Raw genomic sequence first — 144,179 nt, 5'->3', positions numbered from 1 at the left:
GAAGAGAAAAACTAGGTGCATCCTCTTCTTTTAGGCGGCACACTTGGACCACACCGTTTCAAGTCGGTTCCCGTGGGTCTCGGGTCTTGATTGCGCATATTTCCCTTTCTTTAATTGAGCCCATCCATATTTTATGTGTAAATAATGCATTACTTGGGCTTGAGTTCACTTGGTCTTCTAAATTAAGCACAACCTCTTCTATAGGGTCGATATTCGCATCATCTCCTCTCCCTTGAAAAGGAATTGCCCTCAATTCCTTGATTCCATCATCATCGACATAAGGAGAGAGATCACCTATGTTGAAGGTGGTATGAACACCATGATCTCCGGGTAGCTTGATTTTGTAGGCATTATCACCAACCTCCGAAATCACCTTGTCCCTTCTGCGCGTGGCATCAACTTGTTCTTTCGCTTGCTTGGAAAACGATCCTTTCGTAAGTGCAACCAAACTAGATCTCCTTCATTGAATACTCTAGGTAGACGATTCTTGTTTGTCTTACGCTTGTACATCTCATTGATGGATTCAATTCTAGCTCGAACTTGCTCATGTAGTTTGATCATCGATTCCAACTTGGCCTTTGCATCCTTATGCACCAATTCGCCTTCGGGTAAAGGAATAAGGTCGAGCGGTAGGTAGGGATTCACACCATACACGATCTCAAATGGGGAGTGCTTTGTTGCGTATGTCGGAGATCGATTGTAAGCGAACTCAGCATGAGCGAGCTTTAAATCCCAATCCTTTTTTAGTCTTGCTCACGAGACCACGCAACAATGTACTAAGAGTTCGATTCGTCACCTCGGTTTGCCCATCGTTTTGTGGATGGTGAGACGTACTAAACAACAGCTTGGTGTCCACTTTCCTCCATAGGGTGTTCCAAAAGTAGCTTAAGAACTTGGAGTCTCGATCGGAGACTATCGTTTTTGGAACTCCATGAAGACAGAGTATCTCTCGGAAATACAAATCAGCCACGTTGCTAGCATCGTCCGTCTTGTGACAAACTCTTTGAGTACGAGGAAAAGCAACAATAAAATCCATAGATACATCCTCCCATGGCCGGCAAGGTATAGGTAACGGGATATATTTTCCCAGCTTGAATGTACTTTTCGCAACATGACAAGTGACACGTTTCCGGACCATATTCTGCACGTCACCTTGCATTCGAGGCCAATAGAAAGGTTCCTTGAGGACCTCCAAAGTCTCGTTGACGCCTAAATGTCCACCAAGTCCTCCTCCATGAGCTTCTCGGATTAACAATTCCCGAACTTGATGCTTAAGCACACAAAGCCTATTTCCTTTGAAAAGAAAGTCATCTTGAATGGCAAACTCAACTTGTGTTCCCGATTTGCATTTCTTGAACAATTCCCCAAAATCGGGATCATCGTCATAATAGTTCTTCAAGGTCTCGACTCCAAGTAGGCGAACGTCGAGCACATTCAATAGAGAATAGCGCCGGGAAAGAGCATCGGCCACCACATTGCTTTTGCCATCCTTATACTTGGAAGAGAAGTTTAAGGATTGTAGAAACTCCACCCATTTGGCATGTCTCGGATTCAACTCCTGCTGCCCGTTAATGTACTTCAACGATTCATGATCCGAATGTAATATGAAGTGATTCGGACGGAGATAATGACTCCAATGATTAAGAGCTCTCACGATCGCATAGAACTCTTTGTCGTATGCAGAGTAGTTGAGTCTAGCACTACTCAGCTTCTCGAAAAAGTATGCGATGGGTCTCTTTCCTTGTACTAACACGGCACCAATTCCAACACCGCTTGCATCACACTCCACCTCAAATGGTTCGGTAAAATCTGGAAGAGCCAACAACGGTGCCTCACAAAGCTTTTGAATTATCGTCTCGAAGGCCCTTTGAGCGGCCGCGGTCCATACGAATGCTCCTTTCTTTAAACACTCGGCGATGGGACTAAAGTCCCGAATAAACCTTCGATAAAATGAAGCAAGTCCATAAAATGACCGGACTTCCGTGATGGACTTAGGGGTAGGCCACGACTTGATTGCCTCAATTTTGGTTTGATCGACCGAAACCCCGTCTTTAGATACCATATAGTCGAGAAAGATGACACTCTCGACCAACAACGAACACTTCTCCCTCTTTCCATAGAGTTTCTGCCCTCGAAGTGTGTCGAACACCTCTCGAAGGTGTTTGAAATGTTCTTTCTCGCCTATTTGTACCCCAAAATGTCATCCAAATAGACGACAACAAATCTGCTCAAGAAAGGTTTGAGTACCTCGTTCATGAGTCGCATAAAAGTACTCGGAGCATTGGTTAATCTGAATGGCATGACGGTCCACTCGTATAACCCATGTCTAGTCTTGAACGCGGTTTTCCACTCGTCCCCTTCTCTCATTTGTATTTGGTGATAACCACTCCTCAAGTCGATCTTAGAAAAGATCTCGGGCCCATGTAACTCATCAAGCATGTCGTCAAGCCTTGGGATAGGAAAACTATACTTGATAGTTATGTTATTCACGGCTCGACTATCAATGCACATTCACCACGTCCCATCCTTTTTTGGAACAAGTAGAGTAGGGACGGCACATGGACTCAGGCTTTCACGAACATAGCCTCGATCCATTAGTTCCTCAATTTGTCGTTGCGACTCTTTCATTTCCATTGGATTACATCGATAGGCCGCTTTGTTCGGCAATGAAGCTCCAGAAATGAGATCAATTTGGTGTTCGATCCCATGAATAGGGGGTAAATCCAGTGGTAGATCATCGGGGAAAACATCTTCGAATTCCTTTAAGAGCGCTGCCAATTGGGCGTTTTTGACTCCAACACTTGGCGCCTCGTTGACCACCATTAAGTAAACGCAATAACCCTCGGCAATAGTTTCATCAACCTCTTGTTAGCTAGCAAACATGGACATGTTAGAAGCTTTCCCACGTTTGGTACTCATAGAGCGAATAGCTTTTGAGGACGCATTAGTACAACTGCCTCCATCGATGATTAGGCTACACCACTTGTCCTTTACTTGACATTTGGTGTGAAATATTTGATCTCTTTTCTCCGATTCAATGGGTGTAGATTGAACTTGTTGGGTTTGCAGAACCAAAGCACAATCGTAACTAGGAGCGGCGTAGGACTCGACATTCTCGACGTCTTCCTCCTCTTCTCTTTCTTCGAAATTGAACACATCACCCAATCGTTCCTCCTCATCAAACAACTCATCTCGACAAGCAACAACGTCTCTCAAGGTAATCAATCGTTTATTTGGACACTTGCTTTGATAGTGTCCAAACCCCTGACACTTTAAACATCGTACTTTGGAGAGACTTGTTTCCTTAGAAGCGGGCGTTCTTGCCGTGGAACTAGGGGTGGCAGCCGACTTGGGTTCGCCAACACTACTCGTCGGACTCCCTTTCGATCCTCCCTCATTCCTCCAATTCTGACTACTCTCACCATAAATTGTCTGTAATTTAGCATTCCCTTGTGCTTCAACCGTTAGACACAAGTCGCGCAAAGCATCGAAATCAGCGTAGGATTGTAATTCAACCGAGTTGGCTATATTATGATTTAATCCACGAAGAAATCGAGCCATCTTTAATTTTTCACTCTCTTCCAACTCTCTCATCAAAGTGAGATTCTCAAACTCGTCGATGTGTTCAGAGACACTAAGCCTCCCTTGGTTGAGATCGGCGATCTTACAATAAGTCGTACGCCTATAAGTTGCTGGCACATATCTCTTGCGCAATTTGCGTTTAAGAGAATCCCAAGATGATAATTTCTCCTTTCCAGCGCGAGCACGCCTTGCTTTCAAACTCTCGTACCATAGTGAAGCCCATCTACTAAGTCCTTAAATAGCGTACTTGCAGCATTTCGCTTTATCCAGACCTTTGGAATCAAACATTCGTTCGATTTTCCATTCCCATTCGAGGTAGTCCTCGGGATCCGTACCTCCTGTGAATTCGGGTAGTTCACTTACTTTGAACTCGTCAATGACTCGTTCACGTCTAGGCTACCATTTGGGATCGGATTCTTGAAAATTCTTCAAGGCCTTTTGAAGACTCTTAAGAAAATTGGGATCTTCGTAGTTCATGTTGATAATTTTTGAGGTTTTCGAATCTTCTCTTTTTTTTTTTGATGAACAGTACCGGCGTGAACAGTGATTTTTTTTTTGTTCAATCCGTGCCTTTAAGATCCAATCGATTAAACCTCAAACAATTTCGTTTGAGTTTAACCTTTGAATACCAATCGGAATTGGATATTCAACTACTAATTGATTTGGACTTACTTAGGACCGTCTTGATTTTCTCGTGGGTGATCAAGAGTCGAAGCTCTGATACCACTTGATGCGTAAAGCGGAGCGGAAGACTTAATTGTGAATTCAAGTAAGGCGAGAGATCCGAATGCACTAGGTGCAACCTGACCAAATCGTTTCACTTGAGGTGAATAATGAAGGATATTTGCTTTAAGGTTAGAGATAACCTTAAACCAATGGGATATTTGCCCAAGCTAGACCTATAGCTTGTTCAATGAAGATTGTATTCGATAAACTCTTCGAATAGCAATCAGGTGCTTTAATCGAAACGCGTCAATTAAAACGGAAAAGATTGAAACAATGAGTTTCTCACTCTAGAAAAGGTTTTGATTACAACTTGGATGATTACAAATGAGGATTTGAGTCCCTTATATAGCCTAGGATGTACTTGGGCTCCAAGGCAGCATTAAATGCTAAAAACCATTTCCTAGGTGCTTATTCAAAGTCCTTGACTTTGTAGAAAAAATGCTAGACTTTGTACAAAACTAGGTGATGAAAACTAGAAGAGAAAAACTAGGTTCATCCTCTTCTTTTGGGCGGCACACTTGGACCACACATTTTCAAGTCGGTTCCCGTGGGTCTCGGGTCTTGATTGCGCATATTTCCCTTTCTTTAATTGAGCACATCCATATTTTATGTGTAAATAATGCATTACTTGGGCTTGAGTTCACTTGGTCTTCTAAATTAAGCACAACCTCTTCTAGAGGGTCGATATTCGCATCATTTTCAATCATTTGGTATATGCGAATCATGTCTTCTAGGGAAAATGACTCGTAATCCTTTTAGTGGTAAAGGCACACGAGCAAGTGATTTATTGGGTCTAGTACATACCGATGTATGTGGACCAATGACTATCACCGCTAGAGGAAATTATGACTACTTCATCACTTTTACCGATGACTTAAGTAGATATGGATATATCTACTTAATCAAGTATAAAAGTGAAGTTTTTGATAAATTCAAGGAATTTCGAAACGAAGTAGAGAACCAATTGAACAAAAGGATTAAAGCACTTCGATCCGATCGTGGTGGTGAATATCTTAGTAATGAATTTGATTCACACTTAAAGGGATGTGGCATTGTGTCACAACTCACTCCACCTGGTACACCACAACTAAATGGTGTTGCCGTGAGGAGAAATCAAACCTTACTTGATATGGTTCGATCTATGATGAGCCATTCTGATTTACCTGATTCCTTTTGGGGATTTGCTCTTCAATCGGCCATTCACTCACTCAATCGTAGCCCAACTAAAGCAACCGAGAAGACTCCATATGAGATGTGGAAAGGGAAGGTCCCTAATTTGTCTTACCTTAAGATTTGGGGTTGTGATGCTCATGTTAAAGTTAAGACTGACAATAAGCTAGCCCCAAGATCTCAAAGGTGTACATTTGTGGGTTATCCGAAGGAAACATATGGCTTTTACTTCTACATCTGTCACGAGCACAAAGTGTTTGTGGCTCGTGAGGCGGTCTTCTTAGAAAATGAGTTTATTTCTAAAAGACAGATTGGGAGAAAGTTTGAACTTGATGAAGTTCAAGAGCCACTAACTGAAGAGAGGACGCAAGAAGATGTTCCTTCCTCGTCTAACACGAACGTTGTTCCTTCCCAACCTAGGAGGTCAGGGAGAGTCAGTCGCCAACCTGATAGATACATAGGTATTATCGAGGGAGATGGCAACTTAGACGTATTACTTTTAGAAAGTGACGAACCTGTAACCTACAAAGCCGCAATCTCTAGTCCAAATTCAACTTTATGGCAAGAAGCCATGCAATCCGAAACAAATTATATGCATGAAAATCAAGTTTGGGACTTGGTTGATTTGCCTGAAGGTGTAATACCTCTCCAATGCAAATGAATCTTTAAGGTAAAGGATGGCATAGAAGGGCATGATGATGTCTATAAAGCAAGGTTACTGGCAAAAGGTTTCACCCAAATTCATGGTTTACATTATGATGAAACTTTTACCCCCGTGGCCATGCTTAGATCTATTCGGATTATGTTAGCGATTGCCACATTTCATGATTATGAAATATGGCAAATGGATGTCAAAACCGCCTTCCTAAATGGGTATTTAGAGGAGGAAGTGTACATGTTGCAACCAGAGGGTTTTGTAAATCCGAAAAATCTTAACAATGTATGCAAGCTTAAGCGATCCATTTATGGTTTTAAGCAAGCATCAAGAAGTTGGAATCATCGTTTCAATCATGTGATAAAAGAGAATGGTTTCACTCGAAGTGTCGAGGAACCGTGTTTATACATGAAATTCAGTGGGAGCAATATCGTCTTCCTTATCTTGTATGTGGATGACATATATACTACTCATTGAAAATGATGTACCTATTCTTACCTCTGTCAAGGGGTGGTTGGGAAATCATTTCCAGATGAAATATTTAGAAGAAGCACAACGCATATTAGGTATCCGAATCTATAGAGATAGATCTAAAAGGATATTGGCATTAAGTCAAGAATCTTATGTTGATAAGATTCTTCGACGTTTCAACATAGAAAAATCCAAAAGGGGTCTTATTCCAATGGGCAGTGGAATTACCTTGAGCAAGTCTCAGTCACCCACTGAACCTGAAGATGTTGAACACATGAAATTGATACCTTATGCTTCCGCTGTTGGATCAATCATGTATGCCATGATATGCACTCGTCCCGACGTTTCGTATGCTTTGAGTATGACAAGTAGATATCAAGCCAATCCAGGTGAAAGTCACTGGGTAACCGTCAAGAATATCCTTAAGTACATGAGAAGGACTAAGGATTTATTCTTGGTGTTTGGAAGTGACACCGAGCTAAGTGTGAAGGGTTACACTGACTCGAGCTTCCAAACTGACAGGGATGACTTAAAGTCCCAGGCTGGCTTTGTTTTCATGATCAATGGTGGTGCCGTTAGTTGGAGAAGTTTCAAAGAACCAGTTGTTACGGATTCTACAATGGAGGCTGAGTACATTGCAGCATCTGAAGCTGCCAAGGATGCTGTATTGATTAGGCAATTTTTAGAAGGACTAAGGGTAGTCCCTTCCGCCAAAGATCCTATCACACTTTGTTGTGATAATAGAGCGGCCATCTTTCAAGCTAAAGAACCTAAGTCTAGCAACAAGTCTAGACATGTACCCAGAAAATTTCATATGATTAGGGATTATATTGAAAGGAAGGAAATAGAGATTTGTAAGGTTGGGACAAATGATAATATTGCTGATCCTCTAAGCAAGACTCTACCGCAGACTATGCATGACCAACAAGTAGTTTCCATGGGTCTTAATCGTATGCCTAATTTGTATTAGATTATGAAGTAATAATATTGTATTGATTATTCATATATGATAATCGCATTTATCGTTTGAGTTTTATTTTAAACTCTTTTATTTTTATTTTTATTACCTTGTTTTATCCAAATAGGTTGTTGAGACAATATTTAACCCTATTAAAAGTGAACTGGATTAAATAGTAATTGCCCCTAGTTACTTGTATGAGGTGACGTCTCTAAGTGACTAGAGTGTGAGTCGATTGATGGCAAGTTCAAGTGCCATAAGGTCATAAGAGATGACTAGTCGATCACATAGGAGAACTTTAAGAGACACTCTGTCGGGCAGTGACCGCTAATAGAATTCTGGTAATTTATATAGCCTGGTCGTGGCGAGAGCTACTATAGTATTTTTTTGAGTCAATTCTTTGACTAAAGACTATTCACCCAAGTTGGCACAGTTTCTGAGTGACTTTAAATTATGCTCTATGATTTTCGTAAATGTGGTCAAATGGGCATCTTTTGGGTCATGATGAGCTGTGGCTAAACAAAGGGAATAGTGCGATATGAATTGTCCACCCCCTTGTCAGGGTTATTGAATAATCTCAGGGCCATCCGAGGAGTAGTAAACTGAAAATGCGTGGCCACGCTCGGAAGGTATCTACGGTAGATAATTCCAGTCAGACAGTTACTCTCTAAATCGAGGAAACCACTCTTGATATGATCACTTGCAAGAACGACCTGCAAGACACCTTGCATTGAGTGGGAGATTGTAATAGGATAAGAGAATTGGTGACGCACACTTGTCTCGGACAAGTGGGAGATTGTTGGAGTATGTGTTCTCAAAAATAGTGCGATCACATTATTAAAACTCATGATAAGAATACATAAAGGGATGATTCATTTTTATACGTCAACTGATCAACATTAATCGGTAATGATTGGCGACTACGTTTGACATTACTATTGTTTGACGGTGGTGATCGATTGATCCCTCAAGGTCACACCTAAAGGACGATTCCCTTAATAGATAAAAAGTGAAGGCCATGCATTGGCTCCATGGCGATCGCTCCATGCCCCCCCCACCGGTTTTTCCTCCCCTCTAAAAGAATAAGAATTGTTCTTATTCCATTTTTCATTCTTATATTTTTGTGATAATCTCAATTACTTCTCTCATCTCTCTAAAAACAAGTTTTAGAGTCTCTAATAATATATCTAGTTAATATATTATTAGATTTAAGGGGTTGTCTTGGTGCCATCAAGAGGAGAATCTCTACTATTGGGATTTTGGAGGATCATCTATTTACTTATAGCTCAAGAACAAGTGTGGGAAGGAGTACTCACTTGTGCCCTAAAACCGATTTCTACAAATGTAAGGAACTTTGTTCTTACCTTCTCTTTATATTATGTTATGCATGCACTAGATCAACATCTATTTTAATGAGTATTTTAGATCAATCTATGAGGTCTAGACTTCTAGGTAGACTGGCCATGTCCTCACGCAATCCCATAAGCTCCCAAGTCAGCTAATCTTTAGTACCTGTCAAATCTGCTCCCCATTATGGTTCATCACAGGTGTTCAGGAATACACGGTCAACCACGAGGTTGAGTAGGAATAACCAACAACAATACAACGTGATATGTCATGATATATAATGCCAAAACAACTGAGTTCATCACCTGAAACACCCATTCATCCCGCCAATCCCTGGCCCGTGGTATCCATCATTCCAACCGAAGTTGAAGTATTCATCATCCCAACCGAAGTTGAGGTATTCACCATCCCAGTATAAAACTGAGGTATCCACCATCCCAGTATAAAACTGAGGTATCCAATGCAAATGTCATGCCGATAATAATAATAATCATCCCAAAACGAGTTTGAGGTATCCAATAGTTACGATATGAATAAACCAATAACCAAAATATAATCCAATGAGATATAATTCACATCCGACAGTTCATCCAATGGCAATTAACCACACAATTCCACAATTACTCTTATCAATTAAATAGTAAGACAAGTTGAGTAGTTATCCTACCTGGGAAGTAATATCCAATTACGCAATCCAAGCTAATCAACTAAAAGTATTCCTCGACGAAACCGTCACCTTGAGACGATAGAAGACGATAAATTCCATTGCTTTTCTCCTTCTTATTCTCCTTCTCTTTCTTTTTTATGTGAAAGTAAGCTTTCTTATTAGGTCATGCCATCTATTTATAGTGATAAGGTAGGTCTTATAGAGCGATATTAGGAAACTATGTTATATACTATTATTATTATTACTATTATAAATTATATTATTATTATTATTATTATTAAAATTCCCGAGTCAAACTCCTTTATAACATGTAAGTCAACCCCTCGGTCAATATTACCCGACTCATCTATTATTTTATTATTAATTATCGTCTTATTTGTAATTATTAATATAAATGTCTTTTAATTAATTATTCGAATTACATAAATTATTCTTACAAATACTTGTCAAATTACGGGGTATTACAGTCTTCCCCTCTTAAAATGAACTTCGTCTCGAAGTTCGCCCAGAAGCTAGAAGTGCTACAAAAAGCCTTAATAAACCGTCGACACAATTGAGTACCATTTTACTTATTACCACTTGAACACAATTTAACCATTTACTATTATCAAACTTATCAAAATGTATCACAAAATAAACTTAAAACATGAGGTGTCACATTCTACCCTCCTAAAAATAAACTTCGTCCCGAAGTTTAGTAACACAATTAAAGCTCTACTCACTTATATCATGCATTATATTGCTCAAGTAAGGACAACAACTAAAACAGATAACTCAAACAAAACATTAAGATTGAGAACACCAACACCATAATATAACATCGTAAAATTTCAAAACGCCACAACCACCGAGATTTTACAGTCCTACCCCCCTTAAAAATAAGGTTACGTCCTCGGAACCTTGACCATTACAAAGGTTACACTGTATAAATACCAATCAGATAAGGATAGCCAGGTTTACAGATTATAACAAGATTCATCACAAGCGTCTATTAGCACTATTATATATCAACGGTTATTCATTTTGACATAAATCATAGCACGCTTCACAACCCCACATGTACCAACTTCAAGTTACGCGTATAAAACTAACCCTATAATAAAAACAAGGTGTAGTCAACTGTAACCATTTTATAAAGATTTTTATAATTTAGTGGGTCCAAACAGAAACTGGTCAGCAATTTGTCAAAAACTTGGGTCAACTTGTAAAAATCACTATTAAATGTCAAAACATTATCTGGCAACGTGGCTTATCAATTTGAAAACATATTTGAATCTTTTAAAAATGGAGTTAGAATTAGGCAAAAATCTTAAGCACAGATTAAATGAGAAATTTTACAAAATCGTTTGTCGAAAACATAACTGTACAGGAACATTCTGACCACTGTCCACTAAAATATTTATTTCTCCCAATCCGTAAAACTTATAAACATGAAACCAACGACATTGGAAAGCTAACTCACTGGGTTATCACTCATAAAACTTTCGACCTTAGACGATAAAGTGAGATCAAATGGCAACTAGATCAAATAGAGATAAAAATCTAACAGAATAAGGTTCAGCTCTAGGTTCCTTTTTACTAGGTCATAAGCCCTTATTAACACCCTCCTCTACTTGTATTAACAAAATTTGGTCATCATACTTCACACACATGACTAGGCATCTATTCTATAACATCTCTATCACAAGTTAAATCATTTCATAATATTATAAAAAGCATGGTTTCGCGATTCACATAGCCGCATATCACTAGACATGATACTACTAACAACACATCACACAACATCCAACCGAATAGCCAACAACAATGCCACAATTAAGTTCATGCTCATGATCAACACAATTCGACATCTCATTCCTCATCCAATTCTCATCTCATCCAACAACGATATCAAATTCCATCATAAATATCACATGGTCAAGCTATTATTTCATTAACAATACTTACCGTAATCCACCCTGCAACAATATTAGTAATTTTTTTCAAAACATAAAAATATCCTAAATACCTCCTTTTAACTACGCACTCCTCAAATTTCTCTCGGGGTACCCGGTTCAAAATTGAGAGGGCCAAAGAGTACGAATTAAGGCTAGCTTCTTAACCGCACTAAGAGGGGCTCCTAACAGTTTCTACCCGGGGTTCATTTTATTTAGACACATCCTAAGTTCATTATTATTCATTAATTAGGCTTGAGGATCGTTTTTCTCTGATACCACTTTGTAACAGCCCCATTTATTTTAGAGCCTTTAATAAGACATTCCCAAATAAATAGGACTGTTACCATCTCGGTTTCCCAAGGTAGTGAATAACAAAGTACAACAAACCAAAGTGCTTTAATTAAAACTTTAGTGAATACATGTTTATTACAACTTAACCAACTAAAACTTAATATAAAATAATTACAAATCGCAGCGGAAATGAATAAAGCGATTAATCAATCTATGAGGTCTAGACTTCTAGGTAGACTGGCCATGTCCTCACGCAATCCCATAAGCTCCCAAGTCAGCTAATCTTTAGTACCTGTCAAATCTGCTCCCCATTATGGTTCATCACAGGTGTTCACGAATACACGGTCAACCACGAGGTTGAGTAGGAATAACCAACAACAATACAACGTGATATGATATGATATATAATGACAAAACAACTGAGCTCATCACCCGAAACACTTATTCAGCCCGCCAATCCCTGGCCCAGGGTATCCATCATTCCAACCGAAGTTGAAGTATTAATCATCTCAACCGAAGTTGAGGTATTCACCATCCCAGTATAAAACTGAGGTATCCAATGCAAATGTCATGCCGATAATAAAAATCATCCCAAAACGAGTTTTGTGACACCCTTAAATCTAGCCTTAAATAATTACGTAAATTCTACAGAAAAACTGGTAGGATATGTTTGTAATTGGTTCAACTAGCCAAAAACCTGTAATTTCAAAAATTTTTCTAAACCAATCACAACATTTCCAACATTCCCCGAAGCGGGTGCCAAAACCTGCATTGCTAATGAACTACTTTACATGCCATAGCTAAATAAGAAAATAGAATGATACAAACCAAAAATAGAAAAGGGAGACATATGTCCCTTCAAATTATATACAAAACCAAAAGGTAAAAGGTTTACTAATAGCATAGCCAAAACTAGGTCCAAGGTTCCTTGCTCACTAGCTCGTCTGTGACCCCAACAAGCATCAACAACCTGTCAATCGCATTTTATACAAACACGAAAGCCACAATTCAGTGGGGAGTAACTTCGAGTCCTCCCAGCCACGAATCGTCAAAATTAATGTAACATGTAGTAAAACATGTAAACAATATGATAAACAATGTAATTATCATGTAAATCTAACCTATGACCCCTAAACTGACCAAACTAAACTATCATGTGAATCATATAATTCAAATAATAATCCAAACTTTATCAATCAGAATCGCTTACATCTCACCTATTACAGTTCATAAAATCACCATACAAGAAAGGGCAATATATCAAAGACAGGCATAAGTTCTTAGTACGGTCAATAGTCACTTTGTAACTCGAGTCTATACCACGAGGTAGGGAAGGTAATCGAACCGGTATCTTGGCTCAGCGGTTAATATTAATAAAACATGGCCAAGACACAACACAACCCTAGCCTAAAATCTGCAGAGACCTAGACATGCGGATACACACCACCGCACCCAAGACCCACAATTTTTCTAAAACAAAGTGAGTACCCTAAGGAGTCCACCAAAGGGTTGGCTAGTACTTAAGCTGACCACTTACTATCAAAATAAGTAACTGAGGTCATGCCCCAACTTGGATATAAATCCACTAGTCAGGAACACAAAGGCTATCAAGCAGTGAACATATACTCGTCAAAGACTATAAAGACCTATCTATGATGAAGGCCGAAATACTCACCTAGGACCTAGTCCCAACTAGTCCCAGCTTGAATACTTTAGCCCACACCACACAAGACTCACCACACAAGTCAAGTAAGACACCCACTTAACCATAAGAGGGCAAAGAGTCCTACTTACCAACATAAATTCTAACATTCTATCTTGTGAAAGGCTATATAAATGTCTATTCAAAGATACAAATCCAACAATATCCTCAATAATTATTAAATACCAAATTTCAATTCTAACAATATTAACCATATTAAAGGCTTCAGGGAATCTAGGGCCGTTTCTACAATATAAGAAGCTACTTAAATCAACTAATTACACATGTGAGATAAAAATATAATGAATGGCCTAAAACAAGAAAAAGGCCGACTATCTAATTCATTCAAAATTTCATCCAACCGAATTTTTACCCGCAACCCCACCTACGACAGTACGGTTAAATTGCGGCTGACCAATCACTCAATTGACTGACATCGAATCAGTCAAAGGGATTAAGGCTCAGTTTTCGGCACAATCATCAAAACATGGCAATTATTGCTATAAAATTTACCTTGAGCCTAATCATTACAATTTCATCTTATAAACTATCCTAACATGTGATAACTACCAATATAAGAATAATTTCTACTACTAGTATGGTTCAATTTAAAAGTGTACCCCTATGTGACTTATACAACTCTAACATTAATTAACCCGAAATGACCAATATTGTACGAAAAACCGCGAAACAAGCACGGACCAACCCGGGCCAACCCCAAGGCCGGCCGTGGGCTGCCGTGGGCCTGCCGGCTGCTGGCCGTCACCCCTACACCACCATTTTTCCATTTTTGTTTAGTAAAAGACCGTCTGAACACTAATTAATCGTTCCCAATTCAACTTTGTTAATTTAAACTAACAAAGGGCATAAATTAAGCATGCATGCAACAAATTTTAACATGTGAAAACTACTACTCAAACAAAAATCACCAAACATACAAAAATCAAAGCATGTGACGATCTTTCGTCGAGTAACTCGAAATATGTTACCTTAAGCTAGAAAATGAGCAATTAGCACCTCAAAAACCCAACCCTAATATGCAACTAGCCGCTATCTTCGATAATATACGAGTCCCCAAACTCGTCCTCCAATTCTTCACATAAATAAACAATTAAAACACAATAATAAGTACTTAAAACCGAATTTCCGAAATTTCATCTTAAAACAACTTCAAGAAAATTAAAATTAAAACATACTAGGTTGTAGATCTCGTCGAGAGGATTCCGGAAATATAAATTTTGCGAAAAACGGATTAGTAACGAAGAAATTATGATGAAAATGGTGTTTTGGTTGATGATTATGATAGAATGACGATGGAGATGATGATGGAAAGAAAAATCAGAAAAAATGAAGGGGAAGGGGGTGTGGTCCGCGGGAAAGGAGAGAAAGAAAGGAAAGAGCGGGTTTGAGTCGGGATTTTTCGAGTCGGTTTTGACTCGTTTCAATAATAATTAAAACCGTAAGTCAAATGCAAATTCCGACAAGACCAAAGTTCTTAAACACGAGATTACAAGAAAATTGAATACTCATACGACCCATTTCCAAATTCGTTTACCCAATGTTCAAAAGAATTGTCATTTTCCCCCCGATACGCCCTTATTTCGAAATAAAAAGTTTTACACGGTTTAAACTATTTTTAAACATTTCGAAACTATCAAAATAAATACTTTTCTTCAAAATATAATAAAATTATATTTCTTTGAATTATTTTTACTTTAAATACTTAAATATCAACTTTTATTTGATTAATAAATTATTTTCGAAATATATTAACGGTCCGAAATTATGGGGCGTTACAAGTTTGAGGTATCCAATAGTTACGATATGAATAAACCAATAACCAAAATATAATCCAATGAGATATAATTCACATCCGACAATTCAACCAATGGCAATTAACCACACAATTCCACAATTACTCTTATCAATTAAATAGTAAGACAAGTTGAGTAGTTATCCTACCTGGGAAGTAATATCCAATTACGCAATCCAAGCTAATCAACTAAAAGTATTCCTCGACGAAACCGTCACCTTGAGACGATAGAAGACGATAAATTCCATTGCTTTTCTCCTTCTTATTCTCCCTCTCTTTCTTTTTTATGTGAAAATAAGCTTTCTCATTAGGTCATGCCATCTATTTATAGTGATAAGGCAGATCTTATAGAGCGATATTAGGAAACTATGTTATATACGATTATTATTATTACTATTATAAATTATATTATTATTATTAAAATTCCCGAGTCAAACTCCTTTATCACATGTAAGTCAACCCCTCGGTCAATATTACCCGACTCATATTATTTTATTATTAATTATCGTCTTATTTGGAATTATTAATATAAATGTCTTTTAATTAATTATTCGAATTACATAAATTATTCTTACAAATACTTATCAAATTACGGGGTATTACACAGGCCACCCCGATCGGGGACACCTGAATCCGGGTATTTCTCCATTAATGCATGATTAAAGTCTTGTGGAATCCAAAGTTTGTTGTTAATGTGCCTTTAGTCTCCGGTTTTAAGATCCTCTTAGCATCTTATGAAGCATCCCATGTTGAGCATCCTAAGAGCTTTGTGTGGACTTTGCATTTGGGCTTGACTTCCTTTGACTTTGATTTTTGTTTTCTCTTTTCAATCCACAACATTTGTTCATGCAAGTCCAAACATCACTTCAAGTTGGTCCATCGTACTTCTTTGTTAGCCAAGCTTCTAGTTCACTTGCAAATGTGTAGGATTAAGCTCCTAAAAGCTCATATACCTACAAAATGTGGCGAAGCATGCAAAATACAACTAGGAAGCAATATTAGCTCAAAATCACTAAGTTTAGTACATAATGACATACAAAATGAAGCTAAAATATGGGGTTCAAGTGTATATAAAATGGACTTATCAAACTCCCCCAAGCTAGGCTTTTTAACAACCACTTCGTCATCCAAAGTCATGGACGGCCCATCATAGCTTGTACCACTTCTCAAGGAAATAGAATTAACGGTCTCGTGTGGTTGCGTACCTTGAGGTGGTAGTTGGCCGGTTTTCCTTTGAGAGCTAGATGAGGCTAGTTGAGCCACTTATTGCTCTAGCATCTTGATTGCGGCATTGTGAGCTTGATCATTCTTTTGGATTTGAGCCAACAATTCCCTTTGCATTTGTACTATCAAGCCTTCAAATTTACCTCCTCTTTGGTTGTTTTGTTGGCCATTTTGAGGTGGTGGCCCTTGTTGGTAGTTTTGTTGAGGTGGCCTTTGTTGATTTTGATAACCCGGTGGGGGATTATACTTTTGTTGTTGAGGGACATAGGCATTTTGTTGTGGTGGGGGTTGAGGGTTAAGCACATTGTTGCTAGTGTAAGACAAGTTCGGATGGAATTTTGAATTCGGGTTATAAGTATTGGAAATTGTACCCGGTGGATAAGAACTTTGTCTAAAAGCTTGAAAAGCATTTACCTCCTCAATAGTAGCTCGACAATGAGCGGTGTAATGACCCGCACCTCCGCAACAATCACAAACAATGATTTGACTTATAGAAGACACGACATTAAGTTGTTGAAGGGAATCTCTAGCATCTCGTTCCGCCAATTGTTGTTGGAGTAAGGCAATTTGAGCTAACAAGACGGGATTGTCGGAGGATTCTTCTTTACCTTTGAGTGGCACACTTCGGGAATTGACATATTGTGCATCATGGACCACCATAGATTGATCGTGGCATGAGCAATATCGGTGTCAATTTGATCAAACCGCCCATTGTTGGTGGAATCAAGAATCCTTCAGGACTCGGCACAACATCCATTATAGAATGTTATAGCTAGGAACCAATCGTCCAACCCATGATGTGGGCATTGTCTTTGCAACTCTTTGTACCTCTCCCAAGCCTCATATAAGCTTTCAAGAGCTTGTTGACGGAAACCGGTGATTTGGCTCCTCAAGGTTTAAGTTTTCTCCTGGAAAAAAACTTTTGATAGGACGCAAGAGCCAATGTCTCCCAATTGGTGATTCCCAAAGCGGTGCGGTCAAGGTTATTGATCCAAAGCTTGGCCTTGTTCTTCAAAGAGAAAGGGAAAAGTATTTCCCTTATTTGGGCTTAGTGACGCCTTGTTTGACGGATCATGGATCAATAATCGCAGAAAGTTTGCACATGCAAATTGGGATCCTCCAACGGACTTCCTGTGGGATTAATCTATATGCATCCCTTTAAATTTAAGGACTATAACGAATTTATCATGATGAAAGCATGTCATAAATTAAATTGCATAAACAAAAAGGGGTAAAGAGATGACGAAATAACCTTCGGTCCTAGCTTATATGGCCTATGAACAATATCGCAATGATATTCTCCTATCAGTTGCACCCAAGATGATATGAGATATGCACTTGTTCTTTTGCTAGAATCGATCCCCAAATCAACAGATTAATTTTAGGGTTTTTGTGTTTTTCCAACGAGAGGAGGCAAGAATTGGGAAAAAGAATATTAGGTTAGAAAAATTCTCCCTTCTCCTCTTCTTATAACCGAAAAAGAGAAGTCCATAGGGAGATTTCTCATCTCCTAATTTCGGCCCATATACCGAGATAATAAGGAGTTTTAATTCCTTATTTTCAGTTTCCAAAAATGTATAAAATGTTTTAAATATAAATTGTCATCTAGTGAGGATCGAACCCATAACCTCTTGGTTTGAGTACCCTTACTATTACCACTATAACACATTCATCTTGTTGATTAAATATAACCGATTACATTTAAGAACGAATTAACATATTAATTCGTCCAAGCTAACATTATATACATTAATTAAATATAACTTATTATATTCAATTTTACGAATTGACAAGATTAATTAAATCTCAACTAATATTATTTAATCTTCATTAAATAATTGTCTCATCAACACATTGACTAACTGTTTAGTCATATAAGGCATCAATGTGATTATATTTCTATAACCACATCTCTCAAACACATCCTATAGGTGTGACCTTTAGGGACCAGTTGATCACCGCCATCTGTATGATAATAACGTCAAACTTTCTAGCAAGCCAACCGTTATTAGGTAATCGTTAATCAACTGATAAAATACGAAGTATACCCTTTTGAACCTGTAAGAGATTTACAAATGTTATCACACTAATTTGTGGAGGACACAAGCTCCAACACTTCCCTCAAATTGCTTCCTCTCCACAAGGCTAATGAAAGCCGGTTTGATCTCGAAGTCCGGTGTGGTAATTTGAGTAGTGATACCGGCCGAAAGCATGGCCGCGGTGGGCTTTGAGTGATCGGAAAGTTTCACCATCTTTTTAGTTGAAGATGGTGGTGGTGGTGGTGGTGGAGATGGTGAACTTAAAACCTCCTCTTCTTCAAGGATTTTTAGATCGTCTAAGTAAGACTTTCTAGCACTTTCAACTTGCACGGGAGAAACAGCTTCTTTCACTTCATTCCAAAAATGTCGTCTTCTCCTAATGGTTTTCTCGGGTCCGGAATCCGGTGAAAACAAATCTCCACTACGAGAAGACCTGGGCATAAGACAACAATTTCTAGAAAATGATAAGTAATGGTCTCAAGGAACAAGTGTTCCTCAAGACAAAAAAACAAGATAAAAATCGACAAATCAATACGCAATAAAACTGTACTCCCCGGCAACGGCGCCAAAATTTGATAAACTATCGCACACCTATGCAAAGATAAATTCCCTAAACACAAATAAATGTAGTAATAGGGGTCGAACCATAAGGAGACGAGAGTTTGCTAAACAAGTTGCTATGGATTGAATTCTATCGAGGTCGGTTTATCGGTTGTTGGTTGGTTGGTTGGTTATGCAAATAAAATGAAAACAATAAAAAAGAAAGCGTCTAGGGAAATCGGGTCACACATGAAAATTACTAATTAGTCATGTTAATTTAGAAATGCATTGATAATGATAAATTGTTTAGGCTTAGAGACACCCATCTATCGATATTAGTGTCAACCATAGACCGGGTCCTAGAGAAACTCTCGTTTATGACTAGGTCGTCCTACTACACATGCTTAGTCTAATTCAATTCCGTGCCTCTTGACTTATAGAATGAATTAACAAACTTAATCTACGATTACGGCCAATAACAAAAGATTAAACAATATAATGCAAACATGTTATAGAAACTATTTTAATATCGTGACATCTCATTTTAATACATGTGATTAGTTATTTAGCATGGCTTCCTTTATCCCGTAGACAAGATATATTACTCTTGCATTATTTAAACTAAGCTAATGATGAACAAAATGATAAACATAATGATAAGGAAACAATACTAGAAATAAATTACCTCAACAATGGAAATGGAATTGGAATTGAAGAACAATGCTTGAATAGAAATTGTAATACAATATTGAAATGCTAAAGGAAATGTAGATAACATAAAGGAAATCTAACCTACATTTTATTCTAAAACTAAGACTAAAACATATATGAAAATGTGTGGAAAAATGTGTGTAAAGGTGTAAAAGAAGATATGTAAAAGGTGTGTCCAAGTGTTGAAGTCTACACCCTTTATATAGGAAATGAGGGGTGAAACTTAGAGTAAATACAAGGGGTCAACCCCAAATATTTTCTCTTAATTGCTTGATGAATTACCAAATAAATCCTAAGTGAGATATTAACTCAACTTTAATCCTCCGGTTAAATGTTTAGTGAGCATCCTAAGAGCATCCAATGAACATCCTAAAGCTTGCTTCAAATCTCTTCACTTCTTGATGAAATGCCAAGGGGATCAATTGTGAGCCACTAATTCCATCTTAATTCACTTGGTTAAATGTGATATTAGCATCTAAAGCTTCACTAAGCATCAAAAGTTTCCACCTTAATTGGACTTCAAATCTTGGGCTTGACTTTGCATAAGACCTTATTTTGCATTTCTCATTTTAATCCATATCTTTATGCATGCAAATCCATGTAACATCTCTTGATTGGTCCATCATGGTCTTCTATTTAGCCTTGCTTCTAGTGTTTGCAAAATATGTAGAAGCTCAAATACCTACAAAATATGACAAACCATGCAAATACAACTAGAATGCAATATTAGCTCAATAACACTAAGATTAGTGCAAATTAGCATGTAAAATAGAGCTAAAATATGGGGTTAGAGTGTATATGAAATGGACTTATCATATGCCAACACCACTAGCATCACATTCTACCTCAAACAGGCAATTGAAAGCAGGTAGCCTGAGAATAGGTGCCTCACACAACATTATTTTGATCAAGTTGAATGCTTGCTGAGCATTCTCAATCCACTTGTATTCCCCTTTCTTCATACACTGTGTGATAGGGGCGGCAACAGCACTGAAGTTTTTTATATACGTCATGTAAAAGGAAGCAAGGCCATGGAATCCCCTCACTTTAGTGATGCTCTTAGGAATTGGCCAAGATTTAATAGCATCAATCTTATCTTGATCCACAGAAATCCCTCTCCCAGAGATGATATACCCTAAGAACTTAATTTCAGATGCCAAGAAGGTGCATTTCTCAAATTTCCCAAAAAATTTGCTACCTCTCAGGATTTGGAATACTTTCTCAAGGAGGCTTAAGTGTTCTCCTGTGGTTTTGCTGTAAATTAGGATATCATCAAAGTACACCACAGCAAACCTTCCGAAGTAAGGCCTCAACACTTTTGTCATCAATCTCATGAAAGTGCTTGGGGCATTTGATAACCCAAATGGCATAACCAACCATTCATAGAGCCCTTGCTTAGTTTTGAAGGCAGTTTTCCACTCATCACCTTCTCTGATTCTCACTTGGTGATAACCCTGCCTAAGATCAATCTTAGAAAAGATCCTGGCACCACTTAACTCATCCAACATGTCATCTAACCTCGGTATAGGAAACCTATATTTGACTGTGATGTTGTTGATGGCTCTGCTATCAATACACATCCTCCATGTGCCATCCTTCTTAGGAACCAATAGTGCTGGGACAGCACAGGGACTCAAAGATTCCTTTACAAATCCCTTCCTTGTCAACTCGTCAATTTGACTCTGTAATTCCTTTGTAGCATTAGGATCACACCTATATGCAGACCTATTAGGGAGTACAGATCCTGGCACAAGGTCAATCTGGTGCTCAATACCTCTTAGTGGAGGCAGTCCACTAGGTAATTCAGCAGGGAAGACATCCTGGTATTGCTCTAGTAATGGTCTAACCTCTACTGGCAGTTGAGGCTCCATATCCTCATGAATCTCTTTGGATAATAAGATGAGAACAGGTTGTTCTTGTTGCATTTCCTTGATCATTTCTGCTTCAGATAGAAATAGAACCACATTAAGTCCATCAGTCACACTTGGACTCCCATAGTTCTTCTGATTAGGTGGTAAAGGAGTAATTGTAATCTTTTTGCTGCCTTGTTTAAAGGAATAGGTGTTGCTCCTTCCTTGGTGGATATAATTCTTGTCAAATTCCCATGGTATACCCAACAGTTGGTGGCATGCATCCATAGGGACTACATCACACAAGATCTCATCTTTATAAACATTGCCAATTGAAAATGGAACCAGGCATTGTTTATCCACCTTGACCTCTGCTTCTTTGTTTAGCCATCTGAGCTTGTAGGGGTTGGGGTGCTCCTGAGTACTGAGGTTAAGCTTGTTAACCATGGTGATAGATGCTACATTGGTGCAGCTTCCACCATCAATGATCAAGTTGCATACCCTGCCCTGAATAGTACATCTACTCCTGAAAATGAGGGACCTTTGATCCTCCTCCAAAGGTGCATGTTGACTGTGCATTACCCTCCATAAACTAGACTATGGCCTGTATCAGGAAGAGCTATGACCATTTCCTGGCTGGGTTCCTCCTCAAGGGTTGTTTCCTCAATCACTGGTTCCTCCTCATATTCAACTGAACCCTCTCTTTCTCATTCCTCTACTTCTATTGATGTTAGTGCTCTCTTGGAAGGACGGTCCTTTTTGAAGTGGCCATACCCTTGGCATTGGAAGCACTTAATCTTTTCCTTGGTCAGAGGTGGGTTGGACTTAGGGAACATGGGTGCTTTCCCCTTGTCTCCTCCTATTTGGGACATTGGTTTAGGTATCTCATCAATCTTAACACCAGTGTAGGGTCTATAGACAGGTTTTGGTTTAGGTGTGGCAGGTTTAAACTTTCTCATTTTCTCCACTCTGAGTGCTAAGTTGACAACATCATCATATGACCAAAGTGGTTACATTCTAACCTTAGTTGCAATATTCTTATCAAGCCCTTCTAAGAACCTAGCAATCCTTTGCTCAGGCTTCTCATTAATCTTACACTGTAGGGTTAGTTATTCAAAATCCCTTAAATAGGTCTTAAGGGGTCTCTCATCCTGCCTAAGCTTAGACAACTTAATGAATAAGTCCTGAGTATAATCTTTGGTGACAAACTTATCCAAAAATTTTTTTTTAACCTTGGACCAAGATTTAATAGGTTCCTTCCCTTCCCTTAATCTCTGATGTTTAAGGTTATCATACCATAGTGATGCATATCCTTTTAATTTCAACACAATTATAATTTATGAACTCAAATATCTTTTCAACATCTCTAATTCATTCTAGTAAGTCATCAGAGTAAAGACTACCAGAAAAATCAGGAATTTCTACCTTTAGATGCTTGTCTGCTTGCTCAAGAGCCTCCTCTTGTGTTCTGATGCTTTCTTCAGATTCTGATTCATATCCATGTGGTGGTTGTCCTCTCCCTGCTCCCATAAAGAAGCCTCTGCCTCTACCTCTTCCTCTGGTAGGTGACTGTCTTCTTGGATCATGGTTTGGAAACCTCTCTATCACTACATGGATAGCATTGAGCAGTGTGTCTATATTTCCTGCAAAAGTTTCTATTCTGGTCTCAATACCAGCAAGTCTCTCTTCACTCATGGTTATTTTTGTGTTTTTGTTGTAGGTAGGAATAATGAGCTCACAGTTTCTCTCAACCCAAGACTAACACAAAGTTGGAATTGTGTTAAACCCGAGCTCGATTACCAAAATTCAAGATAAAAAGCCTAGGGATAGGCAATAATGTTGTCTGCTTGCAGATGGTTTAAAAATACCAAATGACTTTGGAAAATTCTGAAATTTTTTGACAATTAAGTTTAAATATCAAACTAAAACTGTGCCAAATCTCATGAATTTTGAAGGATTCTAAATATTTTAAGATCAATCAAACAACCTGAAATCCCGAGATTGCGACAATAGACTCAATCGAAATATGGGACTTGTTTGTGTAGGACAAAGATATAGTCAAGACCCTAAATTTTCCTTAGAAGATTCACAAGAAATCCAAGATAACAACTTAACAAATTCCAGACTTAAATCCACAGTGAACACAGGATTAAAGTTTGAACTTTACTCAACACAATTAAACTGAACCACAGTCAGGCACATGTTCAATTTAATAATGCCAAACTGTCTTTGATCAATTAACCACAGAGATCACATGTTAATTATTGGGCCAGGAATTCAAACTACAGTTGAACACAAATTTGAAAGAAATGAGAGAAGTCTCAAGGCTAATTTTTTCATTCAAAATAATCTGCTTCATACAGTTGAGACACAGGTCCTTATATAGGCCTTGTCTTTGAATTACAGCTCGAAAATCTAATAATCCAAGGGCCAAGATTTATATAAGATAAGTACAAACTGTCTTAAATATATTACAAGCTGGAAATTAAAATTACTAGGTGAAAATTAAACAGCAATGGGTAAAAACAGACTGAAATAAAGCATAGAATGCAGTCCTTGTCAGTTGTCTCCTTGTGCACAAGTTACTGTTGCTTTGACTTCCAGCAAAGTCAAGGCTTTTTATATTTTTTCCACGGCAGGCTCTTGAGGAGAAAAGCAGCAATGGTCCTTCTTGGACAGTCCCACAATTTCCTTACCAAAAATAGAAGTCTGCTTTATGCTTTATCAACTCTTCTCAGCAGCATGTGACTGATTGTCCTTGCTTGTTTTCTGTGCTGAGTTTCCCTTGCATTTCCTTGGCTGATCTTAGATGTTTGAGACTCTTAATGGACTTAGTTGAGACCTCCTCCACCTGGCCATATAGGCAGCTGAAAGCTAGACCTGGTGAACCTCTTGACAGGTTGTGTTGGGGGTGGAGTATGGGATGTTGCCTGGCCTTGGTCTGTGGTTTGGTCAGGGTTGTGAACTCCTGATCCAGCTCCTACTGCACCGTCGTTTTGATACCACTTTGTAACACCCCCGTAAGTCAGGACCCTTCTTCAAGGCATTCCCATCAAATGGAGGCATCACAAGACTTGGTTTCCCAAGCTTGCAGTGCGAACAAACGAGTCAAGAAGAATTTAAGACAATGAACTTAAATAGATAAGTTATAGTTAGATAAATAGTTTACATATTAAGGGATGTAAATACCATCCCATTTAGTACAACCCAATTGAATGAAAAGGAGTTTAAATAGTAAAAAATTAAATAAGCATAAGTGGTGACAACTAATAAAGACCGTTCCCAAGCTCTCGCATCAAATCGAGCTAATCTGTCAACACTGCTCCCCATATAGGCGGAAATCACCATATGATTCACCACCGACATTTAAAAACAAAGTGTTAGTTTAATAATACAAATGCTCAATAAATGCAAATGATAAAGATTATATGCTCATGTGATAAATTCTAAGGCAACCAATCATAAATCTAACAAGTATATGAAATGCATGACAATCATTTCCAAGTTCCTTATCTCCACATAACCAGTGGCCGGGACACACCCATGACGCCACATACCAACACTAGGTACACGGAACACGTCCGTGGTACCGGGCCCGAGAGCGAGTCGAGTCCCTTGCAAGACATCGTGCCTCAACCACACGAGTCCCTCCAAAACTCAAGTACTAGATGTGCACGTCCTCCTTGGAGTGGGAAGCTCCAAGGGGTGACTCAAGCGAAAGACGGTTTCCCAACCGCCTTCCGTATCCATAACCACAACCAAATATACTCCACCATTCTCCAACACCAATCAAAATACAATCAACACAAACCATTTCCAACAAGAATACTCATGTAATTACACCAAACATAATACAAGTCAAAATGCTCAACTTTCACCAATTTACCTCTTTTCATGTAATTACTTTCTAACATGTTATAATGCATTTTAACCATGTATAAGACGAATAACCATACTTACTCTTTCACCATATACATAATCAACATGAAACCATGTTAGGTCATAAACCCTAATTACCATTAACATGTTATAATGCAACTACATGAAACAAGTGCAATTAATGATAATAAATGCATAATTAAACACTCATATTATTAGAGCTAAGTAGGGAAAACCCTATCTCAAGCTTATCTTCACAAGGCCTCAAGCTAACCACTAGAAATGCTTCTCAATGAAGCTTCCTACACAAATTAATTACTACATTCATTACGACATACTAATTAAACCCCTTAATTACCCATCTGAATTTCTCATAACTTAATTAGTTATGAGATAATCTCCTAGGATAAATTAAGGTTACCAACATAAGATTAAGGGAAATAAAGTATAAATCGACTTACAAACAAAGTGAATGTACAGAGGAGCAAAGATGGCAAGAATCCTTCACTTGTGGATATTAGGTTTTAGAGGATAAGTTTGGTGAGTGTTTTAGAGAGAATTTAGGGAGTTTAGAGAGTGGTGGAATTAGGTTGGGGAGTGAATTTAGGTGAGGAAATCTGAAAAGATAAGATTCGAAAGAGACACTCCACCAACCAATCTTCTCGCGTAAAACATACTCGATTGGGCACTCGGTCGAGTGGTCGGTCCACTCAATCGAGTGGGAGCTCCACTCGGTCGAGTGGATGGTCACTCGGTCGAGTGACCAACTTTCAGAAATTCCAACCTCGAGCTAAAACCTACTCGGTCCTCCACTCGGTTTAATGGATGGTCTACTCGGTCAAGTGAGATCTTTATAAATGCGAGGTATTACAATGCTCGGGATCGTAGCACACTTTTTCAATCTCGCGTGAGTGTAACGTTGATTGTACTTTGGTGAAAAATAGCTACAAATTATAGAAACATGCAAACAAACGCCCAGATTTAAATCAAATCAAAGACAATGTAAAATGCTTATATATTCTAACTAACATGGCAACATATTATACACATACTCCCATGTTACCATTTGTATTTTTACATGTAACCAATTTAAGATTATGTCAATTCTAATAAAACAAATTGTTTAATGATTACATTCCCTCACTAATATGATAACATTCTGACTAATATTGCTACATATTGTATAACATTTTGTAAAATGGTTACATCTTTTGACTAAGATGGTAACATTATAAACACACACTCTCATGTCACTATTTGTATTCATATATGATTATTTTACGAATATTTCCAATCAAATCAAACATATTGTAAAATGGTTACATATCCTGACTAAGTTAGTATCATTTTGTATACATAGGCTCATGTTACCGTTTGTATTCTTATATGTTGGCATTTAATCAAATCTAATTAAAATATATGTTGTAAAATGGTTACATCTTGACTAATATGGTTACATTCTGACTAATATAGTTACACATTGTAATAAATTTTGTAAAATGGTTACAAATTCTAACTAAGATGGACACATTATTATACACAAACTTATGGATAAATATACCCATATTAGTCACTCACATGCCAAAGCTAGTGTTCAACGACATGAACACAAAATGGTGTCCAATCATGTCATTATTACCAAGTACATACATAAAAGAGAAACATTATTCATCAAACCACAAAACCAAACTACGTAATATGAACATTTCCACGCGCTATCACCCAATTCTTCCCCCACCTTCCTTTACTATGCCCTTGTCACAATCAACTTTTACTTGTTTCACCTTTCTTTACTACTGCTCGAGTGCACTTCTTGCTAAACTTTGGACAAAACTGACAACATATCAAACAAATCTGATAACATATCAAACAAATTTGATAACATATAATAAACATAAATAACCAACTAATTGAAACATAGAAATAAATTTCATTTCCAACAAAATTGGTAACATAACCAACCAAATGTTATCATCTCAATATATATCAATAGCTAATATCATTAAATGATAATATGTCCAACAAAACTGGTAACATATTACTACATTGTTGCAATTTAATACCCAAAAAAGGTAATATAACCAAAAAAATGGTAACATATATCAATATATATCAATAAGCGAGATCACTAAATGATAACATACTCAACAAAACTTGTAGCATATCAAGTAAAAATTCAATCAAACTAAAGTATCAAGCAAATATTGTTTAAATTTTTACTCAAAATCAAAAGGAAAATATAACATTTGATGCGGGAGCATTAGAAGTTAGCGAAAATGAGGTAATCATTAGTCGAAATGTAACTCAAATAATAAAATTATAAAATGTTTTAAAATGGGTTCGAGTTATGTGACGATGCTGAAATGGGAGTGCCACGAAGGAGGAAGCAGTGAAGGCACGGTTTCCAATGCCATGTAGAAAACACGGAATTCCAACCGTGTATAATACAAAGTTTTCCTAAACTGTGTAGAATTAGCTTAATTAATTTAATGTTGTTATTTATTTTCGAATAAGTTTAGGAAAGCTCTATTATTTCCTAATCCTAGTTTTATTTAGCTTCTTCAAATCTGATTTTTAGTAGTTAATTATTAAATAAGTTTCCTAGTTAGTTTAGGAAGAATTAGATAGCTTAATTAGCAAGGTAAGGAATTAGAGTTATAGTCAGATTGATGACTTCAAGTAGGACTATAAATACGGACCGGTTGTGGGTTTATTTTTCAGATTACATTCAGATTTCAATAAAGTTTACAACTTGCAAGCAACTCAGATTAGTCTTGCGAGATTAGTTTAGGACTCTTCCTTGCGAGGTTGAGTTATAGCAGATCGAGCTATAACCTCATGAGGTTAGAACAAGATTTAGCTATTCTATCCAAGTTTCTGTCCTATTTTCACGAGTAACAACAACAAACACAACCTTTTCCGCTGCAAAATTCAAACTACAACACACGAACACAAACAGGCGTCCCAAATTCAGCAACGAACAGTCTTTCGGTTTGTTCAGAGTCATTCGTTTCTGAAGTTTTACATCAAATTGGTTACCTGAGCCAAGTTTAGATTTATTCCTTAATAGATCTGTCTTGGGAAGTTGTTAATTATGGTTAACGACAAAGATGGTGATGGTACTTCAAAAACATGGGAAGATGGTCATAAGAGTTGAAGACGGAGATGGCTCAGATGTTTTATGTTTTAAAGGGGATAGCAGCCACGTTAAAGAATAAAGAGAAGAAAAAGAATGAGGATGCAGGCAACCAATCGGGATCTGGTTCCGAAGAGGACGAACAACCAAGGGGAAAGACGAGGAGCAAGAACGATGATGATCGGGGTCTTAAACTCGATATTTCTGATTTTAATGGCGACATGGATCCAGAAAAATTCTTAGATTGGGTACGACAAGTCGAGAGGGTGTTTGAGTACAAAGAATATGACGACAATAAGCAGATCAAGGTAGCAATTCTGAAACTTACTAAATACGCTTCTTTGTGGTACCAGAATTTAAAGAAACAAAGGAAGAAGGAAGGTAAAGCAAAGATTGAATCTTGGCTTAAATTGAAGAAGCATCTCATGAAGCGGTTTTTGCCCACGCGAGCAAGAAAACTACCTAAAGCTCCAATATTTAATGCAAGAAAGTATGTCTGTAACCGACTACATCAAGGAATTTGAGAAGATGTCCATTGTTTGCGATTTGGAAGAGAAGAAAGAATTGAGGATCGCGCATTTTATTCGTGGCCTCAATCCGAGCCTAGCACAACGGGTGGAAATACAGAATTATGATGGATTTAACGATGTTTGCAGGTTAGCTCTTAAATTCGAAAAGCATGATAAGACACGAAAACCCTATTCCTATCTAAAGGCAGGAATGCTGGAACGAGTTCTTATTCTAGGTCAGCTCTTAGCAAGTCTAAAGAGACTCCGAAAGAAGAAGCCAAGGATAAAGGAAAAGGTGTCGTCGTGGAGCCTAAAGAGAATTATATGAGTCGTTGTTTCAAGTGTCAAGGCTATGGACACATAGCAAACGAGTGCCCCCCAGAAGCGAGCCCTAACAGCTCAAGAATTGTACGATATGATTCCTGTGTTTGTCACACCGGAGGAGAAGTCAGGTCAAGGGGACGACAAAGCTAACCACAAAAAAGGTGTTGTCTATGATATAGAGCCGCTAAGTGAAGAAGAGTGCTTGGTACTTCGTAACCTAGATGTGGAAACGAGTCCAGCAGAGGCCGAACAGAGAGAAAAAATATTTCATACTCGGTGCAAGGTACATAACAAAATCTGCAATCTTATTATCGATAGTGGTTCATGTACTAATGTAGTATCGAGGGCTTTGGTTGACGAACTTAAATTGCAAACTAGATACCGAGATAGGCCATATAAGCTGCGTTGGTTGAATGAGGATATTGAGATTCAAGTAAAGAAACAGGCTTTGATTGCGTTGAACTTAGGACCCTATAATGACGAGTTGTGGTGTGACGTGATTCCGATGAATGCATGCCACATTCTATTGGTCATACCTTGGCAGTTTGATCGGAAAGTTGAACACGATGGGAGGTCTATTGTGTATAGCGTGACAAAGGGTAATGTAACTTACAATCTAAAACCAATGTCACCTAATAAGGTTAAAGAGTCAAAACTAAAGAGGGGCATCATGTTTATCAAGGCTCAAGAAGTAGAGGAAATTCTCGCTCGAGGTGAACAAGCTTATGTGCTAGTTGTCTGAGACTTGGATTCCATTGTTGCAAGTAATACCCGTGGAGTACAGGGGTTGCTTGACGAGTTTATGGATGTATTTTCCGAGGAGTTACCATATGGGTTACCTCCCTTGCGGGAAATTGAACATCAAACAGACTTGATTCCAGGAGCGACATTACCAAATAAGCCTGCTTATCGCTATAATCCAGAGGAGGTGAAAGAATTACAGAGGCGAGTCTAGGAGTTGATTGAAAGAGGTTATGTACAGGAGAGCTTGAGTCCGTGTACTGCTTTATTAGTGCCGAAAAAGAAGGGAACATGGAGGATGTGTATTGACAGTAGGGCGGTGAATAACATTACCATTAAATACCGCTTTCCTATGCCTAGACTTAACGATATGTTGGATGAAATTTTGGTTAATGTGTGTTTACTAAGCTAGATTTGAGGAGTGATTATCATCAGATGAGGATTCGAGAGGGAGATGAGTGGAAGACAACTTTCAAAACAAAACATGGGTTATATGAATGGCTCGTGATGCCGTTTGGTCTATGTAACGCTCCTAGCTCATTTATGAGGCTTATGAATGAAGTGTTAAGGCCTTTTCTTAATAAATTTGTGGTTGCTATCTTGATGATATTCCGATTTACAGCAAGAATGAAGAATAACACAAGCAACATCTTAGGGTCGTGTTCGAAATGATGAGGAAACATAAATTGTTTGGTAAGCTTGAGAAGTGCACGTTTATGATGTCAAGTGTAGTATTTCTTGGTTTCATTGTGGGCAAAGACGTGTAATTATGGACTCATCCAAGGTCAATGCTATTCAAGCCTGGCCGGTTCCTAAATCGACTACAGAAGTGCGAAATTTTCATAGTTTGGCTTCATTCTATAGACGATTTATCCAGGGGTTTAGTTCGATTATGGCTCCAATTACAGAGCTAACCAAGAAAGGAGAGTTTGTTTAGACGACAAGTGCCCAAAAGGCGTTTAAGGAGGTGAAGAAGAAACTGCGTCCATGACCTATTTTAGCGCTGCTCGATTTTGATAAACTGTTTGAAGTCGAGTCTGATGCGAGTGGCGTTGGGATTGGTGTCGTGTTGGTGCAATAAAAGAGGCATATTGCATATTTCAGTGAGAAGTTGAATGGTGCGAAGTTGAATTACTCGACATATGTTAAAGAATTCTATGTGATTGTTAGAGCGTTGGATCACTGAGTCATTATCTACGCCCAAAGCCGTTCATATTGCATTCTGATCATGAGGCTCTTAAACACATCCACGGACAGCAAAAGTTGAATCCACGACATGCTAAGTGGGTCGAATTTCTTCAATCATTCACGTTTTCATCCAAATACAAGACGTGAAACTCGAATATAATTGCTGATGCATTGTCCTGAAGACATTCTTTGTTGATTGAGTTAGATGCAAGAATACTTGGGTTTGAGCACATCAAGAAGTTGTATAAATCTGATCCGGAGTTCTTAAAAGAAATTATCGAGCCAACGGGTTTATATTCTGTTCAAGATGGTTATTTATTCCGAGGTAATCGATTATGCATTATTAATGGATCGATTCGGGAGTTACTGGTTCGTGAAGCTCATGGAGAAGCTATTTCTGGGCATTTTAGTGTGAATAAAACAAACGACATTCTGGGTGAACACTTCTATTGGCCGAGAATGAGCAAGGATGTGCAAGAAATCGTAACAAAGTGCGTGGTATGTCAGAAAGCGAAGAGTACATTCCACAAAGGGTTGTATACACCTCTGTCCATACCTATGCAACCATGGAACAAGGTGAGCATGGATTTTATCCCAGGATTGCCGAGAATTCAGAGGGGAAGGGATTCGATTATGGTGGTTGTTGATCAATTTTCTAAGATGGCACATTTTATTCCATGCCATAAAACTGATGATGCTACCAAAGTGGTTGATTTATACTATCCAGAGATTGTTAGGCTACATGGAATACCTCTTACAATTGTCTCGGATAGAGATGTTAAATTTCTTAGTTATTTCTGGAAAACGTTATGGCGTTTGATGGGAACTAAGATACTTTTCAGTACTTCTCACCATCCACGAACAGATGGTCAGACAGACGTGACTAATCGAACTCTGGGAAGCTTATTGCGAGCGTTGGTTAGCAAAAGCACAAAGGATTGGGACATTAAGCTAGCTCACGCTGAGTTCGCTTACAATCGTACATCATCGATGACTACGGGGAGAGCTCCATTCGAGATTGTCTATGGCGTGAATCCGTACTTACCTATCAATTTGGTTCCCATTCCAAAGAAAGATGTGCTAAGTTTCGAGGCTAAGGAGAGACAAGCAGCGTTTCTTCGGGTTTGTGAGCAGGTTAAAGCTCAAATCAAGAAAGCAAATGCTAGATACAGAGAGAAGGCTAATAAGCATTGAAAATAGCCTATCTTCAAGGTTGGTGATCTTGTATGGTTACATTTACGAAAAGAGCGATTTCCATCCAAGCGAAAGAATAAATTGATGCCAAGAGCAGATGGTCCGTTCAAGATACTCGAATGCTAAGGTTCTAATGCCTATAAACTGGAGTTACCGAGTGAATATGGTGGAATGAGTGCAACTTTTAATGTGGGAGATCTGTCACCGTATCTCGACGGGGAAAATTTGAGGTCAAATTCTCAAAAAGAGGGAGAGTATTATGCAGGAGCATTAGAAGTTAGCGAAAATGAGGTACTCATTAGTCGAAATGTAACTCAAATAACAAAAGGTTTCAAAATGGGTTCGAGTTATGTGACGATGCTTTGAAATGGGAGTTCAACGAATGGGGAGCAATGAAGGCGCGATTTCCAATGCCGTGTAGGAAACACGGAATTCCAACCATGTATAATACACAGTTTTCCTTAATTTAATGTTATTTGTTTTTGAATAAGTTTAGGAATGCTCTGTTATTTTCTAATCCTAGTTTTATTTAGCTTCTTCAAATATGATTTTTAGTAGTTAATTATTAAATAAGTTTCCTAGTTAGTTTAGGAAGAATTAGATAGCTTAATTAGTAAGCTAAGAAATTAGAGTTATAGTCAGATTGATGACTTCAAGTAGGACTATAAATAAGGACCGATTGTGGCCTTATTTTTCAGATTACATTCAGATTTCCATAAAGTTTACAACTTGTAAGCAACTCAGATTAGTCTTGCGAGATTAGTTTAGGACTCTTCCTTGCGAGGTTGAGTTATAGCAGATCGAGCTGTAACCTCGTGAGGTTAGAACAAGATTTAGCCATTCTATCCAAGTTTTTTTTTTTGGTGAAAATGTGAGTATAGTATATATTTCAAAAGGACGAATCCACTTACAAAAACAGTATTAAAACTTTTTTCTACACTAGGACTAAAGAAATGCTATTAACAGAATAATATCCCGTTCCTTGCATTCATACAAAATTGTCCTCCTTTACGCTCAGAAAATTTGCGGAGTTGTTGTTGTACCACCATCTTCATTCGTTCTGCCACTAGCTTAGGCCTGACAATGCTAAAATGAATACGAGCTAGGTTGCGTTGTTGCCACACTGTGTACTTATAGGCCGACAGTACCAAGGCAAGAGCCTTCCATTTCATCTTTGCAATCGAGACGTTCAAAGACTCACTATCGCAGGAAATGGACGATTAATCCATTCTTCAAGATATATTTTGAACTTGACGATGAATTTACATTCGTAATTAGATGCTCATTAGTTTCATCATTTACGCACACACAGATACGAGAGGTCATCTTCACAAAGATCCATACGAAACAGTTTTGCCTTGTTATTCAGTCCATTCTGCATTATAAGCCAGGAATTGAACGAATGCTTGGGCACATTCCATTCATTCCAGACTAGTTTTGCCCACTGTTGCTTAGGAGCTGATCCCATAAGCCAATCATACCCGTGGCTAATTGTGTACCCTTTCTGGTGAGGAGCCCAACTATTATCAACGAATCCTTGCTTGATCAGGTCCTTCACCTTACAGATAGTTTTCCATGTCCAGGTAGAGTCATTTGCAGGTTTGAAGTCATTCCAGCTTGTCCCTTTGAGATATACACTGTCAATCCACTTGATCCATAGCCTGTCTGCCTTCACATAAATCCAGTTCACTAATTTTCCAACTGATGCAATGTTCCAGGTGCTAGCTTTTTTAATCCCTAGTCCCCCTTCAGTTTTTTTCATGGTAACTCTGTCCCATCCAACTAAGGGCACTCTATGATACTCAGAAGAGCTATCCCATAAGAAGTTCCTACATATTGCCTCCACTCTCTTTATAGCAGCTTTGGGAATAACAAACATTGCTGCCCAGTAATTATACAATGTATTCAGCACAGAGTTGATGAGGACAATCCTACCTGCATAGGAGAGTTTTTTTGCACCAATACTTCTTATCCTTGCTACCATTTTCTCCACAAGACTGTTGCACTCTTTCTTTGAGACTTTCCCTGGCTGGATTGGCACCCCTAAGTATTTAAATGGCATTTGTCCTTCCTGAAATCCAGTTACTGATATAATATCAGTCTGCAAATCCATTTTGACACCATTAAAAAAAATTTCAGATTTTGTATTGTTCATCTGCAGGCCTGATGCATTAGAAAAGGATGTGAAAGCTTTTACAAGGAGGAGAATAGATGGGGCATCTCCCTTGCAAAACATCAGGAGGTCATCTGCAAACATGAGGTGAGTTAAACGAATTCCTTTGCATTGAGGGTGATAATGAAAAGGCCATCTGGCTGTGGCATAGGCAATGAGTCTTGACAAATAATCCATACAGATAGTGAATATAAGGGGAGAGATTGGATCACCCTGCCTGAGCCCCCTCTTTCCTTTGAAATACCCAAAGTTGCTTCCATTCAAGACTAAAGTGTATGAGGTAGTAGTAATGCATTTCATCAGGAGCTCAACAAACTTGTTTGGAAATTTCAGTCCTACTAATAGTTGTGCTACAAACTCCCATTCAACAGTGTCGTATGCTTTTTGCAAATCAATTTTGAATAAGCATCTGGGAGATACATTATTCCTAGAGTATTGATGAACAATATCCTGGCAAATCAGGACATTCTCAATAATGGACCTCCCTTGTACAAAAGCTCCTTGATTCTCATGAATTAAGTCAGGCAAGATTAGAGCTAGTCTATTGCATAGAATTTTAGAGATAACCTTGTATAGAACATTGCAGCAGGCAATGGGTCTGAACTGTTTGACTGAAGTAGGTCTCTCACACTTTGGAATCAGGCTAATGTTGGTTGCATTCAGTTGAGTCAACAGTTGTCCTGTAGTAAAGAAATCTTGAATTGCTGCAACCACATCTCTTCCAATCACATCCCATGAGTCCCTAAAGAAACCACTTGAATACCCATCTGGACCTGGGGTTTTATCAATAGGAATTGAGAACACCATTTGTTTTACCTCGTCATAGAGCACTGGTTTATTCAGAATGTCAATGTGTTCCTCCGTACAATAATTCCCATATTCAAGCACTGCACTTCTCACATTCTCAGTTTCTTTTCTGCTACCTAGCAGACCAGTGTAATACTCTAAGAATGCTTCATGAATACTCTGAGCATCATTGCATACATTACCTTGCTGATCTTCAATCTGAATTATTGTATTTCTGATGCATCTTTTCTTAATGCTAGCATGGAAATACGCAGAATTAATATCCCCATCTTCAGTCCATTTGATTTTAGCTTTCTGTTGCAGGAAGCTATATTTAGCCTTGTTTAGGACTCTTAGCTGATCCATAACTTCCCTTTCCTTAGTAATAAGGGAGTGATTCATAGGGTCATCTCGAATATATCTCTGGATGTCAGTTAGACACAATTCTGCCTCCTCAGTTTTGACTTCAATATCAGAATAGCATTCTTTGTTCAGTCCTTTCAGAATCTTCTTTAAAGCTTTCATCTTTTTAACTATGCAGAACATTCGTGTGCCATAAACAGAGATATCCCAAGCTTCCTTAATCCTAGGAATGAAACCATCTGCCCTCCCCCACATGTTAAAATACTTGAAGCTTCTATATTGACTGGTGGACAGCTGTTTATTGGACACAACACAAGGATTATGGTCTAGGAGCCCTTCAGGATGGAAATGACCCATCATTTCTGGAAACACACGACTCCACTCATTGTTAACAAGAAACCTATCCAATCTACTGTATTTTCTATGATCACTATCTTGTTTATTCGTCCAAGTATAGTAAGCCCCTGTTGCCTGAATATCAGTCATCCCACAATTATTCATACAGTCAACAAAAGCATCCATATCCTCATCTCTAGTTTGCCCTCCTAGTCTTTCTTCAGGATTTAGCACTGTGTTAAAGTCTCCAGCTAGTGCCCATGGTTCAGTGCAGTTACTGGTGAAGTTATTCAAGCATCTCCATAAATTATGTCTATCCTTCCCCTCATTAAAAGCATATATCAAAGTAAAATAAAATCTTTTCCCACTAACTTTCACTGTAATCTGAGTATGAATAAATTGAGGGTTATACTCCAACACATTTACATCAAACAGTTGTGGTTGCCATAACATCCATACCCTGCCACCCTTATGAGTATGTGTGTTAGTAGTAACACACCATCCATCAAACAAGTTAAGAGCTATATTTGTCACATTTCCTACACTAATTTTAGTCTCAAGTAGACCAAACAGGCCTACCTTCTGGTTGTTCATGAAGTTTTTGACTACTTTCTGTTTATTGATACTATTAAAGCCCCTCACATTCCAAAATCCAATATTATTCATTAGACAGGGGTGGTATAGGAGGGTTACCCTTTTGCTTGGTACTACTCTGTTGTTGATCAATGGCATCCAAGTCTATAATTCCATCTTCTGTTTCACTATCATCTTGCTCCTCATTCTGTTTTTTATTATCCACTGGAGTACCTGGACTTGCCAGCACTGGAGTAATTGGTCTTGCCAGTTTTGGAGTTGCCAGTGCTGGGTATTCAGTCTCTGAGAGCTTTGATACTACCTTGGGCACAGGTCTCCATTCCTTTTTTGTTACAGTCCTAGTTGATTTTTGTGCTTTAGCCTTCCTGCAGTCTTTTGTTTCATGTCCCATGCCTTTGCATTTCAGGCACAAACTAGGCTTCCAATCATACTCTACTTTGATCTTCAATAAATAACCATTCTCATCTTTAAACTGCACAGTTTCTGGAAATTTATTTCCAACTTTCAGCTCCACCATCGTTCTTGCATACCCCAGTCTGGTTTTAGCTTCAGTTGCTTGATCAGTCCTTACATAAGGTCCAACCAGAGCAGCTATTCTAGGCAGGCATTTCCCCCAGAACTTTAGTGGGATACCATATAGTCGTATCCAAGCTGGTACAACTTTTACTTCCTCCTTGAGGAGATCTATATCACTCTGCCAGGGTTTAACCACTAATGGTTTATTATCAAACATGTGGTAACCCGCTTTAAGAACTTCATCTTTCTGTTGGAGGGAGTTAAATCTTACTAAAAATATTCCATTTGGTAAGAAAGATATCTTATCAATCCCATGTTTACTCCAGATTCTATGAATAAACCCCTCCAAAATCTCCCATGGTGGGTTAGCACCTAATACAAAACAGACTACTGCCTGACTCCAATACTCAACTTCCTCTTGAACATCCTCAAGAGTAAATTGCAGTATATCATTTTCCCGGGTAGTATCTAATTTCTCAGAGATTTCTACTATACTCTGAACTACTAGAGGTTTATCAATAGTCTTTTTACCTCGTGTTGTTATCCATTGAGCGTTTTCTGTTGGCTCCTCAGCATCCTCAAAGGATAGTCCAGGAACCTTGTTAACTTCATGCATTGGTTTAGTACGTAAAGCTTCATTCTCATCAGGCCCCTGCTTTCCTACTCCCTTATAGCTCTTACTTGCTTGCTTCTTCGAGCTAGCACGTTTGGAACTAGCAGAATGCTTTTTCCTGGATTTGGTTGCAGAGTTTCGAGCCATTTGGAAGAGATCTGAGTGTCTAACAATGGCAAAAAGTCACCTTGTTTCACGAGTAACAACAACAAACACAACCTTTTGCGCTGTAAACTTCAAACTACAACACACGAACACAATCAGGCATCCCATATTCATCAATGAACAGTCTTTCGGTCTGTTCACAGTCATTCATTTTTGTAGTTTTACATCAACATTATTTAAAATAATGAGAATAATGAGAATAACGATGGTAACATAAAATGCATTTGCTAACAAAATAAAAGTGTAAAAAATGAATGTACAAAAAAAAAAACAACCACCATAAACCGTAAACAAGTAAAAGGTGTCCCTCTTTTAAACCGTAAACAAAAAAGAATAAACACATAAACTGAAAAATATAGTATGAAAATGAGTATAACTCCTCCGACATCTTCGCTTGCATTTGTCTCTCTAGTATTCCTTTTAGTTGGTGCCCTTTTTGTGTTGTTTTCTTTGTCATGTTACCAATTTTTATGTTAATGTTGGCGTTTGAGGTTAGTTTGTATGAAGTTGAAAAATTTGGAAATTTGAAATGAGAGAGAGAAAGAGAATATGAAAAGAGGGAGAATGAGTATAGGAAGGTGAAACAAGAGGGTTGGATTAGGTTAATGTATGACTTTTCATTTTGTGTGGTGAAAATTGTGTATTGGGAAAGCAATTTTGATTTTAATCTTTTATTATTACCCAATGAGTCAATTCATATATTGGGAAAGTAATCAGTGCAACTTATGTCATACACAACCTACATGGAACACTTTTCTACCTTGCACATAATTTGGTACTATCCTCTTTATTAAAGGAACAACCACAGAGCTGATGTGTCAGCCTGTGGTTGAAAGTTAAAATTATTTAAAAGCGTCTTTTTATATCTAATGTAGGCCACCCACGTTCTTTAGTTGGATTTAATTTGGTACATAAATAATCAGTAAGTGGATTATACATCTGATGTAGTACATCAGATGATATAGTTTTTGAGTATTAAGATAAAATTTTTGAGTTTTAATCTAAAAATTTTTAGTTTTATTTAAAAATTTTTGAGTTTATTTACTTAAATTTTAAACTCAAAAAGTTACATTATAAAAAAATTACATATAAGCTCAAAAAAATTTGATTTTTGACATTATAAAACTAACATGTAATTTATAAACTCTATAGTACTCGAAAAAAATACACAAAAACTCAAAAAGTCATTAAGTATGATGTAGTACATCCGATGTACAATCCTTTTTCTCATAAATAATGCATACTCCTAAGTTCTGTGTTTGCTCATTAATTACTCAATTATTAATTTTCTACACTTAATTAACCATTGTAAATTAACCAGCTCAAATATCAATTTCACAGAATACGATTAATTATACAGTAGATGTTATGATTATACAGTATAATATTTTGGGAATTAAACTTCATATTGTAAGTGACTAATTTGATTCAATCGAACTGATATATGAAATTGATGAAAAAAATTAAAATAAAATTATATTCTTAAAAAAATACTTACACAGACAAAATTATTACTCAAACGACACTAAATATTTAAAGCTCCCTATTAATATTAGAAAAAAGAGAAACATTACTTGCAAGACAAAAATAAAAATAATAATTATAAAAGTATTTTCTTGAAAAATAAAATTCATTTGTATACTATTAATATCAGAATGCTGTTGATATTTATAAGAATACCCATATTACCAGCAGTTCAGTTATTAATAATTAAAAATCTACTAATATTGCGGCAAAAAGGGATAAAACAATGAAAAAAAACAGAGAGATATAACACAAATACGAAATGGATTTGGGTAGATGACTTTAATATTAATGAAAGAACAACAAAGGTAAAGATCCTAAAAAATTTATTTAAAAAAGGGAAAGACATATATCATAATAAGTTGAAGAGAGAAAAAAGATATATAAATAATTAGTGGGTTTTTCTAAGGGCACGGGTTAAGGTGTTAATTAGAGAAAGATTTGTATGAATATATCATGAGAAATTGAAATATGCTCTCAGATTTGCCATACTAAATTATTGGGCAAAAATGTCTGCAACAAATTGGTCTTCAAAGTCAAGGTCGAATACAGTAGAAACTTTGTAGATCTACAGGCTGCAAATATTTGTTGATAAATACATAAATTCTTTTGTTGAAGAAAAATGACATATGCATCAACTTTGTTGGTAAAGGCATTAATTTTTGAGGTCGATGAAGTTAGAGTTAGAAGAATGGGGATTGAGTGTTTCAAGTGATTTGTAGTTTCAAACAATGTGATTTGTGGGCCAATAATATGGAAAAGGAATTTATGGACCTCGCTTAAACCAAATGCTCAAAGTAATTTCAACCCGTTCACTAATCAACGGTAATTAGAGGTGGCAAACAATGACACGACACGAAATTAATGGGTTTGGGTTAAGATTTAGTGACTCATTTATGTAAGTAGTTAATACGAACCCGATACGAAAGACATGTTTATTAAATTAATCCTAATTTTTCTTGATCCTCCATCACATAAATATACTTAAACATTCCGAATATGGATAAGACGCGAAAACACGGCACGAAATTAATGAGTTATTAGGATTAGGCTTGATGAGCCATATATGTAAGTGGGTCGACACAAATAAGACACGAAATTTAAATCGGTCGGGTTTGGGTTGGAGGGTGTGTGACCCGTTTACGTGTGACATGAACCCGAACCCGATTTGTTTGCTAGGTCTAACGATAATGTTATATTGGTTTTTTCTTTTACAATTACATCTCCATTTCATTAATTTGTTTATCTTTAATTAAAATATTTTTCATAAAAAATCAAATAGATAAAAATATGATTAAAATAGAGGGGGTATAGATTTGATTGGACATAGTAATTTACAATTATTTTGACTGTTTATAAGGTTAGATGAGGATGAGTTCAAGTTGTATGAATTTTTTAAACTAAATGTGACATAAAATATTAAAGTTTCGTACTTTAACCAAATTACATGTATCAGTAATCATATCAGTAATAAATAAATGAAATATTATCGTTATATTTATTTTAATGATATAGCTAGCTTACATAATAATACTAAAGATTTTAAAGATGTATTACGGGTCACAAGTAAGGTGCAGCAGGAGCCAGGGACCAGGGCAACACCGATCATGCAAAGAGTAAAAATTCCAAATCACACTACCATGTTAACAACCCCGCCGGACACTGCTTTGGGAGGTCTCAAGTACCAGTACAAACTCAACCACCAGCTTCCGCCTTGGCCAGCTGAAACATTGACCAACTAAGATCAGAAAAGTCCTGAGGAGCCAGGCCTAACTCACCCTGCAATCAAGAGAAAATCAAACTCAAAGTCAAGCTGCTGAAAGGGACATAAAGCATAAAGCAAATTGCCATTTCTGGCTAAACAAAGAAGGAGTTGTTGTTGGGAAGCTTTTGCTTGTCTCTCCATAATTCAGATACCACCTAAGAGCCAAAGTCAAGGCCTCTACTGCACCCATTCGTCCTTATACTCCCAAAGCAACACAAAGAGCCCAAGGAAGCGGATGTCACTATCGGTGCGAGATTTACATTGTTTTATTGCGAGCTTTCCTTTAAATCATTTTATCATCATTGTAAAATATTTTTAGTACTTTATTTATGTCCTAAGAACGAATCCTGGCCCTTGGAAGAGATTTCTAGGTTAAAGTTTGTAACAGAATTCCAAGAGGAAGACCTATATAAGGACCTCTCCTCCAACTGCATTGAGGCAGCTTTTGATGAATATTAAACCTGAGTTTTCGCTCAAATTTAAATCTCTATAACTTGTGCTTAGTCTGTAGTTAAGAGTCAGGCCTGTTAACATCTTGTGCTTAGACTGTAGGTGTTGAACAAAGTCTGTTAGTGAGGTTCATTCAATCCCGTGCTCAGACTGTGGGTTGTTTGGTCTTGCTGTTAACTTGAGTTGGTCTTTATCTGTGCTTGGCTGTGATAAATTCCAGATTAAGTTGTCCAAATTGTTAGCTTGCTTCCCTGTGAGTATTCTGTGGGATTTGAGTTGATAATTATATCCATGGGTCCTTGATCAGTCTCAAACATCAGTCATGTGTCAAGTTGTCTGGTTTCCTTTTGCCAGGCAGTCTTAATTAATTTACCAAAAATACTTAGATTCCTTCAAATCTCTTGAAATTTTAGTTAGGGTTAGTTTATTCATTTAGCAAGCTTGTCACCAAATTTCATGATTTTAACTGGTCATTTGGTATTTTTAATCAATTCTGAAAGTTCATTACATCTTGAGAACATCAAGTCAGTCAGGCTAAGTTAAAGCCTCAATCTTTGTATCAGGCCTGGGGTTTGACACTACAATTTGGTAATCAAAGCAAGGTTTAACATAATTCCACCTTTGTGTTTGTCTTGGGTTGAGAGAAACTGTGAGTTCATTATCCCTACCTACAACAAAAACACAAAAATAGTCATGAGTGAAGAGAGACTTGTTGGTATTGAAACCAGAATAGAAACTCTTGCAGGAAATGTGGACACACTACTCAATGTTGTTCATGTAGTGATGGAGAGGTTTCCAAACCATGATCCAAGAAGACAACCACCTCCCAGAGGAAGAGGTAGAGGCAGAGGCTTCTTTGTGGGAGCAGGGAGAGGACAACCACCACCGGGGTATGAATCAGAATCTGAGGAGAGCATCAGAACACAAGAGGAGGTTCCTGAGCACACAGACAAGCATTTAAAGGTAGAAATCCCTGAATTTTCTGGTAGCCTAAATCCTGATGATTTATTAGAATTGATTAGGGATATTGAGAAAATTTTTGAGTATAAAGGTTACACTGATGTTAAGGTCTTTAAAGTTGTTGTCTTGAAACTAAAGGGATATGCTTCTCTTTGGTATGATAACCTGAAACACCAAAGGATTAAGGAAGGAAAAGAACCACTTAAGTCTTGGTCCAAGCTTAAGAAAAAGATGTTGAGTAAATTTGTCACCAAGGATTACACTCAAGATCTCTTTATTAAACTGTCCAAACTTAGACAAGATGAGAGACTAGTTGAGACCTACCTGAAGGAGTTTGAGCAGTTAACCCTGCAATGTGAGATTAATGAAAAACCTTAGCAAAGGATAGCCAGGTTTCTGGAGGGTCTTGATAAGAATATTGCTACAAAGGTTAGGATGCAACCCCTGTGGTCTTATAATGATGTAGTCAACTTGTCTTTGAGAGTTGAAAAAATGGGAAAGGCTAAGCCTGCAGTGTCTAAAACTACCACTAGACCTGCATTTAGACCTTACTGGTGTCAGGATTGGTAGTACACCTAAACCAGCTACATCACCTACACTAGATAAACGGAAAGCCCCCATGAACCAGAAAACCAACCCATCTGTGACTGAGGGAAAGATCAAGTGCTTCCAATGTCAGGGATATGGCCATTTCAGGAAGGATTGTCCTTCTAAGAGGGCCCTGACAGCTATGGAAGTAGAAGAGTGGGAAAGAGAAGGATTGGTTGAGTATGAGGAGGATGAGAGCCTAGTGTTGGAGGAAATGAAAGCTGGGAAGGAATAAGGCCAATATCAAGTTGTAGCTCACCCTGACACAGGGCACAACTTGGTCTTATGGAGAGTAATGCATTCACAATAGGCACCCTTAGAAGCTGACCAGAGATCCCTGATCTTCAGGAGTAGATGCACAGTTCAGGGAAGGGTTTGTAACTTAATCATAGATGGAGGGAGCTGTACCAATGTGGCTTCCATCACCATGGTCAACAAGCTGAATCTGGTGACTCAGGATCACCCAAATCCTTACAAACTCAGATGGTTAAACAAGGGAGCAGAGGTTAAAGTTGACAAACAGTGTCTAGTTTCATTCTCTATTGGGAAAGTGTACAAGGATGAGGTACTGTGTGATGTTGTACCCATGGATGCTTGCCACCTGCTGTTAGGGAGGCCATGGGAGTTTGACAGGAATACAACTCATCAAGAGAAAGAGAATGTTTACAGCTTTAAACATGAAAGTAAGAAGGTAACCCTGACCCCCTTACCACCAAATCAAAGAAACTATAGAAGTCCACATATGTCAGAAGAGATCAGTGGTATGTTGTTCTTATCTAAGGCTGCCATGATCCAAGAAATGAAACAGGAGCAACCTGTATTAATCCTGCTATCCAAGGAAGTAACTAAAAGAGAGGGTTCAGAGTTACCTGCAGAAATTGAACCTTTGATCCATAAGTTCAGGGATGTTTTTCCAAAAGAACTACCTAGTGGACTGCCACCCTTGAGGGGAATTGAGCACCATATTGATCTTGTACCGGGTGCTGTACTGCCTAACAGACCTGCTTACAGGAGTGATCCAGCAGCCACCAAGGAGTTACAACATCAAATTGAGGAGCTTATGAGCAAGGGCTTTGTCAGGGAGTCTCTAAGGCCCTGTTCTTTTGGGATCAATCTGTCCGAATCGAACTAAACTCGAATCGAATCAATCGAACTTAATGGACTGAATCGAATCGAATCGAACTTAATGGACTGAATCGAATCGAATCGAATCGAATCAATGGACTCGAATCAATCGAATGGACTGAACTAAATTGAATTTTTTATAATAATAATAATAAACCCTATTATGAACCCTACGACTGACTATTTTTGACAATAAAAACGTTATGTTCCTCAACTCTTCGCCATAGAACTTGTTCGTCAAAGAAACTCCTACCTCGACGCAACACGCCCGATCGCTCCAAGGTACTCACCTATTTCTAATTTTCCTGACATGATTCTATCATATTCGTTATATTGTTAAATTTATCTTTTTGAGTTTGAATGTTGATATTACCCTTTAATTCTTTTGTGTGTTTGATATTACCCTACAATTTATTTTGCCAATGTATTCATTTGTCCTATACTCCTATGTTTACTGTTTATAACTTTGAAACCCATAATTTGTTCTGTGTCCTATACTCCTATGATTCTATCATATTCGTTATATTGTTAAATTTATCTGTTATGCACTTGATACGAGTCTCTGAGTCTTAACGTTACTGTAATTCAGCTTTCTTGAGAGGCAGATGTACACATTGTCCGAAAACGCTCAAACAAAAGCTTTTTTCTGTGATTAGATACATCTACACACAAATATACTAAACTCAGTACAAAACTGTCTGTCAAAAAATTGTTTAAACCATACATATTTGAGAATCCTTAAACTTGTAGAAATCAATCTTTGGATTGTCATTATGTATAGCAGGGTGACAGTATTTGTACTGTGAGTAAAGTGCTGAGATACCCGTTAGTCTACTCCGTGAATAATAAATCCCTCTTCGAACAAAACAGCATCGAGAAATTTGAATCTCTGATGATCCACCAAAACCATATAGAAACCAAGAAATTTGCAGTTATTCGGGAGCTGGCTGGGCTAGGTTGTAATCTAACTCGTCTTCATCGGAAAAGAATGATGTAATAGATGAAGGAAGACTTCTTAATAACAAAGAGAGTGAACTCTTGGCAACAATGACGACTATCCAAATGAAATTATCAACTTCTTCCTCATATTGCTCGTATGTAAAGAATGATGTGAACGCAAATATCAGCACTGGATTCATGAACATAAATAAAAAACATAAATAAAGTGATTGAAAGAAATGAAGGAAGGTAGAGAGATTGGAAGTAATTACCATTATTGTTGTTAGCGAGAGATGTCAGAGGAATAAGATAATGATCAATTGAATTTCACGCTAACTCAATCATCGGCCTACAATATTCAAATAAATTCAACATAATGATCAATTGAATTTCACGCTAACTCCGCAATTGCCAAAGTGTGTTGTTTTTTTTTTTTTATCTTAAACGTGTTTGTCATATGTGTTTTACCAAAGTAGTTGTTACTTTTGATCATTCTTAACCATGCCTTTTATATATAATCTTCGTATCGATAATATTTTAATGAATTTGTGTCGATTTATTTGAAAGTAACGTAATGGGAAGAACTTCTTGGCCCGATGAAAATTCAAGAATTTTGCTCAACATTCTAAATGAAGAGAAAAAACAGAGAGAGTTAGCAAATTTAATTGGGAAACATTGCCAAGAAATTTAATGCACAAAAAGAATGTAATGTGACTGGAAAACAAGTGCAAAATCATTATTCAGATTTGAAAGAAAGATACAAGGGCTGGGAGGAATTGCAAGGTTTATCTGCCATATCATTCAATCCTATTACTAAAAAAGTTGCTGTAGATGAGAAGTCTTTGGAGAGATATAACGCATTCATAGAGGTAAAATTATTATTAACTCATCTTAAAATTACCTCCAATTTGCTATATTATTAGTTAAATCTAAATTTAAGTTATAATTTGTTTTATACAAATGGAATGGAAAGTATGGGCTAAAAATAATCGTGAGGAGAATTGGCTAACATTGATGAAATGAGCAAACTATTTGATGGAAAATTTGCGCATGGGGTGGGTGGTTGTTTTTCTCCGGCAATGGCAAAAGGGCCATCTTACTTGAGTAGGCAAATTGAGGATCTTACTAATGATGAAACATCTCAAGACAATAAAGTTTCAGGTGATGATGAATTTAAAGAAACCATGTTTGATGATGAGCATAAAGCTCCACCAACTTTAGTTGACCAAAAAGTTTTTGTGGGAACCTCACGTAAACGAAAGGTTGAAGAACCCATTAGTCCTAAGAACGTAAGAGAAGGGAAACTAGTTTTGATAGAGTTATCGCACTATTGTTGTGAACTGGTGTTGGTTCTTCAAGTAAGCGACCTTCTACAAATGAGATGGTTAGTGATGAATTGACTAGAATGAAAGTTGCAGAAGAATCGGGTGACGCGTACTTTGTCTCCGCTGTCAGATATTTAAGTGATGAAACACATGCCAAGATATTCCTATCCCTTAAAAATGATAATCAAAAGTTGATCTATCTAAGAGTGATGGACGTAGATCCCTTGTTCACTCGCCTTTACTAGTTTGTTTTAGAAGCACTTTGTAGTTTCAAGTTTGTGTGTTTGAACCTTTCATTTTCAGGTGTTTGAACTTTTCATTTTCATATGTTTGAACTTTGTGGTTAAGATATTTGAACTTTAATATCAAAATAATTGAATTTGATATAATTGTGTTTTAGTTGTTCTAGTGTAGAATGGATAATGTTAGACGTGCATCTATAATTATTGCATTAGAAGAATTGCGAAGATCACTTGTACCAAGTGATGCTAGTATACAACGAACATCATCAAGTAGGCGGCCTAGAAGAGAAAGAGGGGAAAGTGGAGCTGAATACATTCACAGGTTGTTGAATGAAAACGCTACATCATGTTTTGAACAACTACGACTTGATAGGGTAATGTTTCTACAACTTGTAGATTTGATGATTGAAAGGAATTTGTTAGTTGATGGTAAGTATATAAAAGTGGACGAACAAATAGGAATTTGTTTATACATATTGGCCAAAGGCTCTTCCTATCGTGATGTTGCTGATAGATTCAAGCATTCCATATCTACAATATGTGTGTATTTTAAAAAAGTGTTGGATGCCTTGGTTATATTGTCACATGATATCATTAGACCACACCGCGATCTACTTGAGGTGCCTCCGGAGGTAGAAAATAACTCACTTTATTGGCCTTATTTCAAGGTAATATTGTACCTCGTGCATTTAGCTATTTTTTTATATTTTTTTACTACCTTATGTCTTTGAGTTTTAACATCTCTATTACTACTATTATTTAGGATGCTATTGGTGCCATAGATGGAACGCATATAGAAGCACTTATTAGTGATCGTACTGGTACACCATTTCGAAATCGTAATGGTCGTAAGACCTGGAATGTGTTGGGTTGTTGTTCATTTGATAGGATTTTTACATTTATCAACGTGGGTTGGGAAGGGAGTGCCCATGATCTTACAGTATGGCGAGATTCTCTAACTGCCTCAAAATATGTTTTTCCTCATCCACCTGAAGGTAAGTATTAACTAATTTTCTTTATTTGTTTATAGCTCATTATTTTGCGATTCTCACGCAATTTTTATTTTACTTTGTAGGTAAGTACTATTTGGTGGACTCCGGATATCTTAATACTATTGGATATCTGTCTCCTATTTGCGATCCCATTTGCAGGAATTTAAGCACGGAGCACCTATAGGAATGTTAGAACATTTCAATTACCGACATTCTTCATTAAGAATGAAAGTTGAATGTGTGTTTGGTCAATTGAAGAAAAGGTGGAAGGTGCTGAAAACTATGCCCCAGATGTTACCAAAGTATCAAATGTCAATTATCGTTTCATGTTTCACACTTCATAATTTCATACGAATGCATAAGCTTGGTATCCCAATTGTACAACATGATGCAGTTATTGGGAGAACAGATACAAATTTGGATAATAAAGATCGAATGAGCCTTATGTCTAAAGTGAGAATGGATATAGCTAATGCTATTTGGAAAGATAACAATCCCGAAGAGCATGAAGATGGAGTGTCGCAAAATGACAACGAAGAAGAACATATGGAGGTAGATGATCCGAATAACTAAATTTTGTAATTTGCGTTGAATCTAAACATTTTTCACAATTGCAAGCATTTGATGTATTGACACTAATAATTTTTATTTTTATTTTATCATGACTCCTATTTCGAACTAAAAATTTCGTTATTACACACTCTTTGTCTATTTATATATATTTCAAAGAACCAGCCGATGACGACGATAATAATAATAATAATAATAATAACAACAACAACAACAACAACAACAACAACAACAACAACAACAACAACAACAACAACAACAACAACAACGACGATAGTAATAATAATTACAATAATAATAATAATTACAATAATATAGTTGAACTAATCAATCAATCAATCGAATCGAATCGAATCTGAACTAAATCGAATCGAATCAATCGAATCAATCGAATCGAATCAATCAATCAATCGAATCAATCAATCGAATCGAATGAATCGAATCGAATCGAATCGAACTAAACTAAACTGAAATTAAGTCCAAAAGAACAGGGCCTAAGTTCTTGTGCAGTCTCTGCATTGCTTGTTCCTAAGAAAGATGGAACATGGAGAATGTGTACTGACAGTAGAGCCATCAACAATATTACCCAATTCCAAGGTTAGATGACATGCTTGATGAACTGAGTGGTGCCAAGGTTTTCTCTAAAATTGATCTCAGGCAAGAGTACCATCAGGTGAGAATCAAGGAGGGAGATGAATGGAAGTCTGCCTTCAAAATAAAGCATGAGTTATATGAGTGGCTTGTGATGCCATTTGGCCTCTCAAATGCACCCAGTACTTTCATGAGATTGATGACTGAAGTGTTGAGGCCATGCTTAGGTCAGTTTTCTGTAGTGTACTTTGATGACATACTGGTGTACAGCAGCAGGGAAGATCATATCAGGCATCTTGAAGTGGTTTTTAAGATTCTCAGGAAGTAGAAGTTGTTTAGCAAGCTAGAAAAGTGCACCTTCATGGTTGAAGATGTGACCTTCCTAGGTTACATTGTATCTGGAAGGGGTATATCAGTGGACCAGGAGAAAATCTCAGCAATCCAGTCCTGGCCAGTTCCTAAAACAATCACTGAAGTTAGGGGATTCCATGGATTGGCTTCCTTTTACAGAAGGTTCATTAAAAACTTCAGCTCAGTTGTAGCACCAATCACTGAGTGCATGAAGAAAAGAGAGTTTCAATGGAATGACAATGCTCAGCAGTCCTTTGAAGGAATTAAGAAGTTGATGTGTGAAACCCCTATCCTGAAGCTGCCAGATTTTGATCAGCTATTTGAAGTGGAGTGTGATGCCAGTGGAGTTGGCATTGGAGCAGTTTTAATTCAGGCTCAGAAATTAGTAGCCTATTTCAGTGAGAAGCTAAATAGAGCTAAACTGAAATACTCTACCTATGATAAAAGGTTTTATGCTATCATCAGAGCCCTGATGCACTGGAATCATTACCTGAAGCCTAAACCATTTGTGTTGCATTTAGACCATGAGGCACTAAAATATATCAATGGTCAACACAAATTGAGTCACAGGCATGCTAAGTGGGTGGAGTTCTTACAGTCATTCACTTTTTCTAGCAAATACAAGGAGGGAAAGCAAAATGTAGTGGCAGATGCATTGTCAAAGAGGCACTCCTTACTATCAGTCATGGGAAACAAAGTCCTTGGGTTTGAATTTATGAAAGAGATGTACAAGGAAGACCCTAATTTTTCTGAAGAATGGATAACACAAACTGAAGGACAAAAGGTTCCAGGAAGCAAGTATCTCTTGCAGGAAGGATTCTTGTTCCAGGACAACAAGCTGTGTGTGCCTAGAGGATCCTACAGGGATCTACTGATAAGGGAAGTTCACTCAGGAGGCTTAGGAGGTTACTTTGGAGTCCAAAAGATATTGGACATTCTTCAGGATCAGTTCTATTGGCCTAGGATGATGGGAGATGTCCAGATCATTCTCAGGAGGTGTTCAGTCTGTCAGCAGGCCAAAAGCTCTTTCCAGGCTGGTCCTTATACTTCTCTACCAGTGCCTGATAAGCCATGGGAAGATGTAAGCATGGTTTTTGTTGTTGCCTTACCCAGGACTCAGAGGGGCAAGGATTCTGTGATGGTAGTTGTTGATAGGTTCAGTAAGATGGCTCATTTTGTGGCATGCAAGAAGACTGAGGATGCTGCCAGTGTTGCTGGGCTTTATTTACAGGAAATTTTGAGGCTACATGGGGTACCAAAGACCATAGTGTCTGACAGGGACACCAAATTCATGAGTTATTTCTGAAAAACCCTATGGAGGCTTCTAAAAACAAGGTTGCTATTCAATACATCTCACCAACCTCAAACTGATAGCAAAACTGAAGTCACCAACAAGACATTGGGGAGGATACTGAGGTGCATAGTTAGCAAGTCCTTAAGGGATAGGGATTTGAAACTGTCACAAGCTGAGTTTGCATTCAACAGGGCACCATCTGCTACAACTGGTCATAGTCCATTTGAGATAGTCTATGGGGTTAATCCACTCATGCCCTTAGATTTATCCAGTGTTCCAAGAGGGGAGATGAACTTTAATGTTAAGGCCAGAGTTGAACAAATGCTAAAACTTCATGAATCAGTCAAGAAGCAGATTGAAAAGGCTAATAAAAGATACAAGAAGCAGTCTAAGGTCCCTCAAAGGAAGAAGGAGTTCATGCCAGGTGATCTGGTATGGATTCATCTAAAGAAAAAAAAGGTTCCCAGCCAGGAGAAAGAACAAGTTAATGTCAAGAGCTGATGGCCCATTTGAAATTGTTGAAAGGATTGGATCAAATGCCTACAAGGTGGATTTACCAGGTGATTATGGGGTACATGGTACTTTCAATGTGGGAGATCTCAGTCCTTACTATGATTTAGATGATGATGAGGCTACAGGCTTGAGGACAAGCCCTATTCAACCAGGGGAGGCTGCAGCAGGAGCCAGGGACCAGGGCAACACTGTCAGGCAGCAGGCAAAAATTCCAGTCACACTACCCTGTTAACAACCCCTGCCAGGCCTGCTTTGGGAGGTCTCAAGTACCAGTACAAACTCAACCACCAACTGTCGCCTTGGCCAGCTGAAACATTGACCAACTAAGATCAGAAAAGTCCTGAGGAGCCAGGCATAATTCACCCTGCAATCAAGAGAAAATCAAACTCAAAGTCAAGCTGCTGAAAGGGACATAAAGCATAAAGCAAATTGTCATTTCTGGCTAAACAAAGAAGGAGTTGTTGCTGGGAAACTTTTGCTTGTCTCTCCATAATTCAGATACCACCTAAGAGCCAAAGTCAAGGCCTCTACTGCACCCATTCGTCCTTATACTCCCAAATAAAGCAACACAAAGCGACCTAGGAAGCAGCATGTCACTATCAGTGCAGGATTTCTGTTGTTTTATTGTAATTTCCTTTAAATCATTTTGTCATCATTGTAAAATATTTCCAGTACTTTATTTATGTCCTAAGAACGAATCCTGGCCCTTGGATGAGATTTTTAGGTTAAAGTTTGTAACAGAATTCCAATAGAAAGGCCTATATAAGGACCTCTCCTCCAACTGCATTGAGGCAGCTTTTGATGAATATTAAACCTGAGTTTGCTCTCAAATTTAAATCTCTATAACTTGTGCTTAGTCTGTAGTAAAGATTCAGGCCTGTTAACATCTTATGCTTAGATTGTAGGTGTTGAACAAAGTATGTTAGTGAGGTTCATTTAATCCTGTGCTCAGACTGTGGGTTGTTAGGTCTTGCTGTTAACTTGAGTTGGTCTTTATCTGTGCTTGGCTGTGCCAGTTTAAGTTGTCCAAATTGTTAGCTTGCTTCCCTGTGAGTATTCTGTGGGATTTGAGTTGATAATTATATCCCTGGATCCTTGATCAGTCTCAAACATCAGTCCTGTGTCAGTTGTCTGGTTTCCTTTTACCAGGCAGTCTTAATTAATTTACCAAAAATACTTAGAATCCTTCAAATCTCTTGAAATTTTAGTCAGGGTTAGTTTATTCATTTAGCTAGCTTGTCACCAATTTTCATGATTTAGGTGGTCATTTGGTATTTTTAGTCAATTTTGAAAGTTCATTACTGTAATACTCCGTATTTTGATAATAATTTATGAAAGTAATTTATGTAAATTAATAATTGATTAAATGACATTTCTAATAATAATTACAAGTAAGGCGATAATTAATTAATAAATTAATAATCTAAGTCGGGAATTGGGTTAAGCTTATAAGTGGATCTTGGGCCGTGTGCCATTGGTAATTGGACTGAAATTTATTAAATTACTGTAAGTGTAATCGCGATTTATATCGGGAATTAATAATAATATAATATAGAAAAGTAATAATAATAAGTTATGGCAAATAATAAATTAGTAAATATTTTATGAGGAAATCCTATTTATGGTAAGATTAACATATATTATATGATAATAATAATATAATAGTAATAGCAATTTCTATACTAATTAGAATAAGGTAAATTATATAGTTTTCTAATTGACCTCGCATTCTCTATAATCCTACCCTATAAATATCCTATTAAATCTGATAAATAAATCACAAATTAAGAGGAGGAGCTTTTGGAGACGGAATTAGCAAGCGATATCAATAGGTAACAACTTTTAATCTCGTTTTATTTTCTTATACAGCTGAATGTCAGACGATCTTAAGACACTTAGAAACTGACCCAAACCTTGACGGAATTAGACCAAACTTTGGGAAGTGGTTCGTGGGGTTGCAAGGGTTGGAATGGGTGTGGTGGTGGTGTCTAGGAAGGCCTAGGGTGGCGGTGGCAGGTGGCTAAAGGTGGCTGGTCAGGGAGGTGTTGTGAGTTGGTCGTGGGGTTTGGGATGGGTAATTGAACCCTCTAATGGTCGAGTCTTGACCTGGGCATGGTAGGGTTGTGATGAGGGGAGGTATTCGACCACCTTGGTGGTGTCTTGGTGCCCGGAGATGGTGTTTTGCGGCGGTGGTGGCCGGAAAAACGTGAGAACAGGGGAGGGGTTTTAAGGGGATTGTTGGTGTCGTTCTAGGTGGTTGTGAGCTGCCGTGAGTGGTCGGGTCAGTGGTGGGACCACCGTGGGTCAAGGGAGACCACGGTGGTGGCCACGGGTGGTCGTGGTGCCGGTAGGATGGTGAATTGGTTAAGTTTCGTTGTTCTCGTGTTGGGTTTTACGCTTGGTGATTAGGGCGTGTTAGGCTGGGGTTGCGGGGGTGTTTCGGTGGCGGTTAAGGGTTGTCGGGGTTGGCCTAGGTGCGGTCTAGGTCGAGGCATGTTGGGTGGTTCGACGGTGGGTGGAGGTGGCGTAATAGGTGGGTTAAAGGAGGGTGTCGGCGGGGTGTTACACGGGTTGCCTTGGTGGTGGGAATGTTGTGCTTCTTGTTACTACGTGGTTCTTAACCACGTGATAGTGTGGGTTTACATGTTGGTTTATTTAATTTTGAGTCGGGTTTACGTAATCGTTAACACGGGAAAATAATTAATTAAATTAAATTATAATTAATTAAATTAATATAATGAATTGAATAATTAATAATTAAATTATAATAATTACTTGTCTAGGTGACGGAGTTGTGAGAAGCTGTGTTAATTGGATTTATATTTACTCGGATTGCGTTATTGGAATTTGCTGACGAGGTAGGATAATCTACTCAACTATATCTGTTTTCGTGTTTGATGGATGGATGTTATTGGAAGGATGATTGGTTTATGACTGCTTATTTAATAAAGTTAATTTAGTGAATATCATTGTTAATTGATTGGAGTTGTGTATATTTTATACGATTATATTGTGGAATGGTTTATGAGAATTGGACTGCCCCAGGCTTAGTCTCTGGTGGATAACGTGAGTGGTGATTGGACTGCCCCAGGCTTAGTCTCTGGTGGATAACGTGTGTGATTAATTGGAAGGCCCCAGGCTTAGTCTCTGGTGGATAACGTGTGTGAGTATTTGGACTGCCCAGGCTTAGTCTCTGGTGGATAACGTGGACAGTTGATGTCGTGATATGAGATGTGAACAGTTGAGGTTGGAATTCGGCATGTTGTCAGTTGTGAGATTATTATAGATTGGTTATTTTAATGTATTTTATCCTACTCAACCATTGGTTGACGTGTTTGCTTCTGTGTCAAAATAAAATTGATGCCTGCTTTAATTGATGGCATCCTGTGGTGAACCATTTAATATTTCCGTTAAATGGGGAGCGATTTAAATAACGAGGTTTTGAGTTAGGCGACTTGGGAGCATTGGGAAGAGAGCTCGACTTGGACCATAGTTGAAGTCTAGATCACATAGAACAATTTATATCACTTTATTTATTTCCGCTGCGAGTTGTAAATATTTTATATTAAGTTTTAGTTGATTAAATTTGTAATAAACATTTAATCGTTAAAGTTTTAATTTAAAGCACTTTGGTTTGTTGTACTTTGTTATTCACTACCTCGGGAAATCGAGATGGTAACAGTCCTATTTATTTGGGAATGTCTAGCTAAAGGCTCCCGAATAAATGGGGGTGTTACAAAGTGGTATCAGAGCAATACGATCCTCAGGCCTAACCAATGAATAATAATGAACTTAGCATGTGTCTAAATAAAATGAACCCCGGGTAGAAACTGTTAGGAGCCCCTCTTAGTACCGTTAGGAAAGCGCGCCTAATTCGTACCTTGGCCCTTCCAGTTTTGAACCGGGTACCTTGAGAGACATTTCAGTGTGGGGTAATTTAAAATGAATATAGTATATTTCCCTTAGGAATTTGTTTATCTTGTTTGAATGACTGTTTTCGTTAATGATTGCGGATGATTTCTTTTAAGTATTGTTATGAGCATGTTGATATGGGGAAGGTATGTTGGCATGTGTGTGGGAGGTGTGAGTATGATTAATATGTGAAGTGTTGAAAGAATTGCGTGAAATTGTGAAGAATGCAATTTTGGTTGATTTCTCGACATTTTATCCTTGATTGTTTTGGCTGTCATTTACTGTCGGTTTACAATTCTTGCTCGACATTTTTATGTGTGATACCCTTGTGAGTTAGCTTTCATATGCCACTGGTCTCATGTTCAAATAATATACGGTTTAGGAGAAATAAATATTTTAGTGGACAATAGTCGAAATATTCCTGTACAGTGATGTTTTCGCGCCATGTTTTTGTAAAATTTGCCATTTAAAAACTACGTAATTATTTGTTATAATTCTAACGCCACTGTTTAATAGACTCATGTATGTTTCTTAATTGGTAAGCCACGTTTTAATAAAATATTTTGACAATTTATGGTGCTTTTTACAAGTTGACCTAAGTTTCTGACAAGTTGCTGTAAAATTTCTGTTTTGACCAAGTATCTTGTAAAATGCATTATAAATTGACCCTTTGAATTTTTGACTTGATTCTTTCACCCATGATCTACTAACTCTTTGTATTTTCTAGAAATTCTCCATAATTTATTTATGATATTAATTATCTATGATTTTTAAGTTGTAGCATGTTTTCCTTCGTCTTGAATAATGAAAATTTTGTCTCTTGATGTTTTGATATTGTGAATTGTGTGAATTAGATTATCATGTCTAGTGATATGCGGAACGTGTTACCCTAAATCCTATATATATATATATATATATATATATATATATATATATCTATATAGAGTGAGCATCCCATGAGTCTAGCATCTTAGATGAGTCTAGCATATCAATAAGAACCATTGGATCTTATTGATCCAACCGTCCTAATTATGACACGTGTGTTTATTTAAAAAAAAAAAAAAAAAAAAAAAAAAAAAAAATAGGCGCGCTGATATATAAAGAACGACACATTCATTATTCATCATAAATTCACTTCCTTTTCTCTCTCTAAAACGCCTGTATCTCCATGTACAAACCGCTTCACGTTCTTTTTCTTTGGCAGTTAATTCACTAAACCATAAATTTTTTCCGAAAAATTTATTGCATCAAGCAAAATCGCACTAATCAAGTGAAGATCATTATTATATTTACTCAGAACAATCGTTTCGAAGATGACGAAGAGGTATAAAATCGCTCTATTTCATTATATTGTTTTTAAACTTATTTCGCCACTTCATGTTGTTGCTGTTGCTATTATTGTTGTTATTGTTGTTGTTTTTAGTGTTGATTATACTATTTTTTCTTCAAATAATCATCGACTTAGGGTTCATATTTTGCTCAAAGCAGGAAATTGATTTTTCCGCGAAAAATTAGGTTATTATTGTTGTTGTTGTTATTCTTGTTGTTGTTAGTCTTGATTATAGTGATTTGAAGCGTTTATTAATTGATCGAAGAAAGAAATTGAGTTTTCAGAAAAAAATTAGGGTATTATTTTGTTGTTGTTGTTGTTATTGTTGTTGTTGTTAGTCTCGATTATAGTGATTTGAAGCGTTTATTAATTGATCGAAGAAAGAAATTGAGTTTTCAGTAAAAAAAAAAATTAGGTTATTACAGTTCTTGTTGTTAATGTTGCTGTTGTAATTGATTTAGGCTAACTGTTTTGCTCGAAGAGAGTAATGATTTTCTCGCGTTCTAGTTTTTCGCTTCAAAATTAGGGTTAATGATTTGTAATAAATGAGCAATTAATGTGTATTACCGTTACGCTTTCGATTGATTTATTTGTTAAAGTGTTGAGTTATTTTTGATTTGCGGGGAATGTTCATTTTCCTGAAGTTAATAAAATTTACGAACAAATCTACAAATAACAATATTCTTTGTAACAATCATCATAGTAAAAGTGTATCCCCTATCGTTTTAAAGAGTACCAATTGCGTCAGAATAACGATTATTCTGTAGTTTTATCTTAAAACAATTGTTTGACAATCTTTAACACTGTCTCATTCGGTGAGGATACTATCATTCTTATTCCATTCCACATTCTTTCTAAGACTCGTCCACCATCATTCCTCTTGATGTAATAGTTGTAATTGTTTTAGTTTTAATGTTATTCTGTTTTGGTTTTTGATAAACAATCTCGGAAAGCAGAGGTAGTAATCAAAAAATCGCGTCGATAAGAAGGCTAAAGTGGAAGCATCGGAAAAGCCAGCGAGCAAAAAAGCGCCGACACGAAGCCTTCCAAACCGTCGGCCTGAGAAAAACGTCGAAGCATCTCATGCGCTCGATGTCCCTATAACTCTTCGTCGTCTTTGAAATGATTTGAATGAAATGTCCCTTTTCCTGAAATTAATAATATTTTTCAACAGATCTACATTAACAATGTTACTGTAACACTATCAGAGTAAAAGTGTATCTCCTATCCTTTTCAAGGGCTGCAATTGCTTCTGTAATGCATAGTTATTCTGTAGTTTTTTAACAAAACAAATGTTTGACAATCTCAGAACACTTTGTCTCATTCTATGAGGATACTATCATTCTTGTTCGATTCCACATTCTTTGTCGACTCGTCCACCATCATTCTCGCTTCATTTAATAGCTGTATTTTTTTGATAAAACAATGTCGGAAAGCGGACGTAATCGAGAAATCTCTGTCAAGAAGAAGGCTAAAGTGGAAGCTTCGGAAAAGACAATGAGCAAAAAGCGCCCGACACGAAGCCTTCCAAAATGCCAAAGAACAAAAAACGTTGAAACATCTCATGCGGATCAGTATGTCCCTATGACTCTTCGTTGTGTTGAGTTGTTAGTGATTTGCATGAAATGTCCCTTTTCCTGAAGTTTATAATATTTCTCAACATATATACATTAACAATGTTCTTTGAACACGATACGATAATGACGTATACTACCCCTATCCTTTTAAAGAGCGATCATTACCTATCGGTGTAGTAGGCGTAATTGATTTACTTTTAATCTTATTCGATTTTGATTTTTGGAAAAACAATGTCGGGAAAGCGGAGGTGCCCGAGAAATCACTGCGACAAAGAAGGCAAAAGTAGCAAGATCGAGAAGACACCTAGCAAAAAGGTGCCGACACGAAGCCATCAAAACCAACAAAGACACGAAGGAAGTCGAAGCATCTCATGCATCTGAGTATGTGTCTACAAATCTTTGCTCGACCGCAAGTCACTACTATTAGGGTTTATGATATATTGTCTCATTGTTACAAAAAATGAATCAATTGATCTTTTAAAAATTATTCGACCGCCATTATTCGTATTCCATTTGTCATTTCTTCAACGACTTGACTACCATCATTCCTTTTCAATTTAATTGTTGTCATTATATTGTTATTGTAAACTTCTGATTTTAATTTTTGAAAATAACAATGTTAGGAAAGAAGAGGTACCTGAGAAATCGGCTCCCACTAAGAAGGCTAAAGTGGCCGCATCGGAGAAGCCACGAGCAAAAAGGTGCCGACAGAGAACTTGCCAAAGCCGACTAAGAAGATGCGGACCAAAAGCTTTCAAATCCTACAAACCGAAAAGGCGACGAAGGTGCCTACAGAGAGTCTACGCTGCAACACCTGCTCCTTCAAAAAAGGTGCCAGTGAAGGAAAGTAAGGTGCCTACTGAAAAGGTCCTTAAGCCACCAGCAGCAGTACCAAAGGAGCAGGCTGCGAATGTTCCGATCCAGCAAAGTAAAAAAGAAACCAATGTGCCGAGGAAGAAGGCAGCGGAAAAGCCGTCGCATGATGTTCCAGTGTTGTCGAAGGAGCAATCGGTGCCCATTGAGAAGCAAGCAAGTGCATCTCCTCAAAAGGCAGCAACTGTGCCAACGTCAAAGGCAGCGACTAAGCAATCAAAATCGGTTGCAAAGGAGACAAAAGAAGAGGTGGCCAAAAAAGTTATCAACAAAGGGTCGACCCGAAAACAAAGAACGGCCAAATCTGCAGAGTTGGTGACAGAAGAGGTGGCAAAGAAGGTGCCCAAACAAAAGATGGCGGAGAAGGTTGTACCGAAAAAGAAAGTTTCAGCGGCAAAAGAGCCAACACCAGAAAAGGTAGTAAGCAAGAAAGAGAGCGTGAAGGTGTCTGTAAAAAAGAAACCGACAAACGCAGTGCCAAAAAAGGTGGCAGAAACAAAGAAACCAGTACGAGTAACAAAAAAGAGACCTAGAGATAAGCCCATGTCATCTGAAGATGAAAGTGATAGAGAATATGAGGTTTCGGATGACTCGAGCGTCAGCTCCAAAATGTCGAAGAGGGCTAAAACAGAGAAGAGACCAGCCAAGACGGTGGTGAAGGCTGAAAAAGAAGAGGTCTTAAAAAAGTATGTGTCTTTCTAGTGGCCAAAACTTATATGTTTAAAGTTTCAGTTTCAGTTTCATTGTTACAGTAACACCTATACTGTAACATTTTTATGCTGTTTAAGTGCTACTTTAATGATGGATGTCTTTGTAACATTGTCGGTTAGACTTGTTTGTTAATTGATCTTAGAAGGAAATTAATTTTCCATTAAAAAATTAGGTTGTTGCTGTTCTTGTTGTTATTGTTGTTGTTTGTGTCGATTATACTGATTCGTAATAAATTTAGCCTAACTGTTTTGCTCGAAGTGAGTTATTGATTTTCTGCGTTCTAGTTTTTCAATTCAAAATTAGGGTTAATAATTTGTAATAAATGAGCAATTAATGTGTGTTACCGTTCTCCTTTCTACTGATTTATTTGTTCGTCGTGTTGAGTTGTTTAAAGTTTCAGTGTTACAGTAACACCTTTACTGTATCCTTGTTTTGTTGCTTTCTTCTGCTTGGTTTGTTGGCATAAAATAGTGTCACACTTTGTTTAAGCGGTGGTGCTAATTTACACTTCCTTAATACAGGCGGATAAATACCCAACTAAGTGCGGGCCCATCGTTGGTTGATGTTATGAGCAAGTTTACCGTAAAGAAAAAGAAAGCCATTAAAGAAATTGGTTTTGGAGGACTATTGAAGATGAATATATCGGTAGTCCCTTCCGGCTAACAGACTTGCTTGTTGAGGCTTTTGATTGCGGCAGTTTGAAGGTTCATGTAATCAAGCAGAGGAGTTTGCTTTGTCACGATGATGTTCATGACCTATTTTTACTGCCGGTGAAGGGTAATAATGTGGTGCTTGACCGCGACTGGTCGCGGATCCCATCTTTGAGGACACTGAGTTAAAAAACAAATGGAGAAGGAAGTTCAACATCTCTACAGCACAGAACATCAAGCTAGATTTGGTGACTAGTTGGTTTAAGAATAACAAGGGTGCCTGCGGTGATGAGTTCAAGCAGATGTTCGTTCTTTATGCGCTCTCCACTTTTTTAGCGCCGACTCCAAATTATTCTGTTGATTTCAGACTGTTGAAGGCTGTGGACGATGTTGAAAAAATAAAAGGTTTTAATTGGTCAAAGTATGTCTATGAGAAGGTAGTTGAGGGTGTCAAGGGGTTGAAGACAGGAACGGTTAAGTGTCTTTGTGGGTGTATTGTGGTGCTGCTGTTGGCCTACATTCACCGGTTTGAGTTGCATGGCGAGGTACAACCAACTGACTTACCTCTGATACAGCATTGGACAGATGAAAGTCTTTCAAAAAGAGTCAAAGACGAAGGAAAGATTGGCTGTCTAGGAGCTGATGAGGTTTCAGAAACTGTCTATCCTATTTGCCTTAGCAAGGGATCCCCAGCTGAAGGTAATGTGGCACTGTTAGTGTAATATCGTCACTGTAATATAGTCACTGTAATATCGTTCTCGTAATGGCACTACTGTAATACTATTACTGTTACCTTACTATATTGTTAATTATTAATATTAATTACTAATTACTAATATGTTTCTGTAAATAGGATGGGCAGAATCTGATGAAGGTGAGGATGACGAGCCAGTTTTTCTTAAGAGTAGTGAGGGAAGGGAGTGCATCTTGATGGAGAAGCTTCCTGGCATTGAAACAGATGCCGAGTTGAAGGAAAAAGCTGTTGATGTGAGTTGTTTTTATAAATTTAATTGTCTGCAATTGTTACAACTCCCAAATCTGGTATCTGATTCATTTCTTTCTGTCTGGTTTATTGACTTAGGAGACCGACCTGATGTTGCTGATGTATAGAAGGGATTGCAACCTTGTTCACGAGAGATTTGCTCAGCGACTGAAAGTTTTCGAATCAAAGCAGAAACAGAAATCACCACTAAAGCCTGAATACCTTAAATATGCTGAAGATGTTGTGCGAAAGGCTGAATCGTTGAAGAGGAGGGCGAATGACTTCCCGGTATATACAAGGTCCAAAGTCAGTAGGAAGTTGGAACCATTTCCAACAGAGAAAAGTCCTAGGACAGTTAAGTCAGAATCCCTGGTAAAGGAAGTATTGAGCAGTTTAAGTGAGCAACATCATGAAGAAGATGATGAAGAGGATGAGGAGGTTCATGACGAGGACAGGCAAGATGAGATGGAGGACGGAGTGGAAGGTGATGATGAGGACGGGACTGATGATGGCAACGATGATGACGGGACTGATGATGGAGAGGATGATGATGAGGACGGGGATGACGATGGCGGCGATGTTGAGAGTCGTCTTAAAAACAAGAGGCTTCAAGAGGGTGGCACGGACATAGATAACGATGAAGAAAGTGCTGATGAGGAGGAAGACGATGAAGAGGATGAAAAGGAAAAGGAGGATGAAGAGGAAGAAGACCAAGAGGACAAAGAGGAGGATGTAAAGGATCTTTGAAAGCCAATCCGTGAAGGTAATAGATCGAGTAACATAACAGTTATTCTGTTATTACTTTTAGTTATAGTTTTACAATAACACTATTACTGTAATATTTTATATATATTAATAGTTAGTAATATAATATTCAATTACTTACTTGTGATGCGGATGAAGAGGATGAGGCGAGCAACAGGATGATGCGGATGAAGACGATGATGCGGATGAGGAGGATGAATCGGCAAAGGTCAAGAGGATGACGGAGATGAAGAGGAGGAGGATGATAAAGAAGAAGAAAATGAAGACGACAAAGAGGGGAGTGGCGAGGATGATGAAGATGCATCTGATGAAGGTAATATAGTAACAATACTACAATAATCTAATCACTATGTACCAAAAAAAAACAATAATCTAATCACTTGCACTAACACTGTTACATGATCGCTGTTATAGAGTTTTCATCTTTCAAATAATTACTAATAATCAATTACTTTCCTTTTAGATGAAAACGATGATGTTTGATGAATATGATGCATCCTACGGGGGGTGACAAAACAACTAGCGAGCCGGAAGATGAATCTGGTGAAGGTAATAGTGTAATCTTTGTTATAGCCTTTACATTCGGGTGCTTTTTTAACAAACAATTTAGTAATATATTTTCATTCATTATCTGCTACACATGATGACAAGGCGAGGCCGAAGGTGATGCATCGAGCCACCAAGATAACCCAACTAGTGAGGCAGGTGAAGAGGCATCTCCTGAAGGTAATTGAGGAATCTATTTAAACTCGTTGTATTAGTGATGTAACATCATTGTTAGCATTATTCTTAACACCTTATAGTAACAATGTTCTTTGACGTAGTTTTAACATTTACGATTTATCTATTGTACCTTTTTTGGTTCAAAGAAAAATTGTTAATATATATTGAATCCAATTACCTGTGACACGGATGACGAGGAAGAGGCGGAAGTTGATGAATCAGGCAAGCACAAGACAACCCACCAATGAGGCACTGAAGAAGGATCTCCCGAAGGTAATAGAGAAATCTATTTGCACTCGTTGTATTAGCGATGTAACACTCGTTAGCATCAGTTTATTCTTTGTAACACTATTATAGTAACGTTATTCTATTCGTGTCGTAGTTTTATCAAGTTTACAGTGATATATATATATATTCAATTATCTCGCTACACGATGACAACGAAGAGGCCGAAGATGATGCATCCGCCAAGTCAAGAGAACCCAACGATCGAGGCACCAAGAAGGATCTTCAAGGTAATTTTACATAACATCGTTAGTATAACTATGAGACATTGTTGATCCGAAAAACATTAGTAATTTATATTCTATTCAATTACTTGTGCCCACGATATAACAAGGAAGAGGCCGATGATGATGCATCAGGCCAGGTTGTTGACCAACCAACCAGTGAGCGAAATGAAAAGGAAGATGACGATAAAGATGAAGAGGATGATGGGAATGAAAAACCAGATGAAGAGAACGATGATGATAAAGATGAAGACAATGCTTTGGCGATAAAAAAACGAAGATAACAAAAGAAGGAGGATGAAGCAACTGGTAATGAAGACGCCGATGGGAATGATGAAAAAGGCGAGGAAGGAGAAAAACCCGGTGAGGGCGATGATGAGACAGTTGGCGGCGAAGAACCAATAACTACTCGGTGCGATCGGTAGCGAGAAGATGACGACGATGATGAAGTTGATATTGTCGATGATTGCGTGATGAGATCCTGTATGACAATTACGACGAAGATACTCGGCGACCACTATTTGTTACATGTCGAAACAATCAAAGAGTGGATGCGCGTGATGGATCCTCTCTCACGGTACCGCACAATCGAATGTGGCCTACCGACTCGGATCTAACACTTGTGTCCAAGAGTATGATAAAACACAAGGAGATAATGGCGCCTATTCTTGAAGTTAGGAAAGAAACAATTGACTATTGTTTTATCGACGATGACGACAACCTCTCAGATACGTGAGTACTTTATTTACTCTTGCACTGTGATAAACAAAACGTTTTACTTTGCAAGTGAATACTTTTTCAACCGAATAGTTATTCTTGTTAAAACCGTTACTCTATTAAAAGGTGTTCTGACTATTACATCTCATTGTCCAACAGGGAAAGGCTTGTCTCGTATGGGAAGTATCACTTCATTCCAAGGGAAGATTTAACTTCATTGGCTCCTGGTGAGCTTATTTATATAATGGTGACTGAATGTTGGTCAATGTTGCTCAATGACCTCATCTCCAGAAAGGTAGCAAGTGATACACCATTGAGGATCTTCATGGGCTTGGCTCAATCTGTATGTTACTGTAATAAATTAATTTTAATTCTTATTCATTTTGTGTTTCTATAATGTTTATTCACTTTGTATTTATATTTATTTTTGTAGGACGCAAAGATAGCAACTATGTCTCATTGGAAAACCCATTCAAAAACAGGACATTTAGAAAGTGAAGTTTTGTCGTCCTTCACACAAAGGGATCAAATACAACAAGAGTCCACCGAATTTCGATTGTGATATGGTAAACCACATTCTTTTTAATATATTTTTTTATTCTTATATAAGTAGAGTGTATAGAAGTTCTTTTAGCAATGATATATATCTCGCTTAATTGCGAGATATTCATTCCACTCATTCGGAGGACCACTTTTTCTCGTGCTTGCATAAATTTCATGTCGCAAACCGTTGACTACCTAGACAACAAACCCTTATATGCCAGATCCCGAAAAGCAAAAATGGCAAGAATTGCGGTAAGTTTCTCTACTTACAGTAACAATGTTATACCTTTAAATTTCCACTAAAATTTTTGGAAATCATTGTTACAGTAACATAGATACAGTAACAGTATTACTTTTTGTGCAGGCAAATATCATGGGGAAATTGTTGTCAGAAATGCAAATTGCAAAAGGCTCCTTAGTGGAAAGTTTCCCACTTAAGAATGTGAAATTTAAATGGCAGAGCATTGCAAAAAACGTGGATTGTGGGGTTTTCATGATGATGCACATGGCTTTCTACACGGGGAAGGTTTTTGACTACGAAATGGGGATGAACGGAAAAGAATGTTGTACCGTCTGAAATATGTGCAATACTTGTTCTTAGCGACTTGAATCAAGTACGAAAAGAGGTGCAAGGGAGGATATCAAAATTCAGGAATGAAAGGGAACAGCTGAAGGAAAAGCTGCTGCAAAAAAGAAGGCTGGAAGAGAAGAAGGAAAAAAAGGAAGAGGAGAAAAAGGAAGAGGAAAAAAAGGAAGAGGAAAAAACAAAGAAGCCACAGGAAAAACAAAAAGGGGAAGAGCCCAAACAGCAGAGGGTGAAGTCGGTTGCTTACAAGCATTCTCCTAGAGCAATTGGTGAAGATGAGGAAATAATATTTAAATTTCATAAAGATGATGTTATGGGATGCTCTCTAGGTGATGGTGAAATTAACGGTGATATATTCCTAGTCTCTGAATTTATGAGAGCAAATCGAAATCTAACTGTCAAAGACAACTAATCGAGAAGGCACGTTCTTGATTATGCGTTTATGGATGATATCGACTTCCACAAAAGGTAAAATACTTGTTGTTACTTTGTGATAGTGTTCTTCTTACATAATCGTTTACGTAAAACTGGTTTTTAAACACTGTTTATGTTACAATCGTTTTGCGAAAACTCTTGAGTAATCGACTCTTATGGTTCTCAGCAACAGGTGAGATCCCGGCTGCGTTTGGAGACAACAGGAGGTTGACAAGAGCTGATATACTCTCACTACGTCCTAGGAGTCACACAAATTGGATGGTGTTTGAATGCTGGTCTCTACTCTTGAATTATGTCGAGAACAGCAAAAGAGGCACAAGGGCAAAGCGAGGGCCAACCATACTTTTCTTAGGACTAGGTCACATGGTAAGTTGCATCGGTGTTAAATGTCCGCTACTGCTCAAGAACATATGATTCTTTTACAAGGGAAATCTAACCCTTACATTTTTTTTTTTTTTTTTTTTTAAAACTACGATGCTCTCTCTGGTGTGATGCGGGGAGGATAGTGAATATCGATATAAAGAACGAGTTGTTTGAAATTTGGGATAATTTCATCAACGCGAGCAAGGCAAATTACGGACTTGATGCTTCGAACTTATTTTTATACCTTGTTTGGCTGGCTATCACTACTTATGTGTGTGTATTAATTTCCTCAACAAAGAGATTAGTGTGATCGACAGTCAATCGTATGCTAAGTGGGAGTCTTCATTCACTTACAACATCGCAATAAAAGCGTGAAAGTCCCCCGAGTTGTCGAATTGTATGTTTACGATTTGATTTGATTTGATTTCAATTTCAGTGTTACGATGTCATATCTTTAACGTTATTATGTTGTTTCAATTATTCTTTGTTACACCTATCTTTGTAACATTGTTGATTACTCGATTTCTTAATTGATAGTAAAAGGAAATTAATGTTCTGCTTTACGACAGTAGGTTGCATGAGTGACTACCTGGACACAAAGGGCGACGTGAGGGTAATCGAAATGCTCCACTATCCTGTGGTAAATGTGAAGTTTAAATGGCGAAAACGGGCTTCCGTATTTGAAGAGTCACTGTATCACTATGACAAATCCGTCTCAATTTTTTGGATATGCAAACAAGTCTTCTTTGCTCAACAACACATTTTATCGGCGGGCATGTGCTTCCCAAATCGCTGCATGTTTGCTCATGGTCGACATCAACAAAATACGGCTGAATTGTTGGACGCTGTTGAAATCTTCAAAAATCAAAGAAAACAATCTGGCGAGATATAGTCGCAAGGAGGGAAGCGGCTAGAATGCTCAAAGGGAAGGCAACGGAAGATGAATTGGCAGACAAAGAACCACCGATTGAGAATGAACCGAAGCCACTCAACACCGAAATGCACATACTTCGTTTTAAAGTGAAAATCAAGTGATGTACTCTAAAACAATGTTACTTTGACAACGTAATAGTGGTCATCATAGACAACAGTGGAACATATTTTCGAATATTTTGAAATATATTACAAATAAGTTTGTTCTATAACATAACTTATTATATGCGAAATTCATTTACTATGTTTCAGAATGATGTGGTGACAGATTTCAAGAGTGAAACGAGAAAACATAATTTGACGTTTTGAATTCTTCACTCTTACAATTTATAAAGCGCACTTCATAGGGAATACGAAACATGGGTTGGATAAGTTTCATGTCCGATTTTGTCTTTGGAATTCAAATATTAACTGTTTGTTTAAAGCGATTAATTTTGAAAACAGTTTTTAAAATGTTAAGTGTTTTTTTTTTTTAAACAAAATAAGTCGAGACAAAATGAAAATATTGTTACTGTAACACTGTGATAGTAATAAATGAAAATTATAATAAAAAGATGATGACGCTTTGAATTCTCCACTCTGCAAAGATTTATAACTGGACTTAATTATGGGGAACATGCACGTGGTTAACATCAATCATCATTTAAAAACAGTTTTCAAAGCGATTAATAAAAGTGGTTTTTAAAGCGATTAATTGTTTTTTTGTAAAATAACTGTTTTGTTTTTCACAATTATCTATAAATAATATCATTGTAAAAAAGCACAATTATGTTATTCTGTAATGACGGTTTTTGACGCTTTGAATTCTACAATCTGCAGTTATCTTTCTAAAATGCTTTTGCACTTTGTTCAAAGTGACGTGTTTCAAGGCGATTATTTTTTTTTTTTTTTTTTTTTAAAAACTGTCGGTTTTTTGCAATTATCTATAAATAATCTCATTTTCATTCAACATTTACACTTCATTTTCTAAACATTTTTCATAAGCCAAGAGAAATTCAAAGGTTTTTCATGTCTAATTTTTTTAAATCTTTTGTAATATTAAAAACCTTGCTCTAATTGAGGGAAAACAGTTTATGTTTGTTTATAAATAGATTTTGTTTTCTCTAATTTAGGGAAAACAGTTTATTTTTCTGGTTTAATAGGGTTTTTTTTTTTTTTTTTTTTTTTTATTGTTGCGTGAGAAAAATGGAACGAATTCAAAGGAAACTAGAAGACACCAAGTTTGAACTGGAAGAAATGACAAGGCATAGAGATTCATTACTTGAGCAGGCTATATCATCTGATACTAAGGTAATAGAAATGGTGGAATGAGTACAAGTGCTTGAAAATGACTTGAACAATGCTGAAGCTCATATCAAGTTTCTGATGGCGGAAAACAAGTGTATTGGGAAACAGACTAGAAGAAAATAAGTCAAGAAGTACACTCAAACCGATTTAGACCGTCAATTTCTCCTTGGTGTTACAGCTCTTAGGGAGTCATATGCTAAACTCAACCCTTCGATTAACTAGAAGTGGCCTCTTGTTGTCAAAGCTATTGAAGAGATGGAAGGTTACAGGAATAATCAAAAGGGAGTTGCTAGAGGGCGAAAGCGTGTTCATTCTCCTCCCGTGAATAAACGACTAAGAAGGGAGTAAAAGATTTAATATTTCCTTTATTTACTGTTACAGATTTATGCTTCTTGTGATGACTTATATTTAAGTTAACTATCACATTCTTCTTGTTTCTAAGTGTTTCGTTTGTAATCAGTGTTTGTAACTCTTGTTTTTAATGAATGACATCTTAAATCGGTTAATTGTCCAATTTACTATTTGAATTGTGGTATATTAAATTGAACAACGATTATGTAACTATATTTAAAATTGTCAAAAAACGCTCCTAAAACGGGACGGTACCGCCTAATCCAACCCTAAACCCTTTTCCTTAAACAAAGCTTGTTCGTAGTACAACAGTGTTACAGTAAACCTTAGGGAAGTTTTAGGAGTCAAAACTAAACCTTAGGGAAGGACAGGTGATACCCTGTCGTGGACGGGATTTAAATTTGGGGAAAAACGCTCCTAAAACGGACGAGAAAAGGGTTTAGGGTTGGATTAGCGGAACCCGCCAGCGAGCCGCCTAATCCAACCCTAAACCCTTTTCCTTAAAATATCGTGGTACGAAAAAAACCAAAACTAAACCCTAGGGAAGGACGGGTGATACCCTGTCGTGGACGGGATTTAAATATGGGGAAAAACGCTCCTAAAACGGGGGAAAAGGGTTTAGGGTTGGATTAGGCGGACCGCTTCGCGAGCCGCCTAATCCAACCCTAAACCCTTTTCCTTAAACAAAGGTTGTTCGTAGTACAACAAAGTGTTACAATAAAACCAAAACTAAACCCTAGGAAGGACGGGTGATACACTGTCGTGGACGGGATTTAAATTTGGGGAAAAACGCTCCTAAAAACGGGACGGAAAAGGGTTTAGGGTTGGATTAGGCGGCACGCTTCGCGAGCCGCCTAATCCAACCCTAAACCCTTTTCCTTAAACAAAGCTTGTTACAAGAAAAACCAAAACTAAACCCTAGGGAAGGACGGGTGATACCACATCGTGGACGGGATTTAAATATGGGGAAAAACGCTCCTAAAACGGGACGGAAAAGGGTTTAGGGTTGGATTAGGCGGCACCGCTTCGCGGAGCCGCCTAATCCAACCCTAAACCCTTTTCCTTAAACAAAGGTTGTTCGTAGTACAACAGTGTTACAGTAAAACCAAAACTAAACCCTAGGGTAGGACGGGTGATACCACATCGTGGACGGGATTTAAATTTGGGGAAAAACGCTCCTAAAACGGGACGGAAAAGGGTTTAGGGTTGGATTAGGCGGCACGCTTCGCGGGAGCCGCCTAATCCAACCCTAAACCCTTTTCCTTAAACGAAGGTTGTTCGTAGTACAACGATGTTACAAAGAAAAACCAAAACTAAACCCTAGGGTAGGACGGGTGATACCCTGTCGTGGACGGGATTTAAATTTGGGGAAAAACGCTCCTAAAGCGGGACGGAAAAGGGTTTAGGGTTGGATTAGGCGGAACCGCTTCGCGGAGCCGCCTAATCCAACCCTAAACCCTTTCCTTAAACAAAGCTTGTTACAAAGAAAAACCAAAACTAAACCCTAGGGAAGGACGGGTGATACCCTGTCGTGGACGGGATTTAAATATGGGGAAAAACGCTCCTAAAACGGGACGGAAAAGGGTTTAGGGTTGGATTAGGCGGCAACGCTTCGCGGAGCCGCCTAATCCAACCCTAAACCCTTTTCCTTAAACAAAGGTTGTTCGTAGTACAACAAAGTGTTACATAAAACCAAAACTAAACCCTAGGGTAGGACGGGTGATACCCTGTCGTGGACGGGATTTAAATTTGGGGAAAAACGCTCCAAAAATGGGACGGAAAAGGGTTTAGGGTTGGATTAGGCGGCACGCCGCGGAGCCGCCTAATCCAACCCTAAACCCTTTTCCTTAAACAAAGGTTGTTCGTAGTACAACGGTGTTACATAAAACCAAAACTAAACCCTAGGGAAGGACGGGTGATACCTGTCGTGGACGGGATTTAAATTTGGGGAAAAACGCTCCTAAAACGGGACGGAAAAGGGTTTAGGGTTGGATTAGGCGGCACCGGAGCCGCCTAATCCAACCCTAAACCCTTTTCCTTAAACAAAGCTTGTTACAATAAAAAACCAAAACTAAACCCTAGGGAAGGACGGGTGATACCACATCGTGGACGGGATTTAAATTTGGGGAAAACGCTCCTAAAACGGGACGGAAAAGGGTTTAGGGTTGGATTAGTTGGGCAGCTTCGCGGAGCCGCCTAATCCAACCCTAAACCCTTTTCCTTAAACAAAGGTTGTTCGTAGTACAACAAGTTACGATAAAACCAAAACTAAACCCTAGGGAAGGACGGGTGATACACTGTCGTGGACGGGATTTAAATTTGGGGAAAAACGCTCCTAAAACGGGACGGAAAAGGGTTTAGGGTTGGATTAGGCGGCACCGCCGCGCGAGCCGCCTAATACAACCCTAAACCCTTTGCCTTAAAATATCGTGGTACGAAAAAAACCAAAACTAAACCCTAGGGAAGGACGGGTGATACCCTGTCGTGGACGGGATTTAAATTTGGGAAAAACGCTCCTAAAACGGGACGGAAAAGGGTTTAGGGTTGGATTAGGCGGAGCAAGCTTCGCGGAGCCGCCTAATCCAACCCTAAACCCTTTTCCTTAAACAAAGGTTGTTCGTAGTACAACAAGGTGTTACATAAAAACCAAAACTAAACCCTAGGGAAGGACGGGTGATACCCTGTCGTGGACGGGATTTAAATTTGGGGAAAAACGCTCCTAAAGCGGGACGGAAAAGGGTTTAGGGTTGGATTAGGCGGAACCGCTTCGCAGAGCCGCCTAATCCAACCCTAAACCCTTTTCCTTAAACAAAGGTTGTTACAAGAAAACCAAAACTAAACCCTAGGGAAGGACGGGTGATACCCTGTCGTGGACGGGATTTAAATATGGGGAAAAACGCTCCTAAAACGGGACGGAAAAGGGTTGAGGGTTGGATTAGGCGGAACCGCTTCGCGGAGCCGCCTAATCCAACCCTAAACCCTTTTCCTTAAACAAAACAAATCGTATAACAAATTGTATAATCTTCATTCTTTGTAAAACTTAGGAAATATGCTCCTAAAACGGGACGGAAAATGGTCCTAAAACAATATGTATTGGTGTATAAAAAATTGTAAGTGCTGTATAAAATGTTAACTATGATGTAGGACAATGGAATGACTTTTTACTGTGACATGTTATTGCCACAGCAAGACACAATTCTACTTTTTATTTTTACTTGTGACATATTATTGTCACAAAGAACACAAAATCCTACTAATTATTGCTAAGGTCACAATGTTACTTTGTAACATCATAACAAAGTATCAAACTTTTTCTTTTTAGCTTTCTCAAAGCTACTACATCAGCTATGCGAAGAGGGCATGTTCTCCTGTCGTGGGTAACTCTTTCTTTGCAGTATGCACATAGCCTCTTTGGCTTGGCTGCTTTTTCAATGGCCTGTTGTTTAGCTGACTTCAATCTTTTTCCACTGCCCTTGTTGCGTGCTTGTTCCGGAGGGTGGATAGTGACTTGAACGACGAGCTGCAGCCAACAAAGATCTCCATCTCTTGGTCTTTTGTAAGCGGTTCAATACATAACTTCTGCCGGAACTCAACTAGGAGGGATGCTAACTCTTCCGTGTGTTCAACAGGTAAAGTTTTGAGAACACCAACAATCTGACGGAACTCTGACCATACGTTGCACAAATGATCATATCGACGTAGCCATATATGAATCCTCAATGACATTCCCATTCGAATCAAGCACGGAAGTAAAACAAAGCAGGTTCTTGTTTATCATGGTGACAATGTTACTTTAAGAAATTATGGATACAATGTTATCAGAAAGCAATTACGTAACAAGTCAAAATCCACATGTAATAATGTTTTCGAATCAAACCTGTTCGTTGCGTGTGTGTTATTTAGCCAACGATCTACAATGTACTTGCTTGGTATTCGTCCAATTCCTTTGCCCTTGTACACCCACAAAATATGCCTGCAGAGTAATCCAATTCTTTCAACAGTTTACACTCGCATACGCATCATGCTTCTAAGGTCCAACCTCACCTTGAAAATTCATGCATCTCAAAGATCGATTACATGAATTATGCGCAAATGCTCCTCCTTCTCAAAGTCATCAACACCACATGAATCGGCCGCCATTACTTCTTCTTGAAACACCTTGAACACAGAATGTGTGTATATAATAGCGCCATGCTTTTCTATAGGTAATTCTGTCTTAAGCTCAGGGAATGAGTGGTCGTTGTTATAATCATCGCACCTTCGTGTATAGCGCTGACTTCTTTGTCCATAGCGATTTGGAACCTGGTTTTAATGCAACAAGGATTCGGAACAAATTATTTATGTAACAATGAAACAATGGTGCTTGTAACATACACTTCTGTTCCCGGCATCGTAAGGAATGAAAAAGAGGTGTTTACCTCATCCAAAATTCGACCAGTGTACCAAAGTGATTCTCATAGCGCTTGAAAAACGAATTTGTACTTTCTCGATCGTGTGTTGTTCTTAATATGCAGCCCAAGGCAAGGTCACGATGGTAGGCGGAATCCAATGGTGTCTGTAAGTCGAACATTGTAGTCAACCAATCATTATCTTCCAAAATCGAAATCAAATGACCTTCCGCCACTTCTCTTCGAACTCCGACGGCTCCATATCAGGGTCCCAAACAACAGCGTTGAAGCGAGCAAGGAAGTCCGTGTCTCTGCAGAGTGTTGAACCAACTTTGTCCGTGATCTTTTGTGTAATATGCCACATACAATAACGATGCCTAGCTGTCTTGAAAACGAGAAGGAAAGCCTTTGTATGCCAGGCATAATGAAACAAAGAAGTCGAACGTGATATTGACCAGTGATAGGGAAAGAGCAAGTGAGTAAATTATATGTTAGTAATTTAGTTACTGATGACATTGTTATTGAATAACCTTGTAAAAGAGGAAGAGATGGAACAAAGTGGTAGTTGGAGTCGAAAAGTTGGGGTACAATAATCTTAAGTAAGTCTCATTCTGATAACATTGTCACACTATTACCTTCTTTATGCCAGGGCATTGATCCGTGATCATGAATCGTGCTCTTTTTGTCCCATGGCGGTCAAGAAATCTTTGAAAGGTCCATTGGAAGGAGATGTCATCCTCGTGTAACAGGAGACAACCGGCAAACAACACCGACTTTCTGTGGTGATTAACACCTGTGAATGGTGTAAAAACCATATCATACTTGTTGGTTCCGTAAGTAGGGTCAAGCTAACACATCCCCAAAGAATGAGTAGTTTCTAATACATGTAGCATCAGCCCAAAAGAACTTTGTTAGACGGTTTTGCGGATCAACATCATAGGCGAAGTAGAACTGGGGTTGGGTTGCTTTGAGTTTCTCGAGTCGATCGATGAAAAGGTCAGCATCTCTTAACCCAATGTAGCACTTGATATCTCTTTGAAAGTTCTTAAAATCTATCAATGTAGCACCGATATTTTCATACCCATTGACAAGTTCCTTAACCTTGTCTAAAGGTCAATCCAAATAATATTCAACTTGGAGTTGTCCAAGATAAGCGTCTTCTGGAACATATCAAGGGATCGTGAAATCTTATCGAGATCTCTGTTACGGAGAGAGGTGAGACGATGATTGTGGACTTTAGAAAACTCGTCAATCATAGCTGGGCCATCAAGGCCATGTAGAAGGGCAAATCTGACGTATGCTCGGCATCCAATTCTTGTGATTTTAACTCGCCGTAATCAGCTTTACTAGTGGGACGAACCATCACCCATATTCTCATCATCCTTGGTTCTGGGACGCTGTTTCGGTTTAGATTCCCTGAACCCTTGACGGTTGCAGACTACGAATTTTTGGTGTGCAACACCACCTCGTAGTGTTTTCGTACTGTGCCTCCGAGGGGTAAATCCGCATGCCCGAGCATAAACCTCGTAGAACTTGATGCCAGCCTCAAGGGAGGCGAAAACTGCACCAATGGTAGGTCTAAACTTGTGCTCAACCACACGCATCCAGCGCTCACCTCCATTAGGCGTGTGAGACAGAACAAGCTGATTATTTGGTTGAGGATTGGGTTGCTCTTGGACAATTGGCGTAGAATGGGGTTGAGTGACAAGATTTGAGTCATGTACGAAAAGGAAAATACGAGTATTAGTGACCTAAAATACAACGGTGGTATTACAAAGAGTAACATTGTTACAAAGATACTAGTACTATGACAATGTAGTGACATAAGGATGGACGGGAGAACATGAAATATGCGAAAGAGGTGGGACTACAATTTAGAACAAGAAACTAAAGTACAAAGTGAAGTAAATGTGAGAACAAGAGGACATCCAGAAGTGGGACATCATATGTTATATGTGCAATGGAAATGAATATATGTGATTGTGTTACAGTGACATTGATATTGTAACAAGCTGAGCCTGTAAGCATTGACAGGAGAACAGGAATATACAGACAGGGGAACAGGAATATACAAGACAGGAAAAGAGGTCAAATATAATGAAATTTGACCTAAATTGAACGAGAAAATCAACAAATACAAGGATATTGGACCTAATATTTAAGACAAAAGCAAGTAAGAGTAGAATCAAAGGAAAGGAGACCGTAAATTGAAGTAGAAGTGAACGGATTTCATTAAAATTGAAGCAAACAAAAATCGATTAACCTAGAAAACTGTAAAGCAACAGAATAAAGACAAATATAATCAAAATTGACGGAATGTGACTATAAAGCAACTGCGATGGTAAGGAGAAGCAGAGGAGAACGTAAATATGAAAATTCGATAGGAAAAACAACAAATACAAGGAGATTGCACCTAATATTTAAGAGAAAAGCAAATACGAGAATAATCAAAGGAAAGGAAACCGTCAAATTGAAGTAGAACTGAACGGATGTCATTAAAATTGAAGCAAACATAAAATCGATTAACCTAAAAAACTGAAAAGCAACGGAATAATGAAATTGCAATAGCGAATAATCAGCGACATAGAATCCAGATGAAATCGCGAAAAGGAAAACTGAAAACGAAAGGATTACGGAAATTACCTGTTTGCATGTTAATGTCGGTAGAATCTGCATCCATTGTAGCAACGAGAACCTGGAAAATGCAGGCGAATTTGATTGATTTGTGAATGAATTGATGAAAGCGAGTAAAGAAAAGGAACCTAGGGTTTGTTTGCTTGATTCATAGATTATTTTGACTTACAGAGAGAGATAGAGAAAGCGAGGGAAAGAGACGGATGAGAGAGAAAGTGAAACCGAATTATGAGGGGAGGTTTGAATTCTTAGCTTTTATAGGTTTGTTATAATTTACGAGATTTAATCTCGGCCATTGATTAGAGTAGATCTAATGGATGAGATTAAAATGCTAGACTCATCTAAGATACCTAGACTCACTTGATGCAATTTCTATATATATATATATATATATATATATATATATATATATATATATATATATATATATATATATATATATATATATATATATATGTTACAATAATTGCATTCATGTTTAAGTTGGATGTTGTTAGTGACAATTAGGATGAACTAAGAAAAGATTAATTAAATAATTATGCGCATCTTTTGTTATAGATTATTATTAATTTGGCAATGTATTCGCCAGTAGTTAAGCAATAAGTTGGAGTAAAGATTAATTCGAATATCTTATATGATGTGATTTGCTAGTAATTAAAATTTTGTTATTTATTCAATCGTTAATTCATGTTGGAAGCGATAAGTGTTCTATATTACAATATGTGTTTCATGGTTTTGTGGCATTATAATAATGCATTGATTGTTCCTATTTTTAGTATTCCAAACTTCGAGGACGAAGTTTATTTTTAGGGGGAAAGAATGTAATACTACATAAATTTTGAATTATTGTTTTGATGAGATTGATGTAGTTGATAATCGAAGTTGCTTAGTAATGTTGAATGGTGTGATGTTGTGAATGTTGTAGTTGTAGTTATGGGCGAACTTCGGGACGAAGTTCATTTTAAGGGGGGAAGACTGTAATACTCCGTATTTTGATAATAATTTATGAAAGTAATTTATGTAAATTAATAATTGATTAAATGACATTTCTAATAATAATTACAAGTAAGGCGATAATTAATTAATAAATTAATAATCTAAGTCGGGAATTGGGTTAAGCTTATAAGTGGATCTTGGGCCGTGTGCCATTGGTAATTGGACTGAAATTTATTAAATTACTGTAAGTGTAATCGCGATTTATATCGGGAATTAATAATAATATAATATAGAAAAGTAATAATAATAAGTTATGGCAAATAATAAATTAGTAAATATTTTATGAGGAAATCCTATTTATGGTAAGATTAACATATATTATATGATAATAATAATATAATAGTAATAGCAATTTCTATACTAATTAGAATAAGGTAAATTATATAGTTTTCTAATTGACCTCGCATTCTCTATAATCCTACCCTATAAATATCCTATTAAATCTGATAAATAAATCACAAATTAAGAGGAGGAGCTTTTGGAGACGGAATTAGCAAGCGATATCAATAGGTAACAACTTTTAATCTCGTTTTATTTTCTTATACAGCTGAATGTCAGACGATCTTAAGACACTTAGAAACTGACCCAAACCTTGACGGAATTAGACCAAACTTTGGGAAGTGGTTCGTGGGGTTGCAAGGGTTGGAATGGGTGTGGTGGTGGTGTCTAGGAAGGCCTAGGGTGGCGGTGGCAGGTGGCTAAAGGTGGCTGGTCAGGGAGGTGTTGTGAGTTGGTCGTGGGGTTTGGGATGGGTAATTGAACCCTCTAATGGTCGAGTCTTGACCTGGGCATGGTAGGGTTGTGATGGGGGGAGGTATTCGACCACCTTGGTGGTGTCTTGGTGCCCGGAGATGGTGTTTTGCGGCGGTGGTGGCCGGAAAAACGTGAGAACAGGGGAGGGGTTTTAAGGGGATTGTTGGTGTCGTTCTGGGTGGTTGTGAGCTGCCGTGAGTGGTCGGGTCAGTGGTGGGACCACCGTGGGTCAAGGGAGACCACGGTGGTGGCCACGGGTGGTCGTGGTGCCGGTAGGATGGTGAATTGGTTAAGTTTCGTTGTTCTCGTGTTGGGTTTTCTGTGGCTGATTAGGGCGTGTTAGTTGGGGTTGCAGGGGGTGTTTCAGGTGGCGGTTAAGGGTTGTCGGGGTTGGCCTAGGTGCGGTCTAGGTCGAGGCATGTTGGGTGGTTCTGACGGTGGCTGGAGGTGGCGTAATAGGTGGGTTAAAGGAGGGTGTCTGAGCGGGGGTGTTACACGGGTTGCCTTGGTGGTGGGAATGTTGTGTTTCTTGTTACTACGTGGTTCTTAACCACGTGATAGTGTGGGTTTACATGTTGGTTTATTTAATTTTGAGTCGGGTTTACGTAATCGTTAACACGGGAAAATAATTAATTAAATTAAATTATAATTAATTAAATTAATATAATGAATTGAATAATTAATAATTAAATTATAATAATTACTTGTCTAGGTGACGGAGTTGTGAGAAGCTGTGTTAATTGGATTTATATTTACTCGGATTGCGTTATTGGAATTTGCTGACGAGGTAGGATAATCTACTCAACTATATCTGTTTTCGTGTTTGATGGATGGATGTTATTGGAAGGATGATTGGTTTATGACTGCTTATTTAATAAAGTTAATTTAGTGAATATCATTGTTAATTGATTGGAGTTGTGTATATTTTATACGATTATATTGTGGAATGGTTTATGAGAATTGGGTGCCCCAGGCTTAGTCTGCGTGGATAACGTGAGTGGTGATTGGACCGCCCCCAGGCTTAGTCTCGTGGATAACGTGTGTGATTAATTGGAAGGCCCCGGCTTAGTCTCTGTGGATAACGTGTGTGAGTATTTGGACTGCCCCAGGCTTAGTCTCTGGTGGATAACGTGGACAGTTGATGTCGAGATATGAGATGTGAACAGTTGAGGTTGGAATTCGGCATGTTGTCAGTTGTGAGATTATTATAGATTGGTTATTTTAATGTATTTTATCCTACTCAACCATTGGTTGACGTGTTTGCTTCTGTGTCAAAATAAAATTGATGCCTGCTTTAATTGATGGCATCCTGTGGTGAACCATTTAATATTTCCTATTAAATGGGGAGCGATTTAAATAGCGAGTTTTGAGTTAGGCCTGACTTGGGAGCATTGGGAAGAGAGCTCGACTTGGACCATAGTTGAAGTCTAGATCACATAGAACAATTTATATCACTTTATTTATTTCCGCTGCGAGTTGTAAATATTTTATATTAAGTTTTAGTTGATTAAATTTGTAATAAACATTTAATCGTTAAAGTTTTAATTTAAAGCACTTTGGTTTGTTGTACTTTGTTATTCACTACCTCGGGAAATCGAGATGGTAACAGTCCTATTTATTTGGGAATGTCTAGCTAAAGGCTCCCGAATAAATGGGGGTGTTACAATTACATCTTGAGAACATCAGGTTAGTCAGGCTAAGTTAAAGTCTCAATCTTTGTGTCAGGCCTGGGGTTTGACACTGCATAAGGCCGTAAGGGTTATAAGTTGCAGGCTTGGGTACGGGTTGGATAAGATGGCCTCACATTTTATGAGTATTGTGCAAAAGTTATCCATTTTAATTAATACATGATTTGCACGGGCTTAAGACTAATTTTATGTTGTTCATATGATTCCGGAAAATGTTATCATATATTTTTTTAGTGATATTATAAAAGTCAAATTTCGTAGCCAAATTTCGTGTAAGTTGGTATAAACACGTTCATATAATCATAATTAAATATTAGTTATCAATACTTTATTAATAAATAAATAAGTGTTTCAATAATAATAATTTAAAAAAGCAAACTCGTGCAATTTTCACGGGTTATTGCACGGGTTTAAAATATTACTAATCAATCCATGTATTTCATTGTATATGAGCTTTTTAAAAGACTCTAATTTAACCAATTAATTGACAAGCTTTAACATTGTGATGTTACACCATGCGGAAAGAATTATTTTTCTCATGTTAATTTTATTTTATACACGCTTACGCTGTGTAATTTTTATCGGATTATTATTCAAATTAATTTATATAGGCCCAAAATGTATGCCTTCGTAAATTCATTGAGGTTGTACAAGCATAATTAATTTTTAAGATAAATAATAATCAAACAATAATTTTGAATATGACTTCCTAGAAAATGTAACTATTATGGATTTATGTTTACATAATTGTATCGTAACAAAACTCAAATAACAATTGCGGGTTTAAGACTGGTAAGATAGAAACATAATGCATTGAAGTTAGGAATTGAAGAGGGGTGTTATTTGACCCACCAGTATGGATTTGAAGACGAAAATAGCGATGTTAAGAGATTGGATTAAGACAGAAAAAAAATCAAAGTGAAATAATTGGGAGGCCCAATCCGGCGAAAGAAGAGAAAGCTAGGGCATAGGAAGACGCCACCCTTTTTAAACATGAAAAAAAGTTGCCTCTTCCATAATTCTCTCTCACTTACTATCACGCAGTGCCCCTATTGAACCGCCGTTATCTCTCTTTCTCTTATTTCTCAATCCATTTCCGCACTCAGGTTTACTCTCTTCATTCATCTCAACCCATTTATCTTTCTACTTTACTTGTATGCTTACTCTATTTTTTTTTTTTTTTTTTAATTTTTTTTTATTTATACATGTTGATTATGTTAAAAAAGGGAGTTGACTTTGTATATGCAGATTGTTTTTTTTTTGTACGATTTCAGCTCATCTATACTTGTCATTTGTTTTTTTTTTCCTTATTTTCTGGAGGAGAGGGTGTGAGGGATATCTGATGATATAATATCAAATATGGGATATCTGGATGCTCCTTTGATATTTGTTCTCCAAATATTGAAATCAGGATTTAATGCTTGTGCTCCTTTCAATGGAGTTATCAAGTTTGGCTTTTCTGTAACATTTTCTTTTTCTCCACTTTCGTTTAATGTAGAAAACTCATTCAAATCAGGATTTAATTGCTTGTATTGTTTATGAATAGTTTCATCCTTAATGCTTTGGAGGAGTGGGGCTCGGGATATCTGTTGTTGATCTTTTCAAATATTGGATATCTCGCTACCCCCTTAATATTTCTTTCCAAATATTGAAATCAGGATTTAATGCTTGTGCTCCCTTCACTGGAGTAATCAAGTTTGGCTTTTCTGTAACATCAGTTGTGTGTAAAACTAATTACATCAGCTGTTGTTTTTGGTCGTTTCTATTTCTATCAGCGTTCTTGCGATGTGGAAATTTGTCAAGGGAGTGTACTGTTGTTTCTCTACTTAATTAAAGTTTATGAACTGTTAAATAAAACCTGTGTTTAAAACATCAATGATTTTTAGCTTTCAACTTCTATGCTTTTGCTTTTTGTAATGCTTAATGTTTTAGGCTGTAATGCCTAATTCGTTGTCTTTTACTCATTAAGTTACTCACATACCGTTTCATTTTAGCCCTCCATAATGTTCACTGTTATCGAGCGTGGTATTTTTTTATTTTAATCAGACAAATTTTTAACTAACATATAAATGTATGGAATTCAATAACAGGGCAAATAAAGAATATGTATTGAGCTGAACCTGAAGGAGTGAGTAATATTGAAAAATCTGCATTACATAACTAAACATTCCCTTTCCAATGTTTTTTATTGTGCTGTGCGTGCGACCAAATTAGGAGCATCTGACTATTATTTTCTCTGCTTGATTAGTGGCGGAGAAAATACTCTATCAGATAATATACTGAAAGATGCTATAGCAAATGGTGCCTCTGGACATGCTCATTCCTTAAAACCTATGGAATTTTGCATTTTCTCGTAGATTCCACATCTTATTGTTATTACTATGGAATTTGACCTCCCTAAACAGCTAGACCCCGTTTAGCTGTTTAATAGAGTATTGAAGATGTTTATTCTATATTTCTTTCTGAGAGAAACTGTGAACTCTCTCTTTTACACTGTTTTTTTAATTACATTTTGTACATGCAGTCATGGCTGCTGCACCAGAAGGTTCCCAATATGATGCACGTCAGTATGATGCAAAGATGACTGAATTGTAAGAACCCGTGGTTTTACTTTGTATAATAAACTTTCTGTACTTGCACCATCTGATTATAACCACCTCACCTTTTGACAACAATTTGATCCCTTGTATTATGTTTACTTTGCAGACTATCAGCTGATGGTGAAGACTTCTTTACTACATATGACGAGGTCTCTGATAGCTTTGATGCTATGGGATTACAAGAGAACCTGTTAAGAGGAATTTATGCATATGGTAAAGTAGAATTGTCAAAAGTTTAAAATGACTTTTAGTTTATTCTGCGACATTTAATTAATAAAAATTGTATAAAATCCAATAACGAAGCAGTTAGGGGGTAGATAGATAACGCTCACAAAATACTGTGTGAAACAGTCTTTTAAAAAATGTGTTGAATGCTTACTTATTTCCATCTATCTCATGTACATGCTGTGACTTATTTCCATCTATCTCATTTACATGCTGTGTCATACTGTCAACCTATCTCGTTATACTATTTTATCACTAAAGAATTTCAGTTTTGCAGGTTTTGAGAAGCCTTCTGCAATTCAACAAAGAGGAATAGTTCCATTTTGCAAAGGTCTTGATGTTATACAACAAGCTCAGTCTGGAACTGGTAAAACAGCTACCTTTTGTTCTGGCATCTTACAACAACTCGATTACAGCTTAGTTCAAACCCAGGCCTTGGTTCTGGCACCAACTAGGGAACTTGCTCAGCAAATTGAAAAGGTTATGCGAGCTCTTGGTGACTATCTCGGGGTTAAGGTCCATGCTTGTGTCGGTGGAACTAGTGTCCGTGAGGATCAACGCATACTTCAAAGTGGTGTGCATGTTGTCGTTGGTACCCCTGGTCGTGTTTTCGACATGTTAAAGAGGCAGTCACTTCGAGCTGATAGCATTAGGATGTTTGTGTTGGATGAAGCTGATGAGATGCTTTCCCGCGGGTTCAAGGATCAGGTACGTTGTTAAGAAGCTGATTGTAATTTATGATATCAACCTCTTGAGACATTTTGTTGGCATGATTCTCTCATATATGAGATGGTTGCATCATAAGATTTATAACTAGATTAATCCATATTAAGGGATAAACTTTTTCTTGATTTCATTTTTTAGTCGGTTATTTGGTTATATGGTTGGTATTTTAGATAGTTTGGCTGATCTCATATGATAATTGCTGAGATGGATTTTTTTTTATATATGGATTCAATTTAAACTTCTACAGATCTATGATATTTTCCAACTCTTGCCTCCTAAGATTCAAGTTGGAGTGTTCTCTGCAACTATGCCACCAGAGGCATTGGAAATTACCCGAAAATTCATGAACAAGCCTGTTAGAATCCTTGTAAAGCGCGATGAACTTACATTAGAGGGAATCAAGCAATTCTATGTGAACGTGGACAAGGAAGAATGGAAGCTTGAGACTCTATGTGATCTGTATGAAACCTTGGCTATCACTCAGAGCGTCATTTTTGTCAACACGAGGCGCAAGGTGGACTGGCTTACCGACAAGATGCGAAGCCGTGACCACACAGTGTCAGCCACTCATGGTGACATGGACCAGAACCAAAGAGATATCATCATGCGGGAATTTCGGTCAGGCTCTTCCCGTGTTCTTATCACCACTGACCTCTTGGCCCGTGGGATTGATGTGCAACAAGTGTCGCTTGTGATAAACTATGACCTCCCTTCTCAGCCGGAGAACTATCTTCATCGTATAGGAAGAAGTGGGCGATTTGGGAGAAAGGGTGTCGCCATTAACTTTGTGACAAGTGAAGATGAGAAAATGCTTGCAGATGTTCAAAGGTTTTACAACGTAGTTATTGAAGAGCTTCCTGCTAACGTTGCTGATCTCATCTGATAAGTCATTCTCATTCCTTCATGAAAGTTGACACCGTTCTTTTCACTCACTCCCTTCAATCGTATCTGTGACGAGCTTTTGAAATTTTACCAAATTTTAGACAGTGAATTCATTCTTGTTATATGACTGGTTGTTTAGCCATATTTGCTTGTTTTTATTTTTCTGTCATCTTGCTCCAGGGGGAAGAGTGGGTGTCGGCTTGTTGGTAAAGGTGTAAGTTGGAAAGTACACTGGGGGATTACGGTTGGTACCTTAAATTCATACTAAACACCTTCTAAGGCTCTGATATACTTTCGGTCCCGATTATTTGTTTACCTTTGTTTTTGGTTTTGGTTGATGATAATTTGCTACGTGTGCTTTTGGCCCAAAGACCTAGAGATGAAGAGACAATTTGTAGTAATTGTTGGAGATAATTGGACAATAACAAATGTCAATGACCAAAGTATTTATCACGAATATCACCAATATTGAAAAGTTAAGAAATGAACGAGCCACCCAAAATAAAATTAATAATTGAGGCTACATGTTTTTGATATAAGTTTATGAACTTTTCTCCTAGTATTCTGTGATGAAATGCCTAACTGGGGTTGGTCTGTTTTAGTGTTGTTAAGACTCATATTCAGTCTGTGGATAGACTTAGTCTGAATGAAAGTTGGAGACTAGAAAGTCGACAATGGCGAGAAAACCTGTATAACACAAACTTCCTGCTCAACATAGATGATATACAAGGAAAGAGAATACCATATACAACTATACAACCCTTTTCAAAATTGCCTTGAACAAAGAACAAGACTAACTACAAGTGACACTTGGAAATAACTCACCGAGTAATGTATGCTCTTAAAAAGGACTTATCTAATGTCATCCCTGCCATGGCTCCAATTCTATGACTTAATTTCTTGTCGTAACATATTAGTTCGAGTGTTGACAATTAAATTATTTATTCATGCTCACCTGCAAATCAAATTGTCAAAAAAATAGTCTTCAGTATAACCGAAATGCTAATCCTTTATCTTAAAAGAACTTTGGCTAGTGCACACAAATAGTCTAGGACGCATATTCGAAATAAAAACTGTGTCTGAAAGACTAATAAAGAGAAGAACGAGATAGGCAAGGGTGGCGATCAAAACAAACCTTGAAAAGAAGAGGGCACAACATAAATGTGCAAGTTAACATGGTTTGGAGGAAGTGCCAAACGCATTGGATAAAGCTTTCCATTCAAAGGACTGCGCATACATAATATAATGTCAGACAATCCCGTCACTTCCTCTAGACATTGACACAGTTCCGTCACCCCATTCCCTGTGAATACTAAAGACAGTCCCTCATCTACTTTCTCGATATTTTTGTCATCTTGAACAATGTTGTAATGAATGATGCGACCTTTATGCTTTACGTCATCAACACCAAGTTCTCCTGACTGCAATTGGAATTGGGCATACAAATAAGAACCATTTTTAGTATCAATCAAAACATGAGCTATATAAATGGATGAACATAATGAATACAATTGCAAGTAGAAAGCCGAAAAATGACCTTGGATATAACAGTAGAACCATGCCTTTTCAACCCACCTGCATCCTCATCCTCTTCAATTTTTTTAATCTCCTGAACCTTAGGATAAACCTGAAGTACATCCACCTCCCAAAGAATCCAATCTTGAGTATGACTACTACTAGGCACGTCATGAGTGATCGAGTTTCGCCAAGGCGGGACCCCACCATTCGCCCTCAAGAAGTTCCCATACCGCGTCTTAAACTTGACTTCCATCCCCTCTCTTATTGGCTCCCACTCTATAGACGAGTTAAGACTTGTTGGTGTAGTCTGTTTCACTTTCTTACCGGTCATTCCTAGTAAGAACTCGTCGTCTGTGGCTGTCAAGTACTTGTCGTAGCAGCTCTTTAAGCGAACCAGTTCTAGTCCTTCGACAGATTTTACGTACTCCACGCTCCAACGTGCGCGCCTTGTTTCCCCCTTTCGTGCTTGAATCACATATTCCTCATTGTCATCCGCTACTAAGTACTTGCCATGCTGGCTTCTCAGACGGACTGTTCTCGCGTTCCGGAATAATTCCAATCCCCCCTGAATGACAATCAATTTTTTTGTTGAGCTAGACTAACGATTAATTGGGACTCATTTTATTCAAACCTTGGCATTCTTTTTCATTATGCTATGCATTTCAATTTTCAACCGTCAAATTTAATTATTTTTATTTTATATTTTTTTCCCTCTTTCTATAAACATTTCAATTTTCAACCGTCGAATTTTCAACTGTTTGGAGTGTACTTGTAAATCTTTTGCTTCCTTCAATTCCTTAATTAGCCTACTGTATTTGATAACTATAAGTTTATCACAAATTCTCACTTTAGACGAATATTAAATAAATAAAAGAGTTTCAGAATTCAGTTATAAATTTGCACAAGAGTTTTTTATTCAAAAAAGAATATTTGAGATTATAAGGTGGAAAAGAAAAGGTGGGTAAGAAATGGACCTTATAAGCACGGCCAAAAGAAGAAAAAGACTGAATGGACGTCAAACCAACCATCTCCGCCACCTCCTCCTCGGTGGCCTCAGTGGACGACGAAGACACACTACAACGTGCAACATCAGTGGAAGTGGTAGACCTAAACCCAATCCTCCTAATCCTCTTTCCCATAGTCAATCCCCTACCATTCTTCACCCAAACACAACGATCATCATTGTCCGCCTCATCGCCCACATCTTCATCAACAACCCACATAATCCAATCCCTCGTCGCACTTATCTCTGGCAAGTCAACTGTCACCGAGTTCCGCCATGGCGGGGCCTTGAAATTACCTCTCAGGTACTTCCCACTGACTGCTGCCCGTAACTTGACGTATCCTCCGGTTTCCACAATGGGCTCCCATTCAACTGATACATCATCCCGTGTAGTCTGGACCGCCTTTTTACCGGTCCAGCCTAATAAAAAGAGGTCATCCGACGCAGTAAGGAGCTTATTGTGACAGCTCCTAAGGCGTATTATGTTTGGTTTGTTTTGGACCAACTCGACGGTCCAACGTGCCTTAATGGTAGTACCATCACGGCTTTGTTTGACGGATTCGCCATCGCTTCCGGCTGTTAAGTACTTGCTGTGGTAGCTCCTTAATCTTATGCATTTAGCGTTGGCGAAATACTCCATCGTGTTTGGGTTGACGATGGGTTCTTGATCTTTGATATATATATATATATATATATATATATATATATATATATATATATATATATAGAATTAGGATCCGTTGAGTCTACCTACTTAGGGTGAGTCCGTCCTATCAATCTGAGCCGTTAGATGAAGGAGATCCAACGGTACAGTAGCGTGCGTGGCAATAAGGGTAAGATTGTCAAATTGCCCGTCAATACATAAACTTATCCAACCGACAACATCTCGATTTTGCTCATTAATTTTTCTCTCTCTACCCTCTCGAACTCCTCAATCTGTCCGTATTAACAAAAATTCGCAATTAAACAAACACCAAAAACTATAAACCTTAATTTTGATCCCTCTATCTATCGTGAAGTTCTTTAGTAATGGAGATTCGAGGAGACTTCAAGCTAGAAATGGTGATCGTCGTGTCACGATCTTGCGCATTTCTGAATGAAGGACATAATGCACATATTATGTTCTCCCTAATCTACCGCATCTTTGGCCACAAATAAATCGAATCGACGATCAAAGCGTAATCGGCTACATTGCTATCAGGTTTAAGATATTTTTCTTATTCTAATCTTTTTTATTTCTATTAATTAGCTTATAGTTGTTTTTAAACATGCTACATGTAATTTTGTCATATATTGATTAATATCGTTTTATTGGTTTGTTCTTTGAAGTGACAAAACTATATTTAGATCGTTCTATTTCTTAATTTGTGATTTCAATTGATTTGCTTTGATATAGAGTATTTGAAACGAATCGAGCAACTTTCATATTGTTTGATTGTTGCTTTGAGGATATTAATGGTCGCTTATTTGAATAACGTGATGGACCTTGATCTATGCTTCCCGATTGCGGATTACACTGACTATTATTACTCTAATAAATACTTCAATAGCTACTATCAATTTCTTCTTTTAGTATAATTGAGAATGTTAATTTAATTTATTTGACTTTTTATGTTTTGCATCTCATTGGAATGCTCATTGATTCAATGTATGATCTGATTGCTTTATTGTGGATATAGGTGTTCAAGTTTTGGTGTTATTGAATCAATGATTTTAATCGTAGTGAAAGGATGAATAAAGTGGTGTTAAACCATATTTTAACCGGTTATGATAATGGTTTAACTCATTACAATAATGTTTTGGTTGTGTTACGGTAATGATTTTTACATGTAAAGTAAATGCTAATAGTGTATGCAACTATTGTTACAATAATGGTTGATTATGTTACTAAGATTGTCCAAGTGTGTTACAATGACGATGTTATTCTCATTACAACAATGGATATCGATTTAAGATTAATCATTGCGATAATCGGTATGGGTGATAATCGATAATCTTGTTTAGTCATGTTACAATGACGGTTTAGTTATGTTACAATAACGGTTATACTTTGTTACAATAATGCTTTACTTGTGTTACAATAACGGTTATACTTTGTTACAATAATGCTTTACTCGAGTTACAATAACGGTTATACTTTGTTACAATAATGATAACTGATAACGGTTTAGTCATGTTATAATGCTTTGTTACAATAATGCTTTATCGTGTTACAATGATGGTTTACTCATGTTACAATAACTTAGAGCATCATATAATGCTGCTAATCATAAAGCCATAATCACAGAATCATAAGGCTTACTACTTATTTATTATGAATCTAATCTGATAACCTCCCAAACATGTTAAAAAATCACAGTGATTCATCACTTTCCCTAGACTCTTCAAAAGTATGATTACTTTTCAAGAAACATAACATATGATGCGAAATTTCCAATTATAACCAAAAACAAGGAAACGTTCCTTAATATACGATTGCACAAACTTTGATTTTTCTAATTAATGCTTTTGTTTTAACATTTAGCCATGTGGAAAAAACATTCAAACTATTTTAATCGCTATCATTTCCTTACTTCACACCAAATTTCGTTCTTCATGTTAGTATTCCATCTGGCCATCTTTATTGTAAGTATGTTACCATAATGATATAGTTTTTTTTTTTTTTTTTTTGACAACGATAATGATATAGTTATGTTACTTTAATTGTATGTGTGTGTTATTGTAATAATGGTACACGTGTGTTATCGTTTTAAGTTAATTCATGGTAGTGGTGGTAGAAAATTTATTGATTTCTTTTACATGTCATTGAAAGATCGGGATTCTCATGTTACCTTGATGGACATCGAGTTGTGGTAGAGGAAAAAAAATAGTCATGAAAGTCGTGAGGTTATTGTTGTGGAGTATAAATGATGCCAATGTTTATTAAGTAGGCTAGTGATCCTTGTAAGATTAACAGTTTATCCTCATGTGAAGCTATACACAATGCTAGCATTTGAGTTTGGAGTCATGAAAGGTATTTTAAAGACATTTAGCTTCAAGTACACCTCATTTCATCTTTATTTGGCATATTTAAAGGCTATTAGCTCAAATGGGAGAGCAATGTGCAAATTTTGCACAAAGATATGGGTTCGAGTCCCATATAGCCTAATTAATTTAAGAAACAAGTGACTAAAACTTGTTATGGCATGCGCATTACAGTATTATTTAGTACTCCGTATGAAGAATTCCTAATCATATTCAATCCTGGAAAATAAAGGAGGAGGAGGTCATGATCAGACTTGGGTGTGCATCAACGACATTCATGGGATAGTATCATAGCACTACAAAGAATCGAGAGGTTTAGTGGCGGGGATGTGAGCCTGTTATAACCTCAAAGATGAGACTTATTTAAATTAAGCACAACTTGACACAAATGAGCAACTGTCCATTACAAACATTAAATTATTCTTAAAGTAATGTGAGTATTTAATAACCAATATGGGAGTCGAACCCACTTCTTGTGCATTGCACAATGCTCTACCATTTGAGCTAATTGGCTTTTAAAAAGGTTATAAATGTAAATGCTCTACATGTACATTAATTACGAGTTTCACTCAAATACTTCTCATCCTATAAGTGAACAACATAGACGACTATGCCAACTAGACACAAATGCAAAGAGTAAACATTGTCAGCAAATTCGCGACAGAAAACATGCTTAGATGAATATACCTCCCAAATAAATAATCAATTTGAAACCTGGATTAACATAACAAAACGTAAAACCAAGTACCATGCAACTAAAACTTCAAAATGCCTTATTACTAATTCAACTTAACCTCAAAACATAAACAAGTATGCTTTGGTTGATCTCAACATTCAAGCAAATCAAACCATGGTTGAGTGACAACATGCTCCCTTGTGTGTCAACAAGGTATAATGACACAGGAACACAATTATATAAGCATTGACATCGCTTTCATCAAAACACAAGAATACGATTACTATAACATAATTGTACGCTTATTGTAACATTGTTAAATGATTAGAGTAACACTACTCGAATAATACTCCGTCTGTCTCGGTCATTTGTTTACTTTTTAATTCTTTGTATTCTTTGTAAGGGATATTTTAATCAAAGGTAAACAAATGATGGGACGCAGGGAGTATGTTCTTACCGTATTAGTTAAATAAAAGTCTACTAACAACAGGAAAACATAGTTATACAATCGAAATAACACAATTATACCATCATTATAACACGGTTTCATAGTGAAATTATAACTTTATGTTTCAACACTAGTTTTTTTTTTTTTTTCGAGGAGCGGAACGAGGGAGTTATCTACAAAGTAACATCAGTTATTCTAAGTTGTCACACTAATAACTCTATGAAATAACACTAGTTATTTAGCATACCCACACTAGTTATTCAACATCAGTTATTCTAATAACACTAGTTTCTCCTATATAGACATACTAGCTAGTTACTCTTTCATTGTATTTGAAAGAGGTCCAATTTCAACACAGTAAAAACGAATATGCACAAATAGTATCACCATCACCTTTTAAGTGCAAAATGTACCAAAGAAACAATTAATCGCAAACCTGAAAATTATTCTTGAAACAAGGGAAACAATCACTGTCACCATGAATGATGCATTATGGAGTATTTTTTAAGACTAAAATCAAGGTTCGTAAAAAGTTATCAATAAACAATTCAAGTGCTCAACTTAATTACCGTAATAAATACAGAAAGATTCATATGAAACAATCGATATCAGTGTGAAAACAAAATACTCTGAAACGAAATTAAATCTAGAATTGTAAGAAAATTAGTGCAAAGAACAAATTAATATAACATAATTGAGTGGAATGAAATCAAATTTTGAGATGAAAACCAAACTCGTACCAATTTGGAGGTGAAATGAGAGAGATTCCATCATAATTTGTGTTACAGTGTAGGTTGAATATTAAAGAGAGTTAGAGAGAATAGCGTGTTCGAAGAGAGAGAAATAAGAGCAGAGAGAGTAGCGTTTGATCAGAATGACGGCGCGAGGGAAAGCTCCAGGTTTGCTTCTTTCTTCACGAGTGATGTGGCATAAGCGACGTGGCATCATCTTGTGCGTTTATTTTTCAAATCGGACGGTCAAAAATGGTAGGACGGACTCATTTAAAACCCTGGACTCACCGGATCCTTGCTCTATATATATATATATATATATATATATATATATAGCTTGGTTGTTGATTGAGTAATTGTTGAGCGAGGTCAACTAATTTTGAATTGTAAACTCTAATAATACTCCTTAAGTTTATTATGTCACCATGATAATGATAATATGATATACCGTGCATGAATGGCTGAAAAAGACACAGCAGTATGAAATAGCGCGTTAATTTTGTGGACGAATAGATTAATGGGTTGATTAGTCTTTTACCAATATGGGTTTGGTCATGACTCACGTTGGTTTTTTCTGAAGGAACTGGTAATTAAGAAAGACGCTAGTATTTTTTATACCCTCCCTCCGGATTTATAAGTATAATAATAATAAGGGATATTATCTCGTGTATCCCTGAAATTTTTCGTTTTCTAAGGTGTACCTCTTATTTTTCACAAAAAACTTTGACCGACAATAATTCTCTGCTAGGAGTTCAGAAAACAATAATTTTTTTTCAAACCAATTATCTCTTCAAAGCCTTAATTTGAAAAAAAAATTCACTGCTTTTTGAAATCGTAGCCGGTAGTTATGGTTGGTCAAAGCTTTTTTAACGAATAAACTTTGACCGACCTTAATTCCCGACTACGAGTTGAGACGTCGGTGATTTTTTTTAGACTGAAGACCTCTTAAAAACGGCCAATTTGGAAAAAAAAAGTTTATCGTATTCTGAATTTGTAGCCAAGAGTTATTGACGGTCAAAGTTTTTTGCAAGAAAAGAGGGGTACATCTTAGAAAATGAAAAAGTTAAGGGGTATACGAGAGAATATCCCTAATAATAATAATCCCTTTATATATACTACTAGATTTCATGTCCGTGCATTGCACGGATACTAAAACATTTTTGTGATAAGATTATTTTTTTCACACTTAAACTAATAGTAATGTTTTTTTTCACATTTAAACTATTACATACTTTCATACCTTACAGATTATATTAGTTACTTATACTTATTTCATTTATTCAGACTTATTTTAATATGGACAGAATTTTTAATTATATACCCCTATAATTATCTTTTTTTTTTTAATCTCCTATTAACATCTTTTAAACATACTTATTAAAAAAGATAAATAAATATATTGTTAAACAAATATATTCAATTAGAGATAGAACTCTACCGATATATAATTAAATTAGAGATATAATTTTACCTTTTAGCTTTGATATTGTACTTATTAACAAAAATAAATAAATATATTGTTATACAAATATATTCAATTAGAGATAGAACTCTATCGATATATAATTCAATTCGAGATAGAATTTTACCTTTTAGCATTGATATTGCAAATTAGTTACCGCCTAATAAACTTCTTTCATGCCTACATTTCATTATGTTGCGGAGTATCGAGAATCTATCCCCCTGGATTCTCCTAGAGGGTGTAATTGTTTTCGTTTGTATTTTTATTTTTACCCTTATAATTGTGTGATGGGCATATATAGTACAATTGATCACCAAGTTGTGTAATACGGAGTATTTGGCTCATTGTGAAATATGTATGTATCTTATGACGTTACTGTTCTTGAATGGTTAAGCCGAATTGCCTTGAGCTTATTAGATAATATCAATTTATGTTTAAGATCGTACGAAATAGGAGACTAAGATTAAAACCATCTATGAAAGATAAAAGTGAAGACGATCAAGAACTCCTCATAATTGTAAATTCAATTGACTATAGTAATAAAGTATAATATTTTTAAGGTTAAATTCAATTGACTATAGTAATAAAGTATAATATTTTTAAGGTAGTTCTAAAAATTGAAGATTAAAATTTATAATTTAATATTTTTAAGGTAGATCTAAGAATTGAAAATTAAAACTTATATAGTAAATAGATAAGTGGATCTAAATTTGAAAATTCGTAATCTAACTAATTATTAAAAAAAACATCTTAAACTTAAAAGTGTAATACTCCGTATTTATATTTTTATATAATAATATTTTATTGTATTTATACGAGTTATGTTTGAGACGGAATAATAAAATAATAATAATTATTATTATTATAGGATGGTAATGATGATAATAATAATAAGTGGTAATAATAATAATATGCAATACGATGCATGTATACGTATCCGCATACTACCTTATGTATATATTACCCTCACCTTATATACTCCACCCTTATCCACCCATCACCGTTTTCTACTAAAAATCTCAACACAATCCTCGCCCACCAAATTTTAGAGAGAAAAGAGAGAAAGAGAGAAAGGAAGAGAAAGTGGAGATTTTGTCCTCTGCCTCAAGATTATAAGGTAAAACCGTCTTAAACTTATTTATATATTATTTAATTTATACCGTTGACTCACTCGCGACTTAGACCCACCGTGACCACCATAGGACCACCGTTGACCGCCCAAATGGTCGTTTGACCGAGTATATATAATGGATTATAGCTGTTTTGTGCGACGGTCTTAAGACGGATTTTTAACCCTCTTACCATGACTGGCCGGGGTTGGTTTTGGGATGGTTGTGTTGAGGGTAGTGAGGAGAAGCTAGTGATGGTCTTGGGTGGTGGGTAGGGTGGCCGTGGTGGTCGAAAATCGAGTCTAAAAGGGGGTATACGGACTGTTTTGTCTTGGTTGTGTTTGTTGTTGGCGGCTGTGGTGGTGGTGGTTTGTCGTGGTGTTTGGGCTCGGACCAGAAGGTGGCGAATGGTGGGGGTCAGGTAGGGACCATCGTGGTGGTGGTGGCCCACGGTGGGGGGCTGTGGTGGCTGGTTATTGTTGGTGTCGTGTGTGTTTGTTGTTGTTGGTGGTGTCGGTTGTTGATGTTGGGGGTGGCCGTGGCCACCACGACTGGTGGTGGTGGTCCATGGTGGCAGCGGCAGGTGGTTGCCGGAGTCGGGGTAGTCGGGAGTCGGGATGTGAATAACTTTTAGACGGGTTTCTATTTAATTAATTAACTCGTATTTAATTTAATTAGATTAGTTAGTAATTATATTTAATTATCGTAATTAGGTGCCGCTTTTACGGAGGAGCGCATTTATATCAGTTTGCTTGCTTACTTGACGGGATTGCTAAAAGGTAGGTTTATCCTACTCAGTTCGATAATGTGTTTAATTGTTAAATGAGTCGTTTGTCATTTAATTGCATTAGATAAGTCTGTAATTGGCATGTGATACGGTATCTTGCATATTTGTGTTATTTTATATGTCGGAGGGCATGATTGGTTATTTCTTGTTGTGGAGACGGAAGGCGGTTGAGAGACCGTCTTCCGCTTGAGTCGTCTCTTGGAGTTTCCCGCTCCAATAGGGATGTGCACATTAATGACTTGAGTTTGGAGGGACGCGTGTGGTGAGGCACGACGTCTGGCAGGGGACCCGAGTCGCTCTTGGGCCCGGTACCACCGATGTGTTCGGAGTACCTTGTGTGAGTGTGGTGTCGTGGACGTGTTCCTGGCACCAGTGGTTGTGGGTACGTCCGGGCGTGTCCCGGTACCAGCGTGACAGTTGGATAATTGTGTGTCATTCATATTATGGTCATGTTGTTGACTCACACACTTGAGTCGTGTCGCACTTTATTTTTCGTTACTGATGTTTGTGTGTTTGTGTAATTGTCACCTATCTCTTTTGGGGTGGCCTGTGTCGATCCATATGATATCCTTTGGTCATATGGGGAGCGGGTTAAGTACATGTTGTTTGGATAGCACGCGGGAGACGGGACGAACTTGATGAGTCACGAGACGAGTCTAGTTGATTAGAAGAGTATAGATGTCATAAGTTGTACTTTCAATTGATTCATTCGTTTACGTTTATGTAATCATTAAACATTACATTAATAAATGTTCTTGATTGAAGTTTTGAAACACTACCTCGGGAAACCGAGATGGTAACGCATCAATTATCTTGGCGGATAATTGGGGTGTTACAAAGTGGTATCAGAGCGACGATTTTGGAACCTAAGCCAATGAAATAAAATGAAGTTAGGGGTGTCTAATAAAATGAGCCCGACTTGAATGCAATAGGAGGTCAGTTTTGGGTGAGTAGGATCCCTCATTTCAAAACTAAATCCTATTGTTTCGGTTGGTCACTACGTGGGTGGTTACGAGTCGGAAAACGTAACATGATATGTTGCATGGTTATATGAGTGATATGAATTTTGTTTAGCATCTTGCATGATTTATTCACTGAAATGAAATGTTGCTTGATTTCATGTAGTTGTGATCATAGTTTAGTTCCTTGCCTTATATATGGGTCCATTCGATGCATGATGATATGTGAAATGTGGCGTGAGTACGTGTTTACTATAACAAGTCGGTAGGTTTTGCATGATATCGTTATTTATGATGTGGTGCATCTATCGTGTGAAAATTTGGATGTAAGTATTCATATGGATAATGTGTTTTGATGAATGGTTATTACATGTTAGAATGTGATTAGAAATGATTGTTAGTAGATTAGTCGTTAGTGTAAATATAATGTTTGTGAGTCGGGAATTTGAAAATCATAGAGAAGCATCCTACCGAGTGCGAGCTAGTACTCGACCGAGTACCAGTCACTTGACCGAGTGAACCCTATCACTCGACCGAGTGGACCAATTTCCAGAAACTTGAAAATTTCTGGAAGTGAGTCACTCGACCGAGTGGAGAAGGCACTCGACCGAGTGGACTGTTACTCAACCGAGTGGACTCAGCATTCGACCGAGTGCCAACTTCTCTGGGTTGTGAATTTCGCAAAAATTGTGTTATTGCCTTATTTTATCTCATTATTCGTCCAGTTAAAATCATTTTCTTATAAGACTTCATTGTTGATTGTTTATTGCTCGAATTCAAATTCTTATTCTAATTTTTTTTTAGCCCCTTAAATTGGCTAATTTCATCTTGTCAGTGACACTTTCTTTCCTCTTATTCTTCCAATTTGGTTTTGTATAAATCTATGCTAATCCCTTCAAATTTTGTCAATTAATGACACATTTTGTTCGATTTGTGGTATTAATCACCTTTCCGATATTTACGATGTCAAATATGAATTTCATGATGAATTTTTTTCACAAAATCTTTCATAAACTCGAAACTATATGTTCTTGAGTCAATAATTCGATTTTATAGTTGTTATTTGGTTAATTGTTTAATAAGGACCACAAGTTTGGTTGTTGTTGCTAACTTTTGTCGTACTTTTGAAAATTTGTCTTGAAAATTTGATTCCAAAATTTTCGAAACTTTAATGTTCATTCCTAAATTTTGATTTTCGTTTTTGTAACTTAGTTTAATTAACTAAGGAGGCTACTATCCGGAGTTGGTAAAGACATGTATCATCTTGAATCAAGATTTCATTTTTAAGATGTCCAAAATCTTTTGAAATTTCATCTCAAAATGGATAATTTTAAATTTGCTCTCAAATATGACTTAATTATTTCTCGGTACTTAGTCCTTGTTGACGTAGTATTGTGTTGATTCAAATGCTGTCTGACAATGTTAGGTATGTCTTAAAATTTGAATATTTCGTTTTAAAGTTTTCTTGATTCAATTGAGTAAATAGGACTTCAATTTTGTGAATAATGATATGCATTGCTTTAATTTGAGAATTTTATCTCAAAATTTTGCCAATTTTTTTTTTTTTATATACATACCATAGTGTGTATGATTAAATTTTAAATCTTCGTATTCTTGTTTCGTAGTATTGCAATCTTTGTTAATAAAGACGTGTGTTGTTTTACTGATATACTCCATGTGTTAATGCTTAGTTTGCCTTGTGGGTTATATAGTCGTGATGAGTAAAGACGCGTAGGTATATATGGTTGTGTTGGAGAGGATGTGAAACGGGCGTGAGTCGATGAGCTATGAGGATAAAGAGTGCTAATAATGTGTGATGAGTGAGTGTTGCATCTTGAGAGTTATGAATGGGAAACACGTGTTTTATTGGGATTAAGGCCAATTTGATTAATTGAGGTAAGTTTGAGTCAAGTAGAGAGGTACATATAGGATGTCGTGAGTAGTAAGTCATGTGATGAATACGAATTCTATTGGTTGAAACCTTGAATGATGTGTTGGAGATTGAATTGAGTTTGTTTAAGTAGTAGTGTAAGTATTGTGAGTGAAGGAATAGTGAATGGAAATGAGTTGTTTACGAGTATATGTTAACAATGCAGAATATAAAACTTAGAGATATAAGGACGTGACGTGATTATTGGCTCTAGAGGAAGGAACATTTCATGCTAGGGAATGAGATTATACGACCAAAGAAGTATTATTTGTGATCCAAAGTTATGGGTGTGTTTAGTAGATTAAAATGAGAAGTCAAGTTGTGATTTTGTGTATGATTCATGTTTGGAAATTAGGAGTAAAGGAAAGTGGCTTTAGCTTGTGTAAGGTGTCTTGAATTAAGTAAGATGATAGTATGAAGTAATTTGTGGATAATGGGTGAGGTGTAATCTAGGTTGAACATTTGTTAAGTGTTTGAACTTATGGATAGTGAAAGCGGTTTGAGTTGCATGTTGAGGGATGTTGTTATTGAACATGACTTGGAAAATTTAGTTAATAAATAATTGGGATATGTGATAGTGGGATTTGTATTACCAAGTTCGGTTTTCGCGGCGATGAGAGTAAGAGTGTGACATGAAATACTTGAGGACTCAGTCATATTGTTGAGGTAGTTAATCATTCATGTTATATAGAGTATAATCGTTTAATTAAGTGTATACGCATGAAGTGTGAAAGTGGTTATGTGGGAATCTGACCCTATGAGTGGCAGTGTAGATGTTGTATAGTTGCCTCCCAATGGTCAGGTAGAGCGTATCTGGTATACATCGTGATCGTTTTGTAGTGTCCATTTGGGTGATGATGTTGTTGTTATTCCTTGAGAGTAATGAGTGGTTAAGGGCGTGTCCATGATATGGTATAAGTGTTGTGGCTACCGAGGTGACTATTGTGGTTGTTGATGACGGTATGGCGATACCGTCGCCGGGTATAGGGAGAAAATAGAACGGTTGCGAAAAAAATTATGAAATAGTATGTTTGTGTCGGTAGTGTGTCTCAGATGTTCTATCTTAATTGTGTAATGATGATGGCCATAGGGCCAAGAGTTATGCTTAAATTCGGTTATTTAATGGTGTGCTAGTCACCATCGGAGTCTATTAGCATTTATGTGATGAAATAGGGAAGTTTGGAATCGAGTTGAGAATGAAAACATTCTGCCCCAGGTGACACTCGACCGAGTGCACCATGCACTCGACCGAGTGGCCGCCTACACTCGACCGAGTGGTTTGCTTTTACCCTTATATTGTCAATACTCGACCTAATATTGGGTGTATACCCTTATATCACGGTTTATGTTAGTTGACTCGTGTTGGATGAACATGTGGACCTTACATGAATGATATTTTGTGAATTATTTATGTTTGACCATATTGGGTAGTTTTGCTATTTAAGAGTGAAATTCAAATGAAAGTGGTAATTGACATGTATAATTGGATGACAAGAATGATGTGATAACCTTGTTTGATGCGTGTTAATTGAGATGATTTTATTTTGTTGTGTACATGTAAGATGGAAAGGCAAGTCATATGTCGCCTAGTGGTCATTACATGATAGTGATTGTGGCCTTCCATATAAGCTTAAGTATTAATGATGAATGGGAATATGGAACATGGTTGAGTCACATTATAAGAATTTTACATTAGTTGTTTGTTCCTAGAGTCCGCATAGTTGGTGTTTTGATGTGCATACATGTTAATGTATGAGGATTAACGTGATATAGATACGTAATAATAATCGAGTAATACCCCGTGATAAATACGTATTCATATAACCAACATAAGTTAGAAGTTATCTATGAGATTAGAGTTTCGAACCGTGGATTAGACCTGGCGCTTGACCTTTGGGAGGCTCGTAGGGGTACCCGTGGAGAGACTTCTAGAGAGGTTTCTAGATTGGGATTATAGCAATGGCATAAGACGATACGAGATTTGATAATGGATTTGCAATAGGTAAGAGAGCGGGTTGAACTTGAAATATAGTCATTTGTGGAATTTAGTAACGAGCGTATGAGACCGCAGTTTGAGGTTTGATAGTCGAACTTCGGGACGAAGTTCTCTTTTAGGGGGAGTAGATGTAATAATTCGGAAATTTAGGAAAGAGAAAGTACATAATGTGAGAAAGTAGTGAGAATTGAGTGAAGAACTTTGGGATGAGTGTGATGTTTAGAAAGAGCGTGTACGGTTGATAAACATGTGAGGTGCGAGAGAATGCATGAGATTTGAGGAAATGAGAGAGTGAGGTGAACTTCGGGGACGAAGTTCTTTTTAAGGGGGAAGATTGTAATACTCCGTATTTATATTTTTATATAATAATATTGTATTTATACGAGTTATGTTTGAGACGGAATAATAAAATAATAATAATTATTATTATAGGATGGTAATGATGATGATAATAATAATAATAATAAGTGGTAATAATAATAATACGCAATACGATGCATGTATACGTATCCGCATACTACCTTATGTATATATACCCTCACCTTATATACTCCACGCTTATCCACTCATCACCCTTATCCACTAAAAATCTCAACACAATCCTCACCCACCAAATTTTAAAGAGAAAAGAGAGAAAGAGAGAAAGGAAGAGAAAGTGGAGATTTTGCCCTCCGCCTCAAGATCGTAAGGTAAAACCATCTTAAACTTATTTATATATTATTTAATTTATACAGTTGACTCACCCGCGACTTAGACTCACCATGTGACCCACCGTGACCACCATAGGACCACCGTTGACCGCCCAAATGGTGGTTTGACAGAGTATATATAATGGATTATAGTTGTTTTGTGCGACGGTCTTAAGACGGATTTTTAACCCTCTTACCATGACTGACCGGGGTTGGTTTTGGGATGGTTGTGTCGAGGGTAGTGAGGAGAAGCTGTTGGAGTATGTGTCCTCAACAATAGTGCGATCACATTATTGAAACTCATGATAAGAATACGTAAAGCGATGATTCATTTATATATGTCAACTGATCAACATTAATCGGTAATGATTGGCTAACTAGAGTTTGACATTACTGTCGTTTGACGGTGGTGATTAGTTGATCCCTTAAGGTCACACCTAAAGGACGATTCCCTTAATAGATAAATTGATTAATTGTATATTGATACAGATTAATTAATTCCTTAAAATTGAACAATTTATATATGTGAGTAAGAATATATATATCTTATTGTAATTCGATTAAATAAGATTCGTTTTAGTAATTAAAATGTTATATTACTAAAACTTTGTCTATGAAACAATTAAATTAAGAATGATTGGTTAATTATAATTACAATATGTTGTAGATTATATTAACATGACCCATTTTATATACTTGTGATTATGAATTACTAGCCAATTGGTATATGTAATTGAATTAATATATATAATGATATTTAATTGTTAAATATGCATTAATATAATTAATAACATGTTACATGTTACAATTGATATGACAAAATGACAATTGACAAAAATAAAATGGATTCCATTTTACAAAGGGGCACCGGTTTTTATGGGTAATAGGGTGAAATGGTTAATTATTTTTTAATTGTTAAGAAACACCATGATTACCATCTAAGACTAGACTACACCCTAACCCATTTTGAGAAGAACAATTACAAAAGTGGAAGGGCATGCATTGGCTCCTTGTCCACTCCCTCCCACCGGTTTTTCCACCCCCATAATAAGAATAAGAATTGTTCTTATTCTTAGATTATTCATTCTTACATTTGTTTTGAACAACTTCTCTCACATTCTCTCTTCTCTCTAAAATTAGTTTTAGACTTATAACTGTTCTAAGATCTAATTAATTTAGATTACTAAAGTAGTAATAAGAAATAATATTAGATTAATTTTAAGGCTTATAATAATCATATCTAGTAAATATATTATTAGATTTAAGGGATAGTCCTGGTGCAATCGAGAGGAGAATCTCTACTTTGGGATTTTGGAAGATCATCCATAAACTTGTAGCTCAAGAACAAGTGTAGGAAGGAGTCCTCACTTGTGCCCTAATTCCGATTTCTACAATGTAAGGAACATTGTTCTTACTCTTCTTTTTATTTTATGTTATGCATGCACTAGATCATTATCTAAATCAATGAGTAATTTAGATCTATAATTAAAATGAGTTTATTTGGAGGGTTTAGAATCCTTTCAGAGGCTAGTGATGGTCTTGAGTGGTGGGTAGGGTGGCTGTGGCGGTCGGAAATCGAATCTAAAAGGGGGTGTACAGATTGTTTTGTCTTGGTTGTGTTTGTTGTTGTTGTTTGTTGTTGGCGGCTGTGGTGGTGGTTTGTCGTGGTGGTTGGGCTCGGACCAGAAGGTGGCGACTGGTGGAGGGTCAGGTAGGGACCACCATGGTGGTGGTAGCTCACGGTGGGGGGCTGTGGTGGCTGGTTATTGTTGGTGTCGTGTGTGTTTGTTGGGGGTGGCCGTGAAGGCTGTTGCTGGCCGTGACCACCACGGCTAGTGGTGGTGGTCCATGGTGGCAGCGGCAGGTGGTGGCCGGGGTCGGGGTAGTCGGGTGTCGGGATGTGAATAACTTTAAGACGGGTTTCTATTTAATTAATTAACTCGTATTTAATTTAATTTAATTAGATTAGTTAGTAATTATATTTAATTATCGTAATTAGGTGTCGATTTTACGGAGGAGCGCATTTATATCAGTTTGCTTGCTTATTTGACGGGATTGCTAAAAGGTAGGTTTAACCTACTGAGTTCGATAATGTGTTTAATTGTTAAATTAGTCGTTTGTCATTTAATTGCATTAGATAAGTCTGTAATTGGCATGTAATACGGTATCTTGCATATTTGTGTTAGTTTATATGTCGGAGGTCATGATTGGTTATTTGTTTGTTGTGGAGACGGAAGGCGGTTGGGAGACCGTCTTCCGCTTGAGTCGCCTCTTGGAGTTTTCCGCTCCAAGAGGGATGTGCACATTAATGACTTGAGTTTGGAGGGACGCGTGTGGTGAGGCACGACGTCTGGCAGGGGACCCGAGTCGCTCTTGGGCCCGGTACCACCGACGTGTTCGGAGTATCTTGTGTGAGTATGGTGTCGTGGACGTGTTCCTGGCACCAATGGTTTTGGGTACGTCTGGGCGTGTCCCGGTACCGGCGTGATGGTTGGATAATTGTGTGTCATTCATATCATGGTCATGTTTTTGACTCACACACTTGAGTCGTGTCACACTTTATTTATCGTTACTGAAGTGTGTGTGTCTGTGTAATTGTCACCTATCTCTTTTGGGGTGGCCTGTGTCGATCCATATGATATCTTTTGGTCATATGGGGAGCAGGTTAAGTACAGGTTGTTTGGATAGCACGCGGGAGACGGAACGATCTTGTTGAGTCACGAGACGAGTCTAGTTAATTAGAAGAGTATAGATGTCATGAGTTGTACTTTCAATTCATTCATTCGTTTACGTTTATGTAATCATTAAACATTACATTAATAAATGTTCTTGATTGAAGTTTTGAAACACTACCTCGGGAAACCGAGATGGTAACGCTCCAATTATCTTGGCCGGATAGTTGGGGTGTTACAAAAAGTGCATGGGATGGGTTAATCATGCACACACAACTTGAGTTTTGAATCAGTAGTTCCCATGACGCAAATGTTATGGGAGGTGAATATCTCTACGTAGCTCTCTCACAAAATCTGGCGTCAACCTCCGTAATCTCATGCCTCACTCACGCCTTGAACCTGATTTGCTTATATTCGAGCTCAACTATCACATCTCGGACGCGCCTTGCTGCCTTCTACCTTCATTTTTCGTCATCTTCTTTGCTTCCACTTCCTTTCGCCCTTTCTTCAACCTTTCACCGATATCTTTCGAACTCGGGAACGTATATACAATTTCGACTTATCAGTTTACACATCGTCATCCAGTATCATAATCAAAATTATTTTGACATGAATATGGAGTTTGGACTTTAGACACCACTGTCCAACTTTCGATAATTTATATGCGTATAAAATTAGATGAGATTTATCATTCTTAATGAAACTGCCATAGACCATTTCTTACCCATATTTTCACCAATATGGTTGCATAACACATTTGTGTTTACACATATCTTTCCCTAGCACAAAATAAAATCAAAAGACTTGTACTCCTGCAAAATAAAAATATAGAACTATGATGAGTAATAAAATATACCATAAGATCAACCCTTTGAAAAACACAAGTACTCCTACAATATAAATACAAAACTATAGGAGTAAAACATACCATAAGATCAACCTGTTAAAACTTGCTTTGTTGATAGTCGTAAATCAGAATGTATAAACTACATTGAAAATGGACAATGTTTTAGTAAATTGAGCCTTCAAAAGGCAAAACAAAAATCAAAACAAATTTGTAACCAAACACAATCAATTATAGTCAGATTCAAAAGGAAAAATAGCATATAACGATCGATGACTTTAGAGCACCAACATAGATGATGTTATTTTGATGTGTACAGATGTTTATATAACATTTATAGTGTTTGGAGTCGAGATGTGTACGGATGTTTGTGAGCATATGATATTTCATTGGAGTAGACAAAGTGTTGGCTTCCTAATGAAATTGAATCACATAGCAATACACCGCAAGTAAAAGAAGAGTCCAAGCTATTTCATCCTACTTCTATCCAAAGATATCTAAGTTTAATTTAATTTATTTAACATAGGTAGGTGTTTAGTTATTTTAACAGTTTAGCGATTCTAATTTTTGTCTTTTATTTATGTATATTTTATTCTAAGTGTTTTACAAAAATTGCAGTCTTATATATATATATATATATATATATATATATATATATATATATATATATATATATATATATATATATATATATATATATATATATATATATCTATTGATGATTGATTGATTGATTGATTTATATATACTAGTTGTTGCAATTTGGACATATCAAAACAGAAGGACACATTATTCATTATATATTCTTAAATGTTGGCCCGAACACAATACCGTCGCGGCTTACTAAACAAACGTTTTGAAACATAATAGAGCCGCGTATGACATATCAAAACAGAACTACACATTATTCATCATATATATTCTTAAATGTTGGCCCGAACACAATACTATCATGGCTTAATAAACAAATGTTATGAAACATAATATAGCCGCGTATGAGCAAACAAAATAAATTTGGGATAACATTTCTTTTTTTTGTCATTAAGAAAAAGATTGCTCGTTTAAACTACAGCTCTCGCAATAGCATGAGCAATCCTATTAAGACTTCTAGGACAATGACTAAGAGAGAAACAGTGACAATCAATAGCTAAGGAGGAGATAGAATGGATAATATTGGCGGAGTCATGGGTGATGTCGCCAATGCCATTGACTTGAAGGGCTAGGTTTAAGCAATCCGTGGTAGCATCAATGTGCTTATATCCTTGAGAAAACGCATCAGAAATTGCATGCCTTGAAGCCATTGCTTCAGCTTGAAAGGGTGACTGTGTCCAGAACGCCGATTGTCCCTGGTGGAAGACGGTTCCAGTTTTGTCAAGAAAGATCCATCCAGCAGTGGCCTTGAGGTTTGTCCTCCAGGAAGCATCACATTTGATCCGTATATGATCAGAACAAAGATCAGTTCCAACAAGCACGTGTGGAAAATGATTTCTGATTTTGAAATCATCATCAACATCAGACAAATCCCCATGGAAGGAGAGAGCTAAGCTTTTCGCCCTTTGATCTTCAGCCCAAATATTGTTACAAGCATCAACATCCAGTTGCTTGAACAGAGTGTAGAAATCAGTGGAGGACTCACGAAAAAGAGCATTGTTACGAAAGCACCATATTCGCCAAAGAGTGCTAACAAAAACCGAAACATCAGTAGTGAAATTCTTATTTTTCTTGAAAAAGGAAAGCCAGTTGATAATCCAATTCTGGATTGAGAGATTGTTGCCCATATTACTACGGATCCCAAGGGGGGAAGCAAACCATATGCGAGAAACACAGTTGCAATCTCGGAAAATATGGCTCATGGACTCCACTTGTGAATTCTCAGAAAAACAGAGCTGACATCGATAATTCCAATTAAGGCCCCTTCGCATAGCTTCCTCGCCATTTGGAAGAGAATTGGAGAGAATTTTCCATAAAAAAACCCTCCACTTACCGGTAATAGGGAGAGAGACCAAAGATCGTTCTTACAAAAAGCGATAGTCAATGGTTCCATCTTGGATAAGTCCATAGCTGTAGCTTTCCTATTCCATAAAACAGAAAATACAGCCTTGTATCCACTTTTCGTGGAATAAATTCCATTCGAATTGAGAGGCCAGTAGACCTTACCAATAACATCCATACAAGGAATAGGAACAGAGCAAATCAGAGGGATGGACTGATCACCACATATAGACTGAACTCGATTAAAATCCCAGTCCCCATTAGGTGTTTGTAGTTGAGAGACACTTATAAAAGGTTTGTTAGCTAAAACATCAGGGGGTAGGGAAAGTAACTGTGCAAGAGAGGAGCCATTAATCCACTTGTCTCTCCAAACATCGAGTGCCGAGGGGAAACCTACTTGCCAAGCTAGGCTTCCTTTAAGCAACTCAAGTCCCCATAAAATCCCTCGGCCACCCCAAGTTAAAGAGCCTTTGCTACGCAAATCATCATCCAAAATTGTATCCTTTGAAATTCGGTACTTAGTTCCCAAGACACGACTAAGAAGCCCCTCAGGCTGTTGAAAAATACGCTAACCCACCTTTGCTAAGAGACTCTGATTTAAACAACCAATATTTCGAATTCCTATACCACCAAGTTCCTTAGAGCCCTGGGTAAATAATTTACTACTCCAGTGAGGACTATTTCCATTGCAAGTTCCTCCCCACCATAACCGTGAGATCAAAGAATCTATCCTAGAGCTCACACTTACCGGCATTTTAAATGCAGATAGAGAAAAAACAGAAAGTGAGGAAGAACGGAGCGAATAAGTGTAAGTCTACCAGCCGAAGATAAGTAAACATTATTCCAGCTTAAGATTCTCCTTCAAACCTTCTCAGATATTAAGGCAAAAACTTCCCTTTTACTCGTCCCAAAAACAGTTGGAAGACCCAGATATAATCCCATATCCTTATTTCCCCTAACCTTTTGAATTTTGAGACTCTTCCAAATAGTCCTTAAAGTACAATTAGGGCTAAAAGTGATAGCTGATTTATTCTCATTAATACGTTGCCCTGAGACTTGGCAATATATATAAGTTCAGGATACCTTGAAGGGTAAGACAATTCTAAATATTAGCCGTCATGAAAAAAATAGAATCATCCGCAAAAAGAAGGTGTGAGATAGGCGGGCTACTTCTGGAAACCTTAATGCCCGTAAGATGTTTGTCATCTTCAGCATGAAGTAATAATTGCGATAATACTTCAGTGCATAAGGCAAATAAATAAGGAGACAAAGGATCTCCCTGTCGAATACCAGCTCTAGGATGAAACGGTTTGCCAGCAGCTCCATTAATAAGAATTTCATAGGACACAGTTTGGACACAATTCATGATTAGCTGTGAGATTCGTTGAGGAAAACCCATATATAGCATGGTAGCCTGAAGAAAATGCCACTTAATTCTGTAATAGGCCTTGCTCATATCGACTTTAAAGGCCAAGAGTCCTTGCTTCCCCTTGGATTTTCGTGAGATGTGCTAAAAAAGTTCGTGTGAGATCAAGATATTATCACTAATATTTCTCCCAGGGATAAAACCATTTTGATATTCTCCAACGAAGAGAGGCATAAGTTTCTTGAGCCTATTAGAGATACACTTTGTGACAATCTTCATTATAACGTTGCAAATCCTCAACTTTCTCAGGGCAGATCGTTTTTGGAATAAGAGCAATAAAAGTACGGTTAAATTCTTTCAAAACATTGCCAGAATTAAGGATGGATAAAACTGCCTCAGAGACTTCATTTTTAATACGATACCAATATTTTTGGAAAAATAAAGCAGGAACTCCATCCGGACCCTATGTGACTTAGTGGCGCCCATTTGAAAGACAATGAGAGGACCTCCTTTCTTTTCTTGTGTGAAAGGTCTATCTAAAGAATCCGTCTGATCGTGATCTAACTTAGACTTAATCTTCTCAAAGACCCGGTGATGATTACCAATATATTCTTCAAAAGGCTCATGCACTGTAGAAGACTCGAAGATGGACATAAAATATTGTTCAAAAGTAATGGCAATATTTTTTGTTTCACTCATAATGATATAAAAGGGCCTTATACTCAAAACTAGGAGTGATATCATAATGATATAAAAGGGCCTTATACTCAAAACTAGGAGTGATATCGAGACGAGACATATCTTAAGCAGCTCAAGCAAGGTTGGGTCAAAGCTAGGGGTGTTAATGAGACGAGACAGCTCGCGAGCAACTCGAGATCGGCTCGGCAAAAGCTCGGTCAAAGCTCGGCTCGTGCGAGATCGGCTCGAGAGCTTAACGAGTCAAGCCGAGCAAACGTTGGCTCAGCTCGAAAAGCTCGTGAGCGGCTCGAACTTGTGTGATTATATAAGATATTGCTCATATTTTATCAAAATATTTTATTATGATTATATCTTTGTATCACGTATATCAAATGTCTCACTGATTTGTCAAATATTTTACATTGAATCTTCGAGCCTTGTTATTGAAAATATCGGAAGAAAAAAAATCAAAAAATTAACCATTATATATAAGCTCGATTTGAGCTCGAGTTTGGCTCGAGCTCGCGTTAAAGCTCGCAAGCTTGATATCGAGCACATTTTCTAAAAGCTCGGGTAAGCTCGAAATCGGCTCGAGATCGAGTTTTAGTTCTTGAGCACAAGCCAAGCAAGGCCACGCTCGGGCTCGACTCGGCTCGTTAGCACCCCTAGTCAAAGCATGGCTCGAGAACTTAGCGTGAATTTGTGTTGTTAGGTGATATATTGCTTTTATTTTATTAAAGTATTTTATCATGATTATATCTTTGTATCCATGTCAGATGTTCTCATTGATTTGTCCAATGTTTTTAATATATAATTTTCCACTCTTGTTACTGAAGGTATCAAAAGAAAAAAAAACATTTAGCAAGATTAAACTCTCGAGACCAGGTTCGAGTTTTCCTTCATGAGCACAAGACAAGAAAGGTCAAGCTCATAATCGGTTCGGATCTGCTTTACCTCTACCTACAACCTTTCGACTAGCTAATGTCCTTCAATTGCAAGGTGGGCATTTCCGCATTTGTTACACACTCATGCTAGTCGTGAGTGTCAGAATATTTCAAGATCGCAAACTACTCCAAAATATGGAATATTGGTAACAAGACAAAATAGCAAAGTTAATATTATTTCATATTGTATATGCAAATTGTGGCACCACATGAAACGAACAAAAAAAAAAAACAAAAGAATAGAAAAAATGAAATAATACACGGACAAATAATTACAAGAAGTAAAATTCATCGTCGCTACATGTTATTTGGGATTGCCATTGTTTGCGTACTTGTTGGGATTGCCATTGTTGGCATGCTTGTTGAAAGGCCAAAGATTGACAAGTCGCTCTAGAACAGCAGCGCTTTTGGAGAAGTAACCGGTGAAGCCAATGGGAGTAATTGGGGGTGGGAAATCTTCAGCAGGCATTGCAAATGGGTGTACCATCTCTTCCATCTTCTCCAAGGTTAAACATGATCCTATTTCTTGCATTCTCTCTGGCCCCATTATTGGCAGTGTGTGCTCTTGATGCATCCAATTCCCCTCATTATTTCTCTGCAAGCGTAGATAGAAAGGGAGACTTTCATGTCAAAAAATAAAGGAAGAGACTTGTGTATATAAAGCATCTAGTATGTTTTCTTTTTTGACATTTTAAATGTCTCGGACCACTCTCCATTTTACTCGAAATATTATATACTTCCTCCTTTTCTTTGATAGCTTCCTTCCAAAATGATAGATTATTTAAGGAGAATAATGAACAATACAAAAGTAGAGGCAAGAAAAGTAGATGGACTACTTACGTGAGAGAAAAAAAGTTAGACTAAAAAGAGAAAGTGGAAGAAATAAAGAAAGGACCAAAAGGGACGAAATCAAATTAATTGAGGTACATTCTTTTAGTTTAGCCTTCGTAAGATTGATCTACGATCCTTCCTTACTTTAGAAGGAATGGGTATAACACGAACCAAAAAAAAAAAAAAGCAAGTCAAACGACAACCGCAAGTTTTACCTCCAATGGTGAGAGATCAGCACCACGGCTGAACGTCAATTCTATGCGAAACCTTTTCCGATCATCCAAAGCTACCTAGAAGAATATATATACATCTAGAAATTATGCCTTTACATTTGAATATGACGTAAAATAAAATAAACTTGGCGGGTTTCTAAATGGTGGAAGCATGTAGAGAAGGTAAGGATATGAGATGTGAGATGTGAGGACTTCTAACTAGCTACCAAGGATAAATGCCATGAACTTATTGTCATTTTCTAGACTTCCTGCTTTTCAAAAAAGAATATTCCATGTTAGGACACTATTAAAGCTAATTTTCTGTTAAAATAACAACTGTTCAACCAAAAGATTACAATTAAAAGGAATTTTGAAAATCATGCTTTATGCTTCTTGCATTCTAACTGCAGCATCCATTATTAGTTCTTTCTCAATCCATTTGTCCAAGAGGAAAGATATACAAGCACAATACTGACCTCTGTGTTCTCAAACATCCTTAACACTATATAGCTCATGTAGTCAAGTTCCTTGGTTTTGAACAACCGCTCTAGAGCACTGAGACAAACAAGGCTCTCCTCTCCTTCTAATGATTCATCCAAGTTACAATACCGAAGGACATTCATCAAGGAGTGAATATGAGATTCCTGCATTTTTAATCAGCACAACTAGTTAGACACTTGACAAAATCATGACCAACATGATAAGTGATAATGGAAAAGGGGAGTGAAATATCAGTTACAAGATAATGAATTACTCTCCCTTCGATTCTCTGATTTGCTATCAAAGTTACCACTTTTCATAATTTTGTAAGAAGATTATGGAAAAAAACGTAACAATTCAGCGTTTCAGATCAATACATAAAAACATAAGAACTTAAGAGTTTCAGATCAAATAGATAGAACATGGGAATATGGGATGTAGACCTATCTCACTCACCGATGTGAAATATAGTCGTGTTTTCACATGTCTTTCTGGTGTCTTTACGTTGGCATATCTGAAATGAAGAACCGGCATCATTTTAGAAAATAAGTTTGTAGGTTAAATTCAAAATCAATTGAAAGAGAATTAATGAGACAAAAATCCAGGTAAGAACTTTGGATCCAGGCGATATTCAGTCTCCTTTTCATCATCATCGTCTTGCTCCATTGACATATCACTAGCAGTGGAAGATCTTCTGATCTCTTCATTTTTGGCCTGTGTTTTTGGCCGATGCTTAGTATCTTCTTTCTCGCTAGATTTAGTACATGGTGAATGCTCGCGCTTCAATTCAGCAACATTGATAGCTTCCTCTCGGGTAAGTCTCAAGTCAATCAAAATCTTACCTAATAAACGTCGAGCTATCTGCATTACAGGAGAAGGCAGTACAGAATACAAATTAACACTAGAGATAAATATCCAGATGGTGGTACATATTCCTGTTTATGCAGGAGACGTAGTAAAAAGCCAAAAACTAATGACATAGGCGCATTTTTAATACACTAATCTCTATATTGACACACACTCTTATTTTAAAAAATAAAATAAAATGCTCATTTACTTCTAAATCTTCAACATCTTATCTTTAAATGGAGAATGTGTTGCATGCCATTGCCAGCAGCATGTAAAAGTATTTCTTATTTCTTAACAAGAGAAACCAATCTCACACACCAACTCTTCTAGTCAGGCATTAATTTACTAGGCTTTTTAAGCTGATGGGGTCTCGAAAACTCAAGTAAAAAGAGTACTTCTTACAGGGGGTTATGTACTTACAACTAGTGCGTAACAAGATTTTACCTTTGAACCAATTATCAATTTCTGTTTAGGATTTATCCCATACTCATTTGGGATAACGCCATCTGCAAGCAACTGAAACCACAAAGTTGCACACGTCAGATCAGATAGGACTCATTTATTCTCAGAAAAATAGAGAATACTAAAAAAGTAACATGTTAAGGGAATATCATTCAAGTACTCGGAATGGCTATTATACAGACTATCGACATTACATTTGATACTTATACACCTGCTTCATAAACTCTTATACCATATACCAGTTATAAACTACTTCCTCTGTTCCATGAGTTTCTTATGTATATCTTTGCTTTTGCTCAAATATAAAGGTGGAGCAGAACATGTACTGTGTACCATGGTTTTTCACAAGATAAATAACCCCATATACCCTCACCCTCCTCTCACCAACATTTTTGCACCTTAGAACCACTTGGAAGAAGTAGTAGTAGGGGTAGTGATGTTCAGGTGGTTGCAAGAATGGGGTGATGCTGGTTCGGGGATTGGTGGTTGTGAGGTGGGGGTTGGGGGTTAGGTACGAGGCAGGACATATGATTTTATAAAGATGTCTTATAGTCATAACTTATAACTTGCCATTTATAGAAACGTATACAATTAAATGAAACTACCCAAAACGCAAAACGTATAGTAGCCAATGGTACAGAGGAAGTAATTTACTTGGACTCAGTTAGAAGTATCGAACATGGCTACGAACCCAAGTTACATACTCTCCTATTTATGAAAATTCCTCAAATTCCTCCTGCTTTGGCTCATAACGAAGTGTGTAAAAGTAAGGGTATGTGAGGTCGACAGGTCGTAACTCGTAAGCTAACAAGAGTAACATAGATTATAATGCAATTCGTAAAGGCATTATTATTTTGGACGGAAGAGACACACTTCCTCAACATAATTAGAGCAGAACACTGTTTCCACTGTCAGGGAATTTATGGAAAGAAGTTAACAGGAAAAAAAAAATACTCACTGTAATAGAAGTTTGTATACCAATAGATAGATACACTCATTTGGAGACACAACATACCTGGGCAACTTTAAACAGCTCATTCAAGCCTTCAAGATTTAGATGAGAATTGTGTAGAAGATCATATCTGTCAAACGAAGGATCAATCATCAGAATTTTATGGAGGAACACCCGAACATGAGACACCAAACATTAGCAAGTAATAGAGAATTAACTTTTAGACAGAAACTTTAGGAATGATAACTATAAAGCACAGATTCTCAGATGGAAATCTATGGGAAAAGTAGCACGCTTATCACAGTATCACCATTTACATCATCAAACTTGAGGAGGATCTCTTTAGATTCCCCAGCAGTAAAACAAGCAGAATTTCTAATAATAAAAGCTCACTAGTAGTGAATCCTTCGCAATACTGGAAACATGTATAAAACACACTAATACCCAGGCGAATAAAATATCAAAGCCAAATCCCTACCCTGTTTATAGGTGGAAGGAGGGATGCAAAATTCAACAAGGCATGAATACTTATTTCTGTCCTATTTTCAAACCTGGTGGAAGTAGAATCTGATAGATGAACCATCTCAACCAAAACCTTAAGGTGATGGTTGATGCCCAACTATTATAATTATTCCTATTACGCTCCCTCACTCAAATGCCCATTGGGTTTGAAGAGTGGTTTGTTGTGCACCGGCTCCCTCGTACCGTGTGCTGGAATTCCACTTCGAGAGTTTTGAGGAGTTTTGAGGTTGCCAGGATTCGAACCCGTGACCAAAGGTCACGATGGCTCTGATACCATGATAGATGAACCATCTCAACCAAACAGAGCCAATGTGACCGAAGGTCACGGGTTCAAATCCTCGCAGCCTCAATAACTCACGAAGTGGAAATTCAGCACATGGTATGAGGGGGTCTGTGCACTAACCACTCTTTGAGCCTAATGGACACTCGAGTGAGGGGGCGTGATAAGAAATAAATATAATTATTGGACCTCAACCATCACCTTAAGGTTTTGGTTGAGATGGTTCATTTATCATGGTATCATTGCAATTGAAAGCTGGTTAATGTAATAAGAGAACTTGGGATATTTCATTGGTCTCAGACCTTTTTTTATAGGGCAATAAACCGTTCAAATGTTTACAAAATAATTAATGTTCTCCATGTGCGGTAAATTTGATGAAGGGTTGCCAGGATATACTCAACCCCAAACGAATTGCGAATCAATTCAAACATATTCTATCATGGCACTTTCTCAAAATCTATATATATATCACACACTAGTTTCTTATAGAGTCATTATTGGTGGTACTCATGACCTTAGTTTGATTCTCTTCGGCATAAACTTTGCCATAGGTCCCTCTATGGCAAAATCTATATATAACTACTCTAGTAAGAGTAAATGTTATGTACTTATCTATTCCTATGAATTCCGCAACATTGTTTTGATCACAAGTCTAGGGATGGCAATGGATAGGATCCTATAAGATCCAGATCCGGTCCATATCTACAGGATCTGAAATTCCCATATCCATATCCGGATCCGCAGGATTTGGACTAGGATCAGGATCTATCCCATATCCTTTTGATAGTAAAAGAAAACTCCGTCTTAAAATATGAAAATATTAATTTTTGGATTTTGTTGCGACGTAACATAATATTTTTCTCTGTTAGATACAAATAATAAAGTTAAAATTTTAAAAACATAAAAATAAAGTCTAATGATATTATAATAACACGAAAAAAGTTTTTTTTTTTTTTAATCAAAGAATGTTAATTAGAAAAAAAATCATGGTTTGATTTATGAAAAAAATATTAAAAAAACAAAGCATAAAGTTTTACTATTTATTTAACTTAACTTACTGTTCGGGAAAATGAAATAAAAATGGATCTAAGGGTAGGATCTGGATCTCGACCATACGATCCATATCCTTATCCACTGGATCTAAAATATTGCGATCCATGTCCGGTCCGTAGGATATGGATCCTAAGATGTGGGCGGATCTGGACAGGATCTGGATTCCATTGCGATCCCTAATCACAACCCAAGAGAAATGCTATAGTTCATAAGAACAAATTCTAGTCAACTATCCATGAGGCCCTTAATTTCAAAAGGCATACATGGAGTTCACAAATCATTGTGAGTGTGCAAAGAGAAGGAATCCAAGGAAAATGACGAAGCTTGGTTCTTGTATTGTATTATCATTTGTATCTCTTACCATTGTATTGTTAATTTCACAGATATTAGTTTCGCTTCACTAAAATATTTTTTTGATTACTCATCCAAAGTTTTGAATATTTTTTTGCTATGTATTTTTATTTCTTAATTTGTTTACTTAACACTTTAATAGTTTTGTTTAATTATTCAATAAACTCTCTTCCAAAAAGGTTTCCACATCTATACAACTTTCTTTTTCACTCCTTTTTTCTTTCAAGATTTGATGCCTTTTCCAGTCCTTCATTCACATTAACTATTTATTTCTACTATTTTCTTCAATCTTTCTAGCGTGTTGTTATTTTGTTTTCTTCTCTTCATTCATTGTTTACTTTATAATCCCCTATATACTAAGAGTAAAAAAACTTGAAAATTTTTCCCTCCAAATTGCACTTACTTAAATAAGGAACAAATGAGATTTTAGTTCATTTACTTCATTAAACTACTATCCTTTCATTAAGGTGCTGTTTGGCCTTGCTTATGGAAAATGACTTTTCCTTTTTAAAAGGAGTTTATTCAGAAGTTATTTTTCGGAAAAATTTTAGTTATTTGGCCATAGTTTTGTAAAAGTGGTTTTTCACAAAATTTATATGTTTGGCCTAACTACTTTAATACAACTTTTGTTTGTTTATTTGGTTCTTTATGTAAAAAGTAGAAGTAGAAGTAGCAAATATCTACTTCTCCTTTTGGGGGTGAATAATTAATTTTTGACTTCTCAAAAGCACTTTTAAAATTCTCTAATTTACCATGTTTGGCCAAGCTAATACTTTTTCAATTACAAAAGCACTTTTTAAGCTTGGCCAAACAGCACCTAAATTATAATAATTTCATTAAACTCTAAACCATCTTTTACTTAAAGGAAAATAAAATTGGTAAAAACTATAAACTAAAAATTGTAAACCATCCACTGACATTATTCTTTACTGACATTATTCTTTGTTACTCTGATACTTCACTTAGTTGTCGTATTCCGTATCCGTGATACTTCACTTAGTTGTCGTATTCCGTATCCGTTACGTATTTTGTCGGATACGATACGACACTTTGATACTTTATTTTAGACCAAAATATTGAAAATTTCGCACAAAATAGCCGTATCAGATACTCTGATACACGAGTAAACAAGTATGAGTAACATAGACGTTATTATTAGCAAAATGACTCGACGCATACTTACTTCATATAAAACAAAAACATAAATTTATATTATTAGCTTTGTGACCAAAAAATTCGTTAAAAGAATTTGTGAAAATTTATAAAATGAAATCATTAGTTTTGAGTTTCTAGAAAATATTTTCATAGAACACACGTTTTATGACTTCAATTGTCATGATTAGTTTTTTGATCAAATTTGTTTTCTCAATCAAAATATAATGAGGCGAAATACGAAAAAATCCACGTGGTTCCAATATAAATTTGTAAGTAATACACTAAAAGTAAAAACGTTATATATATCGTTACAAATTTGCAATGCGCGGGATCTAGACTAGTTCATAGTAACCAACACCAAATCATTTTAGACCAAGACTTTGCTGCTGTTGTATTATATTAGGGTCAGTTTAATGCAACAACTCCCAAGGATTAGCGTCTCACTCACGTATGATGCACAGATATTCACAAGTATATCTAGAAGCACTTTTTCTAAGAATAAGTACTCAAGTAGAGCTCTTCACTACGAATGGACTGACACATCTAAGATACAAACCTAGTTGTTAAATGTTGCACAAGATATAAAGGTGACTGAATGAAACAAAAAAAATAAAAATAAAAACATGCTCATTCAAGTTGAATCCTCAATTTCTAATCATAACATGGTACTTACTTGCACGAGTCATATACATCTGGTATCTGAGTAATGTCATATCTCCTGCGAGAAGCTCAAGGTGTCATTGAACTATGATGAGAAGTTAATGACAGAAAATTTGTCATTGTTAAGAAAGAGTTAACTAGAACATCACATGCCAATACTTAAGGAGTTCAAGCTCCTTGTACATGTTCCTAACTATCTAGCATTAAACAGTAAGCAAGCAACGTAGCCAGTTAACTCTATAGGCTCTACCTCAAGTTGCAGATGCAGAAACTTACTCTTTCCGTTCATTATACAAGTCTCGTTCTAGTTTTCTCCATCGAGCATACATAAGAAGAAATCCTTCACTGCCACAAGGCAATCCAGCGGCTATCCTATCCACATCAATATTGGTCTTTCCCAGAGCTTTAGCTTGGTCATATGGGGGTATCACATCATATGAGCTTGTCTTTATAAGTTTTTCATCTTCATCTTTTGCTAGCAACCTCACTTGTTCAGTAACCTTCTTAGTTAGATCCACCTGATAAAAGAGACCAATGAATAACGAGATAGTGAACAAAAAAGGTAAGTCCTTACGCTGAGTCGCCGATTCAGTAAATACACTCATAACTAAACACAACATAGAAATTTTTTCTAAATTTTCTTTCCTCTTCATGGGAGTGTATAAACTAATACATCCGAGTCTGTGTACCAATGATGGTTAAGATGGTCAAGATACTGGCAGGCTCCTATCTTTATCAGCCCTTTCTAGGAGATGGCCATCTAAGAGATCCAACAAACAATTTGGTTACAAATTAAAGGGTGTTGTCAACAATTTTTCCTATTCCAAATACAAAATGGCTAAGAGAAATTGGACCCATATGAAATCAACAATTTCATTGATGAAGATTTTTAAAAAAATAATGGAGGTTTCTAATACTGAAGTCGAAAACCTAGACAGCCAATACCTAGATCTGGCAAAACGGGTCAACATGTCGGGTTCGGGTCGAGCCAATTCGGGTCGGGTCAGCTCGAGTCTTTCATTGATTTCGGATTAATTCGGGTCGGGACGGATCATTTTGGGTTTCGGGTTTGTTGGTTGGGTCTATTTCGAGTCAAGCGGGTCGGGTTGTTTTGGGTCGGGTCATTTTTGAGTCAATGAATATTAGAGAAATAGCCATTTCAAGTCTTTTCGGTTCAATTAGAGTTATATTTTGTCGGGTCATTTTCGGGTTTGGTGCTTTCAGATCGGGTCATTTTTGGGTCGGGCCAGCTACGGGTCAAGAAGCTCGGGTCATGGTCGGGTCGGGTCAATTCGGGTTTTCGGGTGACATTCGGATGATGTAGTTCGGGTCTCGGGTCAGTCTTTTCGGGTCGGGTCACTTCGGGTCGGGTTGCTTTTGCCAGGTCTACTTGTGAAACTAACACCACATGGAAAGGGGAGGGGCGGGAGAAAGTAAAGACTGTTCACAAATAGCTGAAAAAAATATAAACAGCCAAATCAGATAGGATTTCTGTATACAAATAGTCAAATACCAATTTTGGCAAGAACTCAACGACATTTGGAGGGAGTCCAGCCCCATCAACCATCCACGGAAATTCTGGTGATCCATTGGTATGAGAGGTCAGTGCTCCAGATGTTATAATCTCATTCAACCTCGCCTGAAATGACATTACACAAATAAAGTGCAAAATATACACTTTTCTAAATTAGCTTTCTTTCTTTTACCAACCAGAACATTTCTTACTGATTCACAGGCAAGAAAAATGTACACACAAACACTAGTCTGATGACAGGAGAGAAGTTCAAACTGTTCAATGATGGACAATATTAACACATAGTGTCCACTTCAAGAAGGTAGAAAAACACATGATCACATAATAATATTTGTATATTTGCAAAACAACAGAAAATTAACAGACGAGAACAAAGCCCTTAAATTGGTGAGTTTATACAAATTAATGCTGGACAATGGCAAAAAATAGTGTTCTAACAAAGAAGGCAGAAGCCCACAGAACTGGCCCAAGAATAATTTTTCATAATATAAGAGAAAAAAAGTTACACGAATACAAAAAAAAACGAGTATGCTAAGAACGACTTCCCAAAAATAAATTTCTTATCCACAAGAGAAGACTAAATTAGCTCCAAAAACAAGCAGGATGGTACAACAGAACAACCACATGATCACATGATAATACAACAAGAACATTACCAACTGCCTCAAAATTTTAAATAAATGGCAAGCTTTGGGAGGTATGTATGTAGTCTACGTACCCTTACCTTGTGTTAACAACACAAAGACGTTATTTCCAAACAACCTAAAATGAAAATTGCATCTAAAATTCTAGATTGCATTGAATGACAGCAACTTAACAAAAAGGAAACAAAAACAATTGGTTAGACATTTTGCTTTATTACATCATTATCCAAAACTTAAGAATAATGAGTCTTTGGCTGTATTTAAATTGGAGACTGTACATATGGTAATAAGGATGATAATTAAGGCGGCCAAAGTAGGAGAGTAATCCAAAACAGCCACATAGACATATACAGAGTAGTACTTAGCATGGTGAACAGAGATTAAAAACTACAACTAAGCTTTTAATAAAAGATAACCTTTGCTTCTTCCATTTCAGTGCTAGCGTTAGCAAGTCCGTCTAACATTGAAGAATCTTTGCTAACAAGTGAAACCTGCACCAAGGTCAACGTCACTTTGACATAGACACACATCTACCATATTGAAAGATTGGTGAGGAAGACAATACAACTTACGAGAATTGGAGTCAACTGCCCTTCCAAGTCAAGAAGACCCTTGGCAAATGCTGCTGCTGACATCTGCCAATCGCATTCGAAAGTTGGTATAAGGATTACATTACATACAGGAGAACAGGAAACGCTACTTCATTAAAAATATACATATTAAAAGATAGAAGAAAATAAAGCACAAGAGGCTGACCAAAAAAAAAACAAAAACAAATAGAGGATAGGTAAAAAATTACCTGCACACGCCCTTCATCAGAGCTGTATATCTTAAGATCATGGCGATATGTACTGTGAAGACGTAGAAGGCCTGTGCCTTCACCTGAAAGTAAAAGAAACAGTTTTGATGTTAAAAAAATCAATTAAAAGATAAGTACAGTAAGAAATCGAAAGCTCCCAGTCAAAAGTAGGGGAAATGAAACTTGTTAAAAAGGAAAGGGCAGTTAAAGGCACCAAGTTTGAGCAATTGGATAAGGCCCCATTGATAATTAAATAACAAAAAAACAATTCCATAGCATCTATCAGAGAATAAATATAGAGGAAATAAGATCCAGCGGCTAGATCAGAAAGATGATCAACGTGATTGCAAGCTACACATTGCAGCCAGTAGGCTGGCTACGAGTTAAACAATGACGTTATTTCTACCTCGCTATCCTGGCTGAACTATAAACATGAGAGGAAAAAAAAAAACAAGTTTAAGACTCGGGTGAAGAAAAGTGCTATGCCTATCAAGTTACTCGCCATCATAAGCATGGGAATCAACAGAATGGTTGACAAGCTGAAGAGAAGAGAGAACAACATCAAGACCCTAGAGCCTCACTTACCCACCCCACCAAATGACATGGCAAAGTGCGCAGCGCACAAATAGTTTACTTCCGGATGACCCATAATGAGAGAGCAAAACAAATAGAATAACAGGAGGACAACGCACATATGTGACATTTGTAAGTGGTATATTGTATAGCAACCATGGTATTAAATTACAGAAACAGTTGCCACTTACTAGAGCAGGTGGTTGGGAGTTGGTTTTCAATCGGGGTTAAGGCAAACATGGTCAACTGGGCTCAGGGTTTTACATATCGATATTACCCTTTGGGCCAGCCAATTCGGTCCAAATCAAAATTTTTGACGGATTTCGTGTAGGGAGTTGCCATTAGGTCGAATTTATTAATCTTAGTTTACAACTCTGGAGTTCAATACTTTAATTTAGATTTCAACTGGATCATTAATTCATTATTAAGCTAAATCAATTCCGCGTCATTAGTCGGCCCAGGTCATTATTGGGTTATCCCAGGTGGGGTTTAGTTTGATTCTGAGTGGAACAAAGAGAGTTGTATCGGTTATTGATCAGATCTAAAGTCGATTCTAGACGATTTGGTTCACATAATTTTAGGGTTCTATTGGATCCAATTCTGAGCGGTTAGGGCCACCTAACTGGCGATGGTGCAAAAGATGCCATCTCTAGGAATATTGGTAGTGTACTAACATACACGTCAACAGATTTTGACCCAACGCCAGCATCCTAATAATTAACTCCTAAAGTTTATCTCTATGCTCAGATTATTTTAGCAATAAAATATATTTTTCTAAGTTATTAATGTTCGAGGTTCTTTATAATAAGAGAAAGATAATGCAACTAGGACAAACACGAGAAAGAATGGGGGTAGAATACAAAGGATTAAAATCCATGAATGGCAGTATCCTTAAGGTCTTTTTGATACCTGGATACATATTATTCCGGAAATACCGACCAAGCTCTTCAGCCTGTCAAGACAACGTGGATAAAGAATAAGAGATGGTAGCTTACACTGGCAGTCAGAACCAGCAGAAGACAAAAATCCCTAAGCCTGTTCTTATGGAGATTTAGACAGTTACAAACCTGTTTTCGGCCAGCATGCGTCAAAACTCCTCCATATTTTAGGACCATTAAAGCTTCAACGGGTTTTTCTTCTTCACCTTCACCAGTACATTTGGGTACTCTTGCCCATTTCAATGGTTTTAGTTGGACCTTTCTATATATACCAGAAAAATGTCCTCCCTGAAAAAGAAAGACAAGGAACATTCACCAACCTTGCTACAGTTAATATGTGACTACCAACCTCAGACAATCGCATTGAAATTAGGACATACAGAATCATCTGCAACAAAGAAAACATCAGAACATAAAAACACCAAAAGAAAGAATCATAACTCAAAAACACTAAAAGGGGCATTACCCAGCCCAACAAGTGGATGTCGTCCCTAATTAGGCCGAGACGGTTGATTTGGAACAGAATGATCCAAGTACCTCAGAGAGACTAACAAAAGAAGCTATCTTGACACAATTCATGTTCAGCATAAAGCGTTAAATAATGAAAAGAAGTTTGCAGTGAGTCACCTCCTCAAGCACAGCCTTGACTTGACGAAGTTTCTCAGCATGTTCAATATCCTCTGCTTCGCTATCGCTCTCTCTGTCAGGTCTGTACCACCAAAATAGAAGTAAGCAAACCAAAATAGAGGAAACAGGCATGCCTTGAAAAAATACCCATCAAAAATAAAACGCTCAGGTGGACAATCTGAGACAAGGGAATTCTACAAAACTTTGAGCATAAGAAAAACAAGAAACACAGTCCATGTTACTGTCACTACGATTCCAACTATCAAAGAGGGTGGCAAAGGTTAGTTTCCAAGCTTTTTGCCACTCAACCAACTTGTTACGGAACTCTTTGTTATCAAAAACACACTTTATAAGAACAAGTCAGACACCTTTTCGAGATTACCTTGCATAATTCCAAGATTAGATTCATAAAAAAACGATGAATGCTTAAGACCGATTGTGATACTTCAGATTCTGATTAAGATTTGACGTGGTTTTATATATCTTATGAGTTGTAACGGTCCCTAAAGGGATCTATAGGACAACTCTTAACAAAGATGAACATTCCTTTTCTGGAAACCCATATACAAAAACTATGATTCAAAAGCCTATCTCTGGATCATATGATTTCACTGAAGTTTTTCTATATTCACAGCAAGGATACATATCAAGTACACTGTAGTACAGGTAGACTTTAATAGTGACAACAGCACTTGGCATAAAGATTCAAACTTCTCCAACTGTAAAACCATTCTCATTACACATTAACACAAAAGCAACTGTAACAGTGAAACTGCATAAAATAAACCAATATAAACTAATATTTGTATACCTACCTGGAGCGGGGAACAAGGGCTCTCGTGGCATCTAAAAGATCCTGTAACTGGACTGCACTTTTTAGCTTTGTCTGGAAGGAAATGGTTAAAAATCAATAGAAAAAAAAAGACCATGGGTCTACAAATTATCAAAAAAAATTGAACCTGAAAAACACTATAGAGCCGCTATACGACATGCGGCTCTATAGTGGCTTTTTTATTTTGAGTTTTCAGAGAGCTACTATTACAAAAGCTGTCTTGTCAAATGCTGACTGTAGGCCACAGCCACCATGTGAAATGCCCAGGTTCGGATTAAAGCAGTTTACATGCACCCAAATTCGACAATTATTTTCAAAACAAACCAAAATCAATAATTTAAGCATTATTTTAAAAACAATTTTAGAAAACAGGTAAAAACCTCTGCTCTAGGCCGGCCGCCATTGTACTTCAGCATCAAGTTCAACAACTTTTCCTCAGTAACCTTCAACTTCACTTTTTGCTTGGGAGTTCTATCACCACTAAATGCGCCAAACTTGATGGTCAGGAAATGAAAAACGCATGGTATATTGCACAAGACATAACATCACATGATAATAAAAAAGAAAGCGGGTACAAAAGCTAGATAAAAGGAAACTATAACTTCCTCCTATCTCTCAAACTCTAGTCAAAGAACACACATAGGGAACATTGTCAAGCACAGCAAGGATTCTTTCATTACCAAAATATTTTCTTACAACACGCGGTAGGTTTCTTCACCAGTTTCCATGAAGGATTCCTACCATAATCATCAGACAATAACTATCCTTATCATTTCTTCATGGCACTAAGAAAAACAAATGAAATGATTGCAAGTCTCTTTCTGCCTAATGAATTGACTAAAGCATAGAAATATCTCCTTTGTGTGATAAAGTAAAGTGATCGCCAAATTCCCGTCTCTTTCAGTAGCTACTAGCTAAAGTACACCATAGAGTAAACAGGAACAGCTTTGGAATATGCAACATAATGAAACTTTATTGTCAAGAGGCTTACTGGCGAAGTACGGCAATCACACATCTTAACTCCTCTGCTTGCCCAAATGTTCCGATTATTCCACTACCCTGACGTGTAAGACCTTCTGAAGCATTGGCCGATTCCTTGGACTTCCAAGGTAAAGTTGGAGGAATAGTTGACGATAAATGTGGGGCTTTTTCATCTAAAAACATTTTCCTTAATACACAAGCAGCGTCATCATAATACCTACAAGCACAAATATAAATATGTAAATACTCACAAAATAGAGAAGATATTAATTACCAAAAAGAACCGGGTGAAAAAACAGCACAAACTGAAGTCATTGCTCCATATATAAATCATTAGTGGAGTAATAAGTGATAAGAAAATATAAAGTGATTGAAACACAAAAGATGATAATTGAAGGCAAAAAAGTACAGTTTATGTAATGTAAATATAGGGGTTAATGAAAGAAGAACGCCTGGAAAAGGCATATAATCAACTAATAGTCGTTTATCTACTTGCATAGTTGCATGTTGCATCCACCCCTCAAGAAAGTGTACAGGTGTAGAAACACCCGATAGAAAACTCTTAGGGGGCGTTTGTTGGAGGGTTTTAGAATAGGGAAAGAGAATGAAACCTTCCCATTCCCTTACTTTGGGGCTTGTTTGTTGTTTTTCTTACACTTTACCCACTTCTCATTTTAGGTTTATCTCTTAATCCTCCAAATTGATTCCTCCCCAAAGGTTTCCCAAACTCTTACCCCCTACCACCAACATCCACTACTTCCTCCTCCCACCACCTGGATCACCGCCGATGCTGTCCTAACGCTCCACAGCCCCACCCATAGTTTAAAATCGTGTCCTATACATCTCGTATCTCCCGAGATGTATCGATATCAAATGTTGCTGGTACAAGATATCCCGAGATGTATCGGGTAAATTAGAAATAGGAAAAAACACTGGCCGACACGGCTAATTTATAGTATGTAAATATCGCCAGCTCTGCCTGAAACGGCCTGCGAAGAACCCAAAATGACCGAGTTATAACATGTACGGGCCAAACTTTATAAAGTAAAGCACCACAAAGTTGTCTAAAACTGGTCAAATCAACTATTCTAGAAAGAATAATCTTAACTTGATATGAAATCGACAATATACAGTACAATATCTACAAAAACTTTTAAAGTACATATTTCCGCGATAACCACAACCTGGACCAAGACGCATGAGTCGAGAACAATTCTGTGACACCATTACCGCAATTGTTATCACGGCCCATACCACAATTTCAAACTATGCCCCCGCCTCGTTGAAACATCCACCCCACTTCCATACTACCACCACTACCCTAGAAATCCATCTCCTATCCTCATAAGCACCACGAGCTCTGGGGTTTGAGGGGCGGGATTTTCTAGGGTGAGGGCGATGGTTATACCAATCAGGTAAGAGAATTAATGTCACCCCTTTCCTTTCCCTTGTATCCCTTTCTTGATTCTTTTCTCTTACCCCTACGCAAAGCAAACGGGCCTATACTAATAAGATTCAGCAAGTAGGGTCGATGTGTATGTGAAACAAAAGCAAGATGTAAGAATATGAAGTTAAGTCTTGAAGTAAAACCTCTGAAGACTCGAGTTTTTGGACAAAAGACTCGAATTTGACAGTGAAACGGACTGTTTGATTATGAATAAAAGGACTGAAATTTTGGACAGAGAAGGAGGAATTAAACAGTCGAAATGAATGTTCAACTCTCGGAAGGAAAGAAAAAGAGACACTTGAGCCCGGCTTTGCACTCGACAAATACCGTTTGAATGGCGTGACTCGAACAAGATATGTTTTAATCCGAACACGAAGCAATAGATTAAAACTAAGACTAATTCCAACACTAAGTAAAGGACTCGTCCAACCTCAAGCACTAAGCAAAGAGGACTATTCAAGCACTAAGCAAAGAATAGAATTTTGATGAAGAAAACACTCGGTTTCTTACTTGGTTTTTAACTCCATCAAATCTGTCATTTTACAACCAAGGACTTGGTTTATATAGTATCCAAGCCTTCTAATCTTAACCACCTATTTTACATCCAAGGGCTAGCATTAAACAAGTAAGAAAACAAAGAAAAAGATGCTAATTCAGCTCCTAGGCAGCCGTGTATGCACAACAACAACAATAGGCCAAGAACTCTTCCCTAAGTCTTACATAGGTCTCCACAAATGAGAGTGACCTTGAGCTATCTAGGGAAGCTAAAATTGGAGCCTTCCTTGGTCTACATAGCAGCCGAAAAAGGCCCTTGGAGCAGCCATCATAGGGTCAAACAAAAGCCTTACACAAATGTAAGAATGATAGTGACAATTGAACCTCCTTTGAAAGCGACATGTGAGCCTCCTTGGGAAGAACAAGAGCAGCCTATTAGGACTCTTCTTGGCCGAAAATATGCCTTATTATTATCCTAGGATGGTCTTGATTTGTTTACTAGAAGAAATAGGATCATTTGGAAGCGAACCTAGGCCAATGGTTGAAAACCGAATAACTTGTTACTCGGTTTTAACTCGGGATTTCCTCCTAGTTCGAATCCTTATTTTAAATAAAGTCCCTAGCCAAAAAGTCTCCAGATTCATTAAAGAATTGAGACGTGACAAAAATTACCGTGCCTTCTTAGACGGATTTTGAGTTTGGGACCTCGAATAGGCCAAAGGACAAAACCGGGTGGAAGCATGGCTTAGGTGTGGCTTCTTTTGCTTCAAGTCTTGATGACCAAGTTTGGGTAAAACCATCAAATGGAAAGACATGAGGTGGTTTTAAGGTCTCAGGATGGGGTTTCAACTTATAACATTTTTAAAATAGTTTTCCTGATGTAATTTTGAAAACATTTCAAACTTTGAATCCTTGCCACAACATACTGTAGCACTCATACACAAAACATGTGTTTCTATAGGGCTATGGTAGTACCAAGAAAAAAAAGGGTAAGGTCGGAGAATGAAAGCAGAAAACAAATAAAAAGCCATGTCAAACGCAAGACAAGACAAGACAATACAAATTCCTAGAGAAAAATGTAAAACATTAAATGCAGTACTTGTGAGAATTTTTAACAAAGCTCCATCCATTAACGTCACAAACATATGACCGCCCCCTGCAACGTAACAGATCAAATCCACAAACCTGGAAGAGACAGAATATAAACGAAAGTTACATGAAAGTATAACGCAGAACAAAAGGAATGATTAAAATGCATTTGCACCAATCACAATATAATAATAGCATTAGCCATTACTATAGCATAAAGCAAGCAGAGCCATCGAAAGTAACAGGTTACTAGTCAAACAAATCTAATTCAGAAAAGATTTCTTGTAAAAATGCATCAAAATGACCAGAACCAGATGTATGCAAAACATTTTAACAAGGAACCCCTACTCATCTTGATTCTTGCGCCTCCATGCCTCCAATTACAAATGTCACTAGCTAAGATTGAAAAGGAAGTTTCAACAGTTCTTTGATAGAATAAGAAGATAATAACTAAAATGAAGATACAAGGGAGGATTGCTGGCAAGGAGGTCTGCCCACAAGAAGGTTCCAGAAGAGTTGGCTGTAAATGTTCAATTTGACCATTTGTTGTCTAAGAATGAAGACAGTGTTGAGTCTCCTGCACATTGTGGCTACCAGTTTTCAAAAAAAATCTAATCTAAGCAACATAAACAAATCAATTAAAGCATTTTGCACTTCTACAGAACAGAAAGCTTTTTGCATTCTCACTATTAACAGTACACTAAATTAAAGAACCCTAAGAACAGAGCGTAAAAAACTAATTGGAATAAACATTTTTCCTACTCCCTGTCTTCTTACGAAGTTTTAAATTCAGGAAAGATAAGAAAACAGGCAATATGAGAATAGTATGAAACTGCTATATTCTCAGTGATATCACAGTCAAGTAAAATTGTGAAGTGCAATACAAAATATGACCATTTTCTCTATGTTGATCATACTTACCGCTTGACCAAAAGCAATGCATACTTCTCTTGCCATTTGTTTTTCGGTGGGAGTCAGAAGCACAGGATATCTCACCTAGCAAGCAAAGGAACGCTCCTTAGATCTCGTACCAGTAGAACCTTTGCTACTTTAGCATAAAGACGATCATAGATATGACAGTACAACAGACTCATAAGATCACTTGAGGAGTCATAGCTTAGAAAGCAGACTGGCATGCGCAAAATTAATAGCAAAAAAAAGATGCACAGGTATACACAAGTCCACAAAGATTGAAGCTAATTATAATATAACTAAATAGCGATATCATATGTCTGCATCACAAAGATATAGAGCTCTGCAGTTAAAGGTATACAAAGAATAGCTAATAATGAATATATTTGTAATTTCTTCCACCGTGACTTCTTTTTATTGTGCAAGTAAGAGTCATTGAATGCGATTCTCTGAACAATTTTCATTATGGGTTCTCTGGAAACAGCCTATTTGTCATTTGTGTAGCACAGAGGTAAGCTTGTGTACCTCCTCCCCTACATCCCTCCCTACCCCACCATTTGCGGAAGGCTGGAAGCCATTTAGGCAGTTGATATGAAGTCGCTGTACAGCTTATCAAAAGCAGCAATATAGGGTGTAGGTTCTTAGCATTCCACACCAACCAAAGGACCTAAAATCAGTGAAAATCGGAAAGGCATGAAACCAAACTTTTACATCAGTAAAACCGATAACGTTAAGTAAACCTTGATCACAGTCTTCTCGCACATCATCAAGAATAATATTTTTTTCCTAGATACCAGTAATTTGTGCTTCTAGTTCATAAGGTACTCTTCCTGCTTCGAACGTAATTTATAAATCTTTCCAACTCATAAACTGAAGACGGCATTACCTTGAAGAGATAATAACACCAAAAAATGTGTTCTCAACTTATCAGCATTTACTCTAAAAGACCCCTGAAAATTTTTCTTACTCCTTTAAACAACCACCACATACAGAATTGACAGCTCAGAACATAAGTGCCGTGTTACATAACATTACAAACCTCTTTTCCATCAGGGTTCCTCATAACAACACCATCGACAACAGGAGACTTCCTCGCTTCAGCATGAGCATAATCTGGCCCAACTGTATATACCTATAAAAATTGTCCCCAAAGCAGGTTGCAATTAATAAAAAAGATGGAGAATAAGAGAGCATGGTTACTTTCAGACGGCAATGGTAGAGCGAAGTAGCAGGCAAGCTGTCTATTTCATGAAGTGCAAACAATTAGCAACATTCAAGAGACCATACCATGAACGGGTGCCTAAAAGAATTATGATTGTTACTGCATCAAGAAGGCTTAGGAGTTACACGCTTCCTGATGACGCATTTCATACAAGGCCACAAGTTGGTAGTCGTGTAAATTATTCACATGAATAATTTTATATAGACAATTAAAGGTGTAGTTGCAATTAAGATTCGGCTACAGATATCTATAAAAACAAATGAAAAGAATAGAACACCAACGTAAGGCACGGCGGTCACATCTGTTTAGCCCGGTCGGCATGAACCTTTCATATCAATAGGATGCCTAACGCATCACATTTCTAAATGTTAGGATGAACCTCACTTAAGGAGCAATAAAACTAAATGAAATGAAAATAAAACCAACAAAAGGCACAACCTTCACGTCTGTTCCACCAGTAGGCATGAACTCCTCGTAGATATAGGATCCCTCACGTCTCACATTTCTAACATCAGGATGGAACTCACTTGAACGGTTGCCTACCTGTACCAATAAATTTCAAGCCACTGTTGGGTACACGTTTGTTAGCTTTTTAAAAAGCAAATAACTAACCATCATTTGCCAAAATCAATACAACAACAACATCAGAGCCTTAATCCCAAAATGATTTGGGGTCGGCTGACATGAATCATCCTTTAGAACCGTCCCTGGGTGAACGCACACCTCACAATGCGAAAAGAGAAGGGAAAAATGAAAAACAAAAGGGAGAGCGAAAATGTAATACAAAGTCAAGGTAAACTTACAGGTTTTAAAATCGAATTCCGGATTTCTTTTATAAAAATTTCAAATTTAAATCGAGAGAAAAGTTAAAAACGATTTTGGAAACCGAAATAGAATTAAGGATCCGGAATGCCTTAAAAGTAAACCAAGTAAAATATATAAGAAAGTGGTTGGTAAAAAGGTGTAATAAAGGAGAGAAGAACAAATAATTTTTTTTAAAAATTAAATAAAAACACTAAATATGTCAAAAAAACATCAAATACTAAAAGTCCACATGTAACCTTTCCCTCCATTGTGCCCTCTCTGTCACCATACTCTCCTCAAGCCCCAGAAATCTCATATCGTGCTCTATCACTCTCAACTATGTCTGTCTCGGTCTCCCTCTACCTCGAGGGACCTTTTCTGTCCTCCAAGTCTCCAGCCTCCTAACTGGTGCGTCCATAGGTCTCCTTCTCACATGGCCAAACCATCTTAGTCGATTTTCCATCATCTTGTCCTCTATTGTCGCCACTTTTACCTTTTCCCTAATCACCTCATTCCTTAATCGATCTTTCCTTGTATGCCCGCACATCCACCTCAACATACGCATCTCCGCCACACTCATCTTTTGGATGTGACAATGTTTCACGGCCCAACACTCGGAACCGTAAAGTAAGGCAGGCCTAATTGCCGTGCGATAAAATTTTCCCTTTAATCTTTGGGGCATATCTTTGCCAAAATCAATAACCAGCCAAATAAACTTCAAAAAAAGGAGCCTCATAAGTTGTCATCTACAAACAAATCAAAAAAAGCGGAATTTAACGACCAAATGAACTAGTCAACGACAACCCTTTCAAAAAAGCTAATTACTCACGTTTAACCTATCTCGATTAGTTTAAAATTATTTCTCATCTTCAATTTACGCCTAAATGTGCAAAAGTCTTTACACCCACCGGATCAAGTAAAATAACAAGGATTACGCTCAGGCATGGATTTCGCCTCTAGAAGTGCATTTAAACTTAACACGGAATGCTAGTCAAGACACAAATGAGTTAAGAACACACATTAGGCCTTTGAACTACTGTCTATGTCCACCTATGATACCAAGAAAAAGTCTCCTAATAAATGATGCATTTGACACAAATAGCAGAGCAGGCCTGAAAAAAACTCAACATCCTAATGTCTTGCACTTTTGGCACATCTATGTTATTATCCGTGAGAGACTGCCTAATATCCAAAGTTTTTAGCTAATCAGTGCATTATTTATCATGCTGAACCTCTCTTTTGATAAAAATAAGAGAGGGAACAAATGAATAGATGTTGAACAGCACCTTTCTGAATAACTCTTTCATGCCCCCACCAGCAGAACTGGGATAGTATATCATTATGCTATGATCATCGCCTAAGCAAATACACACACAAAAAAAAAAATTGTCAATAAATATAAGATGGAGCGCAATTTCAACTGAAGCAAAATTGACAGCAAGAGATGCACGTCTGCACAAGTTTCATCAAAATTTTACTTTTACAATTTGTTAAAGAAATTATAAGAGAAGAGTGTAATAGTTCAGTTATACAACAATAAGAAAAATTCCGCACAAACAAGCTAAAACTCTGAAGTATACTTAACTCTTAGGATTGATTAATAATACATGTCAATGGGTACTTGATCCACATCGAAATATTGAGATTAATGATACACATGGACCCTCGTTAAAAAAGTGTGACGTGCTTGTACTCTCCTTGGTATCTCCCCCGAGTCCTTAACAAATGGTTTCATAACTTATGGCACATGGTTGACCTTAGTCTACACATAAACAATAAACCGCATAATGGTACACCAGGAACAACTATAGAAATTTTGATCTAAAAGCACTAGCGCACATTGATTAGCATAAGATGGTATGCTAAGAGTGAAGGCTGAGCGTAGGAGCCGCGATTAATGTGGCATCATACGAATAGGAAGAAGAAATGGCTTTCAATGGTATGTTGCTTTAACTTGTCCTGCTTTAGTTCAAGAGAATTTTGCAAGCTCTCACGTATAGGAGAAGTTTGTGATGATTGATGTGCGAGCTAATTATCCCATGAGTGCTAGTTGTTTCACGGTACATCATTGGGAAAAAAAATGGTACGTTTTTGTTAGCGTAGTGAGCTTACGCCTACCATTGTCAGTTAATTTTAGAATGACCTCGTTTGGCTTGTGTTCTAAGGCTTGTAATACCTGATGTAAACCCTAGCAAGTAACACATATTATCGAGAAAAAACTGTCTCCAATAGAACTAATAGACCCGGAAGTAATCCTTGTGCACTAGGGTCGACCCAGGTATAGGCCCAAAGTAGGTGTGTTGAAGTAATCCAGCTGTCTAGATGAATTATGGTAACTAATATATTTTCCACTACTCAAGCCCATATCAGTCCTTAAGTACTTCAAAGAATATTGGCTTACCGTCAACAGGTTTCTCAACAAATGGCTTGCAAAAACGCTCACCATGAACTTCAACAAAATCAACTTCTTCAGAAAAGAAATCAACTTCTTGATACGGATGTTCTCTGTTTACGAGCGCATATCTTGGGACTTGAATCCCGAACATCTCAAGACGCTTACATTTACAGAAGTGGAAAAAAATGGTATCAGTAAATGACTAAAGGGGGAGAAATAATGAACGAAAAAAAACAGCAAACTGAATCATGAATAACATTCAACTCTCTCATTGTTGATTGTTGAGAGACCATGAGGATCAAGCAATTGTTCTTACATTACAGTTCACCATAAAGTGAGGATTATTTTCTAAACCTAATTTTTTTTTATATAAAACAGGTACCCTAGAGAGAAAAAATATTGCAAGTCTTATATTACCACCCGTCTTCAAACAAATGATCATGCCACTGACATTATATATTGAAGGGGAATACTAACAAGACAGGAACCTATTTTAAAAGAATTATTGATGAAAGACATTGAACAAATCAAATAGTCTCTTATGTACCTAATTCTTACATTTGTCTGATGTGACATCTATTTCCTTACTGAGGCTGCTTTTGGATTGGGGGAAGGTGGACATTTTCATGTAAAATATATTTCTATTTCCTATAATTGGGAAAAGTGGGGGAAGGGAGATTCAGCTTCCCAATCAACCTGCTTTCCCTTTTAGAAAAGCAATAGCAATTTTCCATTCTCCGTTATTGAGTAGAAAGCAATATTCTGCTAAAAAAAATACCTTTTCCACAACCAAAACATCCCAAATAACAAAGCATGTACGTAGTTGTTTTGCAGTACATTACTCGAAGCAAAGTACATACCTCATAAACTTTTCTTCTGTCATGTAGCAGATGCTGTGGCTCCAAATCATTGACTAGAAATGGCCTAAAAGACGGGCATCACAGGAAACCACACAAAAAAAAAAAAAAATCAAATCTGAAAGAAAGTATTATAACAACATCCCTTGTGCATCAGCTATGAAATATAGTCCACATTGAAATGTACATCAAAAAGTGTAGACACTAGACCAGACATAAATAACCTTTAATGAAGGGGGAAATAGTAACAGATCCCTTCGCCGCCAGCTTTTCCTAAGGGAGACCTCAGCTTGATGCAATATGGTTGCATAAAGACTATTCGGCAACTGCCTTGCAAGCTACTAATTTCATTAATTCAAAGGACTGATGTTCTACTGTCTTCTACAGCAACATGTTAAGAAGACATCCTACTTACTCCTACTTAACACATGTAGATGCATCATGCATGATACTTTGTTTCTTTAGTATGTCATAATTTCCGCTATAGCCATCCATAATCAGCATGGTCTCTTGGTCTCTTACGTTCCTCGGACGTGGCTGCAGCTATCGACAGGGTATATTACAAGACTACAACTTTTTGGGGGAAACATGCTCCTGTTTTGGTTTAAATTTAAGTGTCACAATGTACTCATGTCCGAGTCCTAGGTATCCAAAATGAGTACTTGAGGAAAGAGGAAAGAGGAAAGAGTTTCAGTAAGCATAGACAGTCACAAGGTGACCATTCGATGGAGTGGCAAACCTCCAACAACAACAACAAAATGAGTACTTGAGGAAAGAGGCACAGACAGTCACAAGGTGACCATTCGATGGAGTGGCAAACCTCCAACAACAACAACAAAATGAGTACTTGAGGAAAGAGGAAAGAGTTTCAGTAAGCACAGACAGTCACAAGGTGACCATTCGACGACGAAGAAGAAGAAGAACAACAACAACAACACTACTACTACTACTACTACTACTTCTTCGTCCCAACATAGGTTGGGGTCGGCTAACATGAATCATCATCCGAATCCGTCTGGGTATGAATCCGCCGGTCGAAGGTGAATAAACAAAGTAAAAGAAAATAAATAAATGAAAAATAGAACAAGTTTGTTTGTAAAAGAAGCGTGGAAACCGAGAATAAAGCAGTGAAATTGGTTTGTAAAACAAAAAGGGTATAAATCATTTTAAAACTAAATCAATAAATAAATTTTGAGTATATAATGATAAAAAATAATTAAATATCAAAAACTCAAACTAAATCTTCAACGTGAATTCTTTTTCTCCACAATACCCTCTCCCTCACCATACTCTCACTAATTCCCAAAATATTCATATCCCTTTCAATCACCCTTATTCATGTTGGTTTCGGTCTTCCCCTTCCCCTAACAATATTATCCATTCCCCAACTCCCAATGCTCCTCACCGGTACCTCCGGAGCTCTCCGCCGCACATGGCCAAACCACCTTAAATGGTTTTCCCTCATCATATCTTCAATCGACGCAACACCTACTTTCTCCAGGAGGACCTCATTTTCTTGTGGGGCCACACATCTAGCGAAGCATAGGCATCTCAGCTACCCTCATCTTTTGTTCATGTCCATGTTTTACCGCCCAACACTCGGGTATATAAGAGTGCAGGCCAAATAGCTATGCGATAAAAGGTATACCTCGTCACATAGAAATCCCGTGGCGCTTTTCCACTTCAACCATCCTGCTTTGATTCTATGAGTCACATCTCTATCTAATTCACCATCACTCTGGATAATAGATCCTAAATACCTAAACAAGTCGGAACCATAGACTACCTCCCTATCAACACAGATTGAACTTGCCTCCCTACCCCCATTTCCACTAAATCTACACTCTTAAATATTCCATCTTCTTTCTGCCCAGTGTAAAGCCTCGCGATTCTAAATACACGCCGCGATTCTAAATACACGACACTCTGATGTAAGAAATAAGATGTGATGCAGTGATGCAATACAGAAACAAAGAAAATTAGATCATGACAAATCTGGAACTTACTTCCTGAGAGTGGTATACGCCTTGGCTTTTTCAAGAGGAAAGCCAGAAGAATAGAAGGCAATAAGGCAATCACACAAGGGCCAGCTGCAATTGAGAAAATATGCATCAGCGGTAAGACAAATATGCTTAGAAGTCAGAACATGCGATAATGGTGTTACTGATGTCATAAAAAAATGTGTGTTTAATATAGAAATGATATATTGCTATGCTGGTACTTTTACTAAAGTGCGTGACAAAATAGTATACAAGCATCTTTAAGATTACTTCCTACCAATTTCAATATCGAGAAGTTTTTGCGAATAGTACTCTCCTGGAGTGTGATTGAAATTTTTGTATCAAATGCTATATTAAGTTCTATCACATATGCGTATTACTTATCCTATAAATTAGGCAACCCAATTGTAGGCTGAAGGCACCAAGGCAATGTCAGAAATAGGTAGCCATTGCTTGATGCTCACCCTTTAACTGAGCTTATTTTTCAGGAAGATTCTATTATCGTAAATTATCATCCACTAAAGTCTTAGAATAAAACTGGAGGAACAAAATAGTAGCAGATGGATTATGTATTTTAAATTAAATATAAAAATAAAGAGAGTACTCGAGCAATACAAAGCCAGTCAGGCATGGTAATCCACGTGTGCATCTGTATCGGCAAAGTTAGTTATATACATGCCTACATAAAAGTAAATACACATTGCAGAATCGACCAAAATCTGTGTTACTTCTGAAACAAATTTATAACAATAACTACTCTCTTTTATTATTATTATTTTTCAAAAAAATGACTTGCATTATTATGCACTTATGCAGTGAAGCACATTTTAAGATCTATAGTATGTTCTATAAAAATAAAATTCTAGCCATGATACTGCTGGTGTTGTGTCAATGATAAGTCCATTAACTTGAACAAGCAAAGCTTGCATATTTGACAACATATACATGTGCGAACAATATCGCCTTACAAGTTTCCAACTTTCACATACCTTCAAAAAAAACAAAGCCTATCACTGCTTTTAAATGATAATAACTAGCGCCAACATGGCAACTTAACAAAATTTTCACAAAAAACACAAATCACAAAAGTCAGGACATACAGTACTTAAATTTAGTAATTTTACCGATTGAAGTTCTCAATGGTTTCACATAGTTTAGCAGTTCCCATGTTATTCACGGTTTGACATCTTCTTTCAGTAATAACTGATCACAAAATATCGAGTTATACTATACTAAAGCTATACGAAATTTGGAACAATTGTCGAGCTTTATTTAATATACATCACCTCCACTATTCTATGTCTGAAGCTATGTTACTCTGGCTCGGCTACAAGTAGCGCAGTGTCAGATACAGTTATTTTGTGCAAAGTATTAAAATTTTTGTTTTAAAACAAGGTGTCGTGTCAAAGGGTCGTGATCGAGTGTTGAAACACGCGACAGGCAGCCAAAGTGAAGTGACGGAGTAGCATATATCCGCAAAACATCTTAACACTAACAGTTATTAATCCAGACAACCTCAAGTAGCAATAAACAATTACTTTTCGGCTGTACTTATCCAGTCAACTTCAAGTATCTAACAATTACAGTACTTAAGAGACACCAGTCGCCATCCCCCCGCCTATAAAGAAACATTCAATAAAGTAAAAAAGTAGAAAGAATAGGAAATAATCAAAAGAAAAAAAGATACTGCAACTTTTTTTCCTACATAAATATTTTAGGCTTTCAGAGAAAATGTACCTTTCAACTGGATCTTCGAGGATAACTTTATCACCGAAAAGTATAACCTACACCCATAATAGTTATTAAGAAATCAAACAAAAACATCATTCTTATTATAATTATTCATATTCATATATGAATGTTTGCAATATAAACCTGAAATTCGCCGAACGCTTCCAATCTTTCGAGTATTTGGCCCATCGGCGCTGAAGAGGCCTAAAATTGTTCAAGAAAACATGTAAAAATTAGGCTTCTGTAATCTCAGAAACTCATAAAGTAAATGAAATCAATATTAATGGATACTGTGATACTTCTTCAACAAAAATTCAACATTTCACCTTCTTTTCCATCACACAAACACCTATTTTGATCTTTCCTAGGGTATTTTTCTCCGACAATGACGTCATCACTACCGTTCTGAGTTTATATCTTAGTTTCTCTCTCTTCTGTGGTCATCAATGGCGGAAAGCGGTGACAACAGACGAGAGCTTCACCGCCAAGCTTCTTCGACTGTATATGTGCGTGTCTGTAGAGTAGATATTCAAGTGGGGGATATTTTTGATAAAACAAAGATTTCAAATGTGGTTACTAAAAAAGGCCAACTGTATGGGAGAAACTTGGGATGTAGACGTCTAGTATATCCCTACTAACATGGGATACTTAGGGCTGTTTGTTTGGCTAATTTGGAATAGTATGGATTGAGTCCATTCAAGTGTTTGGTTTGGTGATTTTGGAATTGAGTTAGGTCCTCTTCTTTTGAACTTAATTTCAGTTTTAATAAGTTCAGTTCAGTTCCGTTCAGTTCAGTTTATTTCATCATTAATACTATTATTCTTATTTTATATTCTTATTGTTATCATTATTATTATTATTATTATATTAATTTATTTACTATTTTTATTATTATATTAAAATTATTTTTAATATTTATTGTATTACTAATATATTTATATTTATTATATTTATTATTATATTATTATGATTAATGGTAATAATATTAGTATTATTATTATTATTTATTATTATTATTATTATTGTTATTATTTTATTAATATATTCATTTTTATTAATATTATTAATAACATATTCATTATTATTATGTTAATAAATTATTATATTACATCTATTATTATTATTATTATTTATAAATATTATTATTTATAAATATTATTACAAGATTAATACTTATCATATTTGTTTTTTAGTTATTATTATAAATATATAATATTATTAATAATATTATCATTTATATTACTAATATATTATTATTATTACTATATTTATTATTATATTACTATTTTATTTTTTATATTAATTATTAGATTATTATTATTTTATATTATATTAATATATTATTAATAATAATAATAATGAATAATATTATTATAATATTGATAATTCACATGGTGCCCCTGAGGTTTGGCTTAATTCACGTGGTACCCCTGCGTTTAAGTTTGTGCACATGGTACCCCTCAACTTTTATTTTAGTGCACCATCTACCCTTTTTCATTAACGCTGTCAAATATTAAACGGCAGCAGGTTTCTTGACTTGTTAACCTATTTTGGGGGGAAAGTTTGTTGAAACCCAACAACCTTTTGAATATCGAACTAACTAAAATTTGTAACTAACTACAACTAACTAATATGACTTTCACCAAATACCCCTGAAGTTTGAGATTTGTGCACCAAATACCCCTGAGGTTTGAGAATTGTGCACCAAATGCCCCTGTTACCAGAAATGACCTCTAACGGCTAGAAAAGTAGTCGTTGGACTGTAGTTATTGCATATAAAGAGAGTTGATGTTAAAATTTAGAGCACTGACTCTTAAACACTACTACAAACACATTCCTACTATAATAATGCAATCATCATCTAATTCAAGATCTAATTCAAAAGGGGTGCAAATTGATAACAAAAATTGCCCTAAATGTTAGAAGAGATTCAACATAAGGTCATCTGGACCTTTGGCAGCAAATCCATCAAGATTGTACTACAAATGTGATGAATGTGAATGCTTTCAATGGTGCAAACCAAAAAATGAAGACATGAATGAGTTGGTTGGTGAAGAAGTTGCACAATTTCATGATGTTAATGTTATACAAGAGTTTAAGAAGAAATTGAAGGAACAAACAACTATCATTTGTGACTTAAAAAAGAGAAATTGTAGATTTATCTAAAAAGTTTCAACTGAGTTTGAAAATAGGGATAATAATGTATATGTTTTTAGTCTATATTATAATTGTTCCGGGTGTAATTCCAGAGCAAGTATTGTTACCACCCGTGGTTTGTAGAATGATGTCTTGAGTTGGATCCCTCGTCTCTATCGTTCCTCTCGGCTTCTCCTGCAACAATGAACGAACTGAGGGCTTGGCTTTGTGCCAAGCGTACTCACTTCGACGCTCAAGTCAGCGAACTTAGAGGGATAAGTTGTTATTACTTGGCTAAGGATGTGTTGTAGAGAGATAAGGAAGATATTACCAGATGAATAATGATTCTTAGGTTAATTTATGGATCCTTTCCTCAATGAAGGTTGAGGAGTATTTATAGGCTTTCACCTTTTGTCACGTAGTGGCCAAGTGGCCAAGTGGCTAGCAGGTGGAAAGACCGTTCTACCCTCGGCCGATGGACCCATGGCAGGCCGGCCGAGGGTCTTGGATATGAGTACGCGGATATGTGTCCCTACCGGCCGGTTGTTGACAAAGAGACCCCAGGTGACAAAGCCGATGGGTTGCACGGCTAGATCTCTAAGTCGTTGACTTTCTTTGTGGATATCCTTGACCTTGCTCAATATGTTGACTTGGTCGGTGGTGCGAATATGCCCCATCAATTTGCCCCCAGCGTAGTCTATGCCGTGGTATGGGCTCCGATGTATCTTTGCGTATATTCTGCGAAAGTAATTTCAAAACTTTTTCTCAGACGGCTTCTTCTATCTCGGCCTTTGGTTCTTCTTAGGCCGTACCATATCCCCCCTCCACATGGATGTGTAAAGGGCATCCGATGTGGAAAAGGAAGTGACGCTGGCCGAGACCAGGGTTGGGAGTGCTTAGTTGTTTTTGATTGCCCCCGTGCCTGTCGCCCTAGCTTGGTTGATCATGTGGCGGCGGAGAGCGATACCTAGGAATTTGTTGAAGAAGATGAATGGGCGAAGAGAGGTGAAGGGGCGTGTTGAAGACGCTTGATCACTGTTGCATTGATTGACGTTTGACTGTTGCGACGATTGACTTTCCATGGTTGCATGTCCGACACGTGTCTCGTTAGCCGATTGGGCACTTCATGGGTCATTCTCGATTGGTCCTTCTACATGGGCTTTTCCTATAAATAGGGCAGTTATTCCGTGAAATTGGCCACCAATTTCATTCTCCCCAAAATTTTCTTCTCTAAACTTTCAAGGGCTTCTTTGTCTTCTAATTTTCAGAGTTGTTACTCCGGCGAGTGTTTTTTTTTTCTTCAAGGTAAACAAACGAATTTCCTCACTTCTCATTTTGTTAAGTAATCATTGCTATCATGTCTTCTGCTAACGCCGGGACTAGCACTTCTGCGCCGGGGGGTTCCCCGTCGCGTCTTGATGAGGAGGAGAAGCCGGACGCCATCCTGATAAGGTCTGGGGGCCCTAGGTCTCCTTCTCCTGAAGTTGATCCTCAAATTTTGGAGGAATGGGAGGATGACGATGATGACGCAGACGATTTTGGTGATGATGCTGAAAAGGCTCGTCCTAGTGAGGGGAGGCAGTACGTTATGGACCACGGCGACGCCTGTAAGGTCCGCCTTGACCGTGCTTGGACCCATAAGTTCGCCAGTTGTTCTGGTGAGAAATTTTTCGAGGGCCATTTTTTCTTTGGAAGGGGATACAAAATTGTTATCCCTGAGGAGGGTCAGGCCGTCTGTTGCCCTCCACCGGGCTGCACCGGCGTATACATGCGGCACTTGGAGTACGGGCTCCGGTTTCCGCTGAATGAGTACGTTATGGCCATCATTAGGGCCATGAACGTTGTTGTTGCCCAACTGCACCCGTTGGCTATGAGGACCATAGTCGGCTTTGTCTGGCTTTGTCTTTTCAAGGGAGAGGCCCCGACGGTGAATTTATTCCGCTGGCTTCATCATCTCCGGCCATCAATCTCTGGCCGCGTCGGATGGTACAGTGTACAAATGGAGCAGGGTTATGTCTCTGTTGACAAACTTACTTCTTGCAAGGACTGGAAAGATCGGTGGGTGTACGTTAAGGTGCCGGATGACTATTCGCGCCCGCTCCTTTCAAAGACCAAGTTAATTTGCGGTGTGAGACTAAGGCGGAGCACGACGGATGGGTCACCCGAAAAAGCTCAAGATGGATGCCGGCAAGGTCCCTCTTAAGGGCGAGGATGAGAAGTCAAGCGATGAGGCTCTTTGAGGCGGACAAGAGTGGGGTGCCGAAAAGATGGATTCCCCCGACGCAGATCATCCTCCAGGATGAGCCGCTCTGCCATGTCGGCCTCATACCGGCCCTAGCACAGGGTGAGTGGGGTCGGTGTGAGGCCCATCACCGCTCTCAATGTTCCTGTTTCTCGAACTTCGATTTATTTCTTCTACTTAACTCTTGCTTTGTTTCCTTCGCACTACTTTGGACCGGACTGTCGAGGATATCCTCCCGAGAATGGGGCCGCACAAAGATAAAACCGTTGCTAACTTGCATCCCAAGGCTCTAACCCATGACCGCAGGACGTCGCCGAATGATCTCATGGATCGCGGTGAAGAGCTTGAATGTGGTGGAGGCCCAGGCGAAGGTTGTTAGTAACATGCCGCGCCACACGCGAAAAACAAAGTCTTCGGCGGCGATGGCGTCGACATCGCCTCCACCTCCCGTTCCCCTGTTCGAAGGCAACGGTGGAGATCGTTGATATCACCAATGGGAGGACTCGATGAGGAGGGGTCTCCCCTTGTCCGTAAGAGAAAGGAGACGCCTCTACCGCCGTGTCGTTTCCGTCGCCGGCGAGGAAACGCGTCCTCCCGCCAAGAAGGCCAAGCATGGTACTGATCTATTCTCGTGGCTTAGATTTAGCCGGTTCATTAGCGCTGCCGATGACGGGCTCTCCGGCATGTCTATGCATGTTGATACCGATGCTTTCGTTAAATTTTGCGAGATCACCACGCCGTTACGCCGTCGCTCTTAATGAGAAGCAAATGGAGGAGAAACCCGCGCAGTGGTGATCATAACGTCACCATTGACTCTTCATCCCGCAAGGCTTCCCTCCCGATTGCAGCCGGGTGATCGAAACGTCACCACCGACCCTTCATCCCGAAGGCTTCCCCTCCCCGACCAGCGGAAAGCGCGAGGTTGATCGAGGAGCGGCGAGATGGAATGAGCCGACCGGTGCTCGTATTATAGAGCAGAGAAGGCCGTGGCTCGATCCGCTCTTGAGCTTGATGCCACTAAGAAGGTGGCCGCGAAGGCGAAGCCGGATCTCCTCAATGAGCGAGGCTTAGGGGAGATGCTTTGAGAAAGCGCTCTTGGGCCGAGAAAAACTCGGGGAGGACGCCGAAAAGGAGGTCCTTGCTTGAGAGAGCCAAGGCCGAGGCCGCTGCGGCCGAAGTTGCAAAGTCGCTTTGAGAAGTGTGACCTTGTTCGAGGCACGCCGACCTTTATTTCCAAAGAGAGGAATGAATTTAGGGGCAAATTTCAGATCCAGGGGAAGGTGATTCGGAGCAAGGAGGCCATTATTAGACAAAAGGAGGAGGACATTGAGATGCTCCAAACCGTCATGCTCCCTAACATGTGCACCGAATTCCGGGATCTGGCCGAAGAAGCTGCCAGGGAAGTGATTGAGGAGCTCTTCCCTCTAGCTGGTTCCTTTCCGTGGGGCAAATTTGACGAGCTGTTTGACGACAAGCTCGAAGCTAAGGAGAAGGCCGTGGCAGAGAAGGCCAAGGAGGGGGTGAGGGTGAAGGTAGAGGAAGAGGCGGCCGTGGAGAATGCAGCCCTTGCTGAGAAGGCTAAGGCGGCCAAGGAGGAAGCCGAGAGGGCAAGGGCAGCTGAGGCTGCCGAGGCTAAGGCTGAGGCTGCTGAAGCTGAGGCTGCTAGGAAAACTGCCGGGTTGCCCATCGAAGAAGATGTTTGCTCACTGCTGCCGATGGCAAGCAAAGAAGAATAGGGAGGCGGGCGGTTGTCGCCAGGCTCACCCGGCGTTTCGGATAGCTTCAGCTGTTCGGGAGCCAATTATTAAGCCCTTCCCCCCTGCCATCTTTTGGCGCTCCAAATGACATATTTGTAACTTCTCTTTTCTTTTCCCTGTATTTTGTACAACTTTGGTAGGTTGTGTTTTGGCTTATCCCTATGGGGACGGCCGTCGTCCTTATTCTCCTCGCTTGTAACCTGTTATCATTTTTAATAAGAGTTCGTTTCTTCTGCCTTCGGCTTGGCCGAGGTCTTTACCTCATTTCTTTTCCTTGTGCTAGTAGTTGAGTGTCTCAACTGTACTTAGCGTTTTTACTTTGCCTCTGGCTTGGCCGAGGTCTTTTCTCGTCTTCGTCCGAGTTGTCTTCTTACGTTATTAGTTGAGCGTCTCTTTTGTTTTCGCCTCGGCTTGGCCGAGGCGGTCTAGAGTGCGTATCTCAATTGCGTTTATAGCTTCCAAGGCATTTTGATCGCTTCAGCGAGTATCAACCGCGCTGGTCGTGACCGTCGCGGTGTCTGCTTCTTAAGGGTGATTGCCGCTCTTGTCGGTGTGACAGTGTGAGCCGGCGTCTGTTATTTGATGGTGACTGCCGCTCTTGTCCGTGTGACAGTGTGAGTCGGCGTCTGCTTCCTGTTAATGACTGTCGTGGCGTCTACCACTTGGAGTGACTGCGACGGCGTCAAACCTCTTGGGGTGACTGCCGTGGCGTCTACTACTTGGGGTGACTGCGACGGCGCCGCTTCTTGATGGAGACTACCGCTCTTGTCGGTGTGACAAAGTGTGAGCCGGCATCTTCTTCCTGTTAATGACTGCGTGGCGTCTACCACTTGGAGTGATCAAGCGACGGCGTCAAACCTCTTGGGGTGACTAGTGGCGTCTACTACTTGGGGTGACTGCGACGGCGCTGCGCTTGATGGAGACTACCGCTCTTGTCGGTGTGACAGTGTGAGCCGGCATCTTCTTCCTGTTAATGACTGTCGTGGCGTCTACCACTTGGAGTGACTGCGACGGCGTCAAACCTCTTGGGGATCGCTGCGGGCGTCTACTACTTGGGGTGACCGCGACGCGCCGCTTTTTATGGAGACTATCGCTCTTGTCGGTGTGACAAGTGTGAGCCGCATCTTCTTCCCCGTTAACGACGTCGTGGCGTCTACCACTTGGAGTGATCATGACGATTTGCGTCAAACCTCTTGGGGTGATCGCTGCGTGGCGTCTACTACTTGGGGTGACTGCGACGGCGCCTGCTTCTTTATGGAGACTACCGCTCTTGTCGGTGTGACAGTGTGAGCCGGTATCTTCTTCCTGTTAATGACTGATGGGAAAAATGGACACTTTGATGGAAGACTTGGACGATTTTTCATTAGGTATAAACATGCGTTGGGGTGCCCACAGCTATCTTGGACACCTCCGCCGCTATACAAAGTTTTCCCGAGATTACCAGCGTCCTAATGCCTCCTCAAGGGCACACCTTCCCAGTCAGCCGCTTGTTGCCTCCATGAGGTCGCCCTCTTGTTGTAAGGATGGGCTTTTTCCTTTTTCCGACTTCTTTGCCACTTTGAGGGACTGCATGTTGCATCCTCTGGCAGCTATCTGGACGTTGACCACCTCGTCCTTCTCGTCCTTGGAGACGAGCTTATGCGCTTCCCCCCGGTCCGAGACATACATCAGTGTTAGGGCCCGGATGGACATCACTGCGTCGGCCTCGCTCAGAGTGACTCGGCCTATGAGAACGTTGTAGGCGGACGAGCCGTCGATGACCACGAACTCGGCTAGGATATTCTTAGCCGCATTTCCTTCGCCGAACATCATAGGCAGTCTGATTGACCCCAGTGGTACCAGGCCGGCCCCAGAGAAGCTGTATAGTGGATTGGTGCAGGGGCTTAAGTCCTTGACTTTCGTGCCGAGGCCGAGGAAGCACTCCCGAACATGATGTTCGTGTAGGCGCTGTGTCAATCGTG

The 144,179-nt window shown here is 37.7% G+C and overlaps 6 protein-coding genes and 2 non-coding genes across 10 annotated transcripts; 4 read left to right on the top strand and 4 right to left on the bottom strand.

The window, feature by feature from the left end:
• Nucleotides 1-17,332: 17,332 nt before the first annotated feature.
• Nucleotides 17,333-17,440, top strand: LOC141654149 (small nucleolar RNA R71). The gene has a single exon (XR_012547716.1). It is a non-coding gene; the product is annotated as a small nucleolar RNA R71 (small nucleolar RNA).
• A 26,474-nt stretch (nucleotides 17,441-43,914) lies between these two features.
• Nucleotides 43,915-44,619, top strand: LOC141651804 (uncharacterized). Its single transcript, XM_074459500.1, has one exon. The coding sequence runs from the start codon at nucleotides 43,915-43,917 to the stop codon at nucleotides 44,617-44,619; it is 705 nt and encodes a 234-aa protein (XP_074315601.1).
• A 27,334-nt stretch (nucleotides 44,620-71,953) lies between these two features.
• On the bottom strand, nucleotides 71,954-75,744 carry LOC141651803 (protein FAR1-RELATED SEQUENCE 5-like). The gene is made up of 9 exons (XM_074459499.1): nucleotides 75,708-75,744; nucleotides 74,961-75,082; nucleotides 74,425-74,815; nucleotides 73,949-74,170; nucleotides 73,700-73,857; nucleotides 73,291-73,470; nucleotides 72,754-72,978; nucleotides 72,599-72,649; nucleotides 71,954-72,196 (listed from the first exon to the last, which is right to left on the bottom strand). Exons 1-9 carry the CDS (start codon nucleotides 75,742-75,744, stop codon nucleotides 71,954-71,956), a joined length of 1,629 nt encoding a protein of 542 aa, XP_074315600.1.
• Nucleotides 75,745-80,064: 4,320 nt separating this feature from the next.
• On the top strand, nucleotides 80,065-83,883 carry LOC141653606 (eukaryotic initiation factor 4A-9). The gene is made up of 5 exons (XM_074461434.1): nucleotides 80,065-80,241; nucleotides 81,660-81,726; nucleotides 81,842-81,948; nucleotides 82,238-82,668; nucleotides 82,934-83,883. The coding sequence occupies exons 2-5, from the start codon at nucleotides 81,662-81,664 to the stop codon at nucleotides 83,567-83,569; spliced, it is 1,239 nt and encodes a 412-aa protein (XP_074317535.1). The 5' UTR covers nucleotides 80,065-80,241; nucleotides 81,660-81,661; the 3' UTR covers nucleotides 83,570-83,883.
• Nucleotides 80,499-80,605, top strand: LOC141654094 (small nucleolar RNA snoR98). Its single transcript, XR_012547669.1, has one exon. It is a non-coding gene; the product is annotated as a small nucleolar RNA snoR98 (small nucleolar RNA).
• A 256-nt stretch (nucleotides 83,884-84,139) lies between the features above and the next one.
• On the bottom strand, nucleotides 84,140-86,750 carry LOC141653605 (uncharacterized). Its single transcript, XM_074461433.1, has 4 exons — nucleotides 86,061-86,750; nucleotides 85,106-85,651; nucleotides 84,704-84,989; nucleotides 84,140-84,523 (listed from the first exon to the last, which is right to left on the bottom strand). The coding sequence occupies exons 1-4, from the start codon at nucleotides 86,727-86,729 to the stop codon at nucleotides 84,510-84,512; spliced, it is 1,515 nt and encodes a 504-aa protein (XP_074317534.1). The 5' UTR covers nucleotides 86,730-86,750; the 3' UTR covers nucleotides 84,140-84,509.
• Nucleotides 86,751-104,477: 17,727 nt separating this feature from the next.
• Nucleotides 104,478-105,194, bottom strand: LOC141651802 (uncharacterized). The gene has a single exon (XM_074459498.1). It carries the CDS (start codon nucleotides 105,192-105,194, stop codon nucleotides 104,478-104,480), a length of 717 nt encoding a protein of 238 aa, XP_074315599.1.
• A 3,364-nt stretch (nucleotides 105,195-108,558) lies between these two features.
• On the bottom strand, nucleotides 108,559-136,766 carry LOC141653607 (inositol hexakisphosphate and diphosphoinositol-pentakisphosphate kinase VIP2-like). 3 transcript variants are annotated; one of them, XM_074461435.1, is made up of 30 exons: nucleotides 136,410-136,766; nucleotides 136,228-136,287; nucleotides 136,090-136,136; nucleotides 134,359-134,442; nucleotides 132,356-132,419; nucleotides 131,502-131,655; nucleotides 130,387-130,457; nucleotides 128,735-128,839; nucleotides 128,114-128,206; nucleotides 127,084-127,158; nucleotides 126,173-126,258; nucleotides 123,142-123,348; nucleotides 122,531-122,630; nucleotides 122,134-122,204; nucleotides 121,319-121,400; nucleotides 120,821-120,979; nucleotides 120,663-120,705; nucleotides 119,181-119,263; nucleotides 118,954-119,016; nucleotides 118,798-118,872; nucleotides 117,717-117,842; nucleotides 116,480-116,721; nucleotides 116,217-116,261; nucleotides 112,246-112,312; nucleotides 111,213-111,284; nucleotides 110,533-110,780; nucleotides 110,376-110,433; nucleotides 109,916-110,083; nucleotides 109,443-109,517; nucleotides 108,559-108,991 (listed from the first exon to the last, which is right to left on the bottom strand). In XM_074461435.1, the coding sequence occupies exons 1-30, from the start codon at nucleotides 136,476-136,478 to the stop codon at nucleotides 108,701-108,703; spliced, it is 3,183 nt and encodes a 1,060-aa protein (XP_074317536.1). In that variant the 5' UTR covers nucleotides 136,479-136,766; the 3' UTR covers nucleotides 108,559-108,700. The 3 variants fall into 3 exon arrangements, with proteins under 3 accessions (XP_074317536.1, XP_074317537.1, XP_074317538.1); XM_074461436.1 differs by lacking the exon at nucleotides 109,443-109,517 and having other exon boundaries at nucleotides 136,410-136,705; XM_074461437.1 differs by lacking the exon at nucleotides 128,735-128,839 and having other exon boundaries at nucleotides 136,410-136,705.
• Between the last annotated feature and the right edge of the window lie 7,413 nt (nucleotides 136,767-144,179).

Source organism: Silene latifolia, chromosome 4 (assembly GCF_048544455.1).
Source record: "Silene latifolia isolate original U9 population chromosome 4, ASM4854445v1, whole genome shotgun sequence".
In the NCBI taxonomy this organism is placed as follows: domain Eukaryota; kingdom Viridiplantae; phylum Streptophyta; class Magnoliopsida; order Caryophyllales; family Caryophyllaceae; genus Silene; species Silene latifolia.
Note: the sequence above shows the minus strand (reverse complement) of the source record. Positions and strands in the feature narration are given on the sequence as shown.

What these genes read in the sequence shown, in the direction of transcription:
- LOC141653607 (XM_074461435.1), bottom strand. Translation starts at nt 136,478, where the DNA reads ATGACGTCATTGTCGGAGAAAAATACCCTAGGAAAGATCAAAATAGGT. An exon ending in GCGTATACCACTCTCAGGAA is followed by an intron (nt 132,420 to 134,358) that starts GTAAGTTCCAGA and finishes CCCGTCTTTTAG; the next exon opens with GCCATTTCTAGTCAATGATT. An exon ending in CTGATCTCTCACCATTGGAG is followed by an intron (nt 108,992 to 109,442) that starts GTAAAACTTGCG and finishes CTACGCTTGCAG; the next exon opens with AGAAATAATGAGGGGAATTG.
- LOC141653606 (XM_074461434.1), top strand. Translation starts at nt 81,662, where the DNA reads ATGGCTGCTGCACCAGAAGGTTCCCAATATGATGCACGTCAGTATGAT. An exon ending in GATGCAAAGATGACTGAATT is followed by an intron (nt 81,727 to 81,841) that starts GTAAGAACCCGT and finishes TTTACTTTGCAG; the next exon opens with ACTATCAGCTGATGGTGAAG. An exon ending in AAGAGGAATTTATGCATATG is followed by an intron (nt 81,949 to 82,237) that starts GTAAAGTAGAAT and finishes TCAGTTTTGCAG; the next exon opens with GTTTTGAGAAGCCTTCTGCA.
- LOC141651803 (XM_074459499.1), bottom strand. Translation starts at nt 75,744, where the DNA reads ATGGATGCAGATTCTACCGACATTAACATGCAAACAG. An exon ending in AATGCCCTGGCATAAAGAAG is followed by an intron (nt 73,471 to 73,699) that starts GTAATAGTGTGA and finishes TGGCATACAAAG; the next exon opens with GCTTTCCTTCTCGTTTTCAA. An exon ending in ATTGGACGAATACCAAGCAA is followed by an intron (nt 72,197 to 72,598) that starts GTACATTGTAGA and finishes TGTTGGCTGCAG; the next exon opens with CTCGTCGTTCAAGTCACTAT.
- LOC141651802 (XM_074459498.1), bottom strand. Translation starts at nt 105,194, where the DNA reads ATGGGCAACAATCTCTCAATCCAGAATTGGATTATCAACTGGCTTTCC.
- LOC141653605 (XM_074461433.1), bottom strand. Translation starts at nt 86,729, where the DNA reads ATGGAGTATTTCGCCAACGCTAAATGCATAAGATTAAGGAGCTACCAC. An exon ending in CTTTTGGCCGTGCTTATAAG is followed by an intron (nt 85,652 to 86,060) that starts GTCCATTTCTTA and finishes ATTGTCATTCAG; the next exon opens with GGGGGATTGGAATTATTCCG. An exon ending in GTTCTACTGTTATATCCAAG is followed by an intron (nt 84,990 to 85,105) that starts GTCATTTTTCGG and finishes TTCCAATTGCAG; the next exon opens with TCAGGAGAACTTGGTGTTGA.
- LOC141651804 (XM_074459500.1), top strand. Translation starts at nt 43,915, where the DNA reads ATGGTCAACAAGCTGAATCTGGTGACTCAGGATCACCCAAATCCTTAC.